This window comes from Thermobia domestica, chromosome 3 (genome assembly GCF_964235325.1).
Source record: "Thermobia domestica chromosome 3, izTheDome1.hap1.1, whole genome shotgun sequence".
In the NCBI taxonomy this organism is placed as follows: domain Eukaryota; kingdom Metazoa; phylum Arthropoda; class Insecta; order Zygentoma; family Lepismatidae; genus Thermobia; species Thermobia domestica.
This window is the reverse complement of record NC_137456.1, coordinates 178,191,446-178,313,341: the sequence shown is the minus strand read 5'-3', so window position 1 is coordinate 178,313,341 and position 121,896 is coordinate 178,191,446. Positions and strand designations below refer to the sequence as shown.

The window sequence follows — 121,896 nt, the reverse complement described above, 5'->3', positions numbered from 1 at the left end:
ACATTTAGAACGATAAACAAAAAGAAAATATCTTTAAAGATTTATATAGGCTGTCCAAAAGTTTGTCAGAAAGAAAATCCACTATCAAAATTAAACAAGAGACATACCATTATATGTTTAGCTGCTATTTCTTGTGTTAGACTAAGTTGTTACGGAATTTAACCTGAAAATTATTGAAAATTTGATTTCACTTTACACCGACAAAGAAAACTTCACTCTACACTCACTGTACTGGATAAAACGCTTGATTGCAAAATTGTTCGTCCGAAGATGGCACACACGATGAAATAGTTTAAATGCGGTTAACATGCAGCTACTGAAAGCAGTACCACCATTGTTAATTAAAATTTCAACAATGAGACAGTCCTATCTTGCTGATTAAAGTATAAAGTAACTAGTAATTAAAGCACGTCATCCGGGAGAAAACGCTATTTTCCAATGAAAGTGATATTCAAAAAATTATTGCCATAACAAATGTCCCTTCTTGAATATTTTTAAATTTTCGTTTGTCCCTCTGGAAGCTAAACAACCAATAGAACGAAAGAATGGATGTGATTTTCAAATTTTAAGTTGTTTGTTTAGTAAAATTAATTGGCTACACAAAACTTCTGAAAACCTTCCGTTTTTAAGTGAGACATACTAACTCTTTCAGGTCTAAAAAACGAAAACCGGGACAAAAAGGCGTCCCGAAAGCCTTTTTCAGGACAGTTAATTCTTTCATTGAAAACTAGGACGTCTGGCAACCCTACATATGCCTTCGATAGTGGAGAATTTTTCCGCTTTTGTTTTCATTAAATTAAGAACTTCTGATAGAATTCCAGGGCGACAGCGAAACAAACGAGAAAGCAATTTTCTAAAAGTAGAAATCTCGGGTAATGGAATTCCTAACTTATTTCTTAAAAATAAGTAACACTTTTTGCTGATGGCACATAGCGTAATCGCCCTGCAGATATCTTCTGTATTTCACTTAGTTCTTTTCCCTCCACTTAATAAGCATTATATTTGATTTTCTGAGAAAACAGTCACTAAAAGTCTGCGTGCCTCAGTTTTTTTTTTTTTTTTTTTTTTTTTTTTTTTTGTATTTCGTGATTGGTTATTAAGTTTATGTTGTGCGGCCGTAAGTCTCTTAGGTAGGTACTTAGTTTTCAGTTTTAGATTTGATAACTGTTCAACATATCTACGATTTTTGTGCTCCAACTGTTTCACTTGTTTTGTAAGACTTTCAACTTCTTCAAAGACGAAACCATTTCCTGTAAACGTACACTGATTTATTTTTCTCTTTTCGGGAGACAGATTCGTTAGGGTTTCAATTGCTCTCTTCCTAACTTCTCTGACATGAGATCTGTCAAACCTGTTCGTTAACTCCGCGCTCTTTGGCGTGACAACTGAAGGCAAATTATCAGAACTAGTAGCACTAGATGACATAACACTTGGAATATTTACGTTTGGTACAGCATCTGGCTTCAGGACTTTCTTAGGGGGCAACTTAAGCAGTTCTGCTCCCAAATCACGAACGTAATCATCTGGTTTGAAATGTTGGGAACATACGGTGGAAGTAGAAATATTGAAGTGGTCCTTCCTTCGACACTTGAGAATCCATTTTTTTTGTAATAGAGGGTCTTTTGGAAAGGAATGATACACTATGTTTGTACCCTTAGTTTTTCTATTGTACGTAGCGCACCCTGCAACTCCGCAGTCAGCATTTTTATGTTTATTTTTGTGTAGTGCACACTAACAACACAATGCAAAATAACACAAAACAAAGCAATAATAATAATAATAAACTTCCACTTAAACTTATCTTAAACACTGTACGTAACACACAGACACGAAAAAAGAAAATCCACATACACGTATACGACAACTGAACACAAGTCAGAAAAAAACTACAATATTAGGACAACACAAAATATCGAAACAAGAAATTAAATTTCCGCAGTGAATGCACAGAACGAACACTTCAATAATCCGCGCGAATTGTGAAACCGTAGGGTGACCAAATCGTCAACTAGACAAAATAGGACACCTTTATTTTTGGATAGGTTGCTCCCTTAATTACATTTTTCAGGCTCTCCGTTCTCTCTCTCTTTTTGTAACTCACAAAAATGAGCAAATTTACACTTTTCCGTTTTATAACCTATTGAGAAGGCTGTGGAATTAATTAAATAACAAGTAACTATCAGCCGCTAACAAAAAATGAAAGTATAAAATAATGAAATATTTGAAAACATTACTGAAAATATATGAAACATTTATCAATTATTAAGATGAAAAATATGAATTGCTATGTTCATGAGAATAATGTAATGCAAAACATGAATTCATTTCATGAGGTAGATTCATTAGAATACTTAGGCGTTGTCCCAGCTATCTTTAAAACTTCCTTCTTTTCTAATATAAAGTTATAAAAGTTACAACAGCCCATTTTGAAATTGTAAGCACTTGAAGAATTGCAGAAAGGGTCTCCACTCCCATCCTGTTTCTTTCGTCTGTCCATTGAATGTTTATGAGCGAAAATATTCTTTCAATATTGCCATTATGGACAGGGATCGAAAACACATATTGGCTTACCTTTACAAATTCAGAGTGTTGTTAAAACAAACCCAGTTCTCGTGACACTAAAGTGTTTTTTTTTTTTTTTTTTTTTTTTTAATCTTCCCAGCTCCACTCCTTTATATTATTACTAACAAAATCCTTCAACAAAGCCATTTGATCGAAAATCAAAGAATCATTTATCTCAATACCTTTCTCCTTGAGGTAAGCAACACTATCTTCAACCTGTCCCCAACCAGTGATGTTCTTCAACAGTATCAATTTGAATATTGAAATAGTAGAGAATGATACACTCCATTTCCTTAGATATTCAATGCAGGTTTCATAAAACTCATTAACTTCATTTTTGAAGTTGATTTTGTCTTGTTGCGTAATTTCACACCTTCAAAGAACGGATTTTACATTTAATAATAATAATAATAATAATAATAATAATAATAATAATAATAATAATAATAATAATAATAATAATAATAATAATAATAATAATAATAAAAACTGTTTCCCTTTTCTTTTAGACATAGCTTTAAGCATGCCTTCCAATACAACATTGACCTCCATAACACTTCTTGCACTTAATTCAATTTCCTTTAATTCCGTGGTAGAAAGTACTAAGCTGGCTATGGATAAACCAGGATAGGTATGATACACTTAAAGGATTATTAAAAAACGTAACAAAATCTTTGGAGCTTTCTTCTCGTTTAAAAATAAATCCTTTAAAGCATCATACATTTTTCAAATTCATTCTACTGCAGGCATCAAAGACAAGCAACGAGTTTTGGAATGTGACAAAATAGTGCCAAATTCAACGTCAATCATTTCACAAAATTCTTTTAACCTCTCTGTTCGTTCCGTGTATACAGAGAAATAAGAGAAGAGCTTGACAAAAATACTTTCTATGTCACAACTTAATCTATCAGTAGCTGCACCTATGCAGTTATGTAAGACATGTGCTGGACAATCCACACTTTCAATATATTTCCGTATAAATAATTAGCTTTCTATTTTGTAAACACATTATATTTTCCTTGTCTGTTCAAACCACCAAAATTTGTGTTTGTATTGTCACCACAAAACACAATGCAACTGTTTTTATTTAATTTAAACTTGTGAATACAATTAAAGCGGAAACTGATGTGTCAGACGTTTCACAAAGCAAGGAAGCAACTTTTAATAACTTTGACTTTACCCCTTCGCTTATGTCAAAAAATTGAATTACAAAAGGAAAGATTTTGATAGCTTTATGATTACTCACATTTGTTGAAATGCCATAAAAGGGAGATTTATTTATCTCTTCAATGCTAGTTTTCAAACTAATTGAAGTTAAAACACCAGTTATCAGGGCCGATTGTTTTGTCCTGGCAGAATTGAACTTCGATGCAATTGACGAGTCACTAAACATAAGACTGTTTAATTTATTATTATAATCATTTGACCAAAAACTGTGATCGTATGGTAAGCCTGAGTTAACTCATCGGCTCTCACTTTTCTTTCTTCATTTGATTCTTGATTTAAAAATAATTGTTTAGAGGCTTACTGCAACTTGGTGCACTCTGTCTTTTCCTATGTTTCACTGATTTGATGTGTTGTATATGTGAACTACCACCGTGTCCAATACAAAAAAACACTACTGCTAACTGTGCACTCGCCTTCACTGTGATAGCGTCGTTTTTAAATATAGTTTTACTCTTTAGAATACTCCTCCTTAAGCTTGCATACACACTTAGGCATTGCTAAGCAGATAACACGGAACGCAGCAGAATAGGCAATTCGTTTTCATAGTATAACCAAACGCAACACATCCTATTTGATTTGAACTTTGACTCACTCTGATCGAAGATAATATTACTCTACGGAAAGATTATTATTATTGTTATCATTAAGTATTCTGCCTATTGACAGGTCCTGGAACTGAGTTTTTTCTTCTTAATTTTCAGTTTGGGCCTGCAAATGTTTCTTAACTATAATGTTAAACTCATGTATCGAGTTTACGGCTGGGGCGATCAAATCTGTCACCAGCAGAATTTATAACAAACTACTTTCAGCATCGGTTTTATTTGCTTTTCTTACTTTTAAACGTTATTTCATTAGTTTTCTTTTTTACTTTCACTACTTATACTTTTGTCCCCCTTTCGTAAATGAAAGTACGTTACATCTTACTAGGGAAGTACACGAAGTGGTACGCGGGGATCTGCATGTGTTATATATCGTTGGAAAGGTCGCACCGAGTATACTTCACATGTGAAATATCTCGCTTGAATGGGGCCTGTAGAGGGCGTGGCGACCATTTAAAGATCAGAACAAGGCTCGCTCCGAAACATCAGAAAACGGTGGATAAAATAAGAAGCTGTGACGTAATTGTTTTGAGACGATATATATATATATAAGTTTGAAAGGTAGCTAATACGAATCTGAAATCAAGTGTTTACAAATAAAATGGCAGATACAACATGGCGGACACAAATTACAAAGAAACATGCTATGAATCTGAAATCAGGTGTATGGAGATATTCGACGTCGCTGTGTACGAATCAGATGCTAAAAGTGTAAAATTCAAAATGGCGAATCGAAGATGGCGGGCAAAATGTAAAAATACTGCTATGGAACTGAAATCAGGTAGATAGAGGTTTTCGTGGTCGCTGAATAAGAATTCAACGTACAAAATGCAATATGACGGTTCGAATGTGGCGGAGGAAAAGGCAAAAAAGATATGTACAGAACGGGCATATGTTATTCTTACACATGCAGTAGAAAAATACCTATAGTGCATAAGGGGGCAAGTAGATAATGTTTTACAATAAACAGGGAACATGTTTTGCTATACAATCATGTCAAAATTGAGGAACAGAATGCAGGGCAGGTTTTGTAGTTCACATGAAAGTTTTATGATATGAACAGATTGCAATCATAGGCAATAATTATTTTACTACCAACTCCCTCCCCCGCCGCCGGAGAGATACGCAGGGATCGACATATGTTATATATCGTTGAAAAGCTGCATCGACTACTCTTCACATTGGTAATATCTCGATTGAATGGCCTCTGTAGGGTATGTTGGAATTATTTTCATATATTCTACCATCTGAAGATTCGAACAATGACAGTAAAAAGTAAGCGTTTAAAATATCGTTATGCTTCCATAAATGTCTTTCCGATTTCACATTATGTCGTGTACACTTGTGAGCAATGTGTATGATAAATGCCCACTCTCCGTAGTAGGGATGGTACTGATAACGAGAGTAATTTCGATCTTGTGTGCTTTTCCAAATCGAGAGGAGATCGAGACGGAGCCCAGGCTCGTCTCGATACTCATACGTCTATTCTGTACTCTTGCACCTTTTCTCCACCATATTAGATGCGTCATATTGCATTTTGCACTTTTAACATTGAATTCGTATACCGCGACCACGAAAACCTCTACATACCTGCTTTCAGTTGAAGCAGTGTTTTACGTTTTGTCCGCCATATTGAATTTTGCACTTTTAGCATCCGATTCATACACAGTGACGTTGAATATCTCCATATACCTGATTTCAGATTCATAGCATGTTTCTTTGTAATTTGTGTCCGCCATGTTGGATCTGCCATTTTGATTTGTAAACATTTGATGTCAGATTCGTATTCAGCTACCTTCCAAATCTATACATACGTCACAGCTTCTTATTTTATCCACGTTTTCTGGTGTTTCGGAGCGAGCCTTGTTCTGATCTTTCAATGGTCGCCGCGCCCTCTACAGGCCCACTTCAAGCGAGATATTTCACATGTGAAGTATACTCGGCGTGACCTTTCCAACGATATATAACACATGCAAAATCCCGCGTACCACTTCATGTACTTCCCTAGTTAGTCAAATTACGAAAACACTGTAATGTGCTGACAGCGCCTCAATCTTCCACCGGTCAAAATAGAGAGCTAAAACAGGTTACATTTACTTTTCATAAGGTTTTCATCCCCTTGCACTGTCGTCTGTGGAGTGGGAGTCTTGAAGTGGAGAGGCCCGGGAGGGGAAACACTACATTCACCACACCCACCATCGCAAACATCGTAATAAGTTGCTTAGTAATTAGTCATATTCTATTATAATCATATAGCTTAGAAAATAATAAATAAATTAGGAAATTTTAGCGATTGGAATTTTTTTTGTACCCAATGTAAATATAGGACAATTTGGCGTCCCGGGATTTTTTCGGGACACCGGGAATGGTACTGAAAAATCAGGACCATCCCGTTTCTACGGGACAGTTGGTCACCCTATGAAACCGAGAATCTTTTTTTCTTCGCTCGTACATAAAAACGCTCTTATCAGTACGTACTCACTTGCTTCTATCGTGAGGTCATGCACAAAGCAGAAACTTAAACTGGATGGCGTTAAGAGCTCCCTCTGGTATTTGCACATTGTTAAGATAACATCTATAATAAATGCAACTTTGCTGATAACACTGATAAGGAAATGTCACTATGTAAATGTTACACGAAGAATAATATTTGTACTTCATTTCACGCATTAAATTTATCTGGGTCTCAAAATTCACTTAGACAAAAACAACATCAGTTTTATATTTAAACATTGCACACAGACTGTTGTATTTTATATGGGTATTCGACTGTCAAATATTAAACCAACTAAATCCACATTGCTAATACCTATCCACATTGCCAAAAGCTGTTTTAATGGTACTCCCATTGGCAAAAAAAGCGCGTATACTCACGATTTTTCGCATTTATTTCATTTTCCTTACGTTTATGGGTAAAATTCAGTTATTAGTATGTGGAGATAATAGAAAGCAATCCATCTAAGGAGATATATCCAAAAAATATAATAAAATAATAAAAATATAAGCAAAAAACAAAATTATGCTCGGTTTTGTGTATACTGGCAACGATGATTTCTAGGGACTTTTTCAGTAAGAGAACATTTGCTGAGGGAATTGAGTAGGGGAGTCGAGGAGTTCGATCAAGGAACTGGATAGTGGAGTAAAATGTATTTATTGGTTAAAACCTAGTGTGTAGATTGCCTGCCAAATACAAATTAGCTTCTGTAACTAAGATGTACGAAAATATAGAATTAAACAGAAAAACTCTTATCTTAAGGTTCGAAGCGATACGCACCATGGTTATGAAGATTATTTCTTAAGGAAAAAGCGCACACACAACGTAGCCTCCGTGGGTAGGTGTATAGAGTGGCGGACTCGTAGTTATTTTATTATTTTGACACCACTTCGAATCCCATCCCACTCCTTTCTTTCTTTCTTTCTTTTTCTTTTTTTACAAAACATTATAATTTTCATGTTAATAAGAACCTAAGCAAATATTATTGATATTTTGCTGTAATGACGTATTTATTCAGGATTAGAGTACTATTGGTAATAGCTATTGTTTTCAGTTCATGCTGTTGTATAGCTTCTCTCATCCTGTTTTCTTTGGAAACAATTTTGTCTCCAACAAAGTGTGGAGGATATATACGGACAGAAAAAGATATCTTAGTACCGAACCTGATTTATCATGATGAAATGGACTAGTTTGCCATTATTTTTTCTTTAAAAAAAGAAAACTAAATTATTGAAGTTGGCTTCTCTTTAGCTTTTAGCTAAAAAAAATATTTTTTGTGTTCATAAGACTATACTTTATGAGGCAAGGTGTATGATCATACCTACAAATTTAGCTAGGGAGTGAAAGATAATTGTTTATACAAACATTTTATAGGTTTAGGTGCGTGAAACACCAATACACCATGGTCTCGCTTATCCGACCATCCTTTGTTCCACATACCGTATGATCCGATATATCATTGCAGATAGCACCAATCGGCAAGAAGAACTGCAAGTTGTGGTCTTAATCTATTTTTCATGCTCTGGAGTCTATCGCCTAGCGCGCCCATCTACACCTTGACTCATACGTCTATCATTCAGTGCAGACACGTGTCCAGGTTTTCTATTTAGAGGGGGGCCAACACGAATCCTCGTAAGCACGTAATTTTAATGTTTTAAAATAATAATAATAATAATAATAATAATAATAATAATAATAATAATAATAATAATAATAATAATAATAATAATAATAATAATAATGCAACAGTTTTGGACTTCTCTTAAACTTTTTCTTACTTTTCATTTATAAACCGGTATACTTTGGAAACTGCATTATAGCACAAACAAAATGAAACATATTTTCGAGAGAAATGTAACTAAAGAAAACTGTCTCCTACGTATATCACATAACAAAAATAGCAAGAAGGCATTGAGTGTATCGTTCTAATATACTAAAGTCAAAAAGAGAACGGAAACGAAATGGTAATCCTATTTAAAACTGTTCTTTAATTCCACCTGGTATAATGGCATTATGGTATGTTCTTAGAATTATAAGAAGACAACAGCACATTGCCCAAAGTTTGGACACTGACTACTAGTAAACTGATATAAAAGAACCTCAAAAGGGTAAAAGCAAGTTTATTAAAAAGCGCTTGAGTTTCGGAGGGGGCAGCCCTCAGGCCCTCACGCAGGATACATCCCTGATTCAGTGCAGTGCAGTTATTTGTTGTAAAACATTATTATTAGATGCGTAATATGTAAAATTATATCGTAAGTTTTACTTTTAATATGACTTTTCTTAACACATCCATATTATACAGCGTTGTGCCTGCCTGTTTATGTCAGATAAGCGAAACTCTACTGTATTTCCAAAGCTAGCATATACATGAACTAGAATTATATCGTCCTAGAACAGACAATAGTGTGAAATGCTTATATTAAAAGGCTGGAATATAAAAAAAAGCATAAGTACTTTTTGGTAGCGTGAGAACAAATTAAAAACAATTCAATATATTTCCTAGGTATCAGATTATCATTTTATTGTGTCGACGTGTATTCTTTTTTAAACATAGTTTTAAAAGTCATACGATTCGCAATATTCCTAAGAAAATCGAAAGGAAAACTCCAATGTGCCTCTTGTGGCAAAGCAGCTTAAGTGCATGGTCCAAAACCGATTCCCACGTTAAGGTATAGATAGAGTTTTCGTACTTCAAAAATGCAAATCCGGGACGCTACTAAATTACGAGAATCTTTGAAATGCTTGACATTGAAAGAAGTGTTGAATACTAATTTACTTTCTTCCATTAGATAGAGTTGTTCAAGTATTACGTTATCACATTTTTATTCATTTCACTAGACCTTCTTCCAAGGACGCCGATTTCTCTGTAAATTTGGGAGGGGGAGCATTCAAAGGCAGAAGATATATATATATATATATATATATATATATATATATATATATATATATATATATATATATATATATATATATATATATATATATATATGAGGACTTTAAGACAAACTGCTCAAATTATGCCAAATATTGTATATTCATAAATACAAAGAGGGCCTACATTAGCTTTGGGGGGCCCGGCCCCCCAGGATTGGCGCCCTTGCCTTCTTCCTAGTTAAGCAAACGTAAGCAGATGATAAACTCCCTCCCCCTGTTTAAATAAATGTTTTCACTTAGAGCCATCCCGTCGATTCGCGTTGCCTAGCACTAAAGTAAATTAAGGGTCAATAATGAAGATGAGACTTCCATATCAAACATGAAGAGACATGTGGATCGGAGATCTTTCTTTGTTCGAACTTTGATTTTTTGAAATCCATGATGGGAAATTATATTATGAGTACAATTTTCAAAATTAATAGTATACAATCGTAAAAATATCTTACAAAACGATGGTTTATTGCAAAATACTTTGACTCAAATAATAAATTACATGTAATAAACTTGTTACTTTTCCTGAAGAGTCTAAGTCTTGAATGGGAGGGAGGCTCTCGAGCGTAGTGCTTGGAGCGATTGCCTCACTTGTTCTACCTTCCCGTGGCGCAGCCTTGATTCGAGTTGATCCTAAACGGAAAAATGAAATGAAATCTTTGAGTTATACGTCCCACGATTATGCCGGTTAGGCTAAAGGAGACGGTGATGATGAGTAATGAATGAAATGGTGGAATGAAGAAAGTGTGAGGAAACGGGAGAGCCCCGAGAAAACCAACGTACACGGTGTTTGTCCACCACAAGTTTCACTTGGCGGGGGCTGGGATCGAACTCGGAACCCCAAGCACCAGAGGTGAACGCTCTACCACTGAGCCACCGCGGCCCCGTGATCCTAAACTGATTATTCAGAAGTCGAAGTCGGAAGATGTTTCCCATTTTTCCAAAACACTCTTGGTCGATTACAATCTGCCTCACTTGTGAGGGAACAACCCCATGCCGTAAGCGTCGGTGGATCACCGATAGGCAACTAGCGACCTTTCCCTAAAAATTGGCGGTCCTGCAGCCAAAAATTGATCCCACTTCCGTTTTGAAAATTATACCACCACCAGCAGAGAAGCGACGGAACGCCAATGAACCACAAAATTATTCCCCTAAAATACGTTAAATCGCCTATATGCATAATTTCTTTGCATTAAGGTGAGTCTAAAACATTTTTAAAAATGTAAAAAAGTGCCCTGAGCTGGGCGTGAACCACCAACCTTAGGGTTACTAGTTGCGTGTTCTTCCGAATTCGCCACGGAGGTGATTATGAAGACACAACTTGTAGAGTGATAAATCGTTGAAGTCTTTTTAATATTTCTAATCTGAATGCTCTTTTAATCGTATGTATTTGACGATAACTGTTTGGAATCAGATCAATTGCACTCGTCATGTAATTTTATAACAAAATGGCAAGCGTCTATTTACTTTTTCCATAGTTCTCCCATATTCACTTGCTAGTGATCGGCGACAGTTGCCAAATAAATTCGTACAATCATACGCACCCATCTCAAGGTTTTTCACTTCATGATGTAAAGGCAGGAGTTACTCTTGACCCCCGGAGCTCAAGTATTGTCCTTATAATAACAATTCGTCAGGGAAAAATAATATATAATAATAACCGCATGCACATGATTGGCGATAGTTCGTGTTGGTCCCTTACGATTCTTCGTGACAAATCAAAGGAGCGCGGATCAAAATTAAGTCCTCGCTGTTACGTGGTGGTAACTTCAACACCCCCGATTCTAGATATCTGCTTCGACCCGACGAATCCCTGCCACTAGTGGCATACTAGCGGCAATCCTTGGACGCGTTGCTATACCGACGATCGCCATTTACCGGCAAGTAGGCAACTAGGTGTTGGCGACGTTTACGACATGGGGAAGCTAATAAACAAACAAACCAATAAATAAATCTAAAGAATTATAAAAAAAAGTTTTCCCAAAATTTACATCTAGTAAAATCATTTGTTGGTATTCCAAAACTGTAAATTCGCCATTATTCATAATTTACTTCTATCGTAGTTTTGATATGAGAATGATATGTCTGAAACTGTAACACAGGTCATTAAGACTTTTTTTTTTTTTTTTTTTTTTTGGGCTTCAGTCAGATTTAGCAGTTTTACTTAGCAGTCAGTCAATTTGGATCTGTGATTTCAGAGTTTTCGAGATTTCCTTACAGTTTTCATTTCTACATCAGTTTGCAACTAACACCATTAACGTATCTCTTTCAATATTTCCATAGGTAATGGCTTGGTCACTCCCAGTATATTTCAAACAATAAACTATTTACGGTGTCTTACTCCATCAATCCGAACAACACTTAATACCCAACAATCCTGTGCATTTTCCCTCAAATCTGCAAACTTTCTACTAGATTAAAACTGAGCATTTTCTATTTTCTTCCTTTCTTGCTAAAACAAAAGTGTTCTTTAGACAACCTGAAATGATCACTCTATACTATATTATGTTGCATAGGGCATTTTATGTAGCATATCATTTGACAGTTGGACACTTTCTTTGTGTATTGAAAGCAACAAGGATTAAGTCCTTCTACACTTACATGAGAATTAAACAAATTCTTTTTAATTTGTAGAATTGTGCCAATGCACTAGGCCCAGAGAGTTTTTAATTTAAGATTATTATTATTATTATTATTATTATTATTATTATTATTATTATTATTATTATTATTATTATTATTATTATATTGACTTCCTGAATATTAAGCAATATTTCATACAAAGGTGGTATTTTAAACAAATGTGTTCAATATCAAGTTTTCATAAAGTAGTCACTCTTTCCTATAAATAATTTCAGAGGGGCAGCGGTGGCTCAGTGATAAAGCGTTCACTTTTGGTGCATGGGATCCTTGTTTCGACCCCAACTAGCACCAATTGAATTTTGTAGTGGAGAAACACCATGTGCATGGATTTTCTCGGGGTTCTCCCGTTTTCTCCCACTTTCTTCATTCCACCATTTCACTCATTTCTCATCATCACCGTGTTCTTTAGCCTAGCCGGTATAACCGTAGGTCGTAAAACTTAAAGATTTGATTTAAAATAATTCCAACCCAAACAGTTAGAGGAAGTGTCATTTCGAATAAAACAAACTACTATATAGAATTCTGAGTATTATTATTTTTTATATATACAATTCAAGCAGACCTTACTTCTAAATCGAAGGGTAAGACTAAATTCACTCTCTTATTATTATAGGTTCATTTCAATTGAAACAGTTAAAATAGTTGGGAAAAATTAGAAAGCCATACCCTATATTCCAGTGTGCCACAACCGGATAACACGGCACACTAGCGTGCCTAGCAAAATGAACAGTGTGACGTAAGCTTTTACCTATTATTTACAAGAATATTTGTCGAGTTTATTTTATTTATTATTATCAACGATTCTTCCACGGATCAGTTGTCTGTATACAGTTAAACAAACAAGTATCACATTGAAGGAATGAGTGTAATTATTTACTTTAATAGTAATAGAAAGGTATATTTTCTTGTATTTTCTACCGGGAATAACTGCATCCGGTCTAGAAAGCTGGGACTAACAACAAGGGAACCCGATCTGCCAAACACACACCACCCTATAGCCGTGAGTGCCACAAGTCCTTTTCTACATCTTGGTACCCTAAGGGTTGTTGCCTTCAAAGAGAGAGAGAGAGAGAGAGAGAGAGAGAAATAACTTAAGTCCATTGCACTTACATGCTTAAATAAATAAACTATGTAAATAACTGTTTCGTTTTCTGTTTATATTATTATTATTATTATTATTATTATTATTATTATTATTATTATTATTATTATTATTATTATTATTATTATTATTAATTTCTTAGGAAGTTGACTGCCATATGTATGCACACGGCTCTCCCATGCAGCGTATCGTGTACGATTTTCCATACACAAACTATATATTCCAAGTTTGTTGTGTTCATGTTATAGGTGTGTTTGTAATTAGATACATATGGCGTAGAAGTCAAAATTTAATGTCCACGCTACGTATATGCAAAACCATAGACAAAGAAATTTATGAACAAAGACATTTATGGCGCTAAAACAAAGGGCAAAAATAAAGAATTACTGGCGGGTTGTTGCTCATAGTGCACAGGTGATAACGATTAACAGTGTTAAATTTAAACAAATAGTTTTAATTAAGCACGAAATTAACTTATAGTGTACAGTGGGGAAGGCTCAGGAATTCGCTAGGATTCTTACAATATCGAACCCCGTGAAATGCACTACAAACCTGTCCGCAAGCCCCTCGTAATGTTCAACAGATATTGTGTATTAATACTCATTTCAATGCAAACCTATATAGACCTACGCACTTCAATCCTCAACGAAGGTGCAGACTATTCATGAGTTAAACTCTCTCACCCAATGTATTCTCGTAAACTTATCTCCCAGCGATTACAACATTTTTTGGTATCTCAATCACTTCCTAGTAGGATAGCTTTAACTAGAGACCACTGATTAACTTGGTATTGAATGTTTCAGTTTCTTACCTTTGGAGTTGACAGTCATCGGTTGGACATTTCACACTCAAATATCTAATATTAACAACGTTTCTTCTATAATTTCGTAATATTGTATTATTTCTTTGTATTATTAGGCTTGTTAGGCTTGTTTAAACACTTTTTTCTTTGCACCTACTTATTACCTATGCCTTAACGTTGGATAAAAACACACTAGCTCTCACCGGGAATCAAATCCAGGACCAGTGCACTTGAACCATTTGGCCACAACAAGGCACATTTAAAAAGACGTTTCGATTTTGTTAGGAAAATTGTGATTAGGTGTAACATTTAAAAATATATTTAAGAATGGATACGGATGAAACGCACTGAATTTTCTCGGTTGAATTTCTTAAACTGACTCGTGTTAGACTGCAGGTATTACTGAAACATTTATTTGGGAAATGCGAATAAAATAATGTGTTTGGGAGAACTTTGTTCGAAGCAACTTACGTCCAAAAGTAAAGTACCGATTGGTCATATTTCTGTTAGAAATAACTTATGCCATATATTGGAATTATTAAGGAAATAACTGTATGTGAACTATGAGCAAAAGCGTCTGAGTACTTTCTGAGAAAATCATCAAAAAAGTCATCCCCAAGAATAAAATATCCCTTGTGTATCTTTTCAGGACAAACGAGTCCTGACGAGTATCCTTTTATGAAATACGAACAAATTTGACTGAGTCGTTCTCGACAAAATCGTAGGGTAAAACTTGCTCCAAAAAGTAATATACCACTTCTAGCTTTTTAGAATGATGGAATTATACCATATCGTTATATGGTATAATTACATGGTACATGTAATTATTATGGTATGGTATGGTACATATTTATGTAACATTTATTTTTGAAATATGAACAAAATTGCGTCAGGCGTTAATAGGAAAATGTCAGAGAAGAGTAAACTACCCCTTCTGAATGTTTACAGGACGGAGTTATGTCATATTGTTAGGTTATTAACGATACATTTATTTATGAAATATGATTGAGAAAATAGTTCGAAAAAACGCATCCCATAGAGTAAATTACACCTTACGTACTTTTTCAGAGCAATGATTCATACTATATTTGTAAAAAAATAAGCAAAATCTTTACAGCTGTTTTTGAGACTTTTTAAATTATTTTAAATTTTCATCCTTCAGTAAAATATCCTTATTTTTAGGTGTCGGAGGAACGTCGAACAGTATGGCCTCTATTTGAATACATGTAAAAGCGTGACGAACCGACAGACGAACAGATGGACAGACATCAAAATCACTTTTTCGATATGCGGGGGCGTGAAACTTGAATTCATTGAAATCTCGAATTCGATTTTTATCACTATTACTACAATTTCTTTCGTCGCTCGAACGTGAAAACGAATAGGAATACAATGACATAATTTGTAATTCCCAAAATTTAATGAGTTATGTTAAATGTGTTGCCATGCTAGAAAAAAAGCTTATGCCTGTTTGTTATATTATTTTAATATCAGTTTTTTACGCTGCTATATAATGTAGAAATATGGTATGATTATCTTTCATCTTCATGTTATCTTTTAGAAATATTTATGTTCCGCATACATAGATCTGTATAATTTAGTTTTGTTCAACGAAAACATTCCTTACCCAGACTTTGATTGTATTTCTTGCACTTGTGGATATAAAAAAAAACGAAAGAGAGAGAGGGGGAGAAAGTCAATACTCTAAAAAGAAAAAAACACAAGCATACACACATACACACACACACAAACGATAATTTGATATAAGCTTTTTTCGTTTCTTTCTTTTTTTGGTGACAACAAGCATCATTCGATGTAACGCTATGTCGATATAGCAAGGGGTAAGACTGGAAAGACTGTCAAGGTCGCGTATGTTTTTTCTCCTGTCCCTGACACACAAATCCGAAATGAGTTGTCTGCTGTTCAAGAACGGGCAGGGGAGGTGTAACATAGAAGACCATGAACTGAAAACAATAACTGTTTCCAATCGTACACGTATTCTAATACTGAATAAATACGTCGATTAAAGGATACTATCAATAAATTGTTTCCTTATTACATTGTTTCGGTTCTTATTAACATCAAAATTATATACTTCCTATAATGTTTTGTAAAGAAATGTATGGGATGGGACGGGATTCGATGTGGTGTCAAAATAATATAATAACTACGAGTCCACCACTCTATCCACCTAACCACGGAGGCTACGTAGTGATTGCTCTTTTTCCTTAAGAAATAATCTTCATAACCATGTTGCGTATCGCCTCGAACCTTAAGGTAAGAGTTTTTCTGTTTAATTCTATATTTTCGTATGACGTCTTAGTTACAGAAGCTAATTTGTATTTGGCAGGCAATCTACACACTAGGTTTTAACCAATAAATACATTTTACTCCACTATCCAGTTCCTTGATCCAACTCCTCAACTCCCCTACTTAATTCCCTCAGCAATCGTGATCTGCTACTGAAAAAATCCCTAGAAATCATCGTTGCCAGTATACACAAAACCGAGCATAATTTTGTTTTTTTGCTTATATCTTTATTATTTTATTATATTTTTTGGAAATATCTTCTTAGATGGATTGCTTTCTATTATCTCCACTGAATTTTACCCATAAGCGTAAGGAAAATGAAATAAATACGAAAAATCGTGAGTTATAGTATACGCGCATTTTTTTTATGCGCATGTGGGTACCTAGGCTTACTAACTGTCGTCTTCTGGTTGATATGATACGTGTAAGTTCGGCTGTATCTGCTGAGTGTTAAAGAAATTTCTGTATTTCATGAGTCTGTATATTAAAATCGTCTTTAATAAAATTATATCATTTGAGTTTGCAAAACGAAGCTTAATGAATATTCATTCAATGCTTAATTAATATTTATAACTAGTTAATTATTGTGAACAGTATCTGACCTGAACCAATGAGATACATCATTACCTAAAAGCCTGGTCGCAAATACGTATAATGAATCCTTGAGCTTCCTGAATAGAGATTGTTTTAGTATTTCGAGCATAAACATAATTGGACATATGTTTTATTATATTATGTGGTTACAACATATATATCAATTGTTCTGAATATACACTAATAGAAACAAAAAGTATAACTCCACTATTATCACGAAAATGTTTAAAACATGATTTTCATTTTTAAAAGTACAATACAGTTAGCAAATGAAAATAATATTTTATTACAAATATTTACGAACTAGAAATATATATACAAAATATATACATAATAAACACATAATAAACACATATAATAACATAATATTTACTACATCGGAACATATGAATATACAGTAAATATAAGCTGGCAAGTTCAAAATAGTGACGTCACATCGTTGGGAAAGAATATTCTGTGCTACCTTTGATCAATTTATGAAAATGCTTTGTTGTTCCTTGCTCTTTTCCATAACAGGAAATATTCGAGTAACCAAGAAAGAGCACATACCATGAAAAGTCCAGACAATACATGAATACAGAAAGAATAACTTTCTGTATAATCTCGTATAACACCTGAAATGAGCAAGAAGAAATATTTGATAAATATCTTCAATTAGTACAATTATACACGTTCTTACAAGGAACGGACATGAACGTGTCATCTGGATTTCCGAATCAAACCTAGTCCATTCGATACACATAACGAAAATTGTTCATACACAAAAAAATTAGGTACCATGGACAACCGAGTAAGTCCCTGGGACCCATTAACCCTGTTAGTATAAACAAAATCGTAGAGTCGTAGTGAAATAGCTATTGCATCAACACTGTTCATTGGAAAGTCATGGTTTCTCGTAGTTCATTCTCTTCAGCATGAAACGAGCTTTCCAGGACTGCTATGTATTGGCACCCATAACATACCTGAACAGGGAAAATTGGGAGAATGTCACAAAAATTCCCTCTAAAAGTCCTTCCTATCAATTTTGGACCCCTCTAGAGTGGCCCCGGGTAAAAGCACACAATCCAAATGACACGTTCATGTCCGAATGACACGTTCTTGTCCGTTCTTTGTTAGTTTATTACAGAAGATATTTATTTATCTGATTTTACAATTTTTACACAAAACCTACGTGCACGTAAGCGTAATGCATTCTTCAACATTAACTAAAATCTTATCATGTCAATCTTACTCTTCAGTGCTTTGTTCTTGCTTTAAAATTTCGAAATACTATCTCCAGCTACTACCTTTAGTAACTGTTGTTATAAAGGTAACCAAGAAAGTTCTATCGCTTTTTCACCCACCACCTTCGAAAATCGATATTTCGCCTAAGAGGTATCTGGAAGATCAGTTCAAATCCCTACTAGAGGTGGAAAATGCACTTGATGCTTTCTTCGCTTCACGACTCACCAAGTTCCACCGCAATGGAATCGATGGCTTTCCAGAACGTTTGCAGAAAGTCGTCGATGCTGATGGGGACTATTTTTTTTATCTTTCGGGTACGTCTTAGTTGAGATGTCGATGTTCGAAGGTGGTGGATGAAAAAGCGACAGAACTTTCTTCGTTACCTTTATAGTTCATTTTCCTTAGTAAGATATGGGCACATTGATGCATTTCTTTCGAATTTTGAGAATTGTATTTTGGCAACTCCTTAAATTTGGAAATTGTAAAAAAAAAAAAAAAAAGATAAATGTTCTCTAGAATTCGAAAATATAGCTCTCTAAATTTGTGTGGTCCTGCTCATCCCCTTATGTGGGTAAAACATTGTCAAATATTAGTATTGACTCGTGGACGATTATTGACTTAATGTATCTTCCTGACGAGAGGGGTCCATTCTCTTTCATAAGATATACATTAAGCAAAACCTTTAAGGGTTGCATGTCGGTAAATTAATGTTTTCTTCTGAAAATTAGGGAGGTATATTGGCCCAACCCTTAAATTATGGATTTGTTATAGAAACAAATTTGGTAAATGTTCTCTAGGACCAAAATATGCATTTCTGTAAATTTGATTGGTCCTGCTTATCCTCTTCTAAGGGCACAAATTGCCAGAAATATAAACGTTAAGTAATACGTCATACCATGTAGTAGATATTGACGTAATATATCTTCTTTAATAAGGTTTTGACATGTTGGTATTTTATAGTTGAATACAAGGGTCTTCTCTCTTTTATGTGACATGAGTACATTGATGTTCCCTTCTCACATTTTGAGAGGTTACACAGGACCTTCCCTTAAATTTAGAAACTATCAAGAAAATATGAAATTTGGTAAATCTTGTTTACGACAAAAATATATAATTCTGTAAATTTGGATGATCCTGTTTAATCCTTCAGTGATTACAAAAAGCCAAATATTAGCATTGCCATGTTTTGCCACGTGCTTGGTTATTGACCTAATTATCTCCTTAGATGAGGCTTTACTAGAATATATGGTTATGTGGTTGAGTAGAGAGTCAATTTTCTTTTTATAGGATATAGGTACGCTGATGCACTTGTTAAATTTTGGTAGGGGTACATGGGCCCACCTCTTAAATTTGGGAATTGCTAAAAAATAAAATTTTGTGACTGTCATATCTCTATCTATCTAACTATGTATGTAAATTTCAATGGTTCACTTGTTCCCTTGTATGAGTAAACCATTGTCAAAATTTAAATTTGGGGATTTTGACCTCATGTAAGATAAGATATTTTATTATATCAGATGATAATATGGATGAGTACGGGAGATAATGTAAGGTCGTTGTTGGAAAGTTATCTTTGTTGAAATCTGAGTAGTTGATCGCTATCTCCAACTTCAAATTTTGGGTTTGAAAAGTGCTTTTTGATTATTGTAACCTATTGATATACATTAACAATTTCACACTTTGAATCTAGTAGTTATGACTCATAGTCTAACAAGATAGATTTGCGAAGTTCCCCTCAGGATTCGTGTAAAATTGGTTCGAATGCAAAGTTCTCCGCAGCCCAATGTGTATTGCACTAATTTTAGCGGCCCATACCGGTAATTTGAATATTTACGGGCCTTGGTATATCCGGAATTCAATCATACACTACTATTACGCTCGAAAACCAAATTGCTTTTAGTTTCTTTAGATATAACTGGACATGAATGTGTTATATGCGAAACAAATTGGATCAAGTACTGCTTCTCTGACACATGTTACCCACCTCGGCCGCCATCTTGCATCCGCCATATTGAATTCAACCTACGGTTTTTCAAATGAGAATATTTGCAAGTGATACATCAAATTCGTGTACAATTCTCTCGGAAATTCATTGGTCTAGTGATTCTTCTGGTAGCTTGTTCCGTTTGCAAGTTATTGTATGTTAAATGTTAGACACTTCACGAATATGGAATCAAATAGAAAGTTGTGCAGAGCCCCGTATGTATATGTAACCTTTTACGTGATTTATTGTTGACGAAGTACTCTCTGAACGTAGATACGGAATGGTAGGTCTTCACTCAAATCTGGTCATATCTGGATTTACATTAGGCATTTTGACCGTAATACGACACGTCCTTGTTATAGTGTAACATGGAAGTAATAACAGTCACTCAAAGAAAGGTACGAAGATTATGACACTGATGAGTTTGTTTATACGTACAGTATTTTTCCCGTTAGAAATTGTTTTGATTTGTCAACATCAGAAACGTAAGCGTAACTGATATTACTCTACAATGTATATTCGGGAAGTGAATGGAGGAATTTAACATGCAATACCTTCGAAACGGTACAAGCTACGGTAAAATTCACTACCCCAGTGAATTTCCGAGAAAATTGTACATGAATTTGATGTATCACTTGCACTTATTCCCATATGAAAAACCGAAAGTTCAATCGAATATGGCGGCAGAGATGGGTAACATGTTTCAGAAAAGCAGTACTTTATCCAATTTGTTTTGTATATGCCCACACTCATGTCCAGTAATATCTAAAGAAATTAAAAACAATTTTGTGTCCGATCGTAATAGTGGTGTATGATTGAATTTCGGATATATGAAGGCCCATAAATATGCAAATTACCGGTATTAGCCACTAAAATTAGTAAAATACACATTGAGCCGCTGAGAACTTTGCATTTGAATCAATTTTACATGACTTCCAAGGGGTTACTTTGCGAATGTACCTTGTAAGGTCACTGTTGGAAAAGTTATTCTTGGTGCAATCTCCTAATCATTTTCAAATATTTGTTTAAATTTTAAAAAAATGTTTTTGAAAAAGTTTTGTTTAAATTTTTGATCAATGTTTCAAAACTTCTTATTTTAGTTTGAAAATTTTTAAACCTTAATGTTGTAGTTGCGATTCAAAATTTAAAGTCTTTGATGGAAAATTTTAGGACTTGAAATCTGATAGGTAATTATTAAAACTTATTGATGCAGTACAACAATTTTACACTTTGAACTCTGGGATTCATAGTCATGATACATAGTCTAAGATCATAGATGTAGTTGAATCATTGAAAAAGGTTTACTTGTTAATCGAATAGGTGAAAACTGGATAAAGTTTGACGGTTACACATTTTCTTTCGGAATTTCGAGCGTGGATTTCTCCATTAAGCTTTACATTAGGAAGTATGTTTTAAGACCAGAATTTGAAATCCGCATTTCATATACATATATAGCCTCACACTAAACGAATTAAGGTTTAACAAGGAAAACTAATATCTGAATGCTATTAATATTTGCTTACCTACTAGAGGGCCCATTGTGAGGGTAATGATACCGTTAATAACCATATACAATCCATAAGCAGCTGGAAATCTTTCAAGGCTGCAATACTCCGCAATAGTTAATGATTGGTTAACGATCATTCCTCCTCTTAGAAATCCACACACTGCAGATACAATTGCTATGGATTGAAGATCATTGAAGAATACTATTGCTGCCAAGAATAAGGCATTGGTAAGTTAATAACATTTTCTCTCAATTTTATAATCAAAATAGCCATAGTTAGATTTAGAATTCCCAAGCTACCTGACCATACGAGACAAAAAATAATGTCTTTAATGAACTTATGTACCCCGGACAAACAACGCCGAGCTGCTGACCTACTTTACCTATATAAGATTATCAATGGTAAAATTTATTGTGAATTTTTAATATCACAGATTAACTTTCGAGTTCCTTCCTGGCGAACTTGTTCTCTTAAATTGCTGACTTACGTGACACTAGATTATCAATTGTAAAACGCTCGTTGTTTTATAGACTAGCGCATGATTACAATACTGCTAAGAGGATGTAATATTTTTACATCTGAACAAAACTTTAGAACTCACTAGGGAAGGTCGCGGAATTTTACTCTAACTTCATATCGATACTATGTTCAAACGACTCGTTTTTACATAAGAAACAATTACGCAAACGGAGAAATCCTCGATCATAAACGTGTTTGAATTACAAGCATAAAAGGTTCAGAATTGAGCACATTTTGCTAGTAGTCTGAAGTAACTATTTTTATCTTTTTTTTTTTTTTTAAATATATAGATATACACTTCATTTTTGGTATTGGGGGTTTCGTGGGTTCCCAACACAGTGGTGAGTCAAAACGTACGCATTTACAAGGTAAGGACATTTATTGCAGTGAAGGGTAATCGCGCCTTACAACTTGCAAATTGCCGTCTGTTTGGCACACCGGGGCGATAGGCGGATGAAATTATTTGCCACCCCTATTCGACTGTATTGTCATTCAAATCTTTTTCTGTGAGACCACCTTCAAATTGAATAATGACATTTGACTCCGAAACGCTTGGCCGCAGAACTAAAGTGAACGGAACTCCGCATCTAGTCGGCTTCTGCTTATGCATTGTAGAATACGGTGTCTAAATATCTCGTCGCTAGACATTATTTTGTAAAATTTTTTAACGGATTTTAATATCGATTGTTGGAAAATAATGGCCAAATTTCAGGGAATATTTTACAATATTCGGCAATAAATGTGAAAAAATATGAAAAATGAAATTTTAAGTTTTACGTCCCACGTTATGCCAGCTAGGCTAAAGGAGACGGTAATAATAAGAAATGAATGGCATGACGGAATGAAGAAAATTAATAAATATAACATGACTAAATTAATAAATATATGAAATTAATAAATATAAGAAAATTAATAAACATAAATATAATAAATACAATGAGGAAACGGAAGAACCCAGAGAAAAATACACGCACACGTTGTTTGTCCAAACCAAAGCTCAATTGGCGCGAGCTGGGATCGAACCAAGAACACCATGCAACAGAAATGAATGCTCTACCACATAGTCACCGCGGCCCCACAGGCGATAAATGTGGCCAAAAAAGTAATAAAATTGGCTAGCGACAATGTATGCAAACATCAGTTTTTCCCAGAATAAAAGCCACCTTGTTCACAGTTTTGAACGCACATTCCCGTTAATCTTTTTAAAAATTTTCGGCCTACTTTGTAGCTAAATATCTTCAAATATTCCCTGGAGTTTGACCAATATTTTTTCATAATCGGCATTTTAATTCGCTGAAAACTGAAAGAAAACATGGCGAACGATGATGTATTGAAGCACTGTCTTCCGCAATGCATAAGTATGGGCCGACCGATTAGGTTCGGAGGGTAGTTCCGCGGCCAGGCGGCTGTTATGCTATGCGATCTGTTTGAAGCGCCAATTCCGCGCGATTGATTACATATGAAATACCGATGGTGTAAACTATTATTTGTATTCACTGTCAGTGCCAGCCTGTGGTGGATAATTTATTTGGTTTAACTTCATTTTAACAATAAACTAATTTTTATTTTCCACATGTGATAGCACGTAGTAGTACGCAAAATGCAAAATGTTTGCTGGACAGTTGATCCGGAAAAAAAAACACATTAGTGACAGAGCCTTGTAAGAACATATTGGTCTCACTTCTACCTACAGAAGGCAAGAACATCACAATATAGATTATCACAAAATTCCTTTGAATTACACAACGTTCTTCACTGAATTTCGAACGATTAACAAAGCCTTTGGGAGACAAATGCCATTGTTTAATTTGAAGGTGGATACACAGGAAAGTTATTTTTGAATGACAATGCAGTCGAATAGGGGTAGCAAATACATTTTATTAGCTTATCGACCCTGTGTGCCAAACAGAAGACAATCTGCAAGTTGTAAGTCGGCATTACTCTTCACCCCAATAAGTGTTCTTATCTTGCAAACTGCGTATGTTTTTACTTCATCATTGTGCTGGGCACCCAAGGAAACACTCCAATACTAAAAATAATACTTCTATCTCAAGAAATAGTCACATTAAACTTTCTGAAAAATCTGTTCAATTTTGAACTTTTACCGCTCGTAATTCAAACACGCTTGTGATCGAGAATTTCTCTGTTTCCGCAATTGTTTCATATGTAAAAACGAGTCGATTGAGCATAGTATCGATGTGAAGTCAGAGTAGCACTCTGCGACCTTCCCTAGTCAGCTAAAGAGAACATTATAAATTTAGAGGTGAACCTTCTTTGTTTGTGTTTCATTTTATTTTTTATTTTTATTGTTTGTTTTCATTTCATTTTGTTAATATTATGTTGTTCAGGTTCAGTCAATTGGCTTAATGCTGTATGAAATTCTGTAAATAAATAAATAAATAATATAAAACGAACTTTAAGGTACTTTTAAAACATTCATATTTTTTATTTCATGTCTGAATTATATTGAAAACCTAGACATAATTTTAGTATCATAGCTAAATTAGCCTACTTTGGTAACTCCACCAATAGACAATCAATATTCAAATTAATATTCAACGTTTAGGATATCGTTTATTCTTAAACAAAATGATTGTTTCTGTCAACTATAACAAAGAAGGCGGTCCAACCTCTATGTTCAGTATTTTCATGTAACATATATGTGTGTAGTTATTAATGTGGTGACTGCATATCTGCGTAAAAAAAGATCATCTACTTACATATAACTTGAGTACACAGATTTCTTGCATATACAGAATTTTCATTAAACGAATTTTGCGATGGTTTTGGAAAAATATTTGGTTCACCAAATACGTCATTCGTCGCTTGCTTTCAGCGATGTATAATAATCCACGATTTCAGGATGTCAATATTGAGCAATAGAGAGGGATACAAAGTTTGATAGTGAATGGTATAGAGAAGCACTCAGTCGTCAAGAACTCCCAGATAGGGATGCGCACGACTCGAGTCGAGTCGAGATTTAAGCCTGTCTCGACTGGTCTCGAGAAAATGTTGTCTCGACTCGTGTCTCGATTCGAAAATATGTTTCTGTCTCGACTCGTGTCTCGACTCGACAGTTTCTCTCTCGACTCGACTCGAATTCGAGTCGAGACGTCTCGAAATTCGAGTCGAGATAAAATATACGAGTTAAAATATACGCATACATCAGCCAGACCATTATCACTACCTACCTAATTGTCAGTATGTCGACCTTTGGCACGGAAAACAACGGCGACACGTCTTAGCATGCACGCAATGATCCTTGGTAGGTCGCTGGAGAGAGTTGACACCACATATGCACACACAGGTCACCTAATTCCCGTAAATTCCAGGGAGGGGGGTGATGCGCCCTGACGTCACGTTCAATCACATCCCAGATGTGTTCTATTGGGTTCAGATCCGGCGAGTTGGGGGGCCAGAACATCACTTGGAACTCGCTTCTGCGCTTATCGAACCACCCCATCACATTCCTGGCCTTGTGACATGGTGCATTATCTTGTTGAAAAATGCTATTACCGTTGGGAAACATGGTCGTCATGAAGGGGTGTACGTAGTCTGCAAGCAGTGTGCAATACGCCTCGGCTGTCATGGTGCCTTGCTCGAGCTCCACTAGACACATCGAGGCTCACGTGAATGTTCCCCATATAATAATTAAGCCGCAGCCAGCTTGTCTCCGTCCCGCAGTACAGGTGCCAAGGAGCTGTTCCCTTGGAATAGACGGATTCGCACCCTCCCATCGTCATGATGAAGAAGTTATCGGGATTCATCAGACAATGCAACGCTCTGCCACTATACTAATGTCCAGTGGCGATGGTCACGTATTTATTTCAGTCATAGTTGCCGATATCGTGGTGTTAACATTCGCACATGAATGGGTCGTCGGCTGCGGAGGCCCATTGTTAGGAGTGTTCAGTGCACTGTGTTCAGAGTAGTGTTGTGAAGGTATGGGAGAAAATGGACATTTTGGTTAAAAAGAACATTTTTTACGGTTTTCCCGAACTTGAAAAAAAAAAAAAAAAAAAACGGAAAATTTGGGTAAAATTGAAATTTTCGAATATTTTATTATATTATGCTTTCAAAATGAAAACTACTTTATATTTACTAGTTTAGAGTTAAGATAATTGAGTACTTATGTTTCTTGTATTAGAATAGGGAAATTTTGTGCACAACTCATTCAAACACTTCAAAGTTAGCACCGTGATAGAACGGATTTATGGCTACAAAAGAAACTAAAATATAATCCTAGTTAGCTTAATTAGTATAGACGCATTAAAATTATCTCGAGCAATCTTATGAAGTTCCCCCTTGCTGGCAGGGAAGTGTTAAAATAACAGGGCCAGAATCATTTTAGTTAATACGTTAAATCAAACATGTATTTTATAGAGATGTCTTCCTTGTTGTATGTAAAATTTCCGGAAATTCGGAATCCATTAAAAAATAATTTGTCTGGAAATATTGGCAAAAACAGGAAAATGTAATTTAAAAACTATATCTTGGCCAGATGCTAGTCATCTTACTTGCTGTAACATGTCTGCAGCATATGTCGAAAATCGGAACTAATTGAGACCACAGGTAGTTCGGATTTTCGAAAATGACCAAGAAAATGACATTTAGGCTTTCATATACTGTACGGTATATTCTTCTATCGATACAGTGGTTATTCAGTACATACAATAATTACAATACCATACGAAAGGCTACTTATATTTAATGTTTCTGAAGAACTTGCTCGTACACTAAATTACACTGATCTTGTAAGTCACACCTAAAACTTATAGGCCTAAAAGAAAATAAAAAAATAAAAGTATGTATGACAAACAATTACGTATGAATGAACTTTTGTAAAAACACTGACTTCATATAACGTCGACGGATACCTTATTGTTTGTTTATCGCTAGCGTTATATTAAGACAAAATGTAAAAAGCTTCTAGGGACCGCGTTCGGGTTTTTGACGTTCGGATTATCGACGTCCTACTGTATATACAATGTATTTCGTTAACGGAAAAATATTTAAAGCAACAAGATTTAATTCTACTTTTTAGTTTTCTGATTTCTGGTAAAATCCCTCTTTATTCTTTGTATATTTTTCGAATAACTGAAAAAGAGAGATGATCTTATTTACATATACCGCACAAGTGAGTAAATTTGAGCAGCGAAAAATATATTAAAGGGTTGAGTATGTGAAACTTCCGTTCGTTATTATTACAGAAGAGCAGAATACCCGTTTTTCGCACGGGGAAAATACGTTTCACTTTGGGCACAAAGGGCACTAAACCTGTCACCAATGAACTTATGGAGCCCCAATACTATGAATTCGAGATAAATATCCGTAATTTTCAATTATCTTTACATGTCACTATTCCCCCTTAGAGTACTAATGGGACTGAATTTGGATTTAAACGGCCGGAAGTGTCACTGTTCATCTCAGCGACCCCGAAAACTGTCGATTCGACACTAATATCTGTCATTTTCCCCTCTTCCTTTCCCTCAAGTTGCACCTTCAAAGTGAAATAATAAAAACCATCCCGAATCTCATCTATGTTGAAAATTTTATCGAGATCGGTAAAATTTCCAAAAATTTTGAAGCCATTAATAAAAAATAATTTGTTCGGAAATATTAGCAAAAACCGGAAAATACAATTTAAAAAATATTTCTTCGTGTGATGCTAGTAATCTTACTTGCTGTAACATGTTTGCAGCATTACACAATGTATTTTGCTAACAGGAAAAATACTTAAAGCAAACAGGTTTTAATTTTACTTTTTTAGTTTTCGGATTTCTGGTAAAATCCTCCCCCTTTATTTTTTTGTATGTTTTTCGAATAATTCAAAAAGAGATATGATCTTATTTACACATACACACATATACCGCACAAGTGAGTACATTTGAGCAGCGAGAAATATAATAAAGGGTTGAAAATGTGAAACTTCCGTTCGTTATTATTACAGACTAGCCGAATAGCTTGCATGGGGAGAATAAGTTTTATTTTGGACATAAAGGGAACCAAAACTGTCACCAATGAACTCATCGAGCCCCAAAACTATTAATTTGACACTAATGTTGGTAATTTTCAATCACCTTTACCTGTTCCCGTCTCCTCTTAGGAGTACTAAATGGGACTGAATTTATGGATTTAAACGGCATCTTCTGTTCATCTCAGGGACCCCGAAAAGTATGGATTCGACCGCCATTTTCGATCATGTATATATGTATATCTACGTTCCTTTCTCTCTCTCTCTGTCTACATATATATATATATATATATATATATATATATATATATATATATATATATATATATATATATATATATATATATATATATATATATATATATATATATATATAGTGTTTTTAAAAATAAATGTGCCGGTACGCTGGACCTCATATTGACAATGGTTAAAAAGTAGGAAGGTTTGTTGCATACCTTTCAGGGTAATAATAATAATAATAATAATAATAATAATAAGCACAATATATAGCACAATTAGCTCCCAATGTTCAGACTTCAAATCCTACACTTTTGAGTAGAACAGCATTTTCATAAAAGATAATTGAAATATATGCACGTACGCAGCAATTTTTTCGGAAGAGAAATGAAATGAAATCTTTAAGTTCTATGTCCCACGGTTGAGCTGGTTAGGCTAAAGGAGACGGTGATGAGAAATGAATGAAATGGTGGAATGAAGAAAGTGGAAGGAAACGGGAGAATCCCGTGAAAACCCACGAGCGTGATGTTTGTCCACCACAAAGTCCACATGGTGCTAGCTGGGATCGAACCAGGGACTTCAAGCACCGGAGATGTACGCTCTGCCACTGAGACACCGCGCCCCTTATTTATTTCGGATGGGCCAAACGTATTCGGGGGTTCAAATTCAATTTGAGGATAAATTATATTAGAATTTGTAAACTTGCCCCTAGAATTAGACTAAATTTGCACAAAAATCAGGATTTCGGAGGGTCCGGACCCCCAAATTCCACCCCGTGCGTTCATCCCTGTTGAAATATCTACGTTTTATAGCCTATTCCAGACAGTAACGTAAATTACGAAAAGACAGCATAATATTTTAAAACATGGTTCATAGGATAAGACATGTACTCACATGGTCCTTGGCAATTTTTAAAAAGCGACTATACTTTTTGTCACATCTGGAGATAACTACTCGCTACACACTTATACGTACGTTTAAGATTTAATTAAAATTTTCATAATTCGAAAATATTTACAGCTTTATTGTCTGCCACACCACGCAACAAATCACACGACCAATTAAATGAAAGATGCTTCATTGCTGAAAATTCATCCCACGATGTTTTAGTGTCCCCGAAGCCGAAGCCGCTTGCAAAATGTGCAGATTCACAGGATCTCTTGAGCCGCTGTGATCGGAACTTCAATCTTTTCCCGCTGTAATTGAGCACAAACTCGAGAGCGCGACGAGTTGAAGTTGCTTTCCAATGTGGGAAAAAATTTAGACAGAAAGCTTTGTTTACTAAATTGCTTTTCTCAACGTGTCGGCAAGTAACAAAAGTGACGATATCCAAAGAAGTTTCTGCCAAAGCATACAAAGAAACAATAGCACAATAGTTTCGATAACATCTGTGTGGTCGTTCGGTAGGCTACATATTCCGTAGTTTGGACTACACCTTTGGCCAAAACAAAAGACTCGTAACCTGCTTGTATAGATAATAGAATGAACATTTTTTTATTTCTGCGATTTCGACATATATATATATATATATATATATACAGGCCTGTCCATGAAAAGCGTGAGCGGGCACGAGCGAAGATAAGAACAGGTGAGCACAGGTGCTGCTAGCTTCGCTTCTTCCACTGCATCCGATAAGTGTTGCCAACCACACATGATGGCAAAAAACCTATGGCCAAGCCTGGCCAGAAATTCGCACGATGATAAGCATTGAGCAGACGCAAGCGTGAAATGTGCAGGTGTGCTCTCCCCCTCCCCATTTCGAAAGTAGTGACGCGAAAACACTGCAGGAAATAAAATTGGTACGTTTTTTGGTTGAGGAAGACGCATGATAGACGTTACAGTTAGCGTTGAAGTAACTAACAAATGAACAAGAAAGAAAGAAAGAAAGAAAGAAACTAATATTAAACATGTCATCTTACAGACATAAAAACGACTGCAAAAATCGGAAACGAATTGTTTCAGATCTTTTTAGCTTGCTTACACAATTCGTGACGTTGTATTACATTAGCACTCGGTCTGTAATTTGTCATTCGCTTCACGTTTGCTAAGTTGTAAACGCCTTTCGTTGCTAGATTGATAGGAGAACGACGGGAGGTTGAAAATAATAATAATAATAATAATAATAATAATAATAATAATAATAATACGCATTATTATTATTATTATTATTATTATTATTATTATTATTATTATTATTATTATTATTATTATTATTATTATTATTATTATTATTCGGACCAAAGAGGGATGAAAATGGGGATTGGAGGAAATTCATAACTAGGAATTGCATAGTTTATACCGCTCACCTAACATTATTAGGGTTATTAAGTGTAGAAGGCTCAGGTGGGCAGGCCATGTAGCCAGAATGGAAGAAATTAGAAACGCTTTCATAATTTTAACTGAAAACCCAATTGGAAGAAGACCACTAGGAAGACCTAGGCGTAGAGGGGAAGACAATATTAAGATGGATCTTGCAGAAATAAGAGTACAGAGTAGAAACTGGATCCAGTTGACTAAGAACATAAGTTAGTGGAAATATTTTGTAAACGCGGCATTGAACCTTCGGGTTCCATAGACCATAGAGTTAGTTAGTTATTATTATCTAAAAGAAATGTTCAAATGTTGTTAAGAGACAATTACACAGAAGAACCGAGTTTCGACCAAACACTAATTTGCCGGAAGGAAATTCCAGTGCAGTCCAGCCTACTTTAAGCGTTATCCGTGCAACCCACGTTTCATGTTCAAGACATTGGGAATAATTGTTTGTATCATTCAGTTGGAACGTTTCCTTTCGAATTTACGCTATTACAGTAGACCTACGCTATTACAGTAGGCCTACGCTATTACAGTAGGCCTAGAACATTGTGACTTTCAAAATCAGTCAGTAACTATCGAAGAAAGACAAGCGTGTAGCTTCAGTCGTTGAAATGATTTAACATTCTTTTTCACTTTTAACAAGCCACCGGCAAGCAACCAGCCAGGGACAATACATTTTTCCTTGTTAAAAAGACACTCCTTGTTAAAAAAAACAATCTAATTGCAGTCACTAACGGTCACACTTAAAAATGGAAAATCTCTTTGGCTCTCTTAATATTTTGTTTGATTCTTTGCGATCAAAGTAACTTTAAAAGTGGAGTAAGAAATACTATTCTTCCTATTGATAGTGTAATAGTGGCTTCTAATCTCCACAACCAACCCCTTGCTAAGCCTATTCGTACACACATATATGCATAAGCTAATTTTCTGGAGATATACTTAGATAATTACAAACAAGTGCTACAGTTTTTTTTCTTATCAACAGATTATCTCTTTTCCTAAAAAGTGAAACAACATAATATAACAAACTCACACTCGGATATAACAAACCCACATCCCTCTTTAACAAAAGGAAAGAAAAAAGAAGAAAAGGAACGTACATAGTTTATCATTTGATTGCTGTTACAAGTTTATATTGTCTATAGTTAACGGTTACCACATTGTAAAAAAACACTTTACACTAAATGGCAATCAGTTACCATACATACTTTTTTTTTTGGTAAGCTAGTGATTACCGCCAAGGTTGACAACACTTCCGCTCCTCTAAGGACAAAACCCGAAGATCCACGAAGCACGAACAATGGTATTTGCCCGTAGAATGCTCGTGAGCGTTCACGAGGAGAGTTTCCACTATCTGCTCGCCGTGGGCAGGGCTGTATATATATATATATTCGCCCTTCCGCCAAGTTGCGGAATTTCATTTTGATTTAAATGGCATCGGAAGTGTCATTGTTCATTTCAGCGACCTCGAAAATTGTGGATTCGACACTAATGTTATTTTCCCCTCTCTCCTTCCCTCAAGTTGAGCCTTCAAAGTAAAATGATAAAAACCATCCCGAACCTCATCTATGTTGAAAATTTTATCGAGATCGGTCTGATGATTCAAGAGTTATTAAGTTAGAAAAATAGTCACTTTGATTTTGATTGTAATAGATAATCTGTCGCACTAGAAAATATGTATTTGTTTACATACAGGATTTTGTACATAAAGTTTATATAAGTGTGTATATTATAGTGAAATTTGCCAATTGCTCTTTCTCTTAAGAAGTAATTTGGTTAAAATTCACAAAACCTCACCAGACCAAAGAGCACATTGAGAACTCAGCGAACTTCACCTGACAAGTCCTGCAGTTTCCGAAATTCTCGTGCCGAGTGTTTCTGAGTGAGTACTTTCTTCAAAATAATATTAAAAATTATAGAAAGATTTTCGAGACATTCGAGTCGAGTCGAGCTTTTTACGAGCTGTTCGACTCGAAAATTCGAGTCGAGAAATACGTTTGTCTCGACTCGTCTCGAATTTTACAAAATTTGTCTCGACTCGTGCACAACCCTACTCCCAGAACTAATTACCAGAGTATGTCTTGCTGCTCTAAGAAGGCCCTCATCAGTTAGAGTTTGTGTGAATAAATATCACGCGTGCTAGTGAAAAACAAACTGTATCATTCACAGGAAACTAAAAGGAAGTCTTTCCAGTATTAAAGGCAATCAGGGAAAGGACATTGTTATTGGTGAATTAATAGTTTTCTAAAAACTTCACAATATTGGTGAGATGGAAACTTCCTGTATAAAGAAAATATGTTTACTCAAATCATAGGTAAGAAAATCACATTTTTATGCAGAGTTGCAGCCAGCACATGTCAACTGCAGAAACAGATATTGCATCAAAATACTGCACATACTGTTTAAATTCTTAACGTTACAAATATGAGTTTTTCTTAAACTTGACCGAAAAGAAAAATAAAATCATTATTTTTTTGAATGAACCAAGTTGAATACTGATTGATTATTGGTGGCGTGAAACACATTTTGTGTATATTAATGTTAAAGTTCTCGTTTTAGACTCTGCTATAATATTTTCTCTACATGTTACACGTATGAATTCTGTTATATAAAAGTAACCAAGAAAGTTCTGTCGCTTTTTGTGGAGGTTTGTGTTCAATTGGCCCTAACACTGAGAGTTGAATGCGAATAGAGATAAGGCGAAAGTCAGTTGTTGGTGTGGGTATATCCAACGTACTACCTGATTGTGGCAGTTCAATTACACTGTGAACTTACCTAAGGACAGAGTGAACATGGGACCTTCACAGAGCGTCATAAGGGCGTGTATGCTGTACGAGTTCAAACTGGGGTCAAGATATGCTGCGGGGAGAAGATATGCTAGGGCTTTGGTGAGGGTATCGTGACTACGCGGACAGTGCAGAGGTGATTTAACAAATTTAAGGACGGTGGTGAAAAACTTGAAGCCGCACTACGTGCCGGAAGACCAACGCATGTACAAAATGATGATCTTCAAGCAGCAATTGAGGCAAACAGTGGCCAGACATATGAGGAACTGAGACAACAATTCAGTGTGAGTAGATAAACCATTTCGTAGCACCTCTATCATTTTGGGAAGCAATAGAAATTCGGTCCCACATGATTTGACTCCTGGCCAGAAGGCAAGGCGAGCATACACCTGCATTTCTTTGCTGTTCTGTCTGAGGAAGGAGCTATTTCTGGACAGGGTGTTGACATGTGATAAGAAGTGGCTCCTGTACCAAGCTCCACGGCGCCATCATGATTGGTTAACATCCCACGAACCGGTTCCAAAACAGCCGAAACCAGCACTGCCCCAGAAGGTCCTCCTGTGTTTTTGGTGGAACGCACGCGGCCAACTAGTTAGAACATCAATGCAAGTGTGTAGTGTCAGCAGTTGAGTCGTGTTCAAGAAAAACTCAAAACTCGGGAGCTAGCACTTCTGAATCGCAAAAGGGTCCTCCTGATACAGGACAACGCTAGGCCCCACGTGGATAGAGAAACACTATTGCATCCACCATACTCCCCGGACATTACACCGTCTGATTATCACATGTTCCATTCCTTGGACAATCACCTAAGAGGACGCCAGTGCAAATCCCCAGTAGAGGTGCAAAATGTACTTGAACCTTCTTCGCTTCACGGCCCACCAAGTTCTACAGCGATGGAATCCACGTCCTTCCAGAACATTGGCAAAAGGTCGTCGATGCTGATGGGGACTATTTTTATCTTTCGGGTACGTCTTAGTTGAAATGTCGATGTTCGAAGGTGGTGGTGAATAAGCGACAGAACTTTCTTGGTTACCTTTATAGGTTTATATGTGACGCAATGTATTGATCTTTTAATCCAATTTTCATCATACTAAACAATAACATTGCAACTAAATAATAATGTACTAACGAGAAAATTAGTAAATTTAGTTTAATTTCTTGGATTATAAGAGAGGGCAGTAGAATTAGAATTTGCTTATATGGTAATTATAGACGTAATTATGCGTAGTAATTTTTCTCTACGTACAATTCTTGTAATTGTGTTTCTCATCAATTACTTAGTGATTCGATTTATCCTCAAGCAGCCACAATATCACTAATCTGATTTTCACGAAGCTTTGCACCCTTGTAAACAACGCAGACTGCAGTGCAGAAAGGTTGCCAACTAATTAAACAAAAAATGTTATATGCAACTTTGTGCTAAGAAATGAATAAACAAACTAAAGGGGGGGGACAATGAGATTAAAAATAAAATGGCATGGCCTTGTGATAGGAGAATCAGGAACCATTTTCTCTCGTTTGCAGTGGCGTACGCACTGCTCTCCAGAATCTTTGAACTACTATGTGAACGCAGACACGCACCAGGAGAAAGAAGGGCAGAACGTTGAATTTCTTCTACCAGTGTAAATTACAACTAAAACTTACTATCCTCACACCTAACGTTTCCTCTAGCTGAGAATCTACCTAAAATGTTAGGATTCAGAGCCACTATTACATGATGACTTGCTGTTCCTACTAGCAGATCTATGGATGGATGGATGGATTAAAGTTTATCGTCCCCTTCAACAACAAGGTTCTATGATATTTGGACCTACAGCTGAACGAGTAATCCGAACTACATGAATTTCCTCCAGAAATCGAACGTGGGTCTCCCGCCGGACGACGAGTACGCAGATCATATAGTCACAAAGGAGTTAATTTTGATGCAATGTCTTTACCAGCTTCCAACGTTGATTCTGAAAGATATTTTTTTTCAGAATACAACTCCGTATTACGATAAGGAGGCAAAACCTTAAAGAAGAAAATGTGGAAATATTGACAATTTTGTCCTTTGAAAAAATAAGAAACATTGAAGAAACTAGAAATTTACCATTAAATGAAAATATGTGTTGATAATGATATGAACTGCGTTTTAAATATGCATATTATGAATTGATTTTTTGAACAGAAGAAAATGTTAAGAAACACTATGCTACGAATTGCGATTTCGGTAAGTATATTGTGATTTGATTTTTTTTTTAAGTAAAGAAAATCTTAAGAAACACTACAGTGAGGTTTTAAGTCGAAATATGTATTCAAATCATACATTAATAATCCCAAGCTTAGGAAGGATATCGAGCCATTTTTTTCTCAGATGGTAAGTCGAAAAATATAATTTATTCTTTTAAATTTAAGATGTCAACATTTAAAACTATTCGTTTAACTTTAAAATTATTATTTTAATTAGCTTGCACAGACCACTTTCTCTATGTTTGCAATATATTTGCTTTTCAAAACCATTACAGAATAAAGCAAATAAACCCTATATGCTTTTATTAAATCACAAAAAGTAAGACCGATTTTGGGCAAAATAACACCGATTTCAGGGATAAAATAAAACGAAAACTTCACGTTCTTATCTATGTCAAAAACCTCATTTTGAATTTTTGGTAGTTGTATACCCATGAAAAGGAACGAGATGGACCTCCAAATATCTAGAGGTCTTAGATACTCCTTCCAAGTTTGGTCAAGATACTCACTGCCTTGGAAGGTGGGCCTGGAACTTTAAGATACGGAGCATATTCCAAAAGTAAGGGCCGTTTGATGTTAAAAACACAGACGCTCGAGCGGAACGGAATTCATTGCCAGAAATAGGTGCCTACAGAGCTACTTGACTCATCCACATAATCACCATGGCGTTCCAAACACTTTTCGTAGCACAATCTTCCGTAAACCCTTTGATTAGAACTTTGCCGCCTGGAATTGGAACCAGTTGACAACTTCAGTCTTGCGATTCTCGTCGTTTTTAAACCGTTGTTCACAAAACCACCGTTTCAAATGCAAGAAGAAGAATGCTAAGGGCTAGGTCGGGACTGTATGGAGGGTGGTCAAACAGGTTCCAACGACAACCTTGAATCATCTTCTTGACAACAGCAACGGTATGAAGATACGCGTATTCGTTACGAGGATGATTTCATACGACAATTTTCCACGGCGTCGATTTTGAATCGCATGTCGCAGTTTGGTGAGCGTGTCGCAGTACACGTCAGCTGTAACTGTTGCCCCACGTTCCAAGAAATCAACCAACAGGACGTCCTTGTCGTCCCAAAAGACGGTAGCCATCAGTTTGTGACTCGAGTACGGCGATTGCTAAAACTTTTTTTTTTGGTTTGGGGGAGTACTGTTTGGATTTGGCGTTGGTGTGAGAAATCCACGTCTCGTCGCCCATCACAACGTGGGAAAACAAATCATCTCCATGTTGTCAATAACGATCAATAAACTGTAGGGCACTCCATGTGCATTACTCTTTGTGCTGGTCTGTTAGCATTTTCGACACCCACCTTGCATTCAATTTGTGATATTCAAGCACTTCTGTGACAATCCTGTAGATATTAGTTCGTGGTGCAACGTGCAACGTGCTCTGGTGCAACGTGGGGCTCTGGTGCAACATGGGGAAAGTCATTATCCAGAGCACTGATCATCAATCGCCGACCACTTCGCAGTTTTTGGTTCACTTGCCCCACGAGATCATCTTTCTGAACACTAGGCCTGCCATTCCGGTTTTCGTCGTGCACGTTCTTGGGGCCACTTTGAAACTTCCGACATTTGCGAACCTTTCCTGCACTCATTACTGTAGGTCAATGCACTAGGCACAACTCCCGATGGGTATCAGCAGCAGAAGTTCCTTTTGCACCCAAAAATCGTATCACACCGTGCACTTCACAACTAGCGGGCGAAACAATTCTTGCGGTCATTCCACGGCTGCCAAACTCCTACTGGCTCAAGACAACCACCGCAGTGGCTTCATTCATAGTCCGTCGTTGGCACGGCATGCGTGAAATTGTGTTCCGGCTTACCCCAATTTCCCTATAGGGAAGACTGAGGTATTCACGAACACATAGGCTTCGATTATAAATAACTCTTTTGTTTTTAGAGATGAAATTAAGATTTGTTGTGTATAGAAAGCTTGGAGTATTTCCTGTTTACTAAAGTGCAAGGGAAAGTTAAGAGTAACATTTTTCATCAAATCAGTGACATGGTTTAAAATGTATCTATATTCGGGGTTGCACCAGTGGTCGGGCTAACTCTGAAAATACTCTTCACTTGTGTTTTTAGAGATGAAATTAAGATTTGTTGTGTATAGAAAGCTTGGAGTATTTCCTGTTTACTAAAGTGCAGAGAAAAGTCAAGAGTAACATTTTTCAACAAATCAGTGAGATGGCTTAAAATGTATCTATATTCGGGATTGCTCCAGGGGTCGGGCTAACCCTGAAAATACTCTTCACTTTTAAATTTTCCTTTACGAAAGAAGCGAATGCATTAAAATTATACTGTAGGTTTAGTATTTAAATCCTCAATAAGAATTATAATTACAAATACAACCCAAGTTAATGAGAAACAAGACCAGAGCTCGTCATCTTTAAAACTATTAAAAATGAAAGCTAATAGGTAAAAGGCTAAACAAAATTTCGTAAAGTTTTGTCCCATATAGGTCTAGGTAGAGCGTTAATAAAAAGAGTGTCAGGAATTGATCTCCCACTACCAATTTTATTATAAAATTTCTTTATAAAAGTATTTTCACAAAATACTGTACAAATTAATCTCTCTAATATCAAAGGTTAGTTATAAGTGGTCTTTGACCGTAAGGTCGCAGACAGGATCTCTGCAGAGCTCCGTGAAGGCTAAGCGGAGTGGAATTAGGTGCCCAAAACTCCGAAGCAAGCAGTGGGTAGGTTAGTTGGCCAACAGAACCCCGAAGCAGGCTAAACGGCTGAGGTTGGGATTCCCAGTCAGAGCCCCGAGCAGGCTAAGCCAGGAGAAAGGATAGGCGTAGTCCCGAAGCAGACTAGAGGCCCTGGGGTTAGGTTACTCCTAAAGTCCCGAAGCAGACAGTAGGAGGTCATCAAAAAACTAGTACTGAATTGCCTTTTGTCCATCCAATTTATAGGGTTCCTTGGGTGGCGGTAGCGCTGCTGCTTCAATGTCGTCTTCTGCTCCGTGGGAAGGGCTATAAACCGTCGTCTGCAAGTGGTTGTAAACCTTTCAAAAGCATGCGTACAGGTATAGTCAGAGCTGCCGCAGACGTGGTGTGACCCATGACGCAGCGTTGGAATTTATACGCCTTCCTAGTATGATTAAGCTCAAAAGTCATGTATTTTTTACTTTTAGGATGCAATAATACTGTAGTTGAAAATAACTATACTTTATGTCGATAGTTGAGATGCAAGATTTGCCTCTAAGTACATGTAAAATGTCTTTCGTGGACTGGAATGGAATGCTCATTGCAAGCCTGTAGATCCAAAACCAGGCTGAACTCTGAACTATTTGGTTTTCTCACTGTGAGAAGTTTCGAGAAATAGGAACTGTCACTAGTCCCTTTAATAATATTGGCCTCTAAAAGTTGTTTAATTTGCAAATCCATTTGCGTTCTTACAGCCAATGGAATAAGTGTAAAGACGCTCCTTTATCTATTCTTATCTTATGTACATAACCGCGAAAGTAGCCAATATCACTTGGTGTATAAGAAAATATCCCTGTATTTAAAAAGTATATCTTCTACAGCCTTTTTTTTGTTGATTCGTTAAATTGGGATTGATGTCGAATAACTTAACATCAAAAAGTGACTTGGTCTTTTCTAGCCTACTCTGAATTTTTTGTTCAGTTCTATAAAACGTTTCCTCATTTGGTTCATCTTTTTGGCAATCAGCCTGTAAATCCACTTCTTGAATATTTTCTTCAACATTTGCAATAGATGTGTTTTCTTCTAAGGTTACCGGTCTATTAGTCGGATTTGATATTAATAGCGTGAAATTATTCTTAGGTACCTTGGTAGACAACGTTTGTAGTCCGTATTTGTCCAATAAGTTTTCTAATGCAGAAATAAAAAATATTCGCTATACGAATGTGTTCCTGATTTAGCATCTTAATGTTCTCCCTTCCATCTGATAAAGTGATGTACTTGCAAGTTTTGTTGTTCATTAACTTCCTGACTTTCGGCCCTCAAAACATGTTCTTGAGAGGGTTTGTCCTGGGACCCCTCTAGGCGTTTCCCTGTGGGTTATTGTTATAACATATACTGGAAGAATGCCCCACACAATGTGCCGCATACTATAATTGTTTCCAGCCTAGGATTACCATTATTATTTGTGTTATTATTTTTGGAATTGTTTTTCTTTCCGTTTTTCTGCTGTTTTCGATTACCATTATTTGTATTTTTCGAACTGTAATTGCTACGGCCACCTCTCCTAAATTGTGAGTTCTGTATAACATTTTGAACTACCAGAAGAGATAATTCAGCAATTTAATTTGCTAATTTAGTGAAATCTAATGAATTACTAGATGTACTAGACTTGCTAGGGGCGGGGGGTTCGGGACGGCGATTTGGATTGGTAGCTTGGAACGGGTATTTAGAGGTAACTGATTTTGTGATGTACCCTGTAGCTGTGGTGCTGAAGGTGTAGGAAAGACTGGAGTTGAATGTTGGTATTGATTCCAATTAGGTGTTAGATTACATAATGGATGTCAGCTCTTGTTGATGCACAGGGAAGGAAGCGCAATCGATTGCTGATGAGTTTAAATTGCTGACTGGTGAATTATGATCACAGAGTGAATATATTGCCTGTTGTAACTCCACGTCATCACGCTTCTTCATTAGGTCATTTCCTTTTTCCAGATTATGTAAATGTGTTTGTAAGACCTGAACAGTTGTAAATGTTTCTAACGTAATCTTTTGTAAAAAGTTTTTCTTTAGCCCTAGGGTTAAATAATTTATTTTCTGTTCTTCAGTGGCTTGAGGCAAAACTTGCCGAATAACTCTCAGTTTTCTAAGAAAATACGCATCATCTATTGGCTCATTTTCGCTCTGTTGGACCTGAAAAATTTCAAACTCCTCCCGATATGCCGATAATTTTGGTCTACTCAAGTCAACTAATTTATCCTTTAGTTGTTCGTAATTAAGTGCATCTAACTGGTTCTGGGCGTTTAACTGTAGCACTAAATCGGGGCGCCACGTCTTGTAAATACATTAGTAACAGTTCCTACTTTTTCTCAGCATTCCAAGAATGCAATAACGCAAGATGGTCAAAAAGTTAAAAAATCTATCGGGGTCCTTCGTAACGTGTTCCGAATACTTAGCGAGGTGCAGTATATTAAAAGAAGGGCGCGAATTCTGCTCCATATTTGCACCGTCCTCCAGGAAAATGTTCTTTTCTATTCTAGTATGAGGCATGCACTAAAATAAAGTCAAGTACGAATTACTAGCTTCACTAATTGTACACTTAAAAAAATCACATACCTTAAAAAGGAGTTCACTGTCAAGTTAATAAAAATACTGTCCAGTAGGGGAGTATTCAGATCAATGCTGAGCCGTTCAAAGGCTTTACCATGTAAAGTTTTGTCCCATATAGGTATAGATAGAGCGTTAATAACAAAGAGTGTCAGGCATAGATCTCCCACTACCAATTTTATTATAAAATTTCTCTATAAAAGTATTTTCACAAAATACTGTACAAATTAATCTCCCTAATATCAAAGGTTAGTTATAGGTGGTCTTTGACCGTAAGGTCGCAGACAGGATCTCTGCAGAGCGCCGTGAAGGCTAAGCGGAGTGGAATTAGGTGCCCAAAACTCCGAAGCAAGCAGTAGGTAGGTTAGTTGGCCAACAGAGCCCCGAAGCAGGCTAAACGGCTGAGGTTGGGATTCCCAGTCAGAGCCCCGAGCAGGTTAAGCCAGGAGAAAGGATAGGCGTAGTCCCGAAGCAGACTAGAGGCCCTGGGGTTAGTTTACTCCTAAAGTCCCGAAGCAGACAGTAGGAGGGTCACCAGAAAACTAGTACAGAATCGCCTTTTGTCCATTCAATTTATAGGGTTCTTTTAGTGGCGGTAGCGCTGCTGCTCCAATGTCGTCTTCTGCTCCGTGGGAGGGGCTACAAGCCGTCGTCTGCAAGTGATTGTAGATCCATCTGGTGTGAAGTCTTCTTTTCGAACTACTTGGTGGTGTTTGTAAACACTGACATGTGGAATTGTTTGTTTACAACATCACATGGGATATTAGAATATACTCTAATGAAAGAAATTCAGAAGTAACGGTGCATTAAGTAAAATATTCATTAAAATGAAAACCTTATTTGAAATTGCATAAATCACAGATATACGCATTAAAAGACAGTATTTATTGGTCCAATATTCAAACGCGGTTAATATTCTGATCAAAACTGGCTAACTGCTAATGGACTAATAAATTTGTAAAACACCCTGCGAATCTCACACAGGAAAATGGCTGCGGTGGCTCAGTGGTAGAGCGTTCACCTCTGGTGCTTGGGGTCCCGGGCTCGATCCCAGCCCCCGCCAAGTGAACTTTGTGGTGGACAAACACCGTGTGTGTGGGTTTTCTGAGTGTTCTCCCGTTTCCTCCCACTTTATTCATTCCACCATTTCATTCATTTCTCATCATCACCGTCTCCGTTAGCCTAGCCGGCATAAGTGGGACGTAAAACTCAAAGATTTCATTTCGTTTCATTTCACACACAGGAAAAAAAATGCAGCCTATAATGAAGGATTAGATATCTAAAATTGGGTTACTGATTATAGAATAATGAAGTAGGCTACTATTGACCTAAAATAATAAATACAGCAGACTATTCTAATGAGTGAAGCTAATAACGCTTATTACCAAGACATGATCTATTTCCCAAGCCAATTTAATTTACTTATTACTTACTTTTACATAAAAAAGGTATTTACATTTTTTAAATAATTTATTTCAGACCATGGGACAAAGCTCAATATTCCAGAGTAATGGCAAACATTGTGTTTGGCATTTCGCCACGAGACACCATTTTATTATTAAAGTTGAACCTAATTGTTGAGTGCATATAGGCTAATAAGATTACCAAAAACTAATGCTCAAATATAGGTGAGTACATACTCTTACCTGTAACAGTATAGATAGGATAAGAGCCAAATTACATTGCCCAAATTTTTAAATCAACATTATAAGTGAATCGACAAAAACAACAAACCGTCTTCTTCCTGGCAATCCACTCAATTGACTGTCATCAAATTTATGCTATACTTTTGTAAGTCCCTCCGCTAGCATGCAGCAAAGTCGTCTGTTTTCTAACAAGCTTCCTTGGGCGTAAACTTGGGTGTTCGGCATTACCCTGTGTTCGCAAATACCCGGGTTTCCCCTACATCGATGGCCCTTACTTTTGGAATACGCCTCGTAACATGTACTAATCTACCGAATTGTAGCAATTAAAGAGATATCAATAAAGCAATAACAAAAATCCAAAGAATGCATAAATTTGGAAGAATCCGGAAGAAGAAAGACAATAGTATGCTTTCCAGGTCTGCAACTAGAGGGGGGCTAGGGAGGCCGGACCCCCTAAAATTTTCGTAGCCTCACAGGCCTCAATACAAATTTCTATTATTAATTCAAAAAACAGAATTTAAATATTTGTAAGATAATTTTTGGCGACTTGGCCCCTAACATATTCAAGCCCCCCCCCCAACCTCTTTGGCTGGTTGCGGGCTTGATGCTTTCGAATCCATTTTCAATACCTTTATTTTTTTTAAAAAAGTATGAAACAGGAACAATACTTGTGTGAACAAATAAGATAAGATAAATATGAGTACCGTGCTTTGTGAAAGATGAACGATTAGGTATTTATTCAGTTCAAAGTGGCCTAACATACATATTGAACAAATAAGATATGCAAAGAATAACCGGACCTATATAACAAGAATGAGCGCATCATGCACTAGAAGAAAACCAATTCTGTGTGGAAGTACATTAGTCATTAGTAGAACCGTTCATTAATATAGAAGGTTAGGAAGAGAAGTAAAATAAATAAAAAAAAAGTGATAATGTTAGCACCTTGAATAAAGAATAATGTTAGACATTAAGTGAAATTTAAAATATCTTATTACAGAAAAACAGTGAAGAAAAAGAAAAATCAGGAAAATGGTTAAGATTATGAATCTGAATTAAACATAACATCGTAACAATATTTGATTTTTAGATGTTAAAAAGTATAACAGTAAGAAAGTTATACCACAATAATTGCACAATGCTCTTATTTATTGTTACTCTGATGGTAAATGGAGTTGCCATTGAAACGCCAGTTTAAGTAAAATTAATCATGGATTGAACACCAAAAGTTCAATTTATATAATTCTAAACAACTGAAATTATGTGGAATATATTATTATATTCTCGCTTACCTGATCTAGCAATTGCAGAAGTTAAACTTCCCAAGAGATAAACAGTACGTTTCCTTAATTTCAACTTGTCTGCAGACAATGGAATAATTATTCTTGACAATACATCAGCGCCAGCTGTAATTGACATACACAAGGCCATTTCTGTTCTGGTAAACCCAATGGAAGACAGGAAAAACGGATATATTGTGAAAAAGTTTGTATCAGAAAGGAAAGACAAAGATATGCCGAGAACAATATTTACATACGAAAGATCTTTCAAAAGTGTAAGATCAAACAGATCAACAATTTTTGACCAAACTGTCCATCTTTTTATTCTTCCTCTTCTTCTGTTCTTATTTGCTGCTGCAGCTACTTGTTCCAAATGCTCTGTTAATCCATTGTCAAACATCAAGATGCTACTTCCGAAATTTACAGATGACTGCCTGAAAATAATGAAGTACATATTGTTCCTATACAGACACTATTCTACTGTAGACATACATGTGATTAATATAAAGCAATATTAAATAGTATTCTCTGGTTAAGTTCACCTAAATAAGTTTAATTTTATCCGAACCTTTATAGTGAACATGATTATATGTCTCAGCCTGAGCCCAGAAAAGTTTAAGTAAGATTTAAGTAATTTGGAATGTTATTCTTCTTCAAAAATTGTTCGAAACTAATGGGCAATATCCATTAGTAGAAGGTTAAGCAGGGAAAATAATAGGTTATGTGAAAAGAAGACAAAAGAAGAAAGAAATAAACACTATAATCAATTAGACTGAAAGTATTTGAGTAAAATGTAGCAAAAATGATGACTGAATGTAATTTAGTATGTCAATCTGGTAAATAAAACAATAATCTCTTAGAGGCAATTGGAAATAGGAAGCTGAATATTGTTGAAAATCACTCAAACAATTATGTAATGATTTTCAGTACAAGATTTTCAGAATGTCCAACCCCCTCAATGCAATAATTATCTTTGATTACATATTTTATAGTACTAATTCCCTTAGAAATTATTTTAAATGAATGTCAAGCAAAGAATTTGACAGTATTATTAATTTTCTCTTATAAAATATACATTATTTTTTGATTGCAGTGTAATGTTCCTTTTCAGTACCGAAGTCAAGGCATGACATATTTAAAGTGGGACCTGAACACTACGCGATTTATATTCGAGGCAAGTACCTTTATAGGTGTCGAACATGATTTTCGAAAACATTGCTGTTTGAACCTATATACATTGGTGTGCAAAAATTAAGGATGAGATAGATGAAGGTAAACCCTGCAGCATATTGCCAGACGTCTCCCACGCATGCACAGGGAGCTAGATGCTAAATAGCCAGAGGTCAGCGTGATTGTAGCGCCGAATGCATCTGCTTCTGAATGAAGCAGTTGAATGAAAAGAACGAGACAACGTGTGTCGGTCTGAGAGCTATTAAGGTGTGTTGTGGTGGCGTACTAACACAATGGCCCGAAGAAAAGATTTAAGTGACTTCACAGGTTGAAGAATTGTCGGGAAATTAGAACGACGAAGTGTGACAAGTATGGCTTAGAAGTTTGGTATTGCCCACAGTAGTTTCAAGTGCATGAGGAACATTCCGAAACAAAAGCAATGCTGTACGAAAGCTAGGAATACATATAAGCAAGCTGTTAATGAAGCGAGAAAGCAGTATACTTCGGCAAAAATCGAATCGTCTGTTAATAAGTGTAAACAAGCTTGGAATGTAATTAATTCTATAGTTAAGAGTAATCAGGACTGTCTTTACCCCAATCCAGAAGATTTTAGTAATTATTTCGTAAATTCTGTAGATGAAGTACACAATAATATTGACAAACCTGATGTAACAGCAGTCAATCTAATGGAACAATCTGTAAATCCTATACACGATAGTTTTGTATTCAGAAATATATCTCCCCAAGTAGTTCTCAACATTGTAAATAACTTTAAGTGTTCAAACAGTGTTGATGTTTATGGATTGTCGAGTAATCTAATTAAAAAAGTTATTGATTGTATTGTTCTGCCGCTTACACATTGCATTAACCAATGTCTAACACAGGGAATCTTCTCCGAAGTTTTAAAATTATCACGAGTTGTGCCTGTATATAAAAAGGGACCCGAGAATTGTCCATCTAGTTATCGACCAATTTCTCTGGTACCAGTCTTCTCAAAAATTCTTGAAACTGTGATACATATGCAGTTATGTGATTATCTTGATAAGTATAACCTAATTAGTGATTCACAATTTGGTTTTGTAAAGGGTAGATCTACTGTTGGAGCGATTGATTCGTTGGTAAAGAGGGTTATTAGAGGGTTTGAAAACAAGGATTTTGTTCAGGCAACATTTTGTGATTTAAGCAAAGCCTTTGATTGTGTTGAACACACAATTCTCCTTAAAAAATTAGAGTACTACGGTATCAAGGGTTTAAGTTTTAGATTATTCAAGTCTTACTTAGAAAACCGTAAACAAATTGTTTTTGTAAATAACAATAAATCTGGTATTGCATCAGTTAAATACGGAGTACCCCAAGGTTCAGTACTTGGGCCACTTCTATTTTTACTAATGATAAATGATCTACCTTACTTTTTATCTGCTTACTCTATACTATATGCTGACGATACGACCTTCCTAAATACTAGTCCTGATCTTAGTAGACTTAATTCTATAACTGAAAATACTTGGGATCAGGTTGTGATTTGGTTTAAGGCTAATGGTTTTTTACTTAACGAGAATAAAACTCAACATATGACTTTTAGTCTAAAAGAAGTGCCTGCTGAGAATAACTCAACATGTGTGAAGTTCCTAGGTATATATATTGACAACAAGTTATCGTGGGAACAGCATATTAATTATATTTCTGGAAGACTCTCAAGAGTAATATATCTGCTAAAACAACTAAAAAATCATGTTCCTGATAACTATGTCAGATCGGCTTACTTTGCTTTTTTTCAAAGTATAATTTTGTATGGTATATTATTTTGGGGTAACAATTATCATGTAAATAGCATTCTTTTAATACAGAAAAAGGCCATCAGAATTATTTCAAACGTAGACAAATTAGCTCATTGCAGACCTTTGTTTATCAATCTTAAAATTATGACAATAATCAATCTATACATTTACACAGTACTCCTCTATATAAAAAGCAATCACCAAAATTTACAACTCAGGCAAGACATCCACTCGTATAATACTAGAAGCAGTAAATTCATAAATGTCCCATATCAACGATTGTCCAAATCATTGAACAGTTATGAGACAGTTGGAATAAAACTGTATAACAAGTTGCCTGCATCACTAAAAGATGAACATATAGATAGATTTAAAAGTAAGTTATACAATTGGTTAGTTGCAACGCCCTTTTATTCATTACAGGAGTATTTTAATTGTTCAATAGAAGTGTAACGTATTTTGTAATCTCGTGTTGAGCTTGTATTTAATATGTATATTGTTATTGTAATTTATTTTGTAACGTCATTTCATCATTAATTTAGTTATATATCATTATTTATTTATACTTACGTATCAATATTGTATCGCATTTTGACGTTGTCTATTGCTATGTATAGCTTAACGACAATAAAATTCTTTATTATTATTATTATTATTATAAATAAAATCGGTGGTGGATCGTGATCAACTACATCAGCAGACGACATTGTGCAACAGGTAACAATAGATCGACAATAAACAGCGGGTGCAATTGCAATCACCTCTAAGAGGACTTGAAGTCTCCACTTCTCCACCATTTGTAGTAGTGCCAAGAACACCAGGATTGGACCGAGTAGTTGAGATAAGCTTCCTTCTCCGATGAAACCAGATCAAGTATAAGTTATGATTCTGTAGTACATAATGTTACATGGGTCTCCCATTTTTTGAACGCGGTACACTCATTTATCAACGTTATTGTAATATTGTACTCCTTCTCTGTGTGTGTGTTTCAACAGATGCAGTTGACTCCAGCTACTTCTTTATAGAGGATAATGCGTGACCGCATCGAACGTTGAAAGTGGTGAAGCTCTTGGAACGAGAGGAAATTCGGCAAATTGAATCCAATCGAGCATATTTGGGATGCTATGAGGAGATGGCTTTAGGACCTCCAGATACACTAAAAACGTGCTGATGGAGTTGGTATTTATGTGAGAGATGACATTAATAAGAAAATTCTGACTATGTTGCCACAGGAATACGGCTTCTGTACTGAATACATTATCGTTGAATGCAGTTTCTGGAATAAAAATTCTAATCTATTCGGTGTTCAGACCGCCTAAAGCAAGTTTTAAAAATTTCGAAGATAAAATATTGCAACATTTGTCCTTTTATGAAAATTGACTATTTGTCTGTGATTTTAATTTTAACATGCTAAAGTTGAACAGTGAAAATGAAACATTTCGTGATGTTTTATCCGGCTTTAACTTTCAATGTGCGCTTCCCCATTTTCCATACTGCTACATCACATTCACTACTCGACCTCATCTTAACTAACAATCCGCACAAAATTGTTCACCATGGGCAATTACCAATTGCAAACATATCATACTAAGATCTAGTGTTCGCCTGTTACTCCATACATTCACCGAAAAGAGGGTCAAAACGTTCCTTGTACAGAAATTCAAATAAAATGAATGAAGCTGCTCTTCTCTTTTGCTCCTCCGTGGGTAAATGGCTAGCATGCGCGCCTTCGGCGCGGGCGTCCCGGTTTCGATTCCCGGCGGGAGCTCATGTGATTCGGTTTCCACGTTAATCAGTAGGTCCACGTCTCATATAGCCTCGCTGCTGAAAAGGGACGTTAATCTCAAAATCAACTCAATCAACTCATTGATGCGGAAAAAATTACTTGGCAGGCAATCGACGATTTTCGTCTATAGAACGAAAACTTTATTTCTTTAATACGCGATATTAACACTGCTCGATAAGCATGTCCCACTCATTAAAGGCAAAGTATCGCGACCTTCTTCCCCGTGAATAACTAAAGAAATTCTAAATTTAATGGTTAAACGCGATTTTCCTTATAGACAATACACGAAGTCTCGCAAAGATAATCCAGTACATGCCGATAACTATTTTTTTTTTAAATATAAAATCTTGCGAAATAGATCTACTCATTTAATTAGAAAAGTCAAAATGGAATTTGCCTCGAATGTAGTGTGCAGCACTACTAACTCGAAAATGTAGAAAAAATTAAATCTATTAGGGATCAAGAACAATAGGAAACAAAACATTGCTAGCAATACATACATTGCAGATGATCTTAATAACCATTTTTGTGAAATCAAATAATACAGATTCTAAAATTATATATAACTGGGAAACCCAGAATGTACAGGAAACGTATTTTCCTTTGAATATGTGTCCTCTAACGGTCATGCTGACCACCAATAAAATAAAATTAAATTCTACTGGTGATGACCAGATTAATATTCAATTTATTAAGAAAATTTTGCATTTTGTACTAAGTTCAATTACTATTACTTTCAACTGTTCTCTTATGAGCGGCATTTTTCCATCTGCTTGGAAAACAACTGAAGTCCTAGCATTCCCTAAAACCAGTAATATCGCAAGTGCAAGTATTAATGATTTCCGGTGTCAGAGGAAATTTTTACCCCTGGAAACTTTTACCCGCTGGAAAGTTTACCCCCTGGAAATCTTTACCCCCCTTGTCGGTTTCTGGTAATTTCAAAGAAAAAGTCAGAAGTCACATTAAAAATTCATATCATAGAATGTGATCTCTCATTGTATGCAATCACTTTGGGCAAGATGGCTTTAAATCAGAAGATTTGGTAGGGGGTAATAATTTCCTAGGTATTATTACCCCGCTGTCGGTTATTGATTACTAACTAACTAACTAACTCTATGGCCTATGGAACCCGGAGGTTCAGTGCCGCGTTCACAAAAGATCTCCACTGACTTCTATCCTTAGCTAATTGCATCCAGTTTCTACTTTGTATTCCAATCTCTGCGAGATCCATCTTAATATTATCCTCCCATCTGCGCCTAGGTCTTCCTAATGGTCGTTTTCCTATGGGTCTACCAGTCAAGACTTTGAAAGCGTTTCTACTTTCTTCCATTCTAGCTACATGACCTGCCCACCTAAGCCTCCTAGACTTGACGACCCTAACAATGTTGGGTAAACCGTATAAACTATGTAGTTCCTTGTTATGAAGCTTCCGCCATTCCCCACTCTCGTTCCTCTTGGGTCCGAATATTCTTCTCAGGATCCTGTTCTCAAACACTTTCAGTCTATGTTCTTCCCTCAGAGTAAGCGACCATGTTTCGCAACCATACAGAACAACAGGCATGATTATAGTTTTATATATTTTAAGCTTCAAATTCCTTGACAGAATTCGCGACGACAAGAGATTTTGAACCGAGTAGTAACACGAATTCCCTGCTTTTAGTCGACATTTAATTTCTTCGTGAATATGATTTTCGTCTGTTAATATTGATCCTAAATATTTGAAAGTATCCACTTTCTCAAAAGCATTATTTAATATTTTAACGCCTCCACAATTTGCCGTATTACGGTCCCGACACACTTCCATGTATTTAGTCTTCTCTGCATTTACTTCTAAACCCATATCCCTGCCAGCGTTTAATAAGATCTCTGCATTTATTTCTACTGTTCTCCTATCATCCCCTATTAAATTGATTACTTCAAAGACAAACTCAAATGTTACATTATTAATTAATACCACTCCGTAGTATCTCTTAAGAGACACAGTAACTTTCGGCAAGATCGCTTTAAATCCGAAGATTTGGAAGGGGGATAAAAAATTTCCTAGAAAATTATTACTCCCCTTTCGGTTATTGGTTACTTCAAACACAAATTCAAATGTTAAATTGTAAATTGACAGCACTCCGTGGTATCTATTAACAGACACAGCCAATAGGGCAAGATGGCTTTAAATCCGAAGATTTGGAAGGGAGGTAAAAATTTCCTAGGAAATTATTACCCCTCTGTCGGTTATTGGTTACTTCAAAAACTAAGTCAAATGTTACATTATAAATTGATACCACTCCGTAGTATCTCTTAACAGACACAGCCACTAGAGCAAGATGGTTTTAAATCCGAAGATTTGGTACCGGTAGGGTGTAAAATTTTCCTAGAAAATTATTACGTTCCTGTCGGATTCTAGTTACTTCAAAGGCAAACTCAAATGTTACATTATAAATCGATACAACTCCGTACTATCTCTTAACAGACACAGTTACTTTGGAAAATATGGCTTCAAATCCGAAGATTTGGTAGGGAGTAAAAATTTCCTAGGTAGTTTTTAGCCCCCTGTCGGTTATTGGTTATTTCAAAGACAAATTCAAATGTTACATTCTAAATTGATACCACTCCGTAGTATCTCTTAACAGACACAGTAACTTTGGTCAATTTGGCTTCAGATCCGAAGATTTGGTAAGGGGGTAATAATTTCCTATGAAATTATTACTCCCTGTCGGTTATTGGTTACTTCAAAGACACAATCGAATGTTACATTATTAAGTGATACCACACCGTAGCAAGGTATATAAAATAACAGGTAGACCCAGTTCGCGATTAGCGTTCTGATTGGCTCCCTGTCAATGACGTCATGTGGAGTTATCTACGAAGAATTTTTTCACTTGCCTGCTTGTTACACTTCGCGCTTTACTCGTAAAACTGGATTCAAAACAACATAATTATGAATTTCCCTGTCTTTCCCAATGGAACGAATGAGTTCTCTACTCGCAGATGAGACAATATTATTTCATAAATCAATCAATATCGTCAATAATGATTAATTATCTATACAAATATGAATGAATATAATGTTTGCTCACTAACTTTTCCTAGACCTTCTGCAGATATTTATAATTTTTAGTAAATGAGTTCACCTAACTAACATTTTTATCGCATTACTTTGATTAAAGGGCAAATACTAATAGGGTAGAAGGGGTTCAAAATTTGCAATTAAAATATAGTATCTAAGAAGCCTATCAAGTTAGAAAGATGAAACTTCTCGTTAAACTTAAGTGAAAACATTTCCATTGCTTATGGAAATTTCCATTTAAGGGGAAGAGGGAGAATTTTCTATTCATATAAACAAAAATCATTATAACAATGTTTGACGACTAACTTCTTCTGAATCAACTTTAGTGATTTTTGGTACTTTAATGCACCTATCCCTAGCTTAGAATCTTATATTTTTGACTCGCGGTGGGAGGAGGTAGGAAGGAGACGACAAATAATAGAAAACTGCCGAAATTGGTGTCCAGTCCATAATTTTCCGAGTTACTGAAATGAATGGTGATCCATCCCGATAGTGTTTAAAACCAAATTCTCTTTGGATGTGGGAAACGGGTGGCATTATGGATTTTTGTCATTGCACTTTCATTGAAACGTGAATTCTAAGGGTGGAAGGAGTTTCAGGTAGTAAAATACATAAAGCATAATTCAAAATATTCAGAGAATCCGGGTATGTAATAACAAATTAGGTTAGGTTAGAATAGGTTAGGTTACGTTAGAAATCTAATCTACCCTTACCTAACCTAATCGAAGCTAACCTAACCTAATTTGGTTACGTTAGGTTAGAAATCTAACCTAACCTATTATACTTAGTGTGTATTAACTAAACTGTCAGATATAGTCACTTCAAAATAATTCCTTTACATTACTAATATTCGTTTATTGCCCTTAACCATGTCGGTCCCGGCATCCCCCACAGGGGACATAAAATATAACGAAATTTTTATTTCTTTACTACTTTAAAACCAGACGGCAACATTAAAAAGTGTTTACAGGGGACGATCATGGATCGATCATCCTATGTAAATCAGTTTTCAATGTTGCCAGTCTCAGTTTAAAGCTGTAAAGAAATAAAAATTTCGTCATAGTTTATGTCCCCAGTGGGGGACGGTGGGACCGACATGTATTTATACAACACACTTTACATTATGTATTACAGGTTACAAGTTACACAGGTATCTATAGTACTATACATAAATAAAAGAACCACCTTCACAGGGGTTAATTTGCAGTTATTTGTCTTACACTTTACCCTTCGATTTCTCGGTATTTAGTTTTCGTGGCTTAGCCCCCTCTTTCGGTCAGCCCTTCAATTATAAGAATAATGGTAAGAGCGCACGTTGAGCAGAACAGGTGATTTTATCACAGCACGTGATATTGGAGAAGGAATAAAATCAATGAGATTTGTATGTAACAGGTACGATTCGTATAGACAAGATTAGGTTGGGTTAAGTTCGTAACAGATTCCTATGAATGTTCTGCTCAAACTGTACTTTTACAAGAATAATGATTCAGAGGGAAATATTACCCTTTTATCAAATCTTCGGATATTAATTCATCTTGATCAAAGTGAGTGCCTCCGTTAACAGACAACATGGAATGATAGCAATTTATAATGTAACATCTGAGCTTGTCTTTGAAGTAACCAGTAACTGACAGGGGAGGAGGTAATAATTTCCTAGGAAATTTTTACCCCACTACCATATCTTCGGATTTAAAGCCATCTTGCCCAAAGTGGCTGTGTCTGTTAAGAGATACTACGAAGTGGTATCAATTTATTATATAACATTTGAGTTTGTCTTTGAAGTAACCAATAACCAACAGGCTGGTAATAATTTCCTAGGAAATTATTACCCCCTACCAAATCTTCGGATTTGAACCCATATTGCCCAAATTGACTGTGTCTGTTAATATATGCTACGGAATGGTATCAATTTTTATGTAACAATTGAGTTTGTTATTGAAGTAACCAATAACAGACAGAGAGGTAATACTTTCCTAGGAAATTTTACCCCACTACCAAATCTTCGGATTTAAACCCATCTAGCCCAAAGTGACTGTGTCTGTTAAGAGATATTACGGAGTGGTATAAATTTACAATGTAACATTTGAGTATGTCTTTGAAGTAACCACTAACCGAGAGTGGGTAATAATTTCCTAAGCCCATACCAAATCTTCGGATTTAAACCCATCTTGCCCCAAACTTACTGTGTCTGTTGAGAGATACTACGGAGTGGTATCAATTTATAATGTAACATTTGTGTTCTTCTTTGGAGTAACCAGGAACCGACAGGGGGTAATAATTTCCTAGGAAATTTTTACCCCACTACCAAATCTTCGGATTTAAAGCCAACTTGCCCAAAGTGACTGTGTCTGTTGAGAGAGACTACGCAGTGGTATCAATTTATAATGTAATATTTGAGTTTGTTTTTGAAGCAACCAGAAACTGACGGGGAAGTAATAATTTTCTAGCAAATTTTTACCCCCCCCAAACAAATTTTCGGATTTAAAGCCATCTTACCCCAAAGTGACTGTGTCTTTTAAGAGATACTACGGAGTGGTATCAATTTACAATGTAACATTTGAGTTTGTCTTGGAAGTAACCAATAACCGACAGGAAGGTAATAATTTCCTAGGGAATTTTTTACCGCCCCCCACCAAAGCTTCGGGTTTAAAGCCATCTTGCTCAATGTGAGGCCATATACTCACATTCAATGATATGAACTTTTAATGTAACTTCTGACTTTTCCTTCGATATTACCAGAAACCGACAAGGGGGTAAAGATTTCCAGGGGGTTAATTTTTCCAGGGGTAAAAAATCCCTGTGACACCGGCCGATTAGTATTTTGCTTGCTCTTTCAAAGGCATTAGAATTTATTGTTAGTGATCAAATTAGAACCCATCTAATGAAATACAGAAGTTTCAACCCATTTCAGTCAGGCTTCAGAAAGTACCTCAGTACTGCCACAATTCTTACTTATGTTACTGACGACATTAGACTAGCAATCGATAGAAAGAAGGTGATTGTTCTGGCTATATTAGATTTTTTAAAGCTTTTCAATCAATTGCACGTAAAATTCTCTTCCATAAATTGGCAACGAAATTTAATTTCTCCGATGGTGCTGCAAAATGGGTGCAGAATTATTTACAGAGACAGCAGCAATTCGTAAAGAATACTTCTTTCTCTTCCAATATACTCCAATCCTTCCTCTTCACTGCGGAATCTCACTGACGGTGTCTCTCAAGGAAGCGTCCTCGAACCTCTCCTATTCTGTCTGTACATTAATGACCTTCCTTCTCTCTTACAATATTGTAAGTATCACCTATACGCGGATAATTTTCAAATCTATATCTCAGGTCAACCTGATAACTTGGACAGTTTAATTCAACAAGTGAATGATGATTTGCACTGCATTTACTTGTGGTCAAATGAAAATGGGTTAACCATATCTACTTAAATTTAAATGCATTTGTGTCTCCTCTAAACGATTTATACAAATACATCCTTCAAATATACCAGCAGTATAGATAGATGGAACAATTATTCGATTTTCTGAAACCATGATAAATCTCGGGATAATAACAGGTCAAGTTTTTGAGTGAAAACCTCACATCAACTTTGTTCTGGTCTTTGCATTCACTCACCAGACTAAAGAAAATTCTACCCACTGAAACAAAGTTAATTCTTGTAATATCTCTAATGTTTCCTCACCTTAAGCAGCTCTATCAGACTTAAATGAAGAATTAATGTATCATTTACAACGTATCCAAAATGCCTGTATACGGTTTGCTTATAATCTCAAACGATCAAATATAATTTAACTCCGTACCACAGACAGCTGGAAATTCTGAAACTTCCGACAGACGTTATCTGCAAAGATTCACACATCTCTTTAAGACTTTGCGCTTTTAACAACCTTTCTAATTATCTCAACGATTGCAACCATTACGATCACATTACAAAATCAGGTGAAAATAAACTTCTTTCCCTTCTCCTACACGCGTCGAAATATTACTACGTAGAAAGCGTTCTTTACATCCACTATCCGTGCACGGAATGACTTTCCACCCAACATTCGACAATCTCACTCAATCAATCTATTTAAGAAGTCGGTTGAGAAGACCCTCCATGAGTACCTCTAGGCTTACTGATATCTGACAAAAAGTGCTGACTTTTATTCTTACCCTTTATTTGTTTTCATATTCGCTAAATACAGTATATCTGAACATATTACACATATGTTTATTTGTAATAATCTGTGTGTGCATGTGATATATATATATATATATATATATATATATATATATATATATATATATATATATATATATATATATATGTGTGTGTGTGTGTGTGTGTGTGTGATTATGAGTGTAATTTTTGTTCTGATTTCAATGTGTGTCATTTAACTTATTATTTTATAAATACTTGATATTGTCCTGATACTTGATACTGATATTAACCCTGATCATTTCATAGTCAAGTGGGAGACAAGGCATGATTAGACTTAACTTTGCCATGTAAAATAAGACTAAATAAATAAACCATCCTACATCGCTGGAAAATAATGGAACTCCATACCACGACGACTCATTATCAATTTTGTGAACATGGGAGCAAATTGCAGAGTCTGCATCTCTATCCGTGGTGATTACACACACACTTTTAAAGAGCATTTCACTTCTTCTGTAATAGGAGGTGAGAGAGGCATCATAAATCTTCTGTGGAGAAATAGCATTAGATGTTTGATGTTGCAAGATCAGGCAAGTATGATGGATACAGCAACACACTTCCCATTCAAGCTTCAATTTTTTTATGGGTGATCACACTTGTACGTGGTTTCACATTATCGTGAAAGAACGACTTTAGATTAACGAGATTTCGACATTTCTGGATGGAGAATTCATTCAAAGTATTCAATTACCAACTGTACGCATTCTAATTTGTTAAATTTATTGGTACGAGCTTGAGAAACATGATTACAATTCCACCACACTGAGGCTTCTAAAATTTGATCATTTGTGATATTGTAGTATCCTTAGTATGCAACACTGAAAAAGTGTCATATTATAAGTTTTAACAATATGTTGATTTTGAAATATCAGATCGTCTAATGAGCATAGAGTCTTTTGCGTACAAGATGATGTTAGTGCCCCAATTGTGAGGGTATACGAGTCGCAATAGGTTAGGCCTAACTTTATTTGTAAGCTGAAAATTGAAGGTAGTGATTGTGCAAAAAATGGTGTAATTCATATAATCGGATGTAAGGTGTTGCGCCGTGAAGTTGAGTGAATTTTCCGAAAAATGTCACTACATATGAGCATTTTATTTGTATAAAGGGACAATTGCTGCGCAGAAAGAAATTGGTACTATTTATGGGAAAAATAAGTTATCAAAAACAACAGTCGATAGATCGTTCAATCTCTTTATAGTTCTGGAATATCGATGTTTAAGATGTTCCTGGCAGTGGGTGACCAATCACAGAGATTCTGGCAGAAGTCGAGCAAACCGGCAGGTTAGCAGTCATGACATAGACATTGGCCTAAAGATCCATAATCAAAAAGTGCTTAACCATTTGGAGGAAGCTAGACATTTACGTGCCACATGATATGACTCAACAACATTTACACGACTGAATTTTTGTTCTACTGATACGTAACGAAGTCAATACATTTCTGAAACTGTTGAAAACGAGTAATGGAAAAGTGAATAACCTACAACAAAAATTGCGAAAATGATCCTACTTGAAGTGAGGAGAAACTCCACGGTCTTTGCCAAAACCCACACTAACGCCAGGAAGGTTATGCTATGCGTTTGACGTTTGGTGGAATTGGAAGGGCATCGTGGATCATGAGCTTTTGCTCCAAGTACAAACATAGACTCGGACCTGTACTGTCGACAACTAGGGCGAATGCACCTAGCAATTCAAAAGAAACGGGCGGAACTGGCAAACAGAAAGGCTTTTGTATACTACGCTGACAACGCCAGACCGCATACATCTTGAACAACCTCCCAGAAATCGCGAGAACTTAGCTATAAGATTTTAATGTATCAATTGTATACCCTGGGCTAATCCTATCGGATTATTATTTGTTTCGGTCTGTGGGAAACTTTGTTAGTGGTGTTAATTTAGTTTCAAAAGAGATCTGTGAAAACCGCGTGTCAACATCATAAACTAGGAAGTTCTATAGCAACGGGGATATAGTTTTGCCGAAAAATGACAGAAGACCATTGAACAAACCAGTGCATATGTGATTTTATGATGTAAGTTTCAAATAATAATAACTACATTCTGAATTTTGAGAACCACAAGCCAAGCAGTCAGAAGCAATCAGGAATTAAAAAAAAATAGCGCACTAGACTCGAAAGAAAAAGTACATCTTCCATCTTCTGTCGAAATAAGATAGTCCCATCCAGCAGTTTCAGGGGGCTGTTTCAATCACATCATTACTTTCTACTTCTACTGCAGATGAAATCCTTAGAAATTATCATTGCGGATTTAGGCGAAATTGATCAACCATTTACCATTCGAGAAATACTCGAAAAGAAATGGGAATAGAATAACCCGGTATATCAATTATTTATTGATTTTGGAAAGGTCTGCTACTTGGTTGGAAGGAAAACATTTTACATCATTCTTACAAAATTTGAAATACCAAAAAATCTAGTTAGATTAATTTAGATGCGTTTAAATAAATCCCCAAGTTTGCTTAGAATAGGAAAATACTTGTCCACGAGCTTTCACGTCAAGAATGGCCTGAAACAAGTAGATTCGTTGTCGCCATTATTATTTAACATTGTTCTGGAGTATGCTATAAGGCAAATCAAAGATAGCGAAGATGGCCTAGAGTTGAATGTTTTTTACCAGGTTGTGTCGTATGCTCATTTTGAAAATCTGATAGGGTATGACAGGGAACAATGGAAAGAAATATAGAGGTTTATTAAACCCTTGCGCGGACATAGGTTTAGAAGTAAATGCAGAGAAAATTAAGTCCATAGAAATTCCTCGGGATCGTAATACTGTGAATTATGGACATTTCAAAATATCAAACAATATTTTCAAATACCTAGGATCAATATTAACAGACTAAAACCATACTCACGAAGAAATAAAATGTTGACTGGAAGTAGGAAACTCGTGATATTATTCAGTTTAAATTCTTTTGTCCTTCTGTCGAGAAATTTAAAGCTTAAAATATATAAAACGATAATTATACTTATTATCGCTGTATGGCTGCGAAATATGGTCGCTTACTCTAAGGGAAGAATGCAGGCTGAAAGTATTTGAAAATAAAATCCTGAGACATTGATTTTTTTGATCAAATTGTAGATGTTTATCGATGATTTGTTATATGAGTAGTAATTATCATTATTTATCCTTGTAGTGTCTGTTATTGCTAAGAAATTTAAAATAATGTATGTTGATGCGCTCTTATTTCTAAATAACTAAATAATTTTGTGAAACTAAACAGTTACACATGTGGAAAAAGTAAACTTTAGAGTAACCAACTAAACACAAAAGTTGTTCTCATGTAGTTTTCTTTGAGGAACGTATGCCTCAGTGGCTATATAGTAAGAATGTTTGCTATCATTACCTGTGATATGATAAGCGCCGTGACTCAGAGGAGTTCTTTGGTTCTTCGAATTCTGCTATAAATTTGCTTGTTACACCGACTTCTTCATCTTTCTCACTGCCAACAGCAGCTTCTTCAATAATTGATTCCATTCTTTTAAGCTCAATAATATGCATTGATCCTGATTCCATTTGATCGTTTGCTCCTTCAACATTAAGTTCTCTAGAATTATGAACAATTGAGCCATTATGTCTTTCCAGTTCTTTGGGCTTACTGTGCCACTTGATTGGCTGGTATAAAGTGGCACCAACAATCGAATTCAAACTAATACCAGCAAGAATAAGAATTGTTCCACGAAATCCATAATAGTCCAACAATACTTTTATAAGCAAAGGGGAAAGAATAAACCCAATTCCAATAATAGCTTGGGATAATCCCATTGCTATACCTCGCTTCTCCAGAAAATAACAATTAAATGCGGTAAATGAAGCAGGAACTACTAAACCAAGTCCTATACCTGTGGAAAGAAATGTGCAAGTTAAACATACTCGTATCTTCACACAACAATGGAACTAAATATGATGTTTTAAACTTATCATTTATAGGATAAGAATGAGATATGAATCACAACAAGGGTTGAAATTCTAGCTAATAAAATATCTTAAAGTAACATAGGGTACCGCACAGTATCATCCCTCTGAGGAAAATAGGGAACTACTTAAATAGGTAACTGCAACTTCCATGAAGGCCCTATAAGTCTTTTTTCTTTCTTTCTTTCTTTTTTTTTTCTTTTTTTTTTTTTTAAGCGTTCGTTAAAAATACGAGGCCACTATTTGGTACAGCTCATAGTCTAATTTAATGAAGTTAATGTTACCAGGCATCTACTTTTACGCAGACATGTCCTCATTCTTGGGGCCTGGAAATGATTCAGATGAGGTCTTCGAGAAATGGCAAAATATCTTTTGGGGGAATAGATGCAACTTCTTCATCTGTAAGGTTCATATTATTAAAAAAAATATTGAAACCTTTAGTTACGTGCATCATATATTTTCTCCAGAGAAGTCTTTTGGGGATGGCAGAAGGAATAATTTCCTGAATTTGATATATATATATAATCAATAAATAGTATAGTATTATATTAATGTAATACATGTGAAACTATTTATATCAATGGAGATTTGCCACTCAAACAAAAACGAAATTTGAAATGACACCGCCGTTTCTCGTTATGCTGTTATCAGATTTGGAAGTAGTATGAAACATTTAGTGAAATCTATAAATGTCCCCTCTTCTAAAGTTTATCACACAGGTACACAAATGCGAATCGAATCGAATGGTAGAAGCTTCGCTAACCCCTCGCTTCAGTAATTCAGCAAGTGTAGATTTAGCTTCCATCTTTCAACTCAAAATACATTAGTGTGTCTTTCTGTCCATTTCACTGTCTCTACCTCTACCTCTATCTGCCTGTCTGTCTGATCAACATGCATTCTCTAAAACTTCACGTGAGAATTAAAAGTTTATTCATTTGTTTGTGAAAGAGAAGTGCCCCTTTTCAGCACTGAGACTATATGAAACGTGGACTCATTCAAGGGTGAAATTCATAGTGTGTTATAATTTCAATGGTGTGGTAGCTCGAGACATTGAATGGTATATATGAGACATTGCATTCATAGTTATTCAGTTAGATTACTTGGAAGTTGAATTTTTTCAGAAAATTCAAAAACAACCCTCCATTACTCCTCTTTCATACATTGTGAACAAGCATAATATGTATTTTTTTTTAAATATGTGGTTCTGCGTAGTATAGTGGTGCGAACGGTCCCAGGTTAAATTCCCGGTGAGAACACTCCGTACAGGAAGTATAAAAGTTTTTTTACTTTTATAAACACAAGTTGAAAATTTTGGGGTGATTTCTCTATTGAAAGAGGAGAATTTTTCTTTTCGTAGGGAAAGGGAAGAAACACAATAGAAAAATATTTGTTGTCTTTCGTTAGACGATAAAGAATTTTGAAAGAGAAAGATGCCAATCTACTTTGAAAGAACTACAACAAAATCTTATCCCTACCCCTAACCACGAAGTAGACTAGCACCTCAGAAAACATAACGCTTCGTCAGTGATCTTGTCTGTTCGTTTGCATACTGAGAATGAGAGAAGCAAGATGTAACGAGATAGATCATGGGGTAGGAACATACTACTTTGGACTTCTGCAAATATCGGGTTAATCTAGTGGCCTCTTCCTGGGACTGGAAATTAATGACCAGCGATGCATTTCCTCTATCATTAAAATGATATTTTACACACCCAAGGAAGGTGTTATGTTGCGAGACATCGTACCATTTTTCCTCTATGCACACTCATAATATACCTTCTTTAGTCTACATTCTTACGAGCAGCAGCATCATTTCAGGTTTTCCTTAGGGGGAGGAAGACTCTCCGATATATATAGAGTTTCACGTTTTTCATGAGCTTATTATTATACGATTGATTAAAATGTATATACGTCTCAAATTCAGAGGGGACTATTGTCCTCTTACCTCCTCAAATGACGCCCCTGGTTATGGAATTGGTAACAGTATTATCACATACTACTGCATTCTGACAGCTGTACACATCAGTAGATGCACCTTGTCATAGAAATCTTAGGGTAAAGACATGTCGAAGATGTCTCGCAGTCGAGGTTTAAGTAGTGGTCGCTATCTCGATGTCTAGGTCGCGATGGATAAAGGGTGCACATAGCGAAGAGGTCTCGTTCTCACTTAAGGTTATCAGTTTGAGGAGAAATTGCTGCGACGCGTGTGGTGATATTTTTCGTGTTGATTTTAAAAGTCTTCAATAACCTATGATATTGTTTCACATAACAAAAATCACTGCGAAACCACATTTTGAAATTGAAACGACCAAACATTTTACTAACAGGTATGGACACGAGACGAAGCATGAGAAATGCAAAAGTCTCGTTTCGTGTTTTGCAAAAATAGTCGAGTCTTACCTCGTGTCTATCTCTATTAATAAATCAAAAACTTTAACCTTTTATTCAGTTTTCCTTGAAAAAGTGCCCTCTTTCAGTACCATAGCGAGAAAATAATTTTCCAATAAAATCAAAAACAGATATGGCTCCAGGTTTCAGGATGGAGAGGGTATTAACTTTACCAAGTGAAATTTCGTCACTACAATTCCATTATTCAACATTGCCACCCTGTTGATACGTGCCTATCTTTACAGTTATTTATTTACCTTGTTCCAACAGTAAAGAAGTTATAAGAAATTCTTTTTATTAATCTCGAGATTCGGGGGAGGGAAGTTGAAGTTTTTAAGCATAGATATGATTGACACTAGCTTCTATTTTCTTCAGAAATTCCGGAATTTGAGGGCTTCAGCCCGGAAGTCGCTTTCCCGTATATTATATATTATATACTATCTTATGTAATAATAAACTACACTAAAGTTCTCAACTATATATGAATAGAGTATCTCACATTCCTATTTGTGTTGCTATTTTCTTCCTTCTCTATTTGAAATGCGCCTATTATGATGATGTTTCTATCTTTTATGACATATTGCTGGAACATTCCTCAATAGTTCTGTTAATATGTCTTTCATAATCAAATTTAATAGTGCAGCAAAACCTCTGGAGCATAGACACACACAATCCTTTCCAAACGAAATTCTGAGCAAATGAAGATTTTATTCCGTCTAGCGTTTCGAGACCTAGGGAGAACCAATGAGAACATGAGCCACAGCGGTGCTTCAACTGAACATCGATGTAAAAACAAACGGTTCGGTTGTTTATCATCGCCACCACTAAGTCACCGTCGCGGTCGACCTCTGGGTCGCGATGTAGCGTATATCTCCGGAATGCGTTTACCTATTTGAATCGATATGTTTGTGCAGTCATGGAGGCAGCAACCATAACCTAAACCTCGACCTCGACCGCGAAGTATCTTCGGTATGTCTTCACCCTTACAGTTGGCTCTGATAATAGGTATGTAGTCTTTTTGCATGGTAGGTCTATTGGACCAGACACAATAGAATTTCCTTACTTACACTTAATACAAACAGCTTCTAGGTTGCAATTTCGTGGCCACTGGTGAAATCTTGTTTAAACTTTCGTGTCACAATTACCAGGTGTAATTCATTTTGTTATTAAATTATTAATCAGAGTTCAATCAATATTGACTGGTTCTCATACATAGTTTGACTTAATTTTATAGAATCAAAGCAAATACCAGTGCTAAGTTTAAAAAATTGGCATCCTATCTTTTCAATGTTGATTACATTAAACATTTGGAGATAGTATAAATTCTTCATATTGCATGTTTTTTTTTTCTGAAGAAAGCTTTACACACATTTATAAAATATTGTACGTATTTCGTATTTATGTTTTTTACATACTTACCAGCTATGACGCTGTAGGAAGCTAATATATGCATCATACTTTGAGCAAAAACTGTCATAATCATTCCTGCAGAAAATAGAACCCCACCAATAATAGCAACTTTTCTGTAGGATAAACTTCGAAGCAAGTAATTTGTAGCTAAACCTGCAAGGAAAAGTTATAAATAATTTTTGTATTGAATGTATTTTTACTATTGAAGTGCACATTTAAAGTACAAAACACAAGTACAAAAAACATGTCATTCTACCTAGGTATATATTCAAGTAAGTGTACCTGGTGCCTTATAGTATCTAATAAAAATAGGGTCTTGCAAGAAGAATAGGGATTACGGGGGTCATAAATGAACAGTAAATTGCAGTTAGAAACAGTTGCAATAACTTTTACTAGGTTTACTTGCATTTCAGTAGAAGTATATTTCATCACTATAGGTATTTTTCATTATTAATCTATAGCTTTGTTAGTAAAGACGGAAATTTAACCCTTTTAAATTTTATGGGAACTATAGTTCCCATGGAGCAGTGCCTTCTTTTTGGGCAAAAAATTGAACCAATAAAGCTTTTTACTTCGGGTTTTTTGTGTTTTCTCAAGCATAGAAGCATTGTAGAACATGTTTCGTGGGGGGTTTTGAATCTCGGGGTCATGACGTCATAACTAAATGACGTTATAAAAGGGAAATATATATATTTTTTGTTACACCTAAGTTCATTATTTTTTGGCGGGCTTACTTTTGCCAGCCAGGGGTGCCCACAAGGGGGGTTATGACGCAAACTGCGTAATTGAAATATTTGGGGGGTTAAAAATCTATATAAATATGTTTAAGGGGGTGTAAAAATTAATCGAAAAGATTTTTTTCATGGAAGAACACCTCTGGATAGACAATTGCGGGGGGGTGCGTCATGGACATAAGGGGGGGGGCACCACTGCTTTTGCAGCTAGAAGATTGAAAATGTGTACAAATATTCAGTATATACATAGTATTTATCATATTTTTCAGCTCTGTACCTTAGCATGGGCGGAGTCCAGAGGGGCGACTGGGAAATTTTCATTTTCCCTCAAATTTCCCGCCTCTGGTACATGATGAGAAAATTTAAAAAATACGCTGTGAAAGAGTGTCCAATTCTGAAGAGAACAAGCTGTGAACCATGGTTATAGGTTAATTAGAAACGTCTCAGGATTTTTTTTTAATCTGAGACCCTATATAAGCAGACATTTGCAATATACTGGGAATATGCGTAGGACATCGGTAAATATTTTTCCCGCTCTTATTTCTCAAGATAATCACCTGGAATTTTGTACACGCAGTCAGCATACCAATTGCTATTTCCTGGATTTTTCTGATGTCTGGGGTAACACAGGGGCGGCTCCAGAGGGAAAAACTGGGGGAAGAGATTTATCTTCTAAAAATTCCCTTTCTTCCCGATTTTCTCGCTTTACATACGTGATGGAGACACATTAGTGGTACTGGCTGAAAGTTTGTTAATTTCTGAAACGAACGAGATACGAACGAAGGTCCTATGTTAATTTGGGACGTCTCAGAGAATTTTTATATTGCATCCGGGTCATTTAAGGTAAAATAGTCCATTGTGGGGAAATGTTTAAAAATTTTTCCCTCCCTTACTTTTCAAGATAGGAGCCTGGAATTTTGTACACGCAGTCAGCATGCCAGTTGATATTTTCTGAATTTTTCTGATGTCTACGTTAACACAGGGGCGGCTCCAAAGGGTGGAAAGTGGGAAAGGATTTTTCTTGTAAAAAATTCCCTTCCTTCCCGATTTTCTCGCTTCATATACACGATGGAGAGATGTGAGTAGTACCGTCTGAAAGGTTGTTGTATTCTGAAAAGAACGAGCTATGAACTATGATTCTAGGTTAATTAGGCACGTCTCAGAAAATTTTTACATTTCATCCGGGTCATTTAAGGTAAAATTGTCCACTGTGGGGAAATTTTTAAAAACCTTTTCCTCCCTTACTTTTCAAGATAGGAGCCTGGAATTTTGTACACGCTGTGACCATACCCGTTGCTATTTCCTGATTTTTTTCTGATGTCTACGTTAACACAGGGGCGGCTCCAAAGGGTGGAAAGTGGGAAAGGCTTTTTCTTGTAAAAAATTCCCTTCCTTCCCGATTTTCTCGCTTCATATACACGATGGAGAGATGTGAGTAGTACCGTCTGAAAGGTTGTTGTATTCTGAAAAGAACGAGCTATGAACTATGATTCTAGGTTAATTAGGCACGTCTCAGAAAATTTTTACATTTCATCCGGGTCATTTAAGGTAAAATTGTCCACTGTGGGGAAATTTTTAAAAACCTTTTCCTCCCTTACTTTTCAAGATAGGAGCCTGGAATTTTGTACACGCTGTGACCATACCCGTTGCTATTTCCTGACTTTTTTCTGATGTCTACGTAAACACAGGGGCGGCTCCAGAGGGCCACAAAATTTAAAAAGAGAGATTTCTTAAAGAGAAAGTGAGGGATTTCTGCAAATTTTCCCCTCAGGTGCATCATAGGGACACATAAATAGTACTTTTCGAAAGGCAGGGGAAAAAGTTGAGTCCTGTGGGTAGACCCATGTGGGGTCCAGAGGGCCCCAAACATCTTTTTTTAAAAAAAAATCCAAAAAATCCGATTTTCCCTCAAACATTTCTCCTCCAGTACATCATAGGGACATGTAAGTGGTACTGTTTGAAAGGCTGTTCCCTTCTGAAAACAACGAGCTATGAACCACGATCCTAGGGTAAATAGGAATGATACTGTCGCTGCTTATCTGAGACTCAAGTAAAATGCCAAAAAAGGCCAGAATTTAAAAGGGTTAAGGATTAGTTTCTAGGGATAAAACAATAATAATAAGTTGAAAAACATACTCAAGTAACAGGCAACCAATACTTATTTTACACACTAGAAAGTACTAAACGTTCTCGTCCCCAACGTTCTCGTCATGTCATGCTGCAGTTATTACGTAAACATTTATTTACGAAATATGAACAAAATTACAATGATCCTTTTCGGAGAACTTTGTATCGAAGAAAACTTACCCCAACAGCAGATTCATGCCATGTTGTAGGGTTGTTACACACATAATTATTTATGAAATAATAATAATAAAAAAAAAACATTAACTGAACAGTTTTTGAAACAAAAAAGTGCTTGGAGAGGATCGCCTGCCAAAGATAAACTATTGTCCGTTCACTCTAGGATGGAAAATTGTTTACAAACAACAAAGTGCGAGCGTCAAAACCTTGCCTCTCTCCCCTACATGGTTAATTCATGGTTGCCAGGCACATGAATCGCCGAACCGAATGTACCTACTTCTGCACAGTCATGGACCAAGTGCTATTACTACATAAATTGCTGCTTTTGAAATGACTGAGATACTAACGTTATGACAAATCGAGTTAGTTATTATGTAATACAATCTTATATATAATGCACACTCAATTTTGTACAAGTGTTCCTGTTCGAAAGTGTGCGAAAACCTTGTACGCCTGGCAATATTGGAAGATTGTAGTTTGTGTTGTAAACAATAAACAGAGGGACCAAGGATTGGGAATTTCGATGCGAGTATAGGTGGAAATATTCTCGCCACATATTACATGTTAGTGAAGGTTTGCAATGTTGCAAACTGCTAAGTCTAGAATTTCATACTTATTGAACGAGCTTTGAGAAGGATAGTATGCTGCAATAATTATAAATACTAACAACCATAGACTTAAAGTATTAGGAAATAAAGCATGCTGCTGTAAGAAGAATATAATCACATTGAATGACGTGTTCAAAGTACAGTATAAAGCGAATTTTAAGATGTGAACATTTTAAAGCTGTACACATTTGCCCTGTTTGGGTGCCCTTACCAGACACTGTGCAACACAAAAAGAGGCATTAAAATAGGTAGATCGAGCGTGGGCATGAACCCGACTCTGGCCGGTATTCCATATTAAGGTTTCCCTCAGTCCCACTCGCTAATTGCCTAGATGGTAGCTTCTGTAAGGCAGGGGCGGATCCAGGATGGACTTCTGGGGGGGGTGAGTTTTAAGAGCTCCAAACTATGGGATGGGTTTTATTTAAATATATAAAATAAGAAAGTTTCCTTTCCTGCGAAGGGCAATCGCCACGATCGCCCCCTGGATCCGCCGCTGCTGTAAGGCCAGAATTGGGCCAAACACTGAGGCCCCAGAATTGGCGGGAAATATATTCCTTCAGAATATTATGTTGCCAACACTTCCACAAATATTATGGTGGTGGGTTCCGATATCCCTTTTTCGTTTATATGTGCTTAAATTCATTATGAAGTAAATGTAGGAGTGTTTCTTTCATTCTCTTTCTTTCTTTCTTCTAATCTTTCCCATCCTCGCTCTCCTTTCCCCACCTTCTTAAAATTTGAATACTATCCTCCTGTAAAATTGTTTCTCTCCACGGCCCAAGGTTTAAAGAGACCAACCTGATATAGTTAACTATTAGCAGAACTGTAGCAATAAATTCACATTAGAGACAGCGCCGTAACTTAGATTTTTTTCTGGGGGGCAAGCATTAATACGTGTATTTGGGCCTCCTAGAAAAAGTTGTTTTTCTCATTCTTGGGTTCCCTCTTTCTATCTTTCTCTTACTATTTATGCCCCCCGGAGCCTGTGGGCCCTCCCTCACTGCAAGGTCTGCGGGGTCGTTACTTACACCCCTGGGCCCGTTCCATACATGACAAATTAATTAAGGGAACAATATTGACAAATCTCAAAGCCACACGAATAAATGTTATTTCTAGGGCCCCTAATAATAGGCGTTTCTTACTGAAGTGGGCCCACGACTCACTTTTGTTTTATTTACCTTTTGTGCGCTGTTGATGTAATGTAGTGGAACTGTTTGATGCTTCATTTATAATTTCATGTTCGTATTGTATATGGATTAAGAAAATTTTGTCTCCAAATGGGCCCCTTCAAACGGCGGGGAACCTCCCTGGGGGGGCAGTTGCCCCTCCCCTTCCCCACACAAGTTACGGTCCTGATTAGAGAAGAAGTAAACTCTTTCGGAATTTACGCAACTTGCAAATACCAAACCCTACTAGTGCAAAATTGATGAGTTAGTGCTACTGTTACCACTGCTATAAGGGAAAAGTAGGGGAAGGACTGCTAAGATTCGCTGGCCAGGTTTTATGTCAAAACACAGCGCCAAGCTACAGTAAACGGACAATATCTCTGGTAGTTTTTTTTTTCATGAAAATTGACACCACACTATAGGGTTATTAACAAAATATTTGTTGATTAAAGTTGCATGAGTCAAATCGTCATTGGGATAACCAAAAGATGCATCTCAAAATTGCATTTCGATTTAACACTGGTACCTTGTATGATTATGTGAGATCTATCTATCGGTGAAAGAATTGTGAGCAACGAAGGCTTCATTCCTGAGATACTAACTTGGTAAGTTGGCGGATCTCGAAGCGATAGCAGATTTGGCACATCACCAAAAGGTGTAAGTTGAGATAATGAAAGTAATGAAATGAGACAATGAAACTTGAGATACGCCTAATGGTTATTCGAATGACGATATTTGAGAAAATTCTTCGAAAAAAAACTAAACTATCCTTTTGAGACATTCTTTAATGCAAAATAATTTTTACAGCATTATAAGATTATTAATTAAATATTTATTATGAAACTAGCAGCGTTCACCCCGCTTCGCTGGGGTCACCCCGGAACGCAATAAACCTTGTTAATTAGATAATTTTTACTTTTTCGCTTTCAAGTGATATGATAAAAACCATAGTAGATTGCAGTAAATGTTAACATTATATCGCCTGTCATTTATGTTAACCCGCCCCGCTTCGCTGCGGTCACCCCAACCCGCCCCGCTTCGCTGCGGTCATCCCGGAACGCAATAAACTTTGTTACTTAGATAATTTTTACTTTTTCGCTTTCAAGTGATTTATAGCGCCTGTCAGTTATGTTAACCCGCCGAGTCACAGGGTCATGCGGGTTGCATATAAATACGTTTATTTTTATACCTATGATGAACTAATAACAAAGGATTTGTACGTATGGACACCTGAATGGTCAATTATCTCAAGACACTGGTAATTGAAAATTAAAGTGATATGATAAAAACCATCTAGGGTCCACATCCTAACAACCCCCCAAAAATGAAAGAAATCGGTTCAGCCGTATTAGCGTGATGAGCGAACAAAGGATTTTTTGTACGTATTGACACCTGATTGGTCAATTATCTCAAGACACTGGTAATTGAAAATTAAAGTGATATGATAAAAACCATCTAGGGTCCAAATCCTAACAACCCCCCAAAAATGAAAGAAATCGGTTCAGCCGTATTAGCGTGATGAGCGGACAAAGGATTTTGTGCGTTCTCTTTTATATATATAGATAACAACAAAATCAGCTCTACAGTTTTTGACAGAATATTCCGATAAAAACTCACCGCAAGAGTAAACTAACCCGTGGACCTTTTCTTGCAAATGGAACCTTTTAATGAAACATTTATTTATGAAATATAAATACATTTTTCTGAACCGGTTTTGAGAAAACTGTCCAAGAGGAACTCACCTTCTAGAATAAACTAACTTTGTAGACTTTTTCACGGCTAATGAATTATTTCATATCATAAGGTTGCTAATGAAAGTTCATTTGTGAAATATAAACAAAATTACTTCAGTTGATTGTGAGAAACTCGTCCGAAAGGATCTCACCTCAAGAGTAAACTATCATCTGTGAATTTTGTAAATGAAAAATGACATTGTAGGTTTGTCAATTGATTTTTAAAAAGAAATATGAAGAAAACTGCCGGAATCATTTTTGAGAAAATTGTCCGTTGAAGACTAACCTACACGACTAAGCTACCCCTTCTGGATTTTTTTTTAGAGAAACAACAGTTACTATATAATAAGGTTTGTAATGAAATATTGATGATGAAAGCTAAACAAAATTGTCAGAGATGTTTTCGAGAAAATCACATTTTTTTATTTTATTTTCTCCCTTTAGTAAATTACGGCTAGAAAGCAAATTTCGAAAAAAAAAAAAAGCGCAAATCTTTCGAGTAGAAAGCAAATTTGAAAATTACCGATGGAGAATCTTATACAATTCTTTAGTTTAAAATTTGATCTATATGTTCTCAACAATATGGTCTCTACACGTGTCTAAATCATGACAAATACAGGAACAGAAATCAAAATAGTACTTTTTCCATACATAGAAGCTATGAAAAGTGGAATTCGTTGAAATCTCGAACTAAATTTCTTGTTCGTGATCATCATACTTCCTATCCTAGCGTCACTTGAAAGTAAAAAGCAACAGTTTCAAAATGTATAGATGATAATCGTAAGATAAACGCAAATTGGAGGAAATCCTATTCATCGAACCTACTTTACTTAAATTATTTAGTGAACAGGAACTGAGAGAAATTAGTGCTTTAGAAAGTAGTGATTTATACGAGGCACATGTAAAAAGAAACTAATTTTTTTTACGCGAGGTTGGCGCCATAGTATTTTGTGCTTGCAACAGAGATAGAGTCATCCGAGTAGAGTTGCATATGTGCAAAAAATGCTGAAGTAATGCAAAATTACGCCAAATATGGAGTGAGACTTGTCATACGATTTCTGAACGCCAAAGGACAATTTACGAATTTGTGTGCAATTTACGAATCGGCAATAATGAATGATGGCAAGATCAGGCAATGGTGCAGAGTATTTCAGGAAGGGCGTTCGAATGTTAATGATAGCCTGGTGTACAGACGGACTATCTAGTAGAAAGCATTAATGAGAAATGCGATCCTTAAAGAGAAAGTGTAATCGCCGGTTTACAATAACTGAACTCGCCAAAGTGTTTCCAGAAGTATATGCTAAAATAATGCATCGAATTGTGACTGCCAAGCTGGGTTATCGGCAACTATGTGCAAGAACCAAAAATGCTGACAGACGCTCACAAAGAGCAAAAAATTACAACTACGCGTGGTTTTTGGCCCTTTAGGGGAGGATGGAGATGACCTTTCTTTTCACATAGTGATCGGGGATGAAATCTGTATATCATACATCAGTGGACAACAATCGAGGTACCAGTCAATTCAATGGGGGCACTCTGGTTTTCCTACAGCGAAGAAATCCAAAGACCATCATTGCACAAAATCATGGACTGTTTTTAAGAACCAAAAGGCTGTGATTGTTGTGGAATTCTTGGAACCAGTACAAACAATTACAGCAGATGTGTATTGCCAAACACTGAGTAATCTGCGATGTGCCATGCAAAATTAGCAGAGAGGAATGCTACGCTCTGGAATTCCTTTCGGCCAAGACAACTTGCACCCAAACACAGCTCCCCGTAGTACTGAAACAATTAAAAGATTTCGATAATAACTATTCAATTATCCTCCTTACAGCCGCAACCTTGCCCCCAGCGATTTCTATCTTTATCTTCACCTGATAAAGTAGCTTTGCATCGAAGCGTTTCAACGACAGTGAAGTGCTCAAGAATTCTGTTCTGGACTGGCTGCACTCTTAGACAGCAGATCTTTACACAAACGATATACGGAATTTTGTGCCATGCTTCCAGAAATGTCTGGAGGTTAATGGTGACTACGTCGAAAAATAACCAAGTTTTTTCCGGATATTTGTGATTGATTTACAGATGGAAACTTGTAAATCAATGACAATAATTTTTTCCTATAATTTTCATGCTTTAAAGAAAAATTAATATCGGCCCTTTTATTGACACGCATCTCTTAATCTATGGAAAGAAGTAACCGTTTTATTTTCTCTTTGCAAAGTCAATAAGATCTCTTATAGGGTTCCAAAAATAACTATTCTAAATAAAAGAACTAAAAAAAGAACATGTTAGAAATTATTTCCGCCATTATTTAAATATGAAATTTCTTTTAAAAAATGCAAATACATGCAGCGATAGTAAATATACTCGTAAAGAAATACTTAAAGCGAGATTTTGTTCAATCCTAACGAAGTTTTGACCCGCTAAGGTTCTGGGCGGCGAGATGTTGGCGCAGTGAGAAATTCGCCGTGGAAGTTTTGTACTGAGACTTCCTTATACGTCAATAACTTACTAATTGCCGGTGAAGTTAAAATTAACTGGTTTAATTTATTTCAAAGTGTTCACTGCCATAAACTACTTTACAGAGGTTGTTCAGCCTGCGTTTGGCCAATTTCGTTCCTTCCCCCTCCCGGGCAGAATGGACTCACCCGACCTGGCTCGTGGTGTCCTGCAGTGTTGTGCACCGGCTTCCTGGGAACGGAGTTGTTTTTTCGCGCGAACGACAATAATGCACAAAACAGGATCATTGTTGAGAGTGTTGTGTTAAATTTGTTTCCAAGTGTGTGGGTTTCCTCTCTATGACCAAAATGCTGCCCAAACTAAGCCGTCTTTGGGAACACTATGTTGCGGCTCTTTATAACGCCCGCTTTAGTGTTTCTGTCATTAAAAAACAGTGCAAGAAGAATGGTTGCAACATCAGTTTACGTGGAATAAAAAATGTTATTAAAAAGTACAAGGGCAAAGAAGCTCCACCATTTGGATCACCAACCAATTTGCCTAGGGAGCGGGAATGCAGCAAGGCCACCTCAACCACAGGCCTGTATCCACGGGGGGCTAGGGGGCCGGGCCCCCCTAAACTTTGGCTGGCCCCCTAAAAGTTTCACGGTAGGCTTGCAAATGAACTATAATATGGTGATGAAGTATAATATGTTGGGTCGGCCCCCCCCTAAATTTTTGGGCTGGCTACGGGCCTGCTCCACCATGCAGAGGAAACTTCGCAAAATGGCAATGCAAGAAAATCTGCCGACATAAAGGTGTATGGCTAATCGTCTTGACGTGTCTTTGGGGACTGTGAGCCGGACCTTACACCATCAATTCAAGCTGAAAAAAACGGCATGTGACAACTGTGGAAGGACTTTTGAAAGCTGTGCAAAAAGAATGGGACAATATTCCCCTCCCAGTTCTTCAGAGAAGCCTATCACAGTGGAAATTACGCTGTCGGGTTATTGTTAGAAACCAAGGGAAACACATCGAGCACTTACGGATCTGGCGCCATGGATTCTTATAAATTTTTAGGTAAGTCGAAATTGGCCAAATGCAGACTGAACAGCCTCTTTATTCCTTATTTTGAGGTCTGAATTTCTTTAATCAACTATTAAATAATAGAAGCAAATTTCTCTTAATTCTTATAGTGGTACGTAGAAAAGACATGTTTATACTAAAAATGATGTTGCAAAAGATCATTATTTTGTTGGACGTTGTTTTACTTTAATTTATTTTGTGTCAAATATATTAATTAGTAGATACGATAATCTTTCTATGAAAAAAAAATTACAACATACATGATTCAATTCAAAATAGTATTTTTAGTTGGTTAAAAATGAAGAAACATTTGTGATTGTCTCGCGTGGCTTTTGTAGGATATATCATGGCTTGATTGCAGTTTTATCATAGCAATGTTTGTAAAGGATTGTGTAAGACGCAAAATAATATAAACTTAAATTTTATGTCCAATAAAATTATCTTATTTACTTCTCTAACTGAATATTATAAGTTAAAATTAGCGTAACTGCATGTTGCAACTGTTATCACTTGACGATTCATCTTAAATATATCGACTTGCTACAGTATTGATGGAATATGCATGTTTACCTGTAAAATTTATGGCTGTTGTTAGGGTGTTGATTACTAATGTGGCTCCAGTAGTATGCTGACCTAGTTTCTCCAGAATATCTTCAAAAAGAAGGCCGAAGGACCCATATTGTGTTGTAGTTGTTACCTTGAAACAACAGATAAAGCAGCAGTAGTTGTTTTACATATAAGGAAGCATAATATTTATTCTGATAAATTAACACAGGGATTTGCTTGAGTAGAAGATAATGTTTACCAGAAAGTAGAGTACCTTGAATAGCTATAAGTAATTGGTCTGTGTTACTAGTTACGGATTGCGCCTTTTCTCTAGTTTCAAGGTGAGAAGGTGAATAAAGCTATGTAGTTTTTTAAATTAATGAAAAGAGAAAAGATACTCATTGCAGCATCTATATTGAATAGTTCAATTTCAAGAAGGAAGAACGCCAAATTATAATTGAGGGGGTGAGCGCAACAGTGGTCTAACCCACATTTTTTAAAAATAGAGAAAAATCAAGTTAAAGTTAAACATATGTGTTTTTTGTACAATTTACGAAAAGCAACCACAAGTGGTTGAATGTGTCATACATTGTACATATATATATTGTAAAAAAAAAAAAAAAAAAAAAAAAAACATGTGTTTAAGTTTCACTTGATTTTCCTCCATTTTTAAAAATGTGGGTTAGACCACTGTTGCGCTCACCCTCTCAATTTTGCCCTCTGCTTGGGGTGTTCTTTGATATTACGTGTATGATTATAGTTTCTTTGTGACCTATCCCAAAACATTTTATCAAGTATTACATTACCTGAGTAGTATAGTTAGATTAATGTGCTCCTGAAATTTCAAATAAATTGACGACATGAACTTGTAAGAGGTCAGAAAAATACTTAAGGGAACTTCAGCTTTAAATTCTCATCCTGCATTATCTTCTACAATTATATTGGATCCACTAATTAGAAGATAAAACATCGAATAATTACGGCATAAATAACTTTGTCCAATACTGATTTTTTTTTCGGAAAGTAATAGGTGTTTCTGAATGTCTTTTTTCTTCTGAATTCGAAACTGATGTTCGTTTTCCTGTATCGGGACAGCTTTTGTAAACAAAACAAACAAATTAAAAAACTAACTTGAAAAAAAAAATTAAAAATTCCTGATTACAATGATGCTAATCATAATTATTCATATACTTCAGTACATTAAATACAAACGTTCATTAACATAAAATAAATTACTCTTCCTGTTCCCCCTTCCCTGGTCACAGACGACGGGTTGATAAACTTTTGCAGGAAAGAAGGAAAAGTGACATTAGTTTTTTAAAAAACCAATTATATTACGCGGCGATTTAAGCATTGATTTTCTGACATCATCAAATAGAATTATCATATTATTTGCAATTCTGTGATCTACAACATAAACCCTCCAACTCTCATTACGTAACACTGAGAATCCTGTGTAGATCAAATTATAATACATAATTAAACTCCACCTATAAAACAAGTAATGCCAGCACATCACTTTCAGACCATAACGAGTACAAATATAACTCTTACAACGAAATACAGAAAATGTGATGAGAAAGAATTTAACGGGGCAAGAAATTTCCGGAAAACAAAGAGAAAGCACATTAAGTACCTACTTAGGAAGAAAATGACATAAACTTCAAGTACAGAAAATGCATTAACACCGTCAGGCAATATATCCAGTGGCGTCTCGTGACATAATTTTTCTGTAGTTCAATATCGCTGGAAAATCTAATTCTAGAATTCTTTCTGTGTTCTAAATAAGAAAAAACTACAAATAATCAATGAAATTAACCATATATATATATATATATATATATATATATTGGACGTACTCTGAAAAATTATTTTTTGAATTTTCCTGTATCTCTTAAAATTGCTTTTTAAGTTATTTTCTTGTTATATATATACTAGCAGCGTTCACCCCGCTTCGCTGCGGTCACCCCGGAACGCAATAAACTTTGTTACTTAGATAATTTTTACTTTTTCGCTTTCAAGTGATATGATAAAAACCATAGAAGATTGCAGTAAATCTTAACATTATATCGCCTGTCATTTATGTTAACCCGCCCCGCTTCGCTGCGGTCATCCCGGAAGTTTTCGCTTTCAAGTGATATGATAAAAACCATAGTAGATTGCAGTAAATGTTAACATTATATCGCCTGTCATTTATGTTAACCCGCCGAGTGACACGGTCATGCGGGTTGCATATAAATACGTTTATTTTTACCTATGATGAACTAACAAAGGATTTGTACGTTATGGACACTTGAATGGTCAATTATCTCAAGACACTGGTAATTAAAAATTAAAGTGATATGATAAAAACCATCTAGGGTCCAAATCCTAATAACCCCCCAAAAATAAAAGAAATTGGTTCAGCCGTATTAGCGTGATGAGGGAACAAAGGATTTGTGCGTTCTCTTTTATATATATATATATATATATATATATATATATATATATATATATATATATATATTTCATACTTCGCCATTTATTTCTGTGTCGTTTTCGGGACCACAGTTTTTCTTATTATTGCTTTCGATTTATTCTCTTAATTTGTAGAATTTATATTTGATTTACATTTTTGATAAAGTTTTGTTATAAGTTTTAATGTGCCTCTTATGTCGTGTATTGACCATATTATGACAGAGGTAAATAACCATTGTGCTGACGTTCCCATTAAAATTTAACCAAAAGTCAGTAAATATAAATCATTTCTTTAGAAACGCAAGGTAATTAGTTTGATTGCAGGGGCCATGGTAGTGGACAATGTCGTGTCCCAGATTTTCTTTCGCCTATAGAGCATGATCATATAGCTATGAACTCACATGTATGGATTGGCAGTGGTGTCGTGGCGCCCGCAGCGCCGCACCGCTGGTGGTGGTGTCTTAGGTCGGTCTCCATACTACGTCAGGCGCAGTGGAACAGCAGTGTTCAGTGGCTGCAGCAGACGGAAGTAGTGTAAGATGGGAGACCTCTCAGATTTTCAAAGAGGGCAAATTGTTGGTGCGCGGTTATGTGGAGTGAGTGTGACGGCAGTGGCCACTGTGTTAGGTGTGTCGCGTGGGACAGTGACGAAGGTGATGACGGCCTACACAACACACGGGAAAACCACATCAGGGAAGCGGAACAGTGAGCGGAAGAAAATCTTGAGTGACAGGTCACGCCGTGTATTAAAGCGCATTGTCACGCAGAACCGTCGTGCCACTGCGGAGCAAGTGACGGAGGAATTCAATCAGCACCTCCACCACCCTGTTTCGACAATCACAGTCCGCCACGAATTACATGACATGAATTTACGGGGTCGTGTTGCACGGGCCAAACCGCTCATCAGGGACCATAACTCTTTCGCACGCCGCAAATGGTGCCGCGACCATGCAACTTGGGCCGTTGAGGACTGGAAACGTGTGATATGGTCGGGTGAGTCATCCTTCACCCTATTCCCAACCACGGGCCGTGTTTATATGTGGAGAACGCCCAAAGAAGCTTATGATCTGCAGTGTCTCCGCCCAACTGTGAAACATGGCGGCGGCTCGGTGATGCTGTGGGCCGCCATATCATGGTTTTCATTGGGTTCTGTGGTCACACTTAGCGGACGAATCACTGGCAACGATTATGTCGCAATTTTAGGAGACCACTTGCATCGTATGGTCCGGATGTTGTTCCCGGACAATGACGCAATCTTCCAGGATGATAATGCACCCATTCACACAGCTGGCGTTGTTGCAGCGTGGTTTGAGGAACATCGGGATGAAGTTCAACACCTCCCCTGGCCCGCCCAATCCCCAGATCTCAACATAATTGAACATCCGTGGTCCGTCTTGGAAACATGACTCCGGCGACGATTTCCACCTCCATCCTCTCTCACAGAACTGGCCGATGCCTTGGACGAGGAATTGTGTAAAATTCCACTTGCTACCATTCACGACCTCTATGCCTCCATCCCACGTTGCATCAAGGCTGTTCTGAAGGCAAAAGGTGGGCCGACACCATATTAATCTGGTAAGTTGCAATTTCGTTCAGGTGTTTCCGTTTTTCTGATCATCTGTATTTTATGTCATTTCCTAAAAGTAGTATGTGTTACGCTACTGCAATTGATAAGAAAACAAAAGTTATAATTATTCAGTAAACAGTTAGATATTAATCAACATCAAGAGTTTTAGGCAAAATATAATGTAAATACTAATTTTTTACTTACTTAAAATAAAAAATTAAAAAGTGCTAATTTCATATATGCTTTTTAAAGAGAATATAAAATCTTTTATATTAAAATGACTACATGGATGATCAGACATAGGAAAAAAATGGAAATTTAACTAGTACGTTTTTCAATGCAATTAACTAATAAACTTCTGCACTTAGACTCTTATACAAATACCGTACTTACAAACATAACACTCATTCCTACAGCCACCATCCAACCCCATCCGCCTTCTGGTGGCTTCAAACTTTTTGTTTCATTATGGTTTCCATAAGAAGGACTGGATGATTGACGAGGAACAATAACTGGCTTTTTCCTTTCCTTCATCTTATCAATCTGGAAAATGATAAAATGTGTTTCTTTTAGAAAAATCTTATTAAACGCATTTTGTACCAAAACACGTTTTTTTTTTTACATATGAGGAAAACGTCTAAAAGCAAATAGAAAATAAAATGGTGCTTAGGTTGATTCCTAATGTAGATTTCCAAAATAAAAGTTAAACTTACGTCTCCATACTTTGTGTAACCAGATTAACGTGAAAATCCTCAATTTTTGCTGTCGTTAGCCATTTTACTGTAATATTTTTTCACAATATTACTGACTGTACAATGTTTACATTGTCATGAAAATTTTATGAAAGAAAATTACAAAAGCAAAAACATAGTATTTGTTTTAGTAGATTTTGTGAGTAACCTTGTATTGTTGTACCAGATATGTTGCGCTTCGACGCTTGAAGATGTTATAAGGTACCCATCAATCCTATGCAATACAACAATAACAATTGGAAATCACTGTAACTATTTAAATTTTGTCATGGGCTCACTTATACTATGAAACGCATTTACCATATACTTTCATGAACTGAACCAAGATTTTGGCCCCGCACATCGGTATCGCCACTCGCTTATTCTTTAAAAAAAATGTGAGGGGTAGCATCAGGATAAGTTCTTATGTGATCAGAATGCTAAATAATAAAACAAAAAACATTAATGTAACGTTATGCCCATATATATAAAATTTAATCCAATTAATCTATTACTTTAATTGTTCCTAGCATAATCGAATTTGTATCACTGTAAGTAATGATAACACTCTTTTAGTTTTTATCTCAAGTACGTTACGTCGCGTCCTCCAGAAGAAAATAGATATGTGGTAATTTTAGCATGTTTTCCATTATTTTTATCCCTTATATATATAATCAATTCACCTTTTTTAAAATATACATAAATCTATACATATAATTAACTTTACTCTCTTCTTTATATATATATATATATATATATATATATATATATATATATATATATATATCATTAACTTTCTTTCTTACTTTGATAAATGAACTTCTACCACATTAATTAAACGATATTCTTGTTAACGATGACGTTATGTACTTGTAATATTTATGGATTATTATTTAGGATTATATTTTGTAGATTTTCACGTGACCTCCTTTCAGCAACTTTCTGATACATTATAAGTAGCATAAAGTAGCAACCAGTAGTATATCCAAGGATCTTATAAAATAGATCTGCCCTTACAACAAAATCTTGAAGCCACACGTCATAGCTTCGCCACCCCTACTCTGTCCACTCCACCCAATAGGATCGCAATGTTTTGAGCCAACAATCATTGCGGAAACGAAAGTAGTCAACCAGACGAACGCGAAAATGAGAATAGCCAATCAGACGTACCGGTGATCGGTTGTTTTTTGGATTCATTCATTTAATAGGATGAAGATACATATGTTCAGATCCTCTATTTTATAAAATCCTTTAGTATATCATATTTATGGATTTCCCCCAACATTGTTTGAGATAATAGAATCCAACAGGTTGACTAAAATTAATTTCAAACATAAAATTTTGAAAAGGCGTATATTACATTTCACTATTTCATAATTTTGAATTTGGCAGACTGATATATAGGAAGGGAAAAGTCTCCCCCAAACAAATTCCTTTTAGCACTTCATGATCGTTTTATTTCCTTTACTTAAAAAATTCACTCCTAATTAAATATTTTACCTGATATTGCTTTTACTGTTTAGAAATCGCATTTAACGGTGAGGAATTTGCTTTATTTTATATTTTCATTTCAGTAACATTCGAAACCTTTAATGTCTGCTTTCACACTGCTTTTTTTATCGATTCGAAAATATTATTATTGTTTATATTTATACAATATAGTGCAGACCAGAATATTTGTCACTATTTTTTGCAAGATCTCATGCGCTAGGTACAGATCAATAAAAGCGGAGCATTACAGATTCCCCCTTCTCTAGAAAAAAGTTATTACTTGATAAAATTTTCCTTCAAATGTAATATATACAAAATTTCCCTTAAATATCATTTTCAAGAACAATTAACCTTCTGTTTCAGGGTTATACTTTATTAACAGATTTTGTTTTTCTTCTTCTGTGCAATTGAACAGTTTTAAATTCCTTAAGTTTTGCGTTCCTGCATTATAATGATCTAAAGTTTATAGTACCGCAAAGTTTTGCAATGATTTTGTATCTTCGTAAGGTCCTACATAATATTTTATATACTTAGCACCTTCATTTTTAACCGCTGAGGATAAAGGATGTACTTTTCATGACCAAGTCTCCTTCTTTAAGAAGAATAGCTCTATGATCCTTGGACATTAATGTTACTTTGGTTTTTGGGAATACTGGGTAATGGGCTGCTAATATTCTCTCAACCAAATCTAATGGATATAATTTAGTTGACCAGTTATACAAAGATTTTAATGAATCTATAGTTGAATAGGATAGGAATAATTCTGCAGGTATTTGCTTGGTGGTTGTGTCTATTGAATAATTTAATAGATCTTGGGTTTCTTTCAACTTCTTACTCCATTGACATTGATATCCTGCACAATACATTCGAACCAATCTATTTAAATCTCTGTCTTCTTTCAATAAGTCAATTTTCTTTTGGATTGTATGGCGACGTTTTAGTATGATTTATCCTATGTTTCGTGCAAAATTTGTTCCATTTAAAAAATATAAATTGTGGTCCTTGATATGTAACAATGACATTAGGATATGGAATTACATGAAAGTATTCCTTTTCAAGAGTTCGTATTATTTCGCAAGTACTAGCATTTCGCAGAGGATAAAAACATACAAATTTAGAATATACATCAATCACAGACAGAATAAAATAATATCCGTAACTATTTGGTAATTTTTCTTCTAGATCCAGGCACAACTTATCGCGTATATTATTAGCAGTTATATGATAATTCTCCAAAAGTATTTTACGGTTTGAATATTTAGTCGCCGCACATTGTAAACAGTTTCTAATGCTGGAATTATGTTAGGTTTAGAGTCCGCCAGTAGAATAATGATCTACAGAATGCTAAACATTTCTTCTGAGCGAAATGTCCTTTTTCATTTATTCGGTGTATCAATATTTTTGCCATTTCTTTCGGTATAACTAACAGCCAAGTACCTCTTTTAACGTTTCTAGCAAACATAACCAAATTATGAAATTTTAAATATGGATAATCTGGATTCTACTCTAATTTCTTTTTTAAAAAAATTTGACAGTACAAATCATTATCTTGACCCTTCTTCTATTCCTTATAATCAAACAACTTGGGATCTTCTTTGAAAATGAAGTATCCATATACTTGAAAAATGTCTTTCGATAAACTACTATTGAAGTCTTTTTGATTAATTGGGGAATTTTCTATCCCGCAGTCTTTGACCCCCATAACAATAGACCGCGACGTTAGTTTCCCGGTGTTGACATCACTGAAGTCATCGGAACCATTACTCCACTTGTGTTAGTTGTTGCAGCATTATTTGAATTTATATTCTCTGAACATTCAGATCCTCCAGATGGCTGGAAATTATAATTACTGCAGTAATAGAGATTTTGGTACCAGGCGGCGGTGGACCATACCTGGAAAAAATCCATGGTCGTCTTTTGAATACATTTTTAAAATTCCATCCTCTTCTACTATTTCCATTTGTTATTGGTGACGCAGTATTATTTTCCAAACTTGGTAACGAATACACACTCGTTGTTTCGGTTTGGACTCCAGAGTCAATTTTCACCCTTCTAGCTAATTTTGCCTGTGGTCTTTGGAATTGCCTACGGGAAAAGATCCTAGAATTCATAATATTAGAGATATTTGTATCATTGTATTCTTGAATTTCCATTATTCTCAACATCAGGTCATCTAAATTTTTATTCGGAGTCCTTCTTAATGTTTTTGCTTCGTGACTGGGGAGGCTATTCAACAACAAGTCTATCAATTCATTTTCATCTGGGTTGCTAGAAATTCTTTGATAAGTTTCGACAAGATTCCACGGAAAATACGATAATGTTGAATACTTACTTCGGTCGTACCGCATTAATTGCAATTGTCGCTTTTGGGCTCTCTCCAGACGTTCTGACAAATATTGCGTCTGAAAATATCTAACGAAATCTTCAAAAGTTTTCACCTTATGCTGAATGCTTCGGAATCAGGCCCCAGCTGTTTTAATTAAACACCTTGAGACTAACACCCGTTTTTTCGGCATTATTAAGTTTAAATAAGGTTATAGTTTGCGTAAATTCATGTAGGAAGGCTTTGGCAGCTCCATTATATTGTCCATCAGACTTTCGAAAATCCCGTAAGTCGGTATACCTAAGTAGATTTCCAGACTCCATCATTAGATTTGTTACTTTTGTGACATCTTCTAAATTTCTTTTTGCAGATTCTTCTCTAACATTAGTTATTACTTCTCAGGATACATCAGAAGTCTTTAAAATTCCTTCATTGTTGACTATATTTCAACACCGAATTGCTAGGCCAAGGCATCCGTATTTCCGTCTCAGAAGTCGCAAAAGCTGATTGTAATGCAGGATGGATGATCGTATTATTTCCAGTCGACATCCCAAATGTAGTGTTCAACACAGATTCTCTATCTTGTTTTCCTTCTCCATTTTAACACAAATTCAATTTCTGAAGGCCTTTCTCTAGGGTCTTCACTCGTCGATCAACTTCTCTTTCCCATTTTAATAGTTTCAAACTGGTACGATCCAATTGGTCACGTTGTTGTTTTTGTTCGGATTCCATTATGGAAAATCTGTGATCGAAGTCATCCTGTTTTGAGGCTGCCATTTCTAATTTAGTTTCAACCTCTTCAAATTTTGATTCTCTTTATATCTTGCACTTCGTTCTCCATTTGTGTCAATTTATTATCTATCCTCTCCTGTAGATCTTTTCTAAAATCAATCATGTCCTTTCCTGCAACTTCGCATCTAAATAGTAAGAAAAATTAGTAAAAGTAATATCTATACTAGCTTCCACCGTAGCTCTAAATTCTTCTCGCAAACTCGAGCAGTTGTTGCAGACGTGTCCCATTGTTTCCTTTGAGGGTCCACTTGCAGTTTCGTCTGTCTTCTTCTTAGAACTTCTGTCAGGTATTTCCCGTTCCTCTCTCTCTAATCTATTTCTTTCATGGCTTTCTGATTTTTGCTTTCTAATTGAGTTCATTTCTTCATCCCTTTTAGTAACTTGTTTTCCATCTTTATCCGAATGACGACTATTTCGTGAACTATTTCTTCTTTTATGTACTTCTCGCGTGTGATTTCTATGTCTTTTCCCTCTTGTTCTTGTAGTTTCCTTAGGAATAGCTTCACTCTCTTCCACGTTCTTTCTCTCCTTTCCACTATCACTCCTAATGGATTTATTGGATTTTTTCGTTCATGGCTATGTATTCTTACTTCTCGATTTTGTGATCACCTCTTCCTTTCCAATTTCGGCACTCATATTGTTCTTATTACACGGACCTGAATCTTCTTTTGACACTTCTCTCTCAGTTATACTGAATGATTTCACTGTGTCAATTTCTTTCTCCTTTCGAGTGCATGCATCGCAAATCCACACAACTGATGGATTAGTCATTTTTTCATATTTTTGTTCATTGATTCCAACACATAAAATGATACCACTGTTTACATTGGTCACATTGTATTATTTTGTTTTTGTTTGCGACTTCCTTATTGTCCCTTTCATTACAGCAGACGCACACTATAGTATCACTACTAGAAATAACAATTGACATCTTCTAATAATAGCTCGGAAGAACCTCATCTTCTCTTTTCAAATCTTCCATCTCTTATCTATTTTCCACAATATTCACAGTTTTCTTCATGTTACCCTCACATTTCCTTTTCTTTCTATATGATAATCACCATCTAACCCTGATGACTGGGATCGCCATTTTACTGAAATATTTGATTTGTATCATGGTTGTGGTTAGCCATTTACTGCAATATTTTTTCAGTAACTTTCTTTCTTCCTTTCTTTAAATAAACTTCTACCACATTATTTAAACGTTATTCTTTTAACGACGACGTATGTACTTACAGCGTAATATTTATGGATTATTATTTAGGATTATATTTTGTAGATTTTCACGTGACCTATTTTCAGCAACTTTCTGATACATTATAAATAGCATAAATAACGTAGCAAGCAATAGTATATCATATTTATGGATTTTCCCCAACATTGTTTGAGATACTAGAATCCAACAGGTTGACTAAAATTAATTTCAAACATAAAACTTTGAAAAGGCTTATAGTACATTTCACTATTTCATAATCTTGAATTTGGCAGACTGAGATATCGGAAGAGAAGTCTCCCCCAAATTCCTTTTAGCACTTCATGATCGTTTTATTTCCTTTACTTAAAAAATTCACTCCTAATTAAATATTTTACCTGATATTGCTTTTACTGTTTAGAAATCACATTTAACGGTGAGGAATTTGCTTTATTTTATATTTTCACTTCAGTAATCTTCAAAACTATTAATCTCTGCTTTCACACTTTGTTTTTATTTATCGATTCGAAAATATTATTATTGTTTATATTTATACAATATGGGGCAGACCAGAATACTTGTTACTATTTTTCGCAAGATGTAGTGCGCTAGATACAGATCAATAAAACCTACACATTACAAACGGAAATGATTGTTTAAGGTGTTCTTTCATTTGTTAGCTCTATCAACTCAACCTAAAGCCTCGCACTTGTCTATCCGTAACACATATCTAATATTAAGAAATTTCGAGATGCCATTTTATTATAACAACAGCAACTCCCTTTTTCTTCGCTTATAAGGGAAGTATTAAAAATAGAACTCTCAAACAAGTCTTTAAATAACATGTATCTACTCTAAAAGGATTTAAAGTTATGACCATGTTATTTTAACAATTACAACTCCCACCTTTTTTCTTCCTCGATGTTTCTTCTTTTTTAATGAAGACATAATAAACGCTCAAACACATCTCTAATTACTATAAATGAAAATTCTATATGTCAATTTTCATGCTTCTAACTATCGAATTTTGATACGCATATGGCTATACAAATACGACAATCATAACCCCATTCTTTTCTTTCCTTCTAAAGCAAATATCAAATATGGTGAAACACGGGTTTAGTTATTTTAAATGAGAGGTCCCAATATCAAATTTCATGTTCCTAACCTTACGAGATTCCGAAACATTATTCTGTTATTACATTAAGGGGACATTGCTTAAGAAGAGATTGTATCATGACGGACATCCTAAAGGGTATGGTGGCGGGAAAGAGAGGGAGAGGGCGAAGGAGACTACAATTAATGCATGATATTAAAACAGAAAGATCATACGCGAAGACGAAAAGGTTAGCGGAGGACCGTGAAGCATGGAAGCTTCTCAGCTGCGGCAAGTGGCCTGCCAATAAAGGCAGAATACCTATGATGATGATAATAAGGGGATCTTATAACTTTTACCACTGGTTCTCAGTCCCATAAGATAACATGTAAATTTTACTTCATGAATATCTAATGAAATATGGTACGTAACAACTTAAAATTTTCCATATGAATAGAGAAAATCAATAGAAATTAAATAGTTATTTCAATTTCACGGTTAATGACGTAGATCGCGAGTAATGAACATTTTTTGGTAACACTGTAGTGGACTATATATTACATAGTGGTGGAATGTATCTGCTCCAATTTGGTCTTGACGAACAGATGTGCTGCTGACAGGCAGGGATTTCCCTCCACCTCTCAAGTCCTTTTCCAAAGGGTGTGGTAGAACGCCCCGGGATGCCACCCTCATCCTATTTGTTTGTTTCGTTTCTGCAGAGCAGGTAGATTTTCTTGTAAACGCCAGAGAGAAAGAACACGACAATTTGACCCCTTTGCTTCTTGCGATATCTTGCTGCTTCATTACTCAGTTCCAACTTTATAATAGCACTGCCTCAACTGTAAAAATATATTGTGGATAGTAGGATCAACAGTTCGATACAAATCCTCGCTGAAGTTTAGCGTAAGTTTGTATGAGACATTTACATGAATAAAAAATACATAATTCCCTCTAGTGACTGGAATTTGAAATTCGTAGCGGAAAGTTACTTCCACTTCCTGGCAACATTATTCAAAGTTTTAGGAAGTAATGAAAAAATCAATTTTACTTCAAGATTCATTCAACAGAAACGATGGGCTGAAACCCGTGAACCAAATACAGCAGCACTTCCCGTCGGTATAATGCCTAGCTCGCTCATTTTGGAGCACGGATCTCGGGTTCGATACCCAGTGGAAGAACCTTAAAATTTCAATGCGTTACTAAGGATACGGATCCCACTAAAGACTCCGTAATCACCAGTCTCTTACAACACTTGTGCAGAAAGTGAAGCTAAACTCTAAACCCACAAACCCAACCAAGCTAATAAAGGACAAACGCAGTAACGTCACCATAATTTAGACTACGTGGACGATTTTCTATTGTTTCCGACTATGGTCATAAATATAAGTAGAACTAGCTCTTCGAACATTTCTAGTTCTTGTTATTCGAGAGTAAGTAAGTGTACACATGGTATTAGGAAATAACTTTGGGAAGTGAATCCTCACACGTAAACGTGAGAACGCCTATAGACCAATCTTGGTGCACAAATGCGTTATTTCAGAGATATAGTCCGCAGAAAGTTGGTTGTAATGGTACAAAAAAGAAATAACTAGAAAGCGAAATGTTGGATTATTTTCAGCCTAGATTCTAGTGGATATTGGAAGTGTGTCAGTTTTCCAGGATTCTCCAGGAAAGGGGTTGCATTTTCTTGTACCTCTAAAATAAGAGTAGTTTCCTGAAACGATTTTCTCTGAAGCGTCTAAAACGGATTTTGTTTATGTTTCATACATCAATATTGTATTTACGAAACTATACTGTGTTATAAGTTTTTAGAAAAACAAACAAGAAGTATTTCAGTCTTGGGCTGTTTTTTATCGACGATTAAAAAAGATCCAGGCCATTCTGTTTGTAACCTGACATAGTGTAACTCTTTTGTCCTACAAAGAATCCACGGGGTAGTTTACTCTTGTAAATAAGTTTCAATTTTCTAAAAATCATGACCCAGACAACTTTGTTAAATAAATATTTTATTAATAGCCCCAAACCGGTCCAAGTCGAAATCAAAGGTCAACTAGCTCTTTTCGCTCAGAATCAAGACTTTCGTTACAAAAATGTGTAAGCGCTTACGAATTTTATTTTAGATTATGTAACCTAATTGGTTGTCATAGAATAGCATAATGGAATGTTTTAACCTTCCAGCTTTATCCTAACTTCGCTCTAACCCAATCTATCTTAGGCTCTTATCTATTTCTTAATTGTAACTGTATGAACAAATAATCTCTCAGATGTTTACAATTTCTTATCCCTTATTACAAATCTAAAGTAGATTTAACTTCATGCAAATAATTTTATATATTAATTTCCATCACTCACAATCCCTTGTTCAAACGCGCTACTCGGTTTGGCTGAGTCAATCTGCTGTGCTGAAGGGGCAGACTAGTAAATAATATGTGCTCTACTGGCAACTAGTTTACATATGACATCGAGTTTAACTTATTTTATGATTTAAAAAATAGAGGCCACGATTATTCATGTAAAGAAAATGATTCAAAAACAAGTAGCAGTGTTACATGTACATCATGCAAAGGAGTTTGATTTCTGTGATACGATATTTTCACAATTAATATTGAAACTGGAAATTGTATTAGATCTCTACCACTTCCAGTTATAGTAGAGAAGCGTGACTACAGACGAAATAGAGTCTTGCGACGCCTAATTGATTGCAGAAAACCGCTTTCTTGTCTAATACAATTTTTATTCTATACCTATCACCGTTAAAACCGGAAGTGGTTGATTTTTACCTCTTTTGATTTGAATAGAGGCTTAAGACTGAAGATAGTAGTTATTTTTAGAGCGCTGAATAGAAAGTAAAAAACAGCTCCTTGCTTTTACCATTCCTGTCCTAGGGAGATCACTATTGAAACCGGAAGTCGTTAATTTTTATGACTTCATCTTTCAATTGAAGATCAAAAGAAGAGATGAAAAATAAACTTGAGACGCTTGAGAGTTACTCGATTGGAGGAAACCGCTTTCACCTATTTTTTACCGTTTTATTGAAACCAAAAATTATAGATAATTTGAATCATTTTCGGAGAGATTAAATGTGTCTTTACGAAGCACAAAGCCGGACCTCACAACATATTACCGTTTTTGATTTATGGTGATGAATGATCAAACCGGAAGTGGTTTATTTAAACAACTTCCGATTTGAGTACATGATTTTAATAACATACTCAATTTCTGACTCTTGACTATATATTTTGACCAAATTTGGTGATGATCAAGGAAGTGGTTCTTTAGTTTTTTTTGGTCACGCACACGGACAGATATGCATATACGGGTATGGTAAATATATAAAGGAGTTTTGCTAAACCAAACTAGTTATTAAAGAAAAGGAAAACTTGGTGTTTGCCACCCCTGCATACAATTAATTCGTTCTAACCACAGAAACATCATACTGTGGTTCTCTGTGATGAATAAAACGAAAAGAAACCTATCCATCCAGATAAGAAAACAAATAAGCAAATAAGAAACATTTAGACTTTCTTTGGTTGTATAGTACTATAATTGTCAGTGGCAGAGGTGAAAGCCCTTTGGAGAATTTGTCCGCTTGACGCAGCGATGTAGAAAAGCAATCGGAAACATATGTTCGATACTGAGGTTTCAAAGATTATTACCTTTGTTCTATAGTTGCCGTCATAAAGTTGTAGGAACTCAGTAGGAAAGTGGGGGTAGGGGTAGGAAGAAAATAGAGGTGGTAGACACGAGTTTCGCACCTCAAATTTCCACAATGCATTCCTCACCAGCATGTGTTCTTCAACGAATGTCACCCATAGAAATTTATGAAGTATGATAGTGGTCTTTTGATCCTTTTCCTGAAGTAGTGAATCCGTCATTACGGAAGTAATTATTACAATTAATCTAATTCACTAATTTAAAATTGAGATTACCATCTGCTTTGTATTGCTCTTTGGCATTCGTATAGAAAATTGCAAGTTTCTAGGTGCAGTATTTTGTAAGATATTTATGAATTAAATTTTACATGTTACCTTATAGAGATTCTAAAGCCTGTGATGATGGGTAGACATTCCCTTAATTGTAATTCCTACCTCGTTTTCCTTCTCGTCCTCTTTCCTCACTTCTAGTTCAATTATTAATAGATGTTGAAATACGTGTCAAATTATTTTAAATTATAAGTCCAAATACTAAATTTCATGTATACATTAGGCGGTTCCGATATATGGACATTGTAAGATAACTGCCGCCCCTCTCTCCCTCTTCCCTGCCGAATTTCCGAAAATTCTTCCTTATTAGGGTCTGACGTCACAAATGCTATTCCGTTTTCAAACTTCAAGTTTCTAGCGTAAAGGTTTGCCTGAGCGTTCTTCAATCAATCAGTCAGGACTTTCTATATATAAATATTTGCATTCCTAAAATTATAATAAAACAATATTGATAAACACAAGTAGATTATTACCTGTGTTTTTCTACTAGTTAAATTTTCTGATGTTTCAAAAATTTTGTGCAGTAAAGGAAACAGGAATTAATTTTAATATCAATATATTTAATTCAAGAATTCATTTTTGAAGTTTGTAGAGATTCAAATAAGATATAAAAACAAAGAATCAAATAGTTCTATATTCGTTTTCCAGAAATTATATAACTGAAATAAAAAAGATACTGTAAAAAGATCTCTCGTTTTTGGGGCTGGAAAATCTGGACACCAAAGACGAGTGTATTCACGTTACAAATTGTTAAAAACGAAAGGAAAATAAAAGAACAGGATGTTACTGTTTTCGTTCCACTGCTTGCTGGTCAATATATATTAGTAGCTCTTTCCAAATGCACAACAGTGTCACTTATGATGTTTCGCTGATAAGATGAGTGAGACAGTATGGATGTTTTAAGTATTTCTTGAAACTGACGATCTTATCTGGATCTATGATCACAAATAAGAGGGTTAAAATAATGAAGACTGTAACTTGTTTTATCGTTTTGCATGTAGTTACCATGACCAAGTAACAACATTTAAAATAATGTGCGATTGACAAACTAACATTCATATTTATTGTATGCGATATTCTTGTATTATATAACTAATTCTTGCTTTATATAATTATGCCATTTATATAAGTTTTACTTTATCTATATTAGGGAAAACTTATTTTTCGACTTTTGAGGTTTCTAAGTCTCACTTCCTAAAATGGTTCCATATCAAACCAAAGTACACCATGACAAAAATTAGCTCAATTGAATATTGAATGATTCCACAAGTGATCTCTAGTTTTCAATGCTACGTTTAGAATGGCTAGAGGAATTGACACCATACCTTGGATAACGGTAATGAAAGTGGAATCGAATCTATTACGGAGTAGTACCATCACATCGAACATCTTGAAGTCCGCCATCTTGGATTCAGGTCCACCATTTTTAATAGAAAGGGGTTATGTGACACGTTTAAGGGAACTTTTCACGACAAACACATGTCTTACGTTATTTCCACCTTACCTCTACCTCTATCATTTAATAGTTATTATCTAGTATCTGTTTATTAATTTATAATTGTCATTCGAAGCGTACAAGGTCCCCTTGCCTCAATTGTATATTGTAAATGCATTGAAATCTTGATGTGTCTTGGTGCACCTTTTACTATTGTTCAATTGGGGTAATTTACCTCATCGGTTAATTTGACCTGGAGAATACCATTTTAAGAAGTGAGACTCGTAAGTCGAAAAATAATACCACTATTATATATATATATATATATATATATATATATATATATATATATATATATATATATACATAGGGTGTTTCAAAACAACACCGACAAAATTACGTGAGTACCACAGAATTATGAAACATGTATTTTTGGATAGAGCACATACTAGTTCCTACATGAAATCTTAAGAAGAAAGCATAGACCAATCTCGGTACAGAAATCCGTCATTTCGGAGTCACAGGCTGCCGAAAACATGAAAAATTAATTTTAAAGGTCCTTAGCTCTAATATGGGACCTACCGTTGTCGGGTATCTTGGTGTCAGGAACCGTCGGAATCTCAAACGTTGTCGGTGTTGTTTTGAAACACCATATATATATATATATATATATATATATATATATATATATGTGTGTGTGTGTGTGTGTGTGTGTATGTATAGGGTCGGATCCAGGTTTTTCTGAGGGAGTGGACCATAACAACCTAAATAACGAGTCCCATTTAAACTCTTCAAATTGACATGTGCAAATAGTCTTTACTCCTGATACATAGAGAGGGGAGGGGTATTTTAAAGAGGCTCGCAAGGTAATGCAGGAATAATTATTTTCTCTTCCTTGCTTCTTTCTGTTTTCTTCCCTACTTGACAAATGTTATATTGCTTTGCTTGGTGACTCCTTTTCCTTCAACCTTCAGAAAATTGACATAAACTATTGCTTTTGCAGAACATCTCTTTCTTGTTGGCCCCAAACGGAAACATGACGGCAGAACGTTTCGGAAAGTATTGATCTTTTCAGCGCTAGCTTCCCATTTTAGACAGTGTATAATTACAACGAAGCGGGGTGCATGGGCTCCGGTGCTTCCCCCTAATTTCGGCGCTGACTGGGTTATTATAAATGACTGAAGCAATTTCATAAATTCACTGTAGCTTTAGTAATTGAGATATTGTAACAAAACTCAGTAGTAACGTAGAAAATCTGAAAATGTTTTGTTTATTGCAAGTATACTTCAGATTTCTCCCAAGAGAGCTCAGCAGTGAGCAGTGAGGCAAGATGGCGGCAGGCGGCGAGAAAGCATTTCATGTCATGGCCTCCACGCTCTCCTGACCTAACCCAATGCGTAGACCTTTGTTTTTTTGGGGTTATGTGAAAGATTCAGTGTTCACACCTCCTCTACCAGCAAACCTGCCAGAACTGCGAGCGCGCATCAGCAATAATTTTGAACTCATTGATAGGGACATGCTCTGCCGAGAGTGGGAAGAATTTGATTTTCGGCTTGGTGTTTATCGAATCACTAAGAGGGCACATATCGAACATTTCTAACTGTTAACAGAAACATTTTAAGATTTCCTATGTGTGTGAAAAAGAATATCGCAATATATAAAGCAATACATTTCTTATAGAGCTCTGAAATCGATCCAATTATTTATAATAATATACATTATATACATTTATGAAGAGCTATAGCCATAGAATTGATAAATAAGATCCTATACACTTCGACGTTTATACTATATGGAAATAAAGAGTCTTAATGGGATTTCGAAATGGAAAATTCTAGTTTACTTTTGAGAAATTAGATAACTATCGAAAATATGGGACTTGTTCTCCTGTTGTTTCAAGCCATGCAATAAGGAATTCATACATGGAATACATGGATAATGACGGGCAAAATCAGAGCATAAGTAACTTCGAAGTTGTTAAAGAAAGCAGAAAAATGTTTCGCAAGTTTTATCTTACGGGCCATAAAATCGCGGTTAGATTTCTGGGTAATGAGAGGACCATTGATAATGCAGAGGCCTATATTGAAAGTTTAATTGATTTTGCGTTGGAACATGTGATCTCTAATGCGCGCCCCACGGATTATATAGGGCTATATATAGACAGTAGTAATAGTAGAAATACGTCTGTGGATGTCCCATTTAGAAGAAACCGCGATTTCTCTGCTAGGACTGTCCTTACCTCAATTAAACGAGTATTAAATTCAAATGAGGAGTTCCTTTTGGAGCACGAAGTACTCTTTCGGTTTCATTTGGCCGACAGTATACATGACCAAGGAAGAAATTCGAGGAGTGCAGTTGAGAAATATTCAAAGCACCAAGATTATTTGGAAAAGCGTTTAATAGGAATATTTATTGCCTCCCCATGGTAATAGTATGTTGGATAACGAAACATACATTAGGTGCTCAAACTGTGTATAACTTAAAAAGAAAGGATCGTAATACAAGTTCTCTGCGAGAATACAGAAGTTAACGTTGAAACGAAGCGAGGCTGTGACATTACAAACGTTGATATTCTCCAATCTTATTTTAAAGGGGAGTATCAAATTGTAATTTATGAGGAGCATGGAACAAAATAACTGGGAATATATAGTTCGTTATCCGGGAGAACCAGCAGAAAATAAGATTTTATTTATTATTAGAGAGATAACGCTGTTGGCCATTTTGAACCCATTCCCAACATTAAAACTTTTCTTGGTAAACGAAAGTATTGCTATTATTGTTTGGAAGCGTATAATGGTAAATCTTATAAACACAAGTGTGAAACTCAATGTTCTCTTTGCGAACACAAACAGGAACGCGATTATACCAGTAAGAAAATTAAAAGTGATGTATGAAATAGACAGTTTGCTGAAGGTGTATGTTTTGAGAATCATGTGAAGCGTAATAAAGCGGCTAGATCTGTATGTCATAACGTTAAGGTCTGCATTGATTCTATTGTCATCTTTGATAACGCTTCGACAATCCGATCATGTGTGCGGTGAACATTTCTGTTCGACATGTATGGAACAAGTCTATATAACCATACATGTTTTGTACGAAGACAAAAGCCTGTACATACTAATAAGATTATGTACATTGCTTATGACGTAGAAACAATGTTAAGGGCACCAAAATGCATGTGATGAAAGGAAAATGACGTAGTGCTTGTGTGTTGTAAGCATGTCAGTCACAGCTGTATAACGAAAGGTATCGATGAGCCCTGTAAGACATGTAGTGATAATAATGGAAATCGTTCGTTTTCTTTTAAGAGGATTACGGCTTTTTTAATCATGTATTAGTAGAGCGTCCCGTTTTTAGCGTTATAGTCTGCATCGGTCACAATACTACTAGATACGATGGTCTCTTCTGCCTTAGAAATCTAATAGAAGGGTAGCATATCATTCTTAATGTTGTTATTCAGGGTCAGAAAAATTTTAATATTAACATTGGAATTCGTATTTTTTGAGAGATCCTTTTTTTGTCTATCGGTTGCAAATTATCCAAATTACCCAAACATTAGGCGTTAGTGAAAATTTAAAGGGAAATTTCCCATATTTATTTAACACAGAAGAAAGTCAAAATTATGTTGATACCTATCCCCCACTTGAATTCTATGACCCTGAGGGGTGAAGCACAGAAGAAAAAGAACAGTTAACAGCCTGGCACAAAGAACGTGTGTTAAGTGGGGAGGACTATAACCTGCATAAGGAAATGCTCTTTTATTGTGAGATGACGTTAGAATTCTAGCAGAAGCGATCATCAAATTTTGCGACATTCTTGAGGAGAAAACGAACAGTTTGCAATGTTTCATTACGTCATCCACTATTGCAAGTCTTGCAATGCGCACATATCTTACTTTGTACTGACCTGAAAATATTATCCCCGTAATTCCCGCGTTGGGTTTCCATAAGACCAAAAGTATAGTATAGTACTAAAGCTATGAAATGGCTTTTATATATATATATGTATATATACAGGGTTTTCATAAAGTCTGGACGGATTTAATTTGCTTATACTTTTCATAAAAATGCTCATAATGAAATCAAAGTGCAAACGGTAGCGGAAGGATTAAATATTTAGTAGGCAACACTGTTAGATAAGCGGCAACTCAGAACACGTTGAGAGAGGGAGAGGGATTTCATGGGTCAGTTTCTTACTAAATTCCATCCATTGTAGTTTTCATTGTTGTTTCAATGTTGACTGTTAAAAGTAAGTTGTTAGCTGTATTGGTGTATGTGTCTTTTAAAGAAATAAATAAATGAAAAACTCCTCTGATAAGACTATTTTTCCCGTATCAAAGATGACATCGGTGAAAGAGAAAGCGCAATGTGTTCTGTGGTACGCAGAGCTAAAATCACCAATTGTGGTGTGTCGAAAGTTCACCAAAGAGTTTAAAAAGCCGGCACCGACTGAGAGTGCAATCCGAAAGTGGCATGCTAAGTTCTTGGAGTCAGGAAGCGTCCTGGACCGTCCTCGAAGTGGGAGGCCGCCAACATCTCCTGCAACAGTAAGCAGGGTAAGGGAAAACATCATCAACAGCCCACAGAAGTCGATTCCTAGACGGTCCATGGAACTCGGAATTCCACAGACAACCGTGTTTAAGATAGCCAAGAAGACGATCAAGGCCAAAGGTTACAAAATCAAGATAGTCCAGTATGTGCATGATGAAGATTTGGACATCAGTTCAACTTCTGTGACACCATGCTCAAGCAGTTGGAACATGGCGACGTTCTCCTTTCAGCCATCATGTTCTCAGATGAGGCAACCTTCCATGTCTCCGGGAAGGTTAACCGACAAAACTGTCGCGTTTGGGGCACGGAAAACCCAAAGGAATTTGAGACACATGAGAGAGATAGCCCTAAAGTGAACGTTTGGTGCGCTGTGTCCTATGATCATCTGATTGGACCATTCTTTTTTGAAGAGGAGACCATGAATGGAGATTCGTACCTGGATATGTTGCAGAAATACCTCGTTCCGGAACTGGAGGCACTTGGAATCCAGAACGACATCGTGTTCCAACAGGACGGGGCACCCCCTCACTATGCAATCAAGGTGAGACAGTTCCTTGACGAGAAATTCCCTAACCGATGGATTGGCCGCGGTGGCCCGACCGCTTGGCCGCCAAGATCACGCGACCTTACCCCCTGCGACTTCTGGTTTTGGGGTCATGTGAAAACGGAAGTTTATGCAAAGAAGCCAAGTGGTTTGGAGAACTTAAAGGACAAAATCAGGGCGTCTTTGGCTGGCATTTCGGATCAAACACGGCAGAACGCTGCGAGTGGATACCAGCGCCGCCTACGCGAATGTGTGGACGTAAATGGCGCCCAGTTGGAGGTGTGGCGGTGAATGATTTGAGCTGGTGCTGATTACAGGTAAAAATTTAATCCTTCCGCTACCGTTTGCACTTTATTTGATTTCAATATGAGCATTTTTATGTAAATTATAAGCGAATTAAATGCGTCCAACCTTTATGAAAACCCTGTATATATGAAAGAACACTTAGGAATAGAAATCAAGCATGCTAGGAATGGTGGGATAAAGTGTATTGGTAAGTACAAAGTCGATGGATGGCACGACGGACTTAGCACTCCCTTCAAGTTCGTGGGCTGTTTCTGGCATTCTTGGAGACGCGGTTACCCTTTTAATCGCGACGCCATCTTGCATGACGCTCATCATTCTTACAATACGATGGAAAAGATACGAACAGACAATTCTCCGCCTGAAAAGTTTAGGTATAAACCTATATGAAATCTGGGAATGTTCTTGGAATGAGAAGGTAAATACCAAGGTCCGTCGACCCTACTGTTCCACGCTTTTACAGGTCCCTTCATAACTATCTGTTTCTGCGTAGCCACTTTCTCCAGCTGACGTCACCGCGGTGAAGCAGGGACAAATATCGTAGGCTAAGCCAACGTTCCGCCATAGCAATTTGCAAAGGAAAAAAATTAAAATGCGATAAAAATAGACTACATACAGATACAATACGTACTTACTTTTTGATTGTGCAGCACTTGAAGAATAGCTTTGCATCCACTATCTTAAAACCATCCTTCTTCCGAAGTTCCCGTGTTTTTCTATTCAAAAACCGAATTCTGAATAATGTCCTAGCCTTGTCGAATAGTTTCAACATAGAAGTGTCTTTCTTAGGATATCAAATGGTCGGCCAATCAAATTCTTTTGTTTTCGATTTTTTTGGTAAAATTTTCAAAATAATCTTATTTTTTGTTGCTTCCATCCACCGGGAAGAAGGTAAAATAAGACCAATAGCCTCACATTGCTACCATTCAACTTGGAGAGAATTGCAACTATGTTTAATCCTAAGACTTCAACTTTCGATGTGATTTCGAAGTTTAAGTTTTTACTCATAGTCTTATCGGAATCTTAATACATTGACTGTTTCCACACATCTATCAAGCCTCGAATCATTGCCCCTGGACAGTTCTGTATTATTCCAAAATTAAGTAAACCTGTTCGTCATAGGACACGCGCCCATTAACATTCATTTCATCAAATATAAGCACAGAAAATTTCTTCACACTGTTTAAGTAGCGCCCTTGCTCCATCAAAATTTTCAAAACTGGTGTAAGAATACCACAAGAAAATGGTTACTTTTTGCATGCAATGTCGAAGTGTTGACATATTGGATACGCGGATTAGAACATGCAACCGCAGATGATTGTATAATTTATCATTGTGGCGCGTTGTGTTAATGCACGAATAATATATTAATCAGTCCATCTTAGTTTTTTCTTGCCATTTATTAGCATATTTACTTGGTCCTGAATAAAACTTTTTCGTAATATATCCACCACTCGATTAAAACTATCACAATATTATTTTTTAGAACCGGTCTTTGAAATTAATTATTTATTATATTTGCTTTCCAATTCTTTTAACTTCGTTTGTAAATATAGACTATTATTTTGGCTTTGTACATACTGACAGAGTTTAGTTTTTCGTTGGGCCGCGGTGGCTCGATGTAGAGCGTTCACCCCTGGTGCATGCGTCCTTGGTTCGATCCCTGTGCGCCAAACACCGTGTGTGTGGGTTTTCTCGGGGTTCTCCTGTTTTCCCCACTTTCTTTATTCCACTATTTCATTCATTTCTCATCATCACCGTATCCTTTAGACCAGTCAGTATAACCATGCGACGTAAAACTTAAAGATTAAATTTCAGTTTCTTGTTCTCTTCACGCAAAAAGGAAAACTCTTTCTTTAATTCATGCCCCTCACTCTCTACAGAACAAACGGAACATAAAGAGTTATCTTTTGTTCCGGTCATAATAGTTATTTCATCTGACTGTACCCAAATGCCTGATTTGTTTTTATTCTAAACACTAGCTTTCGTACATTTATTTCTTTCATAATTTACAGGAACACGGGTTCGTATGACACTGATAAGTTCAGTGAAGGCACAACATCGGTTTAAACTTATTCTTGAGTGGAATATTTAGAAATTCACGTTTTAAATCACGTTTATAAGCTTCGGGAATAAAATGATTGGAATAGATGCTGGCGTTTTTAACTATAAAGGTGTCTTTCCGACAGCATTTCTCTTGCCAAACTTTCCACAGAGAATCCGAGGAAAATACCTGATAAATAACTTCGGAATCCTTAATATTTCTACTATGATTGCTACAAGTACTTATCGTAAAATTGGACATACTTATAAGCTAACACGAACGCTACAGTAACTAATTTTTCTCAATACAAGAAAACAAGAATCATTCGCTTTCCTGCAAAAATCAAACTAACAAGCATGGGTGAATGAGAAGGACCTTGGGCGAAAACTGTTTCTGCTCCCGCGGTGACGTCACGATTTTACTACATCTTCGGTTTTCAAAGAAGGGTAGTTATGACGCGATCTTAAAAGAGGGAAGGAACAGTAGGGTCGACGGACCTTGGGTAAATACGGATAAGAACATACAAAGGTTTATTAAAGAACGTTGTACGAAATGGCCTGATTTCATTATTCCCAAGAATTGTTACAACGGCGGGCGCACTGAAATGTTTCGATCTTACGTCGAATGTGGAGGTGATGACGCCATAAATTATGCCGATATTACATCGTTGTACTCATTTGTAATATCACGTAAACCTATGCATGTTAAGTCACCTAAGATACATTCAGAGTCGGACTTCCCAAATGTGGAAAATATTCTTGGTGTGGTAAAATGCGCCTTCTTGCTCTTCAAAAATTTTACAAAATACTCGATATACCTGAAATACGGGAATTCGAACTCATAGCTCTGGTTGCTTTTCATGCTTATTGTAAAACAGAAGTAAACAAAGATATATCGAGGAATATTATGCCCATGAAGGCATACAGTTGAATTATGATAACATTAGGATGAACCCGGGATCGAGGCAATGTGCAAAGCTTTACCTCAACTCATTATATGGGAAATGAGGACAACACACTGATATGTCACAGTGTAATCGTTAGTGATGAAGTCACGTTCCTTAGGTATATAACTCGGCACGGTATGAAATTCAAACTGTGGTCCCAATTAATGATGATCATTTAATTATCACTTACAGAGACTGAAACTAAAAATGTTCCTCTAAAGTTTTCCAATGTAATTTTAGCTGCCCTTATTAAGTCGTGGACTAGACTTGAACTGTACAAACTACTGATGACTGTAGGACCAAACAGAGCAATTTACTGTGACACCGACAGTATTATGTATATACAGAAAAAAAGATGGGGAACCTTTGTTACCGCTTGGGAACTATTTGGGTGATCTAACAGATGAAATTCCAGAAGTCTGGAAATTAACATTTTTAAGATTAGGCGCCAAGAACTATTGTTATAGGTTAATTAATGCCCAAGGGGATGTTCGGGATATATTCAAAATTAGGGAGGTAACTGAATGATAGAACCTCTCAGAAAATTAACTTTGAGAGTTTCTACAAATTAGTGTCCGGACAATTAGAGTCCACAGTAATAGAAAATCCAAATATTATCATACGTAGACCAGGGTTCTGTATATTTAGCTGTGCAGAGACAGACACAGCGTGAGGTCAATAAAAACGTAAACGTATTGACGAACATGACATGACTGACGAACTCATACGAAAACATGCAAGCGTACCTTACGGTTATAGGCCCACGAACGAGTGAGTGTAAGCTGTATGAATGTCTCTTTTTGTGCTGTGAACCCTTGAAATTATTTGTTACTAATTTGTTGTTAATTCATTAATTAATTAGTAATTTTTGTATTTTTAAACCATTTCGTTTACTGTGCAATTTTTGCTGAATCGTTTCATATAGAAACTCAATATTAAAAAAGATAGTGAAAATATTTAAAATTCTTATAGAAAGCCGTTGTTAATTATTTATTGAATTGCTTTCTGCGAACCTCGAGAGCTTTAATTTTTAATTCGAAAGTTTAAATATTCCTATATCCCCAGTTATTTTTCTTTCTATCTGTGAGTGTGTATATAAAGCAAATGCTATATTGTAGGCATTCATTTTAGTACAAGATGTTAAGGTTTCAACATCCGTCTATTTTAATCGCTGCTTCGTCAAGGGCGACGAAGACATGTTTTGTAAATCGATTACTTAATGAACGTGATCAAATGTTTAGTATAAAATTTAATGATATAGTATTGTGTTATGGTGCGGTAATACCAAACTTAGAAGCACATGCAAAAATACATTTTATAGAGCGGATATCCGACATGAATAATTTTGAAATTAAAGAAAATCCATTATTAGTACTTGATGATTTAATGTCAGAAACCAATGGTGATGTTGCTAATTTATTTACTAAGTATGCACATCATAAAAAGTTGACTGCAATATTTATTATTCAAAATATATTTCCAAAAGGAAAACATGCACGTGATATTAGTTTAAATGTACATTACATCATAGTATTTAAAAATCCTCGTGATAAATTACAAATACAGTATTTAGCAAGGCAAATAATGCCCCGATATAGTAAGGAAATCGTGAATGTATTCGAAGAAGTAACACTTGAGCCTTACATTTATGTGTTATTTGACTTAACACAGAAAACAAACGATGCATTGCGAATACGTACACATATTTTTCTTAACGGAATCATGCATGTGTACGCTAACGTAAAAGACATGAATAAAGAAATTCTTGTTTAGTCTGAATCAATTTGTTGGAGGTGAAACAATACTACAACACGCTCCGTGCTCTGTGCAAATGCAAGAGTACAAAACGAAAACATTTACAAAATGTTTCAGGAAATTTAATAAGAACAATTTCTCAGGTAGCTAAAAACACAATAAAAGGGAACACCTCTTTAATTTCTCGTCACAAGCAAAGTTTACGTAGATATAAAAGATCTTACCTGCTTTGCCACAACAACGTACGGCATTAAAGAAGAAAAAGAAGTTATTAGTACAAAAAGGTGGTTCGCTTCTACCATTAATCATGGGACCAGGTCTTGCAGCAGTAGGAAGTAGTATTTTTAGTCGATAATGTCAGAAATACGTAAAATTATTTTGGTTCTTGAAAATGCTGTACATGAAATTCGATCGAATCTTAAATCCATAGATTCACATCAATCACGTTTAGATGAAAAAGTGAATAATATTTTAAAACGTCATGATCTTAGTGTACAACAAAAGTGGAAATTATATTAATAAGCTTTGCATCGTTACTTATTGTATACCTCATCTTCACATAAATCTATTACATTTCCTGTTATTCAGGAAGAAGAAAAAAATCATCAACTTTCCAACATGATAGCAATACTTTTATTTTACCATTTGTATCAGACATTTTACAATCAGTACCGAAAACACTACGTAGGAAAAGAGATCTATTATTAAAGCAGTTGACAAATTCTGATAAAATTCAGTGGGATAAGTCTGGTATCGTACGTAACCAAGTAAAAACAATACCCGGTTCAAATATTATAGATTTAGTAAATGATGCCGCCCGTAAGAGAACATATTCAAGAAATCCTATAGGTATTCATGAATTTAAAAATTTATTAGATCTTAACATTCCTAAAGAATTTATTGGCACACCAGCATCAAAACTGAGTAGTAGTACTATTAGTAGTAATAGTAAAAGACAACGTAGTCGTAAAGTAAGAATATCATCTAGTACTACAGCAGTATCTAATTTATTTAAACATTGGAAGCAATATATAGTATGTAAAAATGACAAAATTATCAAAAATATATTATGATTATTCAAATCCTGATTCTTTATCGAGTATACAAACATTACATCGTAAAACAAAGTTCTCTAAAAAGAAAATTAAGAAATGGTTAGCTTATCAGGAAGCTTATACATTACATGCACAAGCTCGTAAAGTTTTTGAACATAAAAGTATTATGTTAGTGGATCAAATGAAACATTACAAATGGATTTAGCAGATACGCAAAATACTGCAAAGTATAATAATAATTATAAATATATATTATGTTGTATTGATATTTTTCACGTTATGCATATTGCGTTCCGTTAAAAAACAAAGAAAGGTCCTGAAATGGTAAAAGAAATAACAAAAATTTTTGAAAATTTCAAGTTGCCCGTGTTTAACGTATAAGCAGATTTAGGCGATGAAATTTATAATCATCATGTAAAACACTTGTTTAAAAATATGGGATTAATCATTATAGTGTTCATTCAGAAATTAAATGCGCTTTATCAGAACGAATTATAAGAAAAATTGTATCGTAATTTTACTGCAAAGAATACTTATATATATATATATATATATATATATATATATATATATATATATATATATATATATATATATATATATATATATATATATATAATCATTCATATCATTCAAGTATTAAAATGGCACCTGCACAAGTAAATGATTCCAATATTAAGCAAGTGTGGGAAACATTATACGGAAATAAAATAAATAAAAAGAATAGAACTTGTAAATTTAGTCCTGGTGATTATGTCGGTGTTAGTAAGTATAAACATATCAGAAAAAGGATATTTACCTAAATGGTCATTTACCTGTATATCAAAGGGAATATGGTATAGGTAGTTTCTTTAAAGGGTTTTTTCGTTTTGCTTTACTATTTCTTAAACAAGGTGCAAAAACAGTGGGGCGTCAGGCATTACAAACGGGTATGCAAGTTGCGGGAGATGTATTGGAAAATCGTCCACTTAAAGAATCTGTTCGCGCACGAATAAAAGCTGGTAATAGTTTAAAGACAAAGCCATTGACAAAGTTGGACATTTGCTAACTGCTAGCGGTAAGAGACAGTCATGCAAAAGGAAGGCTCCTGCAGTTGAGAAGTTTGGACCACCGACAAAACATAAACATATAAACGATATATTTTCATAATGTCGCCTCTAAATTCAGATAGTTCTGAATGTTGTACTAATGAATTATTTCTTTTCTATAGCTATGACACAAACAGCTATTGAAGCAACTACAAATGCTGAATATCGTCCTATTTCGACATTGACCTCGGAAGGACCTATTGAATTTCTTATTGCTGGAGAAACAGGGGAATTTATTCATCCTGCATTTTATATCTTTATGTACGTACTAAAATTACAAAAGTTGATGTTACAAATTTAACTGAAGATGATACTGTTGCACCAGTAAATAACTTCCTACATTCATAATCTGGTCAAATTGATATTACGTTAAATGATAAATTAATTAGTCCTTTATCATGACCTTATCCTTATCGTGGATATATTCAAACATTATTAAATTATTCTTATGATGCTTCTCAAACACATTTAGCATGTGCCATGTGCCATAAAGATACTGCAAAACATTTTAATAAATTGAATAATACAAATTCAAAGTTTGAAAAAAAGTGCTAAAAACGTGAAAATTTTTTGAAATGTACGGACGTGTTTATATTGCAAGTTTAGATCGTAAGCTCCCTAATAAAGTAAGTTTACGTGTAAAATTTCACCGCAGTAAAGGTAACTTTTGCTTAATGTCTCCTGAAAATACAAGCTATAAATTTGCACTTGATGAGGTTATTCTTCATGTACGACGCATTGATGTAGCTGCAGATTTAGCTATGCAATTAAATACACGAATGGTTTCAGAAGCGGCCAAGTTACCCCTCACAAGAGTAGAAACAAGATCTTATACTATTACTGCACAAGTCAAGTCTTACAACCTTGATAATCTCTTCCTGAGTAATGTTCATAAAGGCATGGTTATTGTTTTCATCTCCAACACAGCCTTAAATGGGAACCACATCTTAGGAACTTTAGACGATAATACATGGGATGTAGTTGGTAAATCCCCTGTAAATTTAAAAGTATCATTTTCAGAAATTTTAACTAAAACTGTCATGTATTGTGTATGCACAATTTGATTCCTTAGAACAAGTAGATAAAAATAGAAATATTTATACTGATAACACCTTTTAATTTATTCAGTTGAGTATAATTAGGGTTGTTGTGCACTTGTCTGATTTCCACGATAACGATGATAAATTTATTGTAAAGGAGCTAGCAATTGTAAATTCTGACGTTCCTTTTTAAAATTGGATTTTTAAACACCTTATCCAATAAATAAGTTATTTGAGCCAATCATAAGTACAAACAAGTATCTAAGAGAATGTATATGGCATTACCTGGCACGAAAGCGATGTAGAGTATTCTCATCTTAAGAAGATACTTCAATTATGTTGTTCAAATACTACAAGTATTTACACATATGGAATAACTAGAAAGTGTTTTCTTCAAGAAATTCTTCAAAGAAATGTTACAAATTTGGAAGAAATAGACTGTCCAATGTATACTGCACTAAGTTTTCACGTACACAAGTGTGCACATAACATCGTTTTGGACAATATAGGTGCTGTGTTCATGAAGCATTACTGTATAGTGAATATGAAAAAGTGTATGATTATATTTTACATGTGAATAATAATGATAATTATACACCTAGAAGAATTAAGAAAAATAATCTTCATCATGTATAGTGACGAATTATTAAAAGTGTTACTAGTTGATAAAGTGACTGGAGCATGTGTTACTGGAATTTACCCTATTGACAAACTTCTTGTAATGGTGGAACCGCCTGCTGCACTTGTGATTAATCTTGATACATCTAATTCAAAGGGTACGGGCTGGTTTGCAGTGTACATTGATGAGAAAAACAAGGCTATTAATTTGATAGTCTTGCTATGGACATTCCCAAGGAAATAATAAACTTTTTATTAAAAAAATACTAATATATTTTACAAATAATCAGCAATATCAGGATTATGCTTCAGTGTTGTGCGGATATTTTGTTTTATTATTTTGCATCATATTATTCGCACTCAATCATTTCCAAAGTGTTTAAAAATGTTTAACAAGAAAAATTTGAAAAAGAATGATGATATTCTTTATAAACATGTAAACAAAATTTTAAAAAGAAAGAAAATATTTTATTAGTTTTTATTATATATACATTTTTAATTTTTATTATGTACACAATTTTTTACTTACATTTTTAATTTTTACAGTATGTTTATAATTACATTCCTGCATTTGATTTACAATCCCTCATTACAATCTTGATAATGCATTAATTAATGGTGTTGATCTTTCATATTTCCACCAATAATTCAACTGTTTTGCATTACGATATGCACATCCTGATTTCTTTACAGTATTTGTGTGAAAAGAACAAAATTCATTAAATTTGTTTCCACACACTTCATTTAATGATAATGTGTTGTTTCTAAATCAGTAACATTATTTAATGCAAATATTTTGTTAATCCAAAGATATTTCTCTAAGCATTTACAATAAAAGGTTGAATTCTTTGCACATAATTGATATACAAGGTTGGGTATGAATGATATAGTATATCACACTTTTGCTAACACACTTCAAACCGTGTAAATTTAATGTTAACCAATCAATTTGTTTTTGGCAACCTAATGACAATAAATTATATTCCATTGGAGATTTTATCAAGCAATGGATATTTACTGTATCATCGCATACGCGTAGACAAAGCACACGAATAATAAATTCATCATCAGGCATAATATATTGATTTACGCATGGTGAAATTTCATTTGTGCGCTGAATGCAAAATGGTATAATTTTACCAATAAACTCTGTATTTCTTAAAAGATCACAAGTTTTACGCATAAAGCCTATAAATGATATTTCACTATATTCTTGTTCAAACACTTCAAAAAGTTCACTAAGAGTTTTGTCAGGAGATAAGTACTTCGCTGCAAATGTTCAACATTATGAAGATGAGTAGAATCATGAAGAATATTCAATTTGCATTACACGCATTCAATTCGATTATTATTACGTAAGTATACTTTTATTGTTTTTAATACACAAATCACATTAAAATTTTCAGCAGTACGTAACACACATGAAACACTGCCACGATTTGAATACATTCTTTTCACTATGGAATGTCCGATTTCCACCTGTCTTTTCTTAATAAAACGTCCTGTAACTACGGGTGATAGTCTGTATCATTTAATAATTCCAGATATGATTCATAAAATTTTTCTCTTGTAATATTACAATATTGTGTGTATTTGCATACAGGTAAAACACATTTTCAACACTAGGGCTTGCTATAATACTCCAGGCACAGGTTTGCAATGACTTTCCGCGTATATTCATGCAATCATGAGCATAACTAAGATAGGAACCTTCTCTACATCCGTCGCATTTTAATGTATCGTTGAAATCCCATTTTTCAATAGTCTTCTTTATACATTCTCGGTGCACTTTTGGATTATTACAACAGTCTAAACTCCAAAATCTTGATGTTCTTTATACTACAGGCGGAGATGAAGTTGGGGTTTCTGAAACTGTTAGCGCTGGTGATTCTATTGCTTGAATATCAACTTCTTGATCTGACGATGATTCGTATATTTCTGTTTCAGCATCAGATGATGATGATGCTTCAATATTACTTTTGCAATAATCCTTTTTCTCATACGACTGCATGATATATCTTTACATATTCTCTCTCTTATAACTTGTATTTAAAGTATTTTCATACCCAGAAGGTAACCACGTGTTCACCTTTCGCAGCGCCAAAGTTCTTTCCTATCATCATGTCTGGTTTCTCTGATGTCTACTCGCCGGAACGCCAACTTGTTTGTTAATGCGTCAGCAACTTTCTCTGATGTTACGTAGCAATAAGGTCAATCACCTACAGCAACAAATTTTACCTCCGCCTTTCGATCCAGGTTCCAAAGTTATTTTCTATTAGTCGGCGATTTTCTGTGATGCCTACCCACTACGGCGCTAAACTTAATTAGTAATGCGTCAGCGACTTTGTTTAATGTCACGTAGTAATAAGGTGAATACCGTACACCAAAAGCTTTCACTTTCGTCTTTCCATCCGGGTTCTAAAAGCGCGCATAAACTTCAGTTAGTCTTCTGACTTCGGCCAAAAAGCCGAATACAATGTTCTGAATTTGGAAAGTCAAATGATCCAATTCAATAAATGAATGAATAAAGAAATGTTCCTCCACTCCAGATCCCGTGTTCGATTCGTGTTTGATTCTTTTGCTCTAACCCAAGCTTCTCCTCCTCCTCCTTTCTCTTTCACTACAGCTCCCGTGTTCAATTCCTGTTGCATTCTTTTACTCTACCCCCAAACTCCTCCTCCTCCGATTTATTTCTCCACTCCAGCTACCGTGTCCGATTCCTGTTAAATTTTTTTACTCTACCCACAATCTCCTCCTCCTTCCTCTACTCCAGCTCCCCGGTTCAATTCCTGTTGGATTCTGTTGCTCTACCCCGAACCTCCTCCTTCCTACACTCCAGCTCCCGGGTTCGATTTCAATTGTCAATACAGAAGGAGGGCCACTCTTTTCACAAGCAAAAGTTCTTGGAACCATTATCTTTATATGTTTACACAATGTTCAAGGGAACCAATAGATGGGGTCCTGACCAATACAGGGGCTATGCACGCTACAGGAGCCATTGGACGGATCCTGGAAAGCCAGGAACCAATGGCTATAGGGGGAACATTCTTTACAGGGGCTATAGGAGGTCCATACGAACATTATCTTTATATTCTCACACAACAATGTTCGAGGGAACCATTGAAGGGGTGCTTAACAATACAAGGGCTATGCACGCTACAGGGGCCATTTGATGGGTCCTGGGAACCATGGGGTACCATCATACTGCGTGGACCATGCGCCTACGTGGACACAACAACCATTCACCCTTTCCAGGAAAAAAATTTAGAAATCATGACACACTTCGATATGTCAAAATTAACATCAGACGATTTTACATGTCGACATTAAGGTCGCAGACTTTCTAAAGTAACGGGACTCAAAAGCCTTTGACGAACAGTTACCATCATTCTACTAACTACCATAGGACAAATCTCAAAGCACAAACTGTATTAGATAACAGAGTGCAAAGAACAGAAACCACTTACTTCCAACGAGTGTGAAAATTTGATTTAGAGTTTTTACATAAAGGAATACTTATGCAACATTCACCAAAATTTAGTTAAATATGTACGGACTGTACAAAATTATCTCTTGCTCTGAGGCCTAGATCATCCTTATTTCCCTGGCCCTGACATTGTTTCGCCGACATGATGAGAAAGGGATACAATAGGAATCACAGAATTCCTTTATGACCTATTTTCAACGTTTGCTTAATGATAAGGACATAATTAGTCATTGAGGACAAATTGTGCACGTGCGAATGTTCAAGGTTGTTCAAACTCCAGGGCGTTCGAGCGTTAAAACACTTTGAGAAAAGGCAACTTTTAAATCCCTTGTAACTTAGTTTCTATATGTTCGAAATACGCTAACCATAACATTCGATACTAAGATACTTTTGGTATTCAGTGTACCAAGAGCACTACAGTAGTACAAACATCAAAAATCAACTCAACTTTGGAGGGTTCTACAATTGAATAATTACGCAAATGACCCGGAGGAGGTAATTACATCCAATGTGATGTTAGTTTTTAATTTACATGTATATTTGTAATATCTGGTACATTCTACTTGATAAAATACAACTTTACGTTGGGTTGGAAACACTGGTAATCTGGTGGTAAAAGAAATGTATGTCAAATAATATCGACGTTTCGATGATGCAAGATTTCATCATTTCGTATCTATTAGTTTATAAGTTACAAGGAAGTATCAAGATAAATCGTTCTTTTTGTATATATTTACATATCACAATTGAAACGGTGAACGGAAAAAGAACATTACAGAACCTTACTTTTGAGAAATGGAAAACAATAGCATTTAGCGGAAATAGCGTTGATTATATAGGCCTAATAATATTCGTGAGGGATATTAGTAATGTAGGTCTATGTTATTTAAGACTTTTCAGTTCTCAAAATATCACAAACGTGTTGGGATTGGATACTTACTGTGTTATAAAAAATTGCTATTGTGGTACGTTCTCCTTTACTTTTGCAATAGTTTCCTTCTTCCGCTCACCGATTTAATTGTCAAGAGGTTCATTACAAGCAGCAGAAGAGTGATATAAGAGTTTTTATAATGCTCTTTCAACATATAAAGTCATTGTCAAAAGTTTGAGCACAGTATTGATTTTCAGAATTTTCCAAATTAAAGAGGCTGTGGTCATACAAAACCATGTTTATTGGACTCGATTTTCAAAATAAACAATGTTGTTTATATAAGGATACGAAAATTCATGGTCTTGTTGATATGGAGACAAATTTATTCAAGAAAGCTGCTTGGCAATAAACAGAAAAAGGAACAAATATTAACGTCACTCTTTATTTGATGGTCCGTCGTTTCAACGACACCTGGTTGTGTTCGTGTGTATGAATCCTTGAAATCTCTGCTCCAACGAACAGCTGTGTATGTGCTATTCTATCATGTCGCAAGATGGGCAAATCCGTGACAAGGGGCTTCCGGTGCAAATCTGTGACATACGTTCTTACTGTTTTCATTTGAGTGAATCAGTTAAATAGTGTGAAAAAGGTGTAAATACTATAAAGTGCGGAAGATAAACTGTTAACTAAAAGGTGAAGCACGTGTTCAAGTGTTTATTTTGAGAGAAAAGAGTCACTTTCTGTGAAAAATCTCTCAGTGATCGGACTGGGCAATGCTTCGAACTCTTGAAAGATAACCGTAAAGTGGTGTAAATATTACACGGTAACGCACGGAATGCCTCTTCCATACTTTATTGGTTCTTCCGGAGCGGTTGACGTCTGTTTTTTCCCTTTGCTTTCTCAATGAACTTGCCCTTAAGAGAAGTTACTTTTGGACCTGATCGTCCAAAAACAACTACTCTTAAGGGCAAGTTCACTGAGAAAACAAGAAAGAAAAGAAAAAAAAACAGACGTCAACCGCTCCGAAAGAACCAATAAATTATGGAAGAGCCATTTCCAATCGTTATCAAATAGAACAGTGCCTCAGCGCCTTCAGATCTATGACCATGGGGATAGGATTATGGTAAAGAAACCATTCCTTCAAATAGAAAACACTACAGAAAAATACTCCTGGATCTAAAAAATTAAAATAAAATAAAGGTGAGAATTATGAACAATGGAAGAGGCATTCTGGACTGATTAATTTGAATTTCAAATTTTCGCCTTCCAATGCTAGAAGTCTGTGCGTCGTCGGCCCGAAGAATGCATTCATCCTGATCGTGTAATACCTACAGCAAGGCACGGAGAAGGTAGAGCCAAAGGTTGGGAATAGTTTATTGAGTACTAAGTTGATAATTTAGTTCAAATTAATGGAATAATGAACAAAAGGGTTTTTCACAATGTTTGAGGCATGGAATTTTATCAGGAACGTAGATTTGGAGCAGTAACTTAACACTATAACAGGAGTATCATCCCAAGCATTCTTCTAAGCTATGCAGTAATTATCTGCAATGCAAAGAAGATGCTTACATCACCAACAAATGGAATGGTCGCCACAATCACCTGAATTGTTACCCGTCAAGCTCTTATAAGATGAACTTGATAGGATAATCAGTAAATAGATGATAACGAATACTGAAAGTCTTTCAAAAGTTCTTCAGAGCTACTGGAGTCACATAGCTTCAAAAAAGTTGGATAAATTCAACAAATACCTGGAATTTGTAAAGTTCTTGATATATATATATATATATATATATATATATATATATATATATATATATATATATATATATATATATATATATATACATATATATATATACTTAAGGTTAAGGGTCGGTATTTCTTTCATTCCGAACACATCAATAATTTGTCTAAGTAGAAACAGTACCGTATGTTTTATACCATCCGTAACGACATGACAGTACCATACCATATATATTTATATGAACAATAATGTTAACTTACAGAAAAAATACAATAAACGGGATTTTGTATGGATTTGTCTTTTTTTCTTTACGAAAATTCTAAAAAAAAAAAAAAATCAGTAGGTGCTCATACTTTTAAAATGACGGTATTTCCAGGAATGAATTGCTATAAATATATAATTACTGAAACTGCACCTTTCACATTAGTTCCAGTCCTAGTGAAATAGATCACAGTTGCTAAGACACGGTGGTGTAGAAATCAACTATAAACTACTACCACACTGTTTTTAGCAGCCACTGACAATAGAGAGTGAAAGTATTTATAACTGTCTTTCAGAGAGAAAATATGGTTCCAGACACAAAATAATCCCCACATTCAGATCTCAAGAAGGATTAACTTGACAGGAACTATTGGCCGAGTTAATAACGATGACAGGAAGATAACTGGAGAGGCCAAGAGAAACAAGAACAAAAGAATTGTAATACAGGCATAGCACGTAGGTATTGAGATACAGGGAAAAAAAAATAGAACATCTAAAGAAGATATGAAACAATATTATCCCGATTTGGTAGGAATTTGCGAGTGGAAAGGTAGGTAATGTAAACTTAATGATATAGAATATATTGATTGTAATTGTATAAGAATCAGGACAGCTCCACCATATGTGCAACACGTGCATTTGCACGGGACGACAAAACCTGTCTTAACTACCGTACTTTACTTAAAATAAATATTTCTTGTTGGACACATACTTCATGATGATACTAGTTAAATTTACTAAGCTGACCTATTTGAATACTACACTGATAAATCATGTTTAGTTGACATTAGTATAAGGTCACATGGACAGTGCTAAAGCAAATGGTCAAAGAAATCCCAGCATGAATTGCTTGATTATTGTCAAATACAAGAACTCAACTCTCGAAAAGTAGAGAACACCTATTCCATTTAGTTAGTTATCACAGTTTTGATATGAAAACTTGTCTTTGTCACAAATAAGTTCATTATCATTGAAGGTTGAAACAAGTTTATTTAAAAATTTTAATAGATGTAGAAGGGAAATCAAGAAGTATCAATTGCACTGGAATTACAAACTGATAGATTGAGATTGAAACTCGATATTGAATTCTATGAAAGTGTTACTATCTTTTCTCTGCAGGTGTGTTTGCTTTATCTTTCACTAACATAATATATTATTATCTAAAGAAAAGAACAGATAACAAAATTGTATTTGTAGTATTTATGCCTTTCTGAGTGCGAGTGGTCTTTCCCTCCCCTTCGTTCTTTCTGATGGGGTAGCATACTTATAATCTCGGTGGCTTGCCGGTGGCAATAGCCGAGTGGTCTCGGTCCTTCGGCTTCGGATCATGAGGCGCAAACCATTGGGGGTTCGAATCCCTCTGAAGAGCAAGATCGGAATTTTAACTGTCCTGGATATGTGTGTGTTCGCGTTCCTGTCAAATATGGTAAAGATCGAAGAGGCCTTGTATACGCGGAAATTCAGGTTGCTCAGGAAACTGAGGTATGATCAGTTGATCTTTTTTTTTTTTTTAAAAAAAAAGAAAATGGTGGTTCAGTGGTAAGGCGTTCAACTCTGGTCCATGGGATCCCTGGTTCAATTCCAGCTAGCGCCATGTGAACTTTGTTGTGGAGAAATACTGTGTGCGTGGGTTTTATGAGGGTTCTCCCGTTTCCTCCCACTTTCTTCGTTCCATCCTTTCAATGATTTCTTATCATTTCCTTTTCCTCTAGCCTAGGTGGCATATGCGTGGGACGTAAAATTTAAGATTTCATTTCATTTTAAAATAGTGTTATTTAAGATTTGTTCTTTCTAGAGAAAGAGGGGGCCGGCAAATATTGTTACTGCGTAGTCTTGGTACAATCAAACGAAATTACTTTAGGTACGACGGAGAAAGAACAAGAAAACTACAAAAAAAAGGAAATTATAAAAAAGAGAAAGAGTGCATGTATAATTGCGATGAATATATTAATATTTGGCAGAGTAAGAAAGGAAAATAATATACCCGTGTCCAGTAAGAACAACCACCAACACTGAAACGACCGGAACATATCTCAAAATAATGAGCTATTTATGGGCTAATAAGTTGCTCTAATCTCAATCTTTGGGGTTATAACGTTTAGCGGGAAATTGGAATCAAAATGGGCGAGTCTAGCTTGACATCAAGCTAGAACACCCCCTCCCCCCCGATACGGTTACAATGGTCCGATCAACAAAATTCAAACGCCAGAATTATGGGCTTTTTATGGGCTAATTGGTGCTCTAATTCTAATTTTTGGGCTGCTATCATTTAGTAGGAATTCTTTATAAAATTGTAGGATTTGGCTTAACTTCTAACTATAAACCTAGGACTATAATACTCCGATCAATAGAATTCAAATTATGGCATTGTGGGTTATTTGTGTGCTAATTAATTGCTCTAATGTCGATTTTTGTTTTTCTATCGTTAGCAAGAAATCTTATGCAAGATTGGAATTGATTTTTGGATAACGTGAGATAATAATTTCAAAGTTGCAGTGAGAAAACATCGATGTTTATTAACTGAACTTTGATTCATTTGCATTATCCACAAATGTAAATATATATCTCTACTAGTAAATCCATGAATTTTCTTTTCACGTGTTTACGTTCCTTATGTTTGGAAGTAAGTAGTGTGTATATATAGAATTTATATAGGGTATAGTGAAATATCATATTATTTTTAAAATAATTTCTTTTTTAACACGTTCGCTGCCACATTACATACAAGTATGCTCAAAAATACTCCTGCTGGCACATATGTGTGCCACTATGTATTTCACCAGATGCCAGTGGCACAGTTCAGTTACATTGAAATAGACCGACGGTACATATATGTGCTTCCAACCTTACTGATTTGTTTTGTCAATTTACTTCTGTTCGGTATATGGGAAAGGTCTGAAACACTGCAAGCGGTCTATTGCGATGTGTGGCACAAATGTGTGCCGCTTGGTTTTTGAGTATGTTAATTCATCTAGTAGAAAACAATGTAAGTACTTGGTACCACTGATGTTTACATTTTCTAAATAGCGGGATCAGTGTTCATTTGGCTGGCTTTCTGATACTAACGCAAAATACTTTCGAAGTGATTGCTATTGTAGTTAATCGCACATACAGTGTATGAAATATTATAATAGTAGTGTCTTAGAATGGAATCTAGTCCTAAGCGACAACGATTGTCGTTAGTAATACCTGACAGTGAAATTGATCGTAAGTTAGCAGATGTCTCAGACATTAGTTTTGTCTCTTTAGTTCAGACGGAAGTATGATCCTTCTTGTGACTCAAATGATAATTCTGATAGTGACATAAGTGAATATAATGATCCCTGCTATGAACAAGGACTCGAGTTTTCTCTGGCTATAAACAAAAACACTCCGTTACTTGCAAATTCTGATATTGAATTTATTCATGACAGTAATGAAGAAAATGATTTAGATTTTAGTGATCCTAATGTCAGTTTTGTTGTAAAGAGTATTCATAAGAACTATCAAGATATACAGAACCAGTGGGAAATACTAATAATATTCCAAAGCTACATGATTTTGTTGGCCACGAAGAAGTAAATATTCAGTCTACAAATCCAATAGAAATATTCAGTTATATTTTTGATGACGATCTTCTGAAGAACATTTGCGGTTGGATAAAAGATCGTGCTTAAGTTGTTCGAGGAAATCCTGTACCACCACATTCAAGAATAAGTAATTGGGAAACTGTAATTTAGAAGAGCTAAAAAAGTTTTTGGGCCTTTGCATGTTAATGGGCAATTTGCATTTCCCATCTTTTCAGCAGTTCTGGTCGTCTCAGTCACCCTTGTATGAGCATCCGACTTTTGGGGAAACAATGTCCAGAAACCGTTTTCAAGCTATTTTGCACTGTCTTTGTTTTTATGATGCATATACTGATTCAACTGCACATAGATTTCACAAAATCGATAAGGTGCTAAATCATATTTTGAATAATTTCTGGAAGCTTTCAGTCCTATTAAAAAACTTTCTCTTGATGAGGCCATGATTCTGTGGCAAGGAAGTCTGTCTTTTAAGCAGTATATTAAAAATAAGTCGCATAAGTATGGCATTAAATTATACGAACTTTGCACTCCTGATGGATTTATCTTGAATATTCTGGTATACGCAAGCAAAGGGACAATCGTAAATGCAGAAAAAGGCCACACGTATTCAGTTGTAATGAAGCTTATGGAGCAATATATTTGGGAAGGCCACACGTTATTTTTAGATAATTTCTACAATAGTGTTTCTCTGGCGGAAGACTTGTTCGATAACAAAAAAAAAAAAAAAAAAAAAATGTGTGGGACTCTTCAGAAAAAACAGTGAAGGCAATCCTGAAAAAGTCATAAAAACCAAATTACAGAGAGGTGAGTACATTAGTCGCCAGAAAGGAGACCTCACCGTGATTAAGTGGAGGGACAAGTGGAATGTTCTGATTATGTCGACAGCACATGGTCCCGAATTCGAAGTTGTGACAAATAGGAAGTGAAATATTGCATTCAAACCTAGCATGGTTATTGCTTATAGTAATTCAATGAGTGGTATTGACAGAAGTGACCAAATGCTTAGTTATTACTCTACTCCAGAAAACTTTTTCACCTCATGAATGCCTGTCTGTGGAATAGCATGTACCTTTATTCAAATCTGTGTCCAGATTCCAAGATTACGTATCTCCAACATAGAGACATGACAATAGAAAGCTTCATACAGGTGCAGCCTACCCCTCGTGTTACGCATTTCACACGCTTCTCAGCCAAGCATCTTCCTGTGAAGCTGAACAAGAGAGTAAGGTGCTACATTTGACATACCAGACACAAGAAGAGAAATACAACATTTTTTGTGTAATATTTGTGAGGACAACAGCAAAAACTTTGGATTTTGTGTGCCTGAGTGTTTCAACGTATGGCACGAATAACTGCACAAAGTAAGAATAGACACTGTTTGTCATACGATATAATATAACGCAACATTGTATTTCCTTTAGTATAGGTTAGGTTACAGGTAGACAACATTTTTAGGTAAACAACATTTTTGTGTGTAGTATTTGAGAGGATAGCGGCAAAAGCTTTGGACTTGGTGTGCCTGAGTGTTTCAGCGTGTTTTTCATACCTAGGTATGATCCAACCAACCCAGTAAATCTTCAGTCAGTACCAAACATAGTAAATTTTTGGGTACTGAATAATGTGATGCTAATATTTTATGTTCATTACTCGTCTATATATTTTATGTTCATTACTTCCCCATATATATTTTCAATATGAGGTAATTGTTTTTTATAATGTGTAATTTCATTGGAGTATCCTTCCAATTTTCCAGAATAAAATAATTTTCTGTGGCGCTGGTATTCTATATTAGCAACATTTGCTGAATTTATTCCTATACTGCGAGCAACACATACTGTATATGTGCCATCGAGAAAAATGCTGTAAGTATTTGAAAAATCATGTGATTGAATTTCACATAAAGAACTGATTGTTTCTGTTAGACGTAATTTAAAAAAAAAATATATATATATATATATATATATATATATATATATATATATATATATATATATATATATATATATATATATATATATATATATATATATATATTTTGGTTTCTGGTGACAGTCCTGTACATGATGGCTGTCATAATGCCAAGGTCTTTGTTTAATGGTGGTCTATGAAAATAAGCTACCTGGCACATGTATGTGCCATTTGACAGCGAACGTGTTAAATGAAATGCCTCTTCGCCGTTGCTGGGGACCGCAATGGCACAGTTGTAGAGCGTTTACCTCTTGTGCATGTGATCCCTGTTTCGATCCCAGCTCGCGACAAGTGGTCTTTGTGGTTGCTATATCTATGATAAAGATATTGCATAAACCGTAACTCTACTTTGGAGTAGTTCTTGAAGTGTATTGTGCCCCACAAGCGTGTTGGGAAATTTTTTAAAGTGAGTAAATTAAAAGTGAAAAGTAAAGTGAGTAATGCTTTTTTTCTGTAGACATGGTGTAGAAAAACACAATACCATTTCAAAGATATTATTTCTGATTAATATTTGTTCATTGTTATGCATAGTTTTAATTATATTACAAGGCTCATTCCGAAAGTAATGCCTCCTATTTTGTGTGTGTGCGTCGAGTGTGTATCTTTGTGCCAGATGTCATTGGTGTAGTGCTAATGCTTGAACTTTTCTCTTCTATTTGCAGGTGGTTCCGTTGTTCTTCGGTAGTTGGCACCTTCATAAGAGTGTCCCAAACCAGAGTCTGATGTCGACGCGCGTATGTGTGATTGAATTCCTCACTGCTGACGATTGACATCCATCAACACTTGGTAAAGGTTTATGAAGACAATACAATAGACGTAAGTAATTTGAGGCGATGGGTACGGCATTTTCAAGATAAGGAAAAGGGTGTTCATGACAAGCCACGGCCCGATCGACTCTGCACAGCTGTCACCCCTCGCAATGAAGAGCGTCTTGATCAACTTACCTGTGGTGATCTCCGGATAAAGACCAGCGAATTGTGTGCACAGCTGAATGTCGGCAGTAATGCCTTGTAAAAAAGCTGGAACATATTGGTTATCGCAAAGTCTGTGCGCGATGGATTCCCCGAATGCTTACAGAAGATCACAAAGCGCGGCGAATGCCACTGTGTAGGGACCCTCTGGACCACTACGAAGCTGAAAGGGACAACTTTCTGGATGGCATCGTCACCGGAGATGAGACGCGGTGGCATCACTACGAGCTGGAATCCAAAAGACAGTCCATGGAATGGCGATATGCGAATTCTCCCTCAAAAAAAGAAATTCAAGATATATCTATCTGCATTCAAAGTGATGTGCACAATCTTCTGAGATAATCAGGGTGTGATTCTTGTAGAAGTCCTGGAACGTAGAGCAACTGTCACTTCAGAACGCTACAAGACAACACTGACGAAGCTGAAATCCCGAATTTCGAGGTTAAGGCCAGAGAATACCAACTTTTACCTGCAACATGATAACGCCAGGCCCCACACCAGTTTCGCAACGATGCAACTCATTGCAGAATTTGACTGGACTGTCTTATTAGGATTTAGCGACTTCCGACTTCCATCTATTTGGACCTCTGAAAGATGGACTACGTGGCGAACATTTTCAAGACTCGGAAGCTGTTGTGAAAACTGTAAGGAAGTGGTTAGCCTCAGCTGGTTCCGATTTTTACAAGCGCGGCATGCATGCCCTGGTTCATCATTGGCAAAAGAGCATAACGAATGGTGGAAACTATGCGGAAGAATGAAAGTAAATACCTAAAATAGTGCTGTGTTTAGCTATGGTGTTGTGATTTCTGTATCTCCTTTAGTTTCCATGAAAAAAAAAATAGGAGGCATTACTTTCGGAACAACCTTCGTATTATATCACCTTATACAATATTATTATTAAAGTACAGTATTAATAATACTAATACTAACTTTACTAATAGTTCATCAATATTAGTGGTAACGCCAGCTGGCATCCAGTATACGCCATTGGAATTTTTGAACGACCTTCTCTAATAGCAGTAGCATAATTAGCACATAAACTGGCGAGGCAGAAGGAGGCAAAAACCTTTATAATAATAATAATCAAAGATTGGTTTAAATTTCTTTCTATGTGGGGCTTACTTCTAGTACAATTTACGAGGCACGTCCACAAAATAAGTATATTAGGGTCTTCGCGGGCAGAGGAAATTTGTTATTGCTATGTTGGCTACATTGCCGTGTAGCTTAGCTTCTACTCTTTCCAGTGAGCCCAATCACGAGCCCGTACAACCACAACTGTAGCCAAAATAACGTCTCCCGTGAAAGATGTCGATAAAATTTGCCACCAAGTGCGAGATCCGCAGTGTTATCCGTTATCTCGTTGTGAAGGAAAATCTTCGTCTGAAGTTTTTAACGAGATCAAATGAATTTATGTCGAAGGAATTATGAATCGTAGTGTCTTTAAATGGTGATGTGAATTTGAAAACCGTCGTACTGATGTGCACGATGAGCAAAGAAGTGGAAGACCGTAGACTTTGAGTGATTCGCTTGTTGAAAAAACTGAGGAAATTGAGGAAACTGTTCGTGGCGACCATAAATTCACTTTGGATTAACTTTCGATGATGTTCCCACAAATCTCCAGATCTTTGCTGCATGAAACAAACAGAAACACTCGGATTTAAGAAAGTATGTGCAAGGTGGTTCCAAACAGTTGACAGAGCAGCACAAATTGAAACTCAAACCGCCATAGCAACAAAACAAGTTTTGAAGTAATTCGGACAGCATGTTTTGAATCACCCTACGCATTCGCCTGACTTGGCACCTTCAGATTATCATCTGTTCACCTCTCTCTCTGATAATGCATATGGGTGAGAAAAAATTTCAACTGACGAGAAAGTGAAGGTGGAGGTGAAGAATTGGCCAAAAGAGGTGGTGGCAGACTTCTTTGACCAAGGCACAAAAGAATAGATCCCTTGTCTCACTATGTGCATCGAAAGAGATGGTGACTACGTGAAAAAATAGTGCACGTATGTATTGATGTAATCATGTAAAGGTTTCGTTTTAAATAATTTTTTTGAAACCTACAAAAATCTAATACACTTATTTTCTGGACGTGCCTCGTATTCTATACATACAGATCCCTTCGATTGAGTTTTTTTTTCGCAATTGCACGTGAGGAATGAAAAACCAATAATTATTATAGTACATAGTATATGTATCTAATATAGTACGTTACAGTCAGTACTTTTATAACTTTTTACAAAGGTATTATATCATTTTCTATAACGGCTCTGCAAGTAGAAAATATTAACCCTTTCGTGCATAACGTCCACTGGAGTGGACTCTGCCGATTGGTTACAGTTGTGTTTACCTGGATGGCCTAACGATCTGAATTTTTCAGCCACCTAGCCCGAAACTCTGAAGGCAGAGGTGTTATGTCATTAGAGTATGCTTGAAACATGCAAGAAAGAGGCATGGCGAGTTCTAGAATATCTGCTGACATCTTCAAGGGCGTTCCAAGCAAATAGTATTTTTCTTTTCTTTGTTACAATGTCTGAAACAAGCTGACATCATGATATTATCAAGTTTTGTTCTTGTATATACAGAAATCATCCAAATAGACATGTCCCATATAGTGGACAGCATGCACTTGAAGCACATTTGTCTGCGAATATTTGTCAACTGTAGTGGACTTCATGCATTGGAGCCTCTCTGGCAACCAATGAGCCTCATCAAACCTTCTGACTAATATATGTGAAATTTGGGTTCGATTTCCAGTTGATAATCACCATACTTGACTGCAACACGTTATTGCAGACAAAATTGGTGTCTTCAAAACACCTCCCACAAAAACTCATACCTGAAATCATATTGAAATCAAGAACATGTAGACCTGTACACTCAAACTGCCAGGAACATATGTTACTCAGCATGTTGAGAATGACAGAAGTGAATCATCATCAGCTAATGTAAAAGAAGAAAATGAAAATTCTCCCCTGAGTAGAAGAAATCAAAGACAGCATCAAGCAAAAGTGAGGTGATCAAAATGTGGCAATAACTTTTCTCAAAATGTTCCTTCATTTCTTGGAAATAACATTGTAAATATTACAGGAAATGAACAAATTAACTTGTTTTCACAGTTATTTACAGATAACCTTGTATTTGACATTGTGTTTCAGACCAATCTGTATGCGAATCAAAATGGCAAGGAACATTTTGGATTGACTTTAGGTGAACTCAAAATGTTTCTTGGAATAAATCTTGTAATGACTTATTTGTTACCCTAGAAGACGGCGATATTGGTCTTCAGATGAAGGTTTATGTTGTGAAGTTGTTGCTCACGCAATATCAGTAAAGCAGTTTGACCTTATATGGAGATATCCATTTTTATGATAATTCACAGTCCCGAGATGGAAATTACAGACTTTATAAGTTACGATATGTACTGAAGGGAGATTCGAATTTGCTGTGAGTG

At 35.7% G+C, this 121,896-nt stretch overlaps 1 protein-coding gene across 2 annotated transcripts; it reads right to left on the bottom strand.

Annotated features, from left to right (window-relative positions):
- Window positions 1-17,504: 17,504 nt before the first annotated feature.
- Window positions 17,505-79,123, bottom strand: LOC145680884 (monocarboxylate transporter 9-like). 2 transcript variants are annotated; one of them, XM_081752033.1, is made up of 7 exons: window positions 78,979-79,123; window positions 74,586-74,712; window positions 63,958-64,101; window positions 59,582-60,077; window positions 44,228-44,649; window positions 21,990-22,181; window positions 17,505-17,872 (listed from the first exon to the last, which is right to left on the bottom strand). In XM_081752033.1, exons 1-7 carry the CDS (start codon window positions 79,117-79,119, stop codon window positions 17,733-17,735), a joined length of 1,662 nt encoding a protein of 553 aa, XP_081608159.1. In that variant the 5' UTR covers window positions 79,120-79,123; the 3' UTR covers window positions 17,505-17,732. The 2 variants fall into 2 exon arrangements, with proteins under 2 accessions (XP_081608159.1, XP_081608160.1); XM_081752034.1 differs by lacking the exon at window positions 74,586-74,712.
- Window positions 79,124-121,896: the final 42,773 nt, after the last annotated feature.

Bases quoted from the DNA above. Each gene is read 5' to 3' on its own strand.
- LOC145680884 (XM_081752033.1), bottom strand. From the start codon at position 79,119: ATGAAGGAAAGGAAAAAGCCAGTTATTGTTCCTCGTCAATCATCCAGT. The intron at 64,102-74,585 runs GTAAACATGCAT...TTTTCCTTGCAG, and splicing joins AACAGCCATAAATTTTACAG to GTTTAGCTACAAATTACTTG. The intron at 44,650-59,581 runs GTAATGATAGCA...CATTATTTTCAG, and splicing joins CGGCGCTTATCATATCACAG to GCAGTCATCTGTAAATTTCG.